This window comes from Centruroides vittatus, unplaced genomic scaffold, assembly GCF_030686945.1.
Source record: "Centruroides vittatus isolate TY-2023 unplaced genomic scaffold, ASM3068694v2 contig_941, whole genome shotgun sequence".
Taxonomy (NCBI): Eukaryota; Metazoa; Arthropoda; class Arachnida; order Scorpiones; family Buthidae; genus Centruroides; species Centruroides vittatus.
The window spans coordinates 20,363-143,038 of record NW_027122625.1 but is presented as its reverse complement, the minus strand read 5'-3'; the positions used below and the strand labels follow the sequence as shown (position 1 = coordinate 143,038).

Below are 122,676 nucleotides of genomic sequence, written 5' to 3'. Positions count from 1 at the left end.
TTTCAACCAATCAAATAATTGTTCCATGTTTTTAAAGTAACATTTGAATTTTCGTGTAAATGTTCAGTGGTCTCTAACCTGAAGATGACGATTTAAAACTCTGATGTTTTACTTTTTAATTTGTGCTAGATATTTCTGGTATAGTGACGTACTTTGAATTTAATTAACTATGCAACGTGAAAACTGGATTTATCTTTAACACAAAGTGTATTACAAGTTTAAAAATTAACTTAATAAAAATCTAAATTGATAATTTGTTGTTTATAGAATCCGAGAGATTTCAGTCTTCTGAACATTCTCTTATTGAATGAAGAAATAATGAGATTTTGGTAAAAATATGATAATGAATGTTGAAATTGTATATAGATGATGATAATTTTTGTTTTAACACAAAATCAGACTTAAAATATAATTTAGATGTGTTGAATTATTTAATATTTTGAATGTTGTTACAAAAAGTAATTTTTTAGCTTCCTGAAGAGTTGTACCAAAAGTAATGGCCAATGTTGTATTACAAATAAATCATTGACAACAAAAGAGTTCAAAACATATGTCTGGTAGTAACAATTGCTATCACCTTACATTGGCCATGTGTTGCCTGCTATTTTCTCATATAGTACAGTAATGTTTCAAGGATATGCAGAATCCTTTGTTAAAAAGGAAGTTTCTACAGTCAATACTCACCAAAAACTAAAAGGTGCATATAAAGAAACCTGTAGTGTCAGACTGAACACTGTTTAAACCATTGTCTTATTATCATAGTGTTCAACAAAGATAGTAATAAAGACAAGCTTGATGCCTTTACAAAAGAATAGACACGACAGAAATTGCAGCATACTTTGGAATTGGTGTGGAGTGCAATCGACTGAAAAGTTTGGGATATCAAAGTTTGTTCATGTGTTCCTCAATTACTGATGGATGGAAAGAAATTAAAAATGCATCCCCATACAGACTTATACCCATTATATAATCACTTGTTTGGTTACATTTATAGGCAGCTGCAAAGTTAACATGCAAATTATATGTCGTTCAAGCCATTCTTCATTCAATGCAAACAGTTGAAATGGATTTTCTAATGCAAGGGAATTTATCTTCCATAATTATGGAAAATATGCATTTATCAAAATTTTTTTAGAAAAGTAAATAAAGTTAAAAAAATATTACAGGTCATTACAATTTATATAAAAACATTAATTTTACTTCTAATAGTTACCAAAATTCAGTACAATCCTTGTATATAAAAAAAAATCTGTTTGAAATTGAATTTTTCAAGTATTATTATTGCACTGATTATTTCTTTCCCCCCCCTCAATTCAGTAACTAGGTGCAACAGGTGTACAGAGCCAAGGACAAAAGGGGGCCTGAAATGGGTATCAAAAAATTATATTTTGCCACTGGCATTGATTCTGTAACATAATTTTTAACTTTGACCATTTCTAATCAACTATTATATTTATTTTTTCCAAAAAGAGGACCAATACCTTGCATGGGGCATTGGAAAGCTAGTTACAGTACTGGAAATAATTCCAGCAGATTATGGTATTTTCAAGAATAAGATCCAGTACACTGGTTTCATTCTTAAATATTTATTATGCTATCTTTACTTAGCTACAGGAACAGAATAAAAACTGAAAATTTAAACATTGCACAACCTATTTCTTTTTTATAATTTTGGGTTTCATGCATAAATGTCTGAAATATCAAATTTAAGCATATAATTTTCTTATGAATACAAAACCATTTCCCTTTATGTACATAGACCAATGAATGTTGGCTCTATTCTTATTCCAGGAAAGACTGCAGTATTTTATTATTTTAAAAAAACAGAGGTGCCAAGATTTCTTTTAAAGTGCAACTTTTAGGTACGTAGAAACAGATAATGATCAGTTTAAAATAAAAACATTTTATTTTTGCAGTTCATTATGGTTATTTAATAGTAAATCACATTTAAACAAATGAACATTCCTTCAGATATATAAATCAATTAATATAATATGACCATCAAAATGATGTCACTGCTCTTTGAAACGCCTATTTTTCTGATTACTTAAATGTTAAATTCTAATATAATTCAAAAATTCATGGCATTTTCTAAAGATGTTATTCCAATTTTATCTTTCCCAACACTCTTGTAAAAACAGACAAGCAAAAGATGAGAGAGGGAAAGATGAAGGATAAGAATACTCCAGTATTGATACATGGTTAAACAGAAAAAATTAAAAACTCCATAACTATAAATTTTAGTTTTTGTTTCAAACACTTCAAATTTGAAGTTATAAGATATTCCCGAAGATGGTTCAGGAAACTTACAAACATTTAAATACTAGAAACAGAAATAGATATTTTTAAAATAGTTTAAATTTTATTTAAAATATCCAGAAAACAATCCTATAAAATAATTTAAAATTAATTTAGTATAAATTAATAATGTACATAATATAAAAAAATGCTTTTTTACTTTTCATCAAATGTTTAATTTTACATTCATCTATTGACAAGAATCTGAATAATTTGAAATAGTTATGCTATATCAAAACAAATACTTTATACAGTGAAAAATTGTAAGAATCTTTTATTTTAAAAAAATTGATCAAATTAAATGAAGAAAATATCACTTTTTTTAGCACAACTGTTCAATAAACTGAATATGAATTAATTTAGATCAGGCATGTCAAACACGCGGCCCACTTACACCTGGGTTGCGGCCCGCCGAGACTTTAAAAAAATTTTTAAATATCAAGCTTTGACGCTCGAAGTTGGAAAGTTTGAACTTTTTTGAACTGTACGATTCCCGCCCTTTTTGTGTTTGTCCGTTCCGTATTTCGTCCAACCAATTCAAATTGGTCGACGCTAGGAAAGACGGTTGGATAACGACCGCGGCTTTGAATCTACGAACGATGATTGGCTACGATCTTAATCGACTTAATCTTAAGCTTTGAGGCAAAAATCGTGTTGTGACAACGCTATTTGATAGTATTAACGCTTTCAAACAAAAATGATTACTTTGGCAAAAACAAATAGGAAAAGATAGGTGATATTGGCAGCTTTCAAAGCTAAATTAAAATTTACAGAATTCGATCGAAGATTTTCTAATTTTAAAAGCTGTGAATTACAATTTCGTCTTTTTACTTCACCCCTATCTATCGATATTGAAACCGTTGATAAAAACTTACAAATGGAATTAATTAAAATCCAATGTGCTAATTTGCTGAAGCAAAAATATATGCAAGTTGGAATTCCAGATTTTTATACATATTTATCTGTAGATCGGTTTCCTAAAATGTTATCGTTTGTTACCCGTATACCGGCTATGTTCGGAAGCACTTATTTATGCCAGCAACTATTTTCTTTAATAAAAAATAACAAAAATTCAGAAAGGTCGAGGTTAACCGATTGACATTTATCATCAATTTTAAAAATTGCATCAGCTCAATATATTCAACAAAATTTTGATGACTCGCTTTGTGAAAAACGTTGTCAAATATCTTTTAAAAAGTAATATTAAACTGATTCTGTTTATTTCTTATTTTTTTATAAAAAACAAAAGTTATATTTTTAAGTTTAAAAAATAATATTATAAAATATGAAATATAAAATGTATATTATACGTACTGTACATAGACAATATATTGAGTCTAATAAATATATAATATAATCATTCTAAAAATCGTATTTTATTAATTTTTTGAACAACGTGCGGCCCCCCGACTTATACAAAATAGATCATGTGGCCCGTAATATCGCATGAGTTTGACATGCCTGATTTAGATTGTAAACACATCTTATGATTGTTGAAAGAATTAAAAACAAGCCAAGAGTTTTTGCTTAAAAGTTACGAATTATGTAAAATCCAATGTTCCACTGTACCAGTTTAGAAATTAACTTTACAGTTAATTTCTAAACTGGTACATATGTATTTTGCTAAATATTATCATCAGTTACCATGTGGATTCAGTGGATAACATGAAAATCTAAATATTTGTAAAATTTCTATTGATTTACCTCAAAAAGCAGTTAAACTTGTTAGATTATTTACTTTATCTTTTGCATAAGATTTTTGATAAATTGTACTCAAGCTACATTTAGCTTCTCATTTACTCTAACATAAAGTATGCATCTATTAAAAAGGCAAAATTGAAAGGGGGACATCAATGTCATAAGGACTTGTCCTTATCATATTGCCAAACTTAAAGGACAGTATTATTACATTTACCCTATAGCAGACAATTTTAGAACTAAAATGTTTCTTCGCAAAATCATTTTCTGCATTCTTTGAATATCATGTACACAAATTTTGGTGTTAATTGGCTTGTTGGTTGAAGCTATTCTTCCAAATAAAAAACTGCTATGAAAAAACATTTGTTTCTTAAATTAAATTGATTGATTTTGTATAATATTTCAACTACTTAATGCTTCAATATGTTCACGTACGTCAATCAGGATTCGTTTTGGAAGACCCTGTATCATTTTAAATTACCGTAATTATGTTAATTATTATCTGAGAAGCGATAATTACCATATTGATTGGTTTAGGCCTTAATTTCATTTCCCATCTGCATTCAGATATCTTAAGTGTCTATTACCTCTAGGAAACACCATAAACAAAAATGACGACTTCACAAGTTGTGTGTTCTGCAGTTTGCAAAGTTGAAATCAAACTCATCATTGTGCAAAACGAGTAATCTGCAAGAGCTGTAAAATTGTGGCCACTGTGGGAGAGTGATAATATATGCATCGTAACAGCATAGGAAGAATCAAAGTATCTGTTGAAGTGTGCCACGTGACAAGGTGCATGTATCGAGAAACTAACGGCAAATGCAAAACTTGGATACTTTTCCATGTTTTAATGTGTATTATTATGTGAAAACATTGTAACTACAGTAAAATAGTAGCATTCATTTTGAAAGACCCTGTATTAAGGCTCAGTAAAATCTAAATGAGATTTTTAAAATACTAAGCTGTGTGAAACATGCTAATTATGCAACACATGATATTTTTATTATTTCTATAGTTTCATTTTTATACACATGTAATACAATATTTTTTCTGTATTATGTGACATAATACAATAGATTTATGAATTAAGCAAATGGTTTTATATGGGAATTAATTCCTATACTGAAAAAATATTATTATTTAACATTTAATTAAAATTAGTTGTAATCAAAAGATGTGTTTTCTTTTAATTATGAGAATCCACTTATACACACCGGGGTAAAACCACTGACTCCTCTTGAAACCTTTTAACCGGTGCGGTACGCTCAAATTTTGTAAGCGAACGTTTTCGGCTCCCTCACTGGGTCCTTTCTCAAGCTATGTTCTCTTTGTCGATCGTTATATTGAAAATTATCCACTTTCTGGATAAAAATTTAATTCAAATTTTTATCCAGAAAGTGGATAATTTTCAATATAACGATCGACAAAGAGAACATAGCTTGAGAAAGGACCCAGTGAGGGAGCCGAAAACGTTCGCTTACAAAATTTGAGCGTACCGCACCGGTTAAAAGGTTTCAAGAGGATTCAGTGGTTCTTTTAATTACCTTTCTTGATTCATTAAAATGTGTTTATACCTTCTGATATAAATTGATGACAATGAACACCTAGAGAATGTCATAAATTTGTTAAAACAAATATATTTTATTTATTTATAGACAATCTCAAACACATTATTTATATTACATAATATATGGTTCTGTTTTACAATTATTTTTCTAAATAATGATCTAAGCAGAAAAAAATATGATATATTTACAAAAACTGTTTTGTTTTTTATTCTCAGGTTCTATTTTTATGTCATCAGATCTGCCCAGTCATAATTAAAAAAAAACAAAAGAAGAATACAAAAAAAAACACTCAAAAATTAAATCAAACATTTTAAAAATTCCTAAAATAAACCTCCTTAAATTAATACAACAAACATTTCTTTTGGACATAAATAATCTTTTATGAGAATTTTTAAATTTATAGATTTAATTAAAATGGGGGAGTTATTTTATTGTTTTCAAATTAATCTATAAAAAAAAACTCACAATAATTCTTACACCAACATTACAAAAACATTATTTATATTGTGCTCAGCTTATAAACTTATGTATATATATAGAATTTTGCCCAGACTATTTGCACTTTTATTAAACAGTTAAGAAATCTTTTCACTAGGATCGCAACTTACGGTAACAATACCAGTAAGCTTCAGGAAGCAGAATATCTTTGTAACAATAACGTGTAACAATTGTCACAAACCCTGAGTGGTTTAGCAGATGATGGAAGAGGCATTGTATTGTCGGAGCAAGTGTTGCAGAAGATTTCTCCACAGTGGCGACAGTGATGCTGAAATCACATCAACGTTAATTTTCTGGTACAATGTTTTGTAAAACAATGAGAATTAATTGAGATTAATAATACCTTTCTTCTAGCAACTGAGAAAAGTTTATTACATTGCTTGCAGCTCGATGCTTCTTTGTCTCTGGTCCATACGGCTTCCTTCAGTGAAAGATGACTTTCTTTTAAGTCTTCGACTTCGAGCCTAGATCTAAGCATATACAAGTTATAAAATGTTATACTCAAATAATTAAAATTTGCCACACTAACTCTTTCAACTGCGTTCCTATTTCTTCCAATGTCATTTCGTGTTCCGCACACTTCTTCTCGAGTAGTTTATATTCATCTTTCAGTCTCTGATGTTCCTTTAAAAATTATCTTAAATAAATTTTATGGGAAGCTTAAGAAACTGACTTAAGAAGCATTACTTACTAAAGAAGCAGTTTGTAATTGCTCATTATAATGTTGAAGATCTGCTATTCTGTTTTTCTGATCTTCGTCGGCCGATTGGAGCGACATTCGCCATTCTCTCTCAATTTTCAAATCTGATTCTAAAATGGCCCTATCGAAATTCAACACGAATATTCAAAAAAAAAAATCATTTATATTATTTTTGATAATTTATTTATAAAATGAATGAATTACGAAATTAGGATCTGAATTATTGTTGGCGATACCTAGACTGATCTTTCTCAGCTAATTGCTGTCCTAATTTTCTGATGGTTTCGTCATTAATCTTTCTTTGTTTATTTACTTGATTTAGTCTGAAAATTGCATTTTTTTACTGTTATTTAAATATATTTATTTATTCAATAAATGAAATTAGTATCTTAAATTTATTGACGTTAAATTACTTAATGGTTTTTCATTATTAAAATATACTTTATTGTTAAGTATTAACTTAAAATCGGGAAAAAAGTACAAGATAAAATAAATGCTTATAAATAATTAATATTTATTATCAGGAATTACATGATTTATAATTATTTTACATTATTCAAAAACATTTTCTAAAAAAATTTTTTTTATTTTGTTCATAATAAATGATCATTTAAGATTTTTACATTTTGTTTTTAACAATAATATGATCTCTTTGCTAATTATATGTACATCAACAACTTGTGTTAACTGTCCAACAAATCAAATTTATAACTTTTGATTTTCATAGAATAATATATTTTTATATATTAAATAAAGTGTAAATTATAAAAATAAAATACAAAAATTGAAAACTTTATATATATATATAATCAATATAAATGAGTAAATATAAATCATGTGACAATATATCAATATATTTTATTTTTTTTTTTTCATTTTGTAATCTTGATTATGTAAGTAATCAATTTAAAACTCTTGTATATTCCAGAATTGTAAGGTTTACAAATTAAAACTCATTAACAAAATTTCCCTGCCCAATTAAGATTTCTGTTCCCAATCCAAATTTAATGGTCCGTACTTATTTTCCAGATCTTTCAGAACTTCTGTCATCTTGTTAGTATTTTTTTCCAAAAGCTCAATCTGCTCGTTTTTCTGTTTGACAGATACCTCACACTCCTAAGGAATAAATTAACAATATGAAAACAGAATATATTTTCTGTTAAATAAGTTCCAAAACTTTTCATCACCTGCAATTTATTATACATTTGTAAATTAATGGCTTTTATGTCTTCGAGCTGACGACGGAGAGAAACAATAGTGTCTTGTTTCTCGTGAATGTCTTTTTCTAGTAACTTCATGGCCATTTCTGCTTCTCTTCTTAAATTTCCTTGAAGTTCCAATTCTTGTTCCAAGTCCTTTATAATAATAAACAATTCATTTTTAGAAATCAAAAACAATAATTGTATTCATATAAAAATCTTTTTTTTCTACCTGTTTATTTTGTATTTCTTCTTGTAGCTGCTTTTTTATATCATTATATAAACTATCTAAACCTGCCTGATTTGTGTGGTAGGTTTCCCTTTCTGCAGACATATCTGCTCTTGCTTCCTACAAAATAAAACAATTAAATTTTAAACATTGTTTATATCACAACAAATATCAAATTACTAACATCCAATTTCCTGCGATGTTCCACTGTCAAATGTTCTTGAGCCCTTTGGAGAATACTGTTTTCATCTTGAAGAGACAAAATTTGATTTTTGGCAATAGCTAAGTCTTCTTTCATCAATGCATTTGTTGTCTGAAGATGCTCCACTTTCTGCTGAAGATTGGTCACAGTCGCACTAACAAAGTCAATATGTAATTATGAAATTTAAAATGTAAGAAAAATATCGTAATTTTTTTATGAAATAATAAACAATGATACTTTAAATGCCTGTTAAGTTCTTCAATATAATTTTTTTGATCTAAAACAGCTGTCATACTTGCTGATTCAACTCTGTAAATTAAATGTATTTAAAATATTAAAGATTTTATAATAAAATGTTTCATAAAATATTCATGTATTACCTACCCTTCAGGAGGTACTTCGTGATTGTTGTCCCTCAAATAGAGACTAAAATCAATTATTCCTTGCTAATAAATCAAAAGTTAATATTGTAATTGCAAAATTTTCAACAAATTTAATTTTAAGAAAGTAAATTTGTTGAAAATCCAACCTGAGAATCTAAATCTTCTTCTTTCACACACAAATTACAATCAATTACATTCAGTCCAACTAATAAACCACCAATAACAACAGCTTCTTCTGACATCATCAATGACTCGTCCTCATAAAATTCTCTATAAAATTATATAAAGTTAGTTACGACAGAACAAATATTTTTAATGTAAATTTGATATCTAACTTACGCAAGTATTTCGTCCTTTTTGTCAACAAGGAATCTAAAATAATCGGCCAGCCTCTTCTGCATTAAAGCTAATCTCAACCAAGCTCTTGTTCTGCCAAGCTGAGTTCTGAAAGATGCGAAAATTACGCACAAGCACGGCAATTATATACACGATAAATTTTATATTAAAAACAACAATATCATACTTTACTGTTGGCAAATCTCTAACACTCGCCGTAATGTCGGAGGCTTCGGGCATATAATTTTCGACCAGCTGCAGCATATTCCACAATTCCTTACGGGGACCGAGTAATCCCTTTTTAGCTAAAAGAGACAAAAAACATTTGTTTATTCAAAGTACACATAGTCTTTATCCAAAACTAACAAGAAAAAAGCAATTTCTAAGACTCACGCTTCAATCCATGACGTAATACATGTTCTAACAAAATGAAAAAATGCTGCAACGGGACGTGATCGGAGTCCAGCATGCGGCCATATTTTAGAGACGACTCGATCAGTTCTTTGACGACGAGCTTCGTAACATTTACCAGATTGGATCTCTCGATAGCCACGGGATCTCTTTCTAAAACCAAGAAGTCTCATGAAGTTTACACAAATTACATAAATAATATACACATAATACCGAGGCATCGAAGACAAAAGAAATACCAAAAAACACACACTCACCCTCCGGTTGCAGCGGTTGTGTCGGAACATCGAACTGAACGTCCGTCAATTCTTTCAGACACAACCACTCGCCATCTACAGAAACTCTGAAGTTACATAAGTAGATTGTATCTTTAGCCATTAATCTTTTTAGTTATCATTAAAGAAAATTATTAAAACAAATATTAGTTACAACTTGAATTAAAGTTTGAACTGAAACACAGTTAAAGAATATAAAAAGATATTTTAAAAAAAATTTATAAACAGATAATCAGTAGGAATAGAATCAGGATTTCGTAAAAAGATGCTAATTCAATTCTCACAAAAATCGCCATAAATGTATCTTCACTGCAAAGCATGACATGTTTGCAGGAAAAGATGCATTTGAGGGAAACCGCAAAAAATAAAGGGAAAATGGCTACTCCAATAATTAATACACACGTAAAGGATATAAATGAGAGAGATTAAAACGCTTTTTGTATTAGGAGATTTTTCTGTGAATCGAAATTATGTTAGAATCGAGTGTGATGAAAGACGTTCAACATGGATGTCATTCCATCGATCAAATCGATCGATCTCTTCTGGACCTCTAGCGGTAATTGTAGCAGTAACTACTACCCCATCAACAGTGTCTTTTTTTAAAAAAAAAAAAAAAAAAAAAAAGAGAGAGAAATATGAAAAAAATGCTAAATTGTATTCTCGAAAATTTGTTTTAATACAAATTGGTAGCATCTCGTTCATACAAATTGTTTTATAATTTGTGACGGGGTCGTTGCGAGATTGCCTCTTTCGCCTTTCCCCCGAAGAAATAAAATACGTGGAATGTTTCTTTTATGAATAAAGAGCAGTTTTAAAGATTTTATTTTATTTCCGTTAATAAAAACTAGCATTAATTGCGGCAATTAGCCTCTAAATTCTCTCAGACCTCGTGGGAAAAATTTCCCAATTCTTCCCCTCTACACGGACGCGTTTATGACGTATCCAATACAAGACGTTGTAATTAAAACAATGCATCCTTATAACTAGTAAAAGGTGATTTCATATACAAATACAATGTATACGAGTCTACAATTTGCTACATTTAAGTTGGATACTCGTCCGAGTTATACTATTGTTCAAAATTCATTTGGCAATATCGTGAAAATATATGAATAAAGATATAATTTTGTTTTTCTGGGATAACTCGAGTAAAATACAGCATAGCAATCAATTATAATAAAACTTAACGTCTATTATATAAATCTAGCTGGAATCACTTCTTAAATAAGTGTGAACAACACCAGTTTAACTAAATAACATCAGTTAAAATAATTTAAGTTATTTCCTAATGCGTCACGAACCAATACTATTCTTTCTTTCACACTGTATTTCGGTGTCAGGATGGCCCCCGTATCGATAACTTCGTATTTAGATATGTTATCTATACCGAAGCACTATGACATACTTATTAAATATTATGGTATGTCTTCCATTTATCCCTCCTTAGATCACTACCTGTATAGCACTGATCTAACGATCACTTAACAATAAACTGAATGATTTACGCTATGTATTGCATTTGTAATCAACGGTATTCGTGTTAATAACCATAGTACTGTGCTATCATTAAATTTTTGATCTAACAATTCAACTATGCAGGTTTTAGCCTGATCAATCAATCAATGATCAACTAACTTTTAGGTATCACAGTATTTAGTCACAAAAATGAGATTGTTTACATGCCATAAAAATATCCAGACTGCAGGATAAAAACCATTAAATCGTAATATAACCAGGTGGTTAACCACCAAAGTCCCTCATAATCCAGCTACCGTGCCGAATTTCGTGTCTTCATCTTTAACCCATCCTGAGATATTAAATGAAATAGAGGCCAACATTCTTGTGTCATGCTACATGCATCCACCGAATTTTTTCCCGTTAATAGCATTTTCAACTTTTTTTTCTTTTATAAAAGTCATCCCTACTCTCAAAATTAAAGTTCTTGCCATTACAGAAGTATAAAACAAATTTTAAAAAGCTAGGAACAAAGGATTACTGTATAGCAGTGTTTTCCAACCTGTTTGCTCATGTGACACTTATACGGAAGCATTCAAAACACTTTGCTGGAGAGATCAAAGGCTTACGCATATTACGAAATAATATACATTTGCAATAATACAATTTTAATGACTACATAAATGTTTATTTGAGAACAATATTCTATTTATACTTGTACAATACTTATGCTATTTATACAACACCTGTAGCATTACGATTTTAAAATTGCACGACGACATCCCTTTAAGCGATATTAGCGAGGTGAGGCCGAAGTTTTAAACGCGAAAACGTGTACGTCGGACGTTCAGCGCCGCTTTCCTGTAAGCCTAGAAGTTTGACAATAGTGTTTGGAAAGTCAGTGGAATCGTGCTCGACATTCCAAACGCCATTGTCAAACTTCTAGGCTTACAGGAAAGCGGCGCTGAACGTCCGACGTACACGTTTTCGCGTTTAAAACTTCGGCCTCAACCTCGCTATTGTGGTTGAAAAACATTGCTGTATACGTTAGTGGTTACAAAATTAAGAATTTATGTTTAAGATTTACAAGAAAATTCCAAAAAAAGAATTGTTTTTAGAATTTTATTGTTAAATTTCTATGTAATTATCGTTCTGGCTATTTACTGCTGGTTTTGTTAATGGTAACTAAATATTATACTTATACGTGTATGTACGATGGAAACACCGTGTATTGTATATATTCCATTTCAGATGTGTTTGAAAGGCTTTATTTTAAATTAAAGATTTTCCTTATTGTTGCTATTTTAATACTTTTGATGTCATTTACTGCCCGTTTCTTTTTTCATCGAAAAATAAACCAGCAAGGAGTTGCTCGATTTCTCGGCCACATTTAAAATTTTGGTGGCACTATCCGTTATTATATTTTATTAAAACAATTTTTATATTTTCAACTATTATAAAATGGCAATTTAGAATAGTACTCATCATAACTTGAAATTTTATGACATATTATAGACATTTGGATTACCAAGTAGTTAAGTTGGTAGATCCCAGAATTGAATGTGATGGGTTGAAAAAACTCTAGATTGGTTGGTTGATTTATTTGTATGTGGCAATGTGACAGACATGGGTGATCTGCCAAGGGGATTCCTTCCAGGAGATCTCTTATGGTAAACTGGCCCCTATTTAGGTGTTACTAACATGACGGAAACCCAGAAAACTCCATGTGGTCAGCCTGTTTATGAGGCACAACCCATGACCAACTAGTGAAAAAAAAACCAGGAATTTTTTGAGGCTGTCTGTCCAGATATGTTGGGCGACGTCCCTCACCACCAGGCCACCTATTGTGGTCCTGGCCGAACCCATAACGGTCTGCTTAGTTCTCACAGGGCCAAAATATTAAAAAAAAAACTTATATTACACATACTATACCAGACATGGGCAAATGCGGCTCTTTTTGAGTTACATGCGGCTCTTGCTGAAAGTGTTGACTTCTGCTTTTCATTATTATTTTTGCAATTTTATTTCCACAATTTTTCGAAAATATGTTTATTAAAAAAATTCAATATTTGTTTTATATTATATTTATATTATATAATAAAATCGTGGTACAGAACTGCAGTACAAAATAAAAAAAGTACAGAACTGTGGCTCCCATACATTTTGCAAAACCTACATTTCAGCTCCCACTGAACTCTTACTTGCCGATCCCTGTACTATACATTAAGGTACTGTACATCATGCATTCTTTGTTAATTATTTTTGGCATCTGTTCACTATAAAAGTTATTGATTGAAATATTTGTTACAAATATGTAAAGCAATCTAAGTTTTCAAAAGGTGCATGCATTATGAAAACTTAAGATGGACAAACATTAAAGCAAAGAAAATCTATTCAAAAGGATTTCCCTTGTATCTGTTAAAAAGTATTACACTCAGTAAAGAATCTATTGTTGCAATTAAGAGAGCTTCTGATGAAGACATCTGCCTCTGAAAAACAAACTTCATTTAGGGTAAGTTCATATAATAGCTAAGTTAAACAAATTACTTCTGGAGATGGTTATAAATTACTATGTAGTTCCAATCACTGCACATGTTCTATGTTAGTAACATGAAACTAATGAAATTTGCAATAGTTAAGGCTGGTTCACACTATATATTAGTTCAGCAAAGCCTTTGCCATTGCAACAAGTGTTGTCAGATAGCAAATTCAAATGCCTTGATAGTATGCCAGTCTATTTTTGCTGTGCTGGAAGAGTATTGCATCCAGCAGCAATTAGGATAACAATGTCTGGAGAACATCACTAATTCAACAACCAACAAGTCCTATGTGCTGGATATACACAATCAATCCAGTAACAAATCTACACTTCATTGTGAAGAAGAACTTTTGAAAACAAGTAAAGTAGTGAAGAATGTCAATAGCTTTTAAAGATACAGTAGAGTCCTGCTAGTCCAAACACCATTAATCCAAATGTCTGCCTAACCTGAACATGTTTTGGTCGGCAGAGAGAAAATTTTCTCTAACAAGCAGTCCACTTAGGGGTGTTCCCCTTTTTCTTGATCAAACCATGTGAATAAGGCTTCATCAAACTTATCAAACATTGAGGGCCTTGCTGTTTGTCGATTTTCAATTGATTTTTCTGAAGTAGAGGCACAAAACTGCTCTATCTTTGCATAGGTTTTTTCCAGTGGGTTATTGTGGCCTCGTACACTCCAAACTCTAATGCCAATTTCGTTGCACTTTCATCCTTGTCCAGTCTTTTCAAAATTTCATGGCCATTATAGTAGCAGACTAAACTGAACTAAAATAATGAAGAGCAAAGAGTACATTCAACATTCACAATTAGGCAAGCTAACTCACACAGTAGCATCAATCAACTGATTGGAATTCTGAACTGTGTATTAAAAACATTGTTTTTTTACAGTTAAAATAATTTTAAGGTAAGCAACGAAGGAATTTGCCATTTCAAAATTACAAAACTTGTTTTTGTTAACTGTTTGCACTATCTATTGAGTACAAGTCAGATGAAATAAAGGGTAGGGTGCTGACTTCATTGACGATGTTGGATAAATCAGACCTGTTTTACTGCTTGCTTCTGCATTATTTCAATTATTCAGCTAATCCGAACCGGGCTCAGTCCCAATTAGTTCGGACCAGCAGGACTCTACTGTAATTTTCTATTATAGAGGCATTCATTAAGAAAATATAAAATAAACAATGTTTTGAAAAACAAAGACAAAAGAAAACCAAATGGTAAATACTTTAAATTGAATTTTTCATTTTCTTCTGTGTTTCCTCATTGGTTATATTATTCACATTGCCAAAAAGCTTATAACTAATGTGTGCTGTAAATATTTCACTGTCCAGGAACATGTTGTGCTAGTTAAATAGCACAACATGTTCCTGGACAAAACCAGTCTTTATAATCCATCCATGAAAAGTTGAGCTTTGCAAGGCCATTTTTTGATGATTGGTTAATTACATTTGTAGACAAAGCCACAAAATGCAAAAATTTAAGCTTGCAGTAAAATCACAAACACATTTTTAGCTAATATTTTGAACAACAAACTCAATAAGATTGATTATTACATATGTGCATTACTCAGTCAAAACTATATATTACTAATCAGTGTAATCATTATTTTTATAAAACTTCATTGATTCGGCTACCCTTTATCAAAAATTTTAGTCCCAAGAAGGACTTAAAAATAGTCCACAAAAAAAACTTTAAAAGCATTGTCAAACTTAAGGCATTTCAAGAATATCCACAAATCCAAGTTTAACTTCACTATTGCTGTTTGTGTTTTCAGATACATTAACAACGAATGGCTCAACGCACTATATTAAATGATTGAACAGGTATTAAACATTAGATTCCAAAATATATATGTTCCACTGCATTTGTCAGATTCTAAGATGATGTTTCCTTCTGACATCAATGTAATGTTTCCATTTGACATTTTTCATGTCACCAGTGAGAGGTCCAGGCTGTGCATAATTGACCCCAGTGTGGCCTTCTTAGCCTTCTTATTGCCAAACATAAGTGATTATACTCAGAAATTTCTGACATCAACTAGGTTATGCCTACTACTAGAATTTTTGAGCATTTTTGTAGATGGCAATAATGTGGTCTCATATGTGAGACTAGGTGTAAGAGGAAGGATGGAGTAGGAAATGACAAGATTCAGTTGGAAAGGAGTCACTTAACACAATTAACTATACTTAAACATTTATTAGATGGCACAAAAGTTTGTACAATACGTTACACAGCTAAAGAAGACGCAGTATTTGCATTTGCGCACATTATCATTGCAGAGAGAAAGTTCATAAAATTCAATACCTTACAAGTCTGAACTAGAAATCCCACATTGAGGAAACAGGAAATAAGTTATTGACGTTGATTAATGGTTCTGGAAATAGCAACACACAAGCAGAAGGACGACAAGAAATCTGAAGGAGGCACACAAACAAACTACAGAAGATAATAGTACAAAGGCACAGATCTTAAAGGAATGAAGAATGGGCAACAACTGATTAAAATCGGCTGTTCTTTGCCAGCATATTCAAAGTTGCAAACTCCTTAGAGATGACAAAGTTGAATGAAAGGTATCAAAGTATCACTATCAACTCTGAGAAAGCATAAATTGACACTCAAGTCAGAAAGATGACATATACTAGCTTCTGATGAGGTTGTCATCAGGTCATTTTCCTTTAATTCATTTGATTCTCACACATTTCTCCAGTTACAAGTTTATCATTTTTGAATGTAGATAATACCAATTTCTCTACCATGAATCAAATTACCATCATTCTAATGTTTACTGTCTGCATATTCTTTTTTTTCCAGCAGTTGAAAGTTTCTTGGATAAATCTAATTTTTCAACATTGTCAGCCATAGCATCCTTATTTTCAGCAAATCTTTTTGACCATAGATGCAAATACACCGGTACATTTTTAGGTTTCTTTAATACCATCATTGCAGGTTATATTTTGATTAAAATAATTATGGACATTAAAACAATGCCCTAGCCTAACTTGATATTCAGCAACACACATTGTCAAAAAAATAAAGTGGAATTAAAAATGGTATGTGCTATATCCTCAGTAAAAGTTGGATTAAAAAAGACAAGAAATGCAGCAAATATGAGATTCCAGAAAAGTTTTTAGCAGCTATAAGTATAATTGTATCATATTTGACCAGAGATGAATCTTGTTCTACATCACCTCTGCTGAAGAAATTCAACTCTTAGATGATTAAATCAGATGAGTTTGAATAAAAAGTTTATCATTGATAATTTCTGTTTATGTGGCTTAAACAGACTAATTTTAAAAAAAAATTTTTTTTAGCCTTAATTTAGCTCAAGAACAAAAAATTTGTAATGGACATCTTATTTTTATGTCTAATATATCATACAGCTAACTGGATGGTCCAAGCAGTAAGAGTGTCAGCCTGCTATTCTAGGAGACACTCTCCCAAATTCGATTCCTATCTCAGAAATTTTCATTAGAGGTTCATCCTTCACCACTCAGTCACCCTACTGAGGACCTGGCTGCATACCCAAGATAGACTAGAGGAAAAAAAGGCCATCTTAGTGCCTATAGAGAAGAAAGAATAAAAAACGAAATCTCTCCTTGTGCTATTTATCTAGAGGTTGACCTCAAGTGTGGTAAAATGTAATAAAAAAATTTTTTTATAGAAAATAATTTAGAATATAAAAATAACTTTTGTTATAAGAAAACTAAATTGAAGACCTTCCTGAAATAAAGTGCTATGCCTAAATTTTTGTTCCAGATTGCAATGTTTTGAATTTCTCTCCATTTTGGGCTGAAACATATGATGTTCTTTTTACATTTGCCAAAGCTGTTGCAAAAATTTTCCCACAGGTAGTGCTAACCCTCAGCCAAGATGGCTGCCTCGAATAATGTGAGTTGACATAGTGGAACACAAATTCATCTTTTTCAAGACAAATCTAACAATGAGGAAGATAATATTAGTGTTTACAATAGCTTGGCTGATCCTGATTGGGCCAAAGACAAGTCTCTTCATCCTCTTCAGTGAAGAGATCAAAGCATTGTTACTTTGGTAAAATGCATATGATAGGTAACTTAAAATAAAAGGACTTATCACACCACTGGTATGGCAAGTCCTTATTATCTACCTCACATTAAAAATCTACTAATTAATTTAATTATACCAAGGGCTAAAAGCAATTTCTTTATGTTAATAGGTAACTTAGTTGTACAATGAAAGTGAGAATAAATAATTCCTTTCCTTGTTATAAGTGTTGTTTGAATGTGTTTATTATATTAATCCAGAATGGGATTTCACTGGCCGACCCTTTTACATATAAAGTTGGCATCTTCCATGCTGTTGTTGTTTATTAAGTTATGGCAATGCCTAGGGGAATGCCTTATGAGAGGTCTTTTAACGGAAACTGGCCCCTATTTAGGTGTTACAGATGTGGAGAAAATCCGGAAAACTCCACGTGGCCAGCCCGTCCGAGTGAGGCGCAAACCCATGACCAAACTCCCTGCGTTCAGGGTATAAAGACCATTTGGCCACTGGTGGGTCCATCATCCATGCACTTACTAGACTGGCCTTTACACACCATATAAACTGGGAGGACACTATGAAGGAGCCAAAACATCTGGGAGGTTATAGCTATAAAGCATGGGTATAGAAGAGACCTGATTCGTCATTTAGTTTGCACCTACTTCTACCAACACACTAATCAACAACTTCAACAACAAAGGAAATTCTAATAGTGGTCAAACATATAACTCTAATCCTAGATGCACAGCAATACAGTATGACCATAATTTACATACCTAATACAAAGAAATTGCTGACATTGCAGATATCAGGTTATCCTACAAGCAAGTCCCCATGGTTTATAAATTACTCACAATGGAAAGGATAAGGCTAACATACATAGGGCCACAGATACGTACAGTGAGGGGCAACAGGTTTGATAAAGATATGGTGTACATTGGGTCCACTAATCATTTGATACACAAAAGAATAAAACATCATTATGATATTTAAATAAAAAAACATATCACAGCTCCTCACTTATGCCACTGAGACCGGCATGCATGAAGACCTCCAAAATGCAACATCAAAAAAATCCTTTCAAACTGACCACATTAGAGCTCTAGAAGCCTTAGAAATATACAAGGCAGGCCTGTCTGGCAATTGTATTAACTTTAAAGATGGAAAAAGCATCTCGTACGTATGAATCCCTTTATGAAAAAACCAGGTAATACCAACATAAATTGATTAGTATTATTTTTTAATATTTTATTTGTTTTTATAATTCTTAAAAATACCACCAATCTATATATATATAAAATTACATGTCCTGACTGACTGACTGATTCATCATCATCCAGAGCAAACTGCTGAACCTAAAGTGGTGAAATTTGGTACACAGTTAGAGTCATGAAAATGCCCACTAAGAAGGGATTTTTCGAAATTCTCCCCCGTGGGGGGAGAGGAAGAGGATTAAGGATTAACCTGAAAAACAACTTCTACAGTACTATTTTAGATGCAATTTTTTGTTTTTGATAGTAATAACTTAATTTCCAAATGTACAATATTTACTAAATCAAATCATTTGCCCTAGCAACGTCGGACTCATTTGCTACTTGATATATATATTACATTTGATTTACACCATTATGTTTGTTCTATTTATTTAAAAATGTTTAAAAAATTCTGCACATTCCAATTTGGAATATCATTGTTGACCTGATGTTTTCAATCTTAAACAAGAGCTACATTTGTCAAAGTTTTTTACATTAAAGTTTTTGTTGCTGGATGTTAAAGGTTTTATTGAATGTGTTCATCAAAGAAAAACTAAGATTACAATAATAGTTTTAATTAGCTGCAGAAATTATCTTCTGAAATCTCTTTTGTATTTGAATCAAAGTCATTCCTTTCTTCCAAAAAACATTTTCAGTACCAGCAAAGACATTTCCACTCTTCTGAAATAACTTAAACTTAACCTAAAGTGACCAGATATGTTAGGTTGAAATGCAGGACGCTTCTGTGCTGTGGGAGCTAAAAATGGGGTGGACCTCAAACATACATATATATAATAATAAAAACTAATTCATTAATAAATAATTTAGTAGAAAAATATATAAATACATAAATGCATAAATAAACTTAAAAATAACTCTTTGTAGAAAAAAAAAAATTGTTTTTTTTTTTTTTTTTTTTTTTTACAACTTGATGGCGCTGTTTGTATATCTGCCATGGTATGCCTAGAATGGCCACTAAGGGCATCCCTAGATATTATTTAAATTAATAATAAATTCAGTATATTATTATTGCAATAGGAGTTTATTATTGAATTATTAATATGAATTTATTGTTTATACAACGGAATGACACCATTGCTGCTAGAACGCCCACTAGGGGACGTCCCGGGCTACTAATAGTAAAAGAAAACAACTACTTTGTGCTCTTGACAACTTGCGAACATGTCGAGTGTCCAGCATTTGGTCATGTTGTGTACATGACCAAATGCGAGACACTTTCCGGGACGGTGTTCAATGATCGACTAACAACCCAAATCTGGGACAGTCCCGCACAGTTCGGGACGTCTGGTCACCTTAACTTAACCAAATAAGCTTAAAAAAACAACCAAATAATAGTCTACAGTTTTATTGCATTCCATGGGTTTCAACTCATTCACACACTTCTGAAATTTCAACCGTTGAAATATAAGTGCACTCTGGTTTTATGACAAATTTTTAGGGTAAAAACAGCATCTTGTATGGAGACATATGGTATATTGCAGGCATGGGCAAATGCGGCTCTTTTTGAGTTACATGTGGCTCTTGCAGAAAGTGTTAATTTCTGTTTTTATTATTATTTTTACAATTTTATTAAAATATGTTTATTAAAAAAATTCAATATTTGTTTTATATTATATTTATATTATATAATAAAACCATACTATCTGCCACGACAGTACAGAACTGCGGCTCCCATGCATTTTGCAAAACCTACATTTCGGCTCACACTGAACTCTTGCTTGCCCACCCCTGGTATATTGCTTTCACTTCAAAAAACACAGTCGTGGGGGGTTTTAATATGATTACCTGCACCTTTATGTAAATTTCACACCTTTCCAAATTTTTTATATTTTAAGTAGATATTATACTTAAAACCATTGTTCAAACAATGCCAAAAGGAAGCTATTTAACAAATGTCACAAAATAACAAGTTTTGACCTTTAAAAATTAACCATTCCAAAACTGTAATTTCTTTCAAAATCCAGACAGCTATGAAATAAAGAAGCAAACTAGGAAACTAAAGTAATGCCTGGAAAAAATTATGTGCAGTTAATCTTGCAAAACATCAAAAAAGTAGTCATCAGCCATTCTAAACAAAATGCAATAAAACTGCACAAGCAGAATCATATGAAATGCTTTCGCTTTGAATTCAAACTTAATATCAGGAGGTGCTCATTTTGCATGAACAGTAGGTTTCTCTTTTAATCGTTGTGCACATGACGTCACCAATGAGAAATACACAAGCTTTTGACATACCGTGGTGATCTTTGTTCGTTTACATTCAAAATTAAGTTTTGATGGATGTTCTTTCGGAATACAAGTATAAGGTGGATTTTAATATTTTAGTGTGCTGATGTGTGAATTTTTTAGTTAGTGTTCACTGATAAAATTGAATAATGCCAAACTTACATGGCAGTGTGTGAAAATTACAATCAAAAGACTAAAGGAAGTAATGTAATTTATCATTCTTTCCCTAAGCATCCTACTCTTAGAAGTAAATGGATTCATGCCTGCAAACGAGAAGACAAAGTCTATGTTGAAAATGCAACAGTTTTCAGTGCACACTTCCTTAAAGACAACTATGAGAGAAATCTAAAGCAGAACTTTTAAATACACCTTCTAGGAGATACTTAAAGTTAGATGCTGTGCCATCTTTAAATCTAGCTCCTGTTAGATCTTTGGATGTCCAATGTACATCAGAGATAGTAGAGCAAATGTGAGGCTCTGGATAGGTCCGAACCTCACTGAAATTTGCGTTAAAATCATTTCTTTTTAGAAAAAGATTATTTTTTTAGAGGAAAAAAAAAATAGAAGTTAGAAATAGTTTTTCTTAAAGAAAACGACGCGAACTTTTAAACAATAGAACAATGGGGAAACGTAGATCGTCTATCTCCGAGTGGGAATCGAATTAAACTTCGATTTTGACCTCTCCCGCGCCCCCGAAAGGTTTCGAATTGTCACCAGGTGACGAGAAGAGACCAATCGGAAAGCGGAATCGGAGGAAAACAGATAAAACCCGAGAATTCAAGGACGCGAGGGCTTCTTCTCCCGAAAGTTCCAAGTGACGGATCTATTGTTGTGTGTGTGTCTGGTGCCCATCTTCGTCTCCGTCTCCCGACCTCGGATCGACATCTTTCCATCAACGGAAGTCGACCGCATCGTCCTGGAGTCGCGGAGTCGTCGAGGGAACTGGCCATTCGCGACCTAGGGACACTCCTTCAAAATGAGACTATATCCGAAAGGAGAGGAAGACCCAGAGGCTGCTGCCGACCTAGAACTTCCAAGATCGCGGAAATCTTGTAAGCTTCTTTCGTGTCAAATAAACGGTTTCTTGTAACCGTAGAGTCTGTCTCAGTGCCGATCGCCCACATACGACCCTTTGGGACCGCTCGACCCTCTTGACATAGTCGGCACCCAGTCGGCAACCTCACACTGGTGTCAGAAGTGGGATTTTAAATGCAGAATTTGCACAAATTCAGCGGGCCCACACTATAGTTGAGGATGCCGACATCAAAATTTCGCCCCGAAATTGAGTTAAAGGTGGGTCGGAACGATAGATGCTGAGACAGACACTTCGGCGCGAATTCGCGAGTTAGTTAGCAGTTCTCTTTTATTGGCATTGAGAGGAATGATACCTGCTTTCTTCGGTGAAAGTAAGCGTATTATGACTTCTTCAATCCCTTAAAAAAATATCGAGCTTAGCTGGATGATCCCGCAGAAATGCTTTAGTTAACCAAGCGCAAGCTCACAGGTGCGACAATGATAGAATAAATAGGCTTGACCGAGCATCAAAACGCCACTATAAAATAGTGCCAGCAGCGGAAGTAGCAAGATGTTCCGAGGTCAGTTTTTCAAAATATAAGTAAAAACATTAAACTGAGCGTCAAGATGCTTAGCACTGCTTCATTCACAAAAGCTCTAAAGGTAGCCATTAGGGAAGAAACGAGTGACTAGCAGAATGCACAGTTTTGTCAGGCGCGAAGCTGAAATGGCAGAGAATAACCTAATGGATTCGGGAAGAGTGAAACTCCATAAGAAATCTGCGTTCGGTGCAAAGATGGGTCAAAATTTTAAACAGTTTAAAACTTTAGGAAAAATTGTTAGATAATCGAACATTGTCAGTACCGATAACTGGTGCGCAAAGATAATATTCAGAATAAACAAACAGGACAACCCATGGAACGAGGAAATAGCGAAGTAGGAAACGCACACCCCTATCCGAATTCGCTGCAATGCTTTTCACAACTTCATAACATGCAACCACTGTCGCCCGATTGGTACGGAGAAAAGGACGTCCCTCTGCCATCTCTAGTTGAGTGGAGATCGAGGCCAATGCGTTGCAGGTTCCGATTATAAATCCATCGTATTCATTGCGATATAGGCTAATTATTTCAGTAGATACTCTTTCATCAATCGCAGAATAGGCAAATCGAATCCGAAGTCGATTGAAATTTTGAACAGGCACTTTATGTAGAGGATTTTCTGACAGTATTAGCCCGGAAACAGGCCAATGCGACCACAACTAGATGCTTAGCTTTTCTCAGTCCCAAGGTAGACGCAAAGCAAGCAGATTGTCAATTGCAAAAAAAAAATATAGCAACTTTAACCTAAGGTCAAGATTATAAGCGATTACGGTATCCTACTCTCTATTTTCTATCGGTCCGGTTTTGCGAACTGTGAATGATGAACTTTCATTCTGGAGAGGAGAGATCATCATAAAAACAAAAGCGAATGTTAATTTTAATTGAATTCACGTTTTCTGAAAATAAAAATTGTCGCTGAAAAAAAATGTATGCAAAAAACGTGCTTAAATGTTAAAATTGTCGCGCATCGGAATTCAAGTCAATGTGAGCTTGGTGCATTTCGAAAGGGAGCCATAGTATTGTTTTAGTTTCGTGTAAACCGTTCTGTCCATCCCTTACGAAGCGTTCACGATTGAGCTTGCACTGGTCAAGGGAAGAGAGTCATATCGGGAAAGCGACTTATCTCCTTGGTCAACGCCTTTCCAAAATTTTCTCATACTTAGGATAGATGACAGAAAATTGTCACTTTGTCCGTCCTAGAGAGAATGAGGATTTGATCACTCTCGAGAAAACTTAACGATGATCTTCTATTTGATTCGCGCTCATCGGAAAACAATTTTGTCATGATCAAAACATTGATGAAAACTTCTGTTATAGATTGAGTAATTTATATAGTCAAAATGTCAGAAAATTTTTTCCTTTTTTGCGTACATGATGATTGATCATACCTGTCACAGTCGAGACTGCGAATAGACTCTGACCAGATCAAACGGAAGTTACGGAACAACACTCTGAACTGCGTGACCTTGATTAGCGGTAATCTGCGTCGGAAAACCTGATGATAGAGAACTGTCACTGGTTCAAGAGACTGACATCCGGAAGTTATGGCCGTAAAGACATTGGCGAGATCACAACTGCACATCGTCAATGCAGAAGCTCCATGATCCTCTTTCGGTCCAGTACAAAAAAAGAAAAAAAAAATGGAAAAGATTCGACCCCCATGGTAAAGACGAAGTTTTTCAGAAAACTTGGAACAGAACTAGATGCATAGCTTCAAAAAGCACGTGTCTTCAACTTAGATCCAGAAAACTCCGCGCTACACGTGCACCGGAAATGGCTATGAAGTTCCCAAGTTCCAATTCTGGTTGAAACAGGCGAATCAAACTAAATGTTGAACCTGTTATCAGATTTCTGAATCAGATGTTCCGAAAAATTAGGAAGGGAACACGAATACATTCCATTCCTCCCCCCTCCGTTTCAGACCATTTTCTGAAAATTTTGAGATTATGTGAATTGCTCAGTCTGAAAACGAAAAAAAAAAACTCACATGTTTTAGAAAATAGTTTGTCGATCATTTATGTTGTTAAAATATTATTCGATGACCGTGATTGTTATTTGATTATTTGTAACCAATCTTATAAACAGACATGTGATGTTACACAAACATTTCGATGAATTGTAAACGATATTCTATACCATTCAATAATGTATCGAAAAAAAAAACTGTTGTAACGCGAAACCGAACGCGCGCCAGAGAAGGCTGGATTCTCAGACAAGTATCGCTGTTACGTCACTTGGCAAACAAAGGGAGAAAGGACTGTCAGCTTTCAGAGCTGCCAGCTAAAATGTCGTTATTTCGTTACGACATTTTAAATTGGCGGGAAGCTCTGTGAGGCTCTGGATAGGTCCGAACCTCACTGAAATTTGCGTTAAAATCATTTCTTTTTAGAAAAAGATTATTTTTTTAGAGGAAAAAAAAAATAGAAGTTAGAAATAGTTTTTCTTAAAGAAAACGACGCGAACTTTTAAACAATAGAACAATGGGGAAACGTAGATCGTCTATCTCCGAGTGGGAATTGAATTAAACTTCGATTTTGACCTCTCCCGCGCCCCCGAAAGGTTTCGAATTGTCACCAGGTGACGAGAAGAGACCAATCGGAAAGCGGAATCGGAGGAAAACAGATAAAACCCGAGAATTCAAGGACGCGAGGGCTTCTTCTCCCGAAAGTTCCAAGTGACGGATCTATTGTTGTGTGTGTGTCTGGTGCCCATCTTCGTCTCCGTCTCCCGACCTCGGATCGACATCTTTCCATCAACGGAAGTCGACCGCATCGTCCTGGAGTCGCGGAGTCGTCGAGGGAACTGGCCATTCGCGACCTAGGGACACTCCTTCAAAATGAGACTATATCCGAAAGGAGAGGAAGACCCAGAGGCTGCTGCCGACCTAGAACTTCCAAGATCGCGGAAATCTTGTAAGCTTCTTTCGTGTCAAATAAACGGTTTCTTGTAACCGTAGAGTCTGTCTCAGTGCCGATCGCCCACATACGACCCTTTGGGACCGCTCGACCCTCTTGACATAGTCGATACCCAGTCGGCAACCTCACACAAATGCATGACAGAACAATAAGATATACACAGTGAGAGAACTGGAAACATGCACTGAACAGACTGTCCCACCTTTCACCAAAAAAGAATAAAATTGAGAAAGGTACTGAAACTATAAATGAGCCATCTCTGAAAGTGAAATTTGCAAAAAAAAACTGGATTTACCAAATGCTAAAATTGATCACTTGAAAAGGGAAATATTGAATATTTATCCTGAAAAGAAAAAATAAATTATTACAGTTGGCTCTTACTGAGAAAAACCAAAAATTAAAGGTGAAGAAGTGAATGAGAAAATAAATATTATTTTGAAAAAAATATTTACCAAAACACAAATAAATAGATTGTCTTATAACACAAAAAAGGAAGCCACATTGGACAAAAGAAGATATAGCAAAAGCACCGACCCTGCGTTCTTTGTCTAGGAAGTGTTATGCGTATATGAGAAAAAGCCTTGGAATCTCTTTACCTGCACTTTCTACTTTAAGGAGATGGTTTCTTCATCTTTTCATTGCTATCCAAGAGAACTGCATGATGTTTCACAAATAATGAAGATGAAATCTGAAAGTCTCACGGTAATAGAATCTCTCTGCATTCTGAGCTTTGATGAAATGAATGTTGACTCCAGACTCTCATGACCATGAGACAGACAAAGTTTTTGGATCTCGCAGTGAGGTGCAGATAGTAATGGCTCGTGCTCTATGTGGGAATTGGAAACAGCCTGTATATTATCACTTTGATACCACTATGACAGCAGAATTATTGAAAGAAATAATAACAACTAAAGTTCAGAGTGCAGGTTTTATAGTGTTGGTGTTGTGCGTGATCGGGGAGAAAAAAATTTAAAGGTATGGAACTATCTCAAAGTTGACCATGAAAATACATGCATTGAAAATCCTACACATACTGGAGAGCACATATGGGTCTATTCAGATGTGCCACACTTAACTAAACTTTAGAGGAATCATGTATTAGATGACAGCATTATCTTACCAAGAGGAAAACATGGAAATAAAGATGTTTTTCTGAAAATATTATCCTTGGATAATGGAAAATGAAGCTATGTCCTAAACTGACAAGTTCGTGTGAATGTGCATGGAAGAGAACATCAAAAAGTTAATCTTGCTTGCCAGTTATTTTCTAATCATGTTGCTCAAGCAATATCTTTCCTTCTATCTGATGACCAGGAAATTTCTGATTTTGTAAAACTTGTAAATGATACTTTTCACATCAACTCAAGAATCCCTAAAATTGATCATCATCCAAGTGCTAGTGCCTTTGGAATGCATACAGAACAAGTATTTTGCAAATTTTATTCTATTTGTAAGAATACGAGGTTGGGAAAAAGAACACATTTATTACCATTTCAGAAAGGCTTCCTTATGTCCATTCGTTCACTCCTCTGCTACTACACAGACCTTGGTAAAAATTACATTATTAAGTACATTTTAACTGCAAGATTTAATCAAGACTGTTTAGAAAATTTTTTCTCTGATTCATGCATTAGGAAGAACATATGACCACCCCCTCCCTATTGAATTTAACAATCATTTGTGTCTTATGATCATGAGTAGAAATGTTACTGATATTACATTATAATGCTTATCATTGCAAGCAAATTGATATTTCTCTTGGTCATAATAGTGAAGAAATGAAACCCTCTTCACCTGAATTGAACAACGACTGGATAGAAAAGTTGTCTTGAGGTGGCTTGATAATGCTGACAGATAGCTGGCTGAACGCTGTAAAACAACTGGAAGTAACACTGTCGCTGTTTATTGGAAACAATATTTCCAAAGTAAGCAATGCCGTTAAAAGCCTCTGCGAAATTTTATCAAAGAAATTTCCACATTTGCATCCCCAAGTAATAAAACTGTATGTCAGAACAACACTTTTTATAAGGATACATTATATAAATGCAGAAAGCAAGATCCAAAAGGTCTGCCAAACACCACCAAAAAAAAAAAAGGCAAGAAAGTGGCAAGCTTCATGTGCTTGCACATCCAGACATTAAAAAATTTATAATTATATATGGCTCTCTTGATGCAATGTTTTGCTTAAACCAGTGTAAATATACACGTTAATTAACATCTAGCTCTACAGCTAGATCTATTGTAATACCTCCATTAATTTTGTTATGAATAAAAAAGCAAAAATGTATTTTGTTATTTGTGAAGCATTGGTAGTTTTTTAAAACTTTACTTTTGTAGAAGAAGCATATTTATAACAAAAAATTTTCTAACAATCTTCACAAAAAGTTCTGAATTTTCTTCTTTACTTGGAAAATATCATGGAAAAACATGTTTATTTGCCTGAGGAACAACCATAAGGTAAAGTAATGATTTAATTGCTTGTAGAATATTTTTTCTCTAATTAGTTTTGTCGTACGAGTGAATTCTGGCATGTTATGTAGAATAAGTTTACAGGTGTAATTAAATTAACTAATTTGATGTTTGTTAATTGTTGTTTGAGTTTTCCAATGCATTCATTTCTCTAAGATTGCATTTCTGACATAAACAGCACATGTTACAGAATGATAGTGAATCAAGTTTCTCAATGGTGACGTCATGCACAGTGGCGTTTTTCTCGCTTGAGCAAGTTGCACTACCTTATCTCTATATATGTTGCTTAATATTAAGTCCACTTGGAGTCCACTCCAAGCACTCGTCCAGGCACTTGTGCTTTGGATCAGAGGTAAATTTCTTAAATATTTTGCAATAGTTAAAACCCTCCTATTGCAGAATCTGGTAAATAGTAAACATGATACATTTACTTGTTAGATCTAAGGACTTTCAGGGGCAACTCATAAGCTGATTTTGTCTAATCATTGCTTTTGCTTTCTACAACGTCTAAATTTTTTGGACTAGTTACCATCCAAATTTTTTCTTCTACTGTTGTGATTATGGATGATATTAATGATATGCAATTCTACAAAGACTGTCATTTCCTCCACTTTTTCAGACTACTCTTATATAACGTTTCCACTTGTGAATGAACTACAGTAGAGAGTTGAAAATCAGCACCCTAGTAATCGGAATCACCCGATAATCGGCACGATTTTCAGTCGGACTGTGTCGTGCTGAATCAAACGTTTTTGATACTAAATTTACTTCTAAAGTATAATTTTCATGTTTTTATATTCTTCAATATATTTATTTTGTTTGTACAAAATAAAGAAATAATTTTTAACGATACGATAGCCTCGATTATTATTATAAAAATTTTCGTTAGGCTTAAAATCGACGAAAATTCAACGCAAAGCGACACGCAACAGAGAAAAATTTGAACATCGGACAGGTTAATATATTTTTTCGTACATAGACCATAATCGGAACAAATCCCTAATCTGAACAACCCCAGTCCCCAATTGATGCCGATTTTCGACTCTACTGTACCTCATAATACATTCTGTTGCACAGAATCGAAATCTCACTCCTACAAATATATTATAGGCAAAATGTGATAACTAGAGAATGAATTCTGTAGTCAGAAAAAACAAAAAAAATGTAGTAGTAAAAATTTCAAAAAGTAGAAAAATTAGCAAATTCAAAATAAACCTTAATATAATGCATATTATATTTCATAATATAATTTTTCATATTTGTGTGTGACAGTTTTCTATAAATTTATTACTTCATCCACATAACAATTTTGGAATTTTGGCACTCCATCTTGGTGCTCTGGGCACATACCTCCATGCCCACCTTTCACAACCCTGCTTGTACCTGCCAGTCACTGACCAGAAATGGAGAAACAATTCTTGCACTTGAAGTAATTGCTTTGTTCTTGTGTTTTGTTCATTTTTCACACGTATTTTCCATTAAGGGCACACAATGCTTTTTTATTTTTTTTCTCCTAAATTACATTAGGAAGAAAAAATAAACAGCAGGAGAACTCAATTGGGGTATACTATAGATTACTCCCTATGGAATTTCGTATGTTTGGGTATATATCTGAACTCAGGGGACCGAGACGAGTTCAACGATACTCTACTTTTGGACCGGAGACGAAAAATAAAAAAGTTATCATACTTTTTTCCGGCGATCGCGCGATGATAGGGAGTCGCGTCGCTCTCCGCTAAGTCGGCCTCGCTATCGCGATCGGGAGTCCCGTCACTTGCCGTTAAAATTGCCTTTAGTAGATGTTTCCCCCCTTTTTTTTACTTTGTTCAAGAACTACCGTGAATCGATCACTAGTTTAGCACATGGCGACGTGTGGTGGCGCCCATACGAGAGGTCAGTCAAGCCGCCATGTTCGCTGCCATAAGTAACATTAACCGAAATGGCGATCGCGCGATGATCGGAAGTAGCGTCGCTCTCTCCGCTCTCGTATCGTGTGTTTAACGATCCGGGAGATGACCGTAGTCAGACATCACGATTTGCAGACTTTACTGCAAGATGGCAATACTAGCAACTACGGTGCCGTCTGCATGAGAGCATTAAAAAAGTATGGTAACTTAAAAAGTATGATAACTTTTTTATTTTTCGTCTCCGGTCCAAAAATAGGGTACCGTTGAACTCGTCTCGGTCCCGAGTTCAAATATATAATCAAAGTTCTGAAATTCCATAGGGAGTAATCTATAGTACACCCCTCAATTGCATCAGGTAGCAGGGACATTGTTTTTGATAAACAGTAGAGTCAAAGTGACAGTCATGGACCCTTATTTTTTACATTTAAATGGACGCTCATTACATTTTTTGATTTCTCATCACAATTAATGGAAAAGGCAAAGTTTCATCAAAAATCAGCCCAACAAATTTTGAGAATTAACTCAATTCTATAAGCCCAAAGATGTGCTAGCAACCTTGGAACATTACCTGATAAAGTCACACAATTCATGTGATATCTTGTTACACATTCTTTGGTATGACCTTGTATCTCAACAAAGTCATGGACCTTATTTTAAAAAATGTTTTTTGGATTTCTCATCATAGTAAATGGAAAATGGCTAAGTTTTATCAAAATTTATCAATCAAATTTTGGGATCAAATGCAATATTGTAAGCCTCTTCTAGAAAAGACTTTCACTAACACTCTGCCTCAATAAAACAAAAAGTATTAGGTATTATTAATACTATATACATTTTTATTATAATTTATTTAATGTTGCTACTTTATGTTTAAGTTACTATTACATACATCTCTGCATTGTTTTACATTTTTCAGTTAATATTGCTATCTTGTAACTGAAAATAATTTAATTTCAATTTCAATTGTTGTCAGAGGTGTATATTTAAATGCAGGGATGATGTTTGAATCTATATCTAACCTTACATCTCCACACAGTACTATATTACACTGTTGTGCAGTTTCGTATCTATTAATATCAGCCCCTGAACTAATATTATAATAAAATATAAAAAAATTGTTAAATTTTAATGATATCAATAATTGAAGTTTAAACTATGATGTAAATATATAATTATTATAAATTTACAGCATAGTTTTCTTAAAGTCAGATCACTGTTACAAGCATTATGATGTAAGAGGTCTTGAACATTTTAATTAACAATATACCGTATATCTCGGCGGATAAGACGAGGTATAAATTTTTGTCAAAGTTTTATAGTTTTAGCATATATCTGTCCTATAAGACAACCTCCAAACTATCAATGGCCTATGAATTTAGTTTAGATCAGTGATCATCATCTGAATAATAATACTGTATAACATGTACGGAATTATAAACGGAATATGTAACTTTTCAAATGAACAAATTTATTTTATCTGGCAGCACTGCCTTGCAATTGTTGCAAGCATTCGCACTGATTCCGCATTTGGGTAATGACCTTGACTGTTCACAAAAACATCGTATGGGCTATTCTATTTTGTGCACATACCCTACTCTCTACTAGTAAATAATTACAGTTCGTCCATTTTTTTTATAATGGTTTTAATTTATTTAAATTTCAATCTAATATTTTGTATCTGTCCTATAAGACAACCCCAGATTTTCGGGACCTTTTTTTATGATTCAACTATCGTCTTATCCGCCAAGATATACAGTATATAAATAATGGTGATATTAATACGTTATTAATTTTGTAGTAAAATGCAATTATCTGTCAAAACAGAAAAGTATCCATTTATTTTAAAGTTTTTTCTAGTGTTTAAAATTGAAAGTCAGTCAATTGCAAGTAGAGGATTTGATCCCGGGATCCCGACCACCTTTTAGTTCCGAAATTTTCGGGATTAAGTTTTCCTGATCCCGAGATTTTCGGGATTGACATCATTTTAAAAAAGTTTCAAAACAGACTGCATGAAGCAAAACATTCAATGTGAGTGCTCTTAACAGAATTGCCTTGCCTATCATTTTAATATAAGATTTCTTGTATTTTGAACTAAAATGATAGGCAAGCAGTTCTCGCTGGGTTACCTGTTAGATGACCAGGGCCAGATTTAACAATCAGAGGCCCGTGGGCACAAATATGGTGGGGGCCCCTTTTAATGATTTAGAAAATCTACACAAAATACTATACTTTCAACTAGATTTCAACTAGGAAGTTGTAAATTTCATTTAAAAATAAGGTTATTGTAAACATACATATATTTTAATGCATAAAACTAATTATTTTAATTTAATTGAAAAATACCTATGTAAAATTTTTTTCCTGAAATTTTCCGATATGTTTCATAGGTTTTTCCCCCAGGTTTGGTTTTCTCTGCCTGTGGCCCTCATGATTAGGCCACACTAGGCTGTCGCGGTAATAGAAAAAAAAATTTATGTTTAAAAATAGTTTTGTGGTGGCCCTGGGCACCGGTCCCAAATGCCCTTATGTAAATTCAGCCCTGCATAAAGGTTTTTTCAATTTATGTATGTTTAAAGAGATCTCACTGATGCTTGAAAAAGAATAACTTTAACATGAAGACCGAGTGATTTTAAGTCTGGTTAGTCTGACTAAGTCTGATTAGTTCGGGTGATTCAATTAGCTAGATGTATACAGTAAAATATGTTGATTTTTGTCAAAATTTTGATTTGTTGATTAAAGAGCTGATTTCTGCAAGACTATTTTTTTATTAACCCTCAATACCGAAATAATCCCGGGATCAGAAATAAGGGCCAGGATTGAATTCCCTAACTGCAAGTAATTAAACTAAATTAACAGTAACTAACTATAAATACAATAAACTATTTCTATTATAATTTCAAAGATAAAATATAAAATTGTAGTTTTATGGTACTTTAAACAGTTTTAATGAAAATTTATGCAAGAAATAAAGAATAAAATATATAATCTTAAAACATCTACAGTAATAAAGATTTCTATATAAACTTCTAATAAAACATCAGAATTTTTTAAAAGATTTGGTTTATATAACAAAATTAGAAATGAATATCAGTATATTATGTTAATATTTATTTATTCATACAGCTTGTATACATGTTAATTTATCATCTGAACAATATAACTGTTAAATGGAGTTGTTTAATATAAACATATTAATATATTTGTGTAATAAATAATATGTATGTGTCATAAATCATTTAACAAAACTGTATATACAGTACATATGTTTTTGAAGCAATTTATTATAGAAAGGAATTGAGAATAATTATGAAATATATGAAAAGTATGTATGGATTTTGAGTTTTTGATTCAATAAGTATCAAACCAATTTTTCTTTTTGGAATGTGGCCAAATATTTTTGTTAGTTAAAACATATGAATGAATGTAATTGGTGATACAATCAGGGAGAAAAAAAGTGGAATATTTGTATAATTTTAGCTTTTACAGAGTACATATCACAGTAAGAAAAATAATCCTTATCACCAAGCATAAATCATTAGTACAGGAACACAAAGCTTCATAAATTTTACAACTTGATTTTATTAATTAATTTGTCAGAATACTGACTGACAATAATGTAACAAATATATGATAAAATATACTAGTTTTGATACAATTTCAGACACTAGATTATTATTATAAAATTTATTTGCAACAATTAACACATTGATTTGCATGATGTTCCTTGCAGTATATGTGGTTGCACTAGCTGCAATATGTAGTAAAATAGTTCATTTTTTTAATAGTGAATGTGACAAATTATTATTTTGTTTCAGGTGTTGTATTCTCTCTGGGAATGATAGGATTTTTCTGTAAAACATTTTATATGAAGAGGTGCAATTGTATCTGCAAGGTGTGTGATTCTAGTCTCTTCTTCATCCATTGTTTGGTTAGCTCTTCACTTAGACACAGGAAAGAAATTATTTCTTCTCCAACAGGCAACTGAATAAAATAATTATTATTTCTGCTTGGAATGTGACAAGATGATCAATTAGCTGGTTGTACAGAGAGCAATGATTATTTTTGAAGGAATAAGCATATATGGATTTTTTGAAACAGAATTTTCAGTTACCCATTTTCAATTTCTAGACTCTCTTCAGAACATTAGATCTCTAGTCTCCTGCACTTATGCTGTTGATATACTGTGCACCAACTATCATTAGCACTGTCAATATGTTAAGCAAATTCATCATATAAAGACAAAATTGACATACGTGAAATAGAAACATGACTTTCCTTACTCTACGCACTACACATTATCAATTTGATGAAGCATTGTGATTATGACAGTTTCAATTATTCTACAAACAAAAACAATTCCAGAAATAGGCACTTGTTATGAATTCTGGCAAGCATAGAAAAATAGTAAACAGCAAGATAGTGGAAAACAACAAGGAAACAATATCGTAAAAATGTCCAGAAACAAGGAACTCATGTCGTAAAAATGACAATGCTTTGTGATCCAGAGTTAAAGCTCCAAGTAAGAATCTCCTTCAAATAGTAGACAACTACTATTCAAGAATTTCTGAAAATTAGGAAACAACAAATACTATAAACTATGGTAGATAGATGCCATCTTTATTTAACAAACAAACTTTAAAAAGAAAATGAAATACGTAAAATGTGGAATGGTAATTGTAAGCCCGAAGATGGCCTATAATAAGTAGGGTGAAAACGTTTGAGAAATATAATAATTTATGTTTGGCAAAAAATTCAGGTGTGTTGATATAATTATGTAAAATGTATAATATACACTAGAACAGTAAACAATTATTTTCTTATTACTGGTATATAGAAAGTATCAGAACACTTGTTATAAAGAAAAATACCAGTTACCATTTAAAGTATAATTTGTTTTAAAAATCAAACTTTCATAAATAAATATTTAAATACTTTATTAATAATAGATATGAAATACGTACAAAGGAAATAACCATCTTCAGAATAGTAACTGCAGAGAAAATATGCAGTTTAGAATAGTATCATGGCTATTATTTGAATAAAACAAGTAATAACTGATTATGTTATTCTGAAATCATTTTTGGCACAAAATAACTTGAAACAACAATGATGAAAATGAACAAAAATTGAAAACACATTATATAATAATTTTTGTGGTATCATAACATCCTTTGCTTAGGGGTATACTTCACACCTGATTTTTCCATTACCATCCATCTATCCCTATCATTGGAAAAGTCTTTGTAGTGATGGAAATAGAAAAAAAGAGTAATTTTAGGAAATATTGTATTAATCCACCACTGCAGAGCAAGTTGTAAGAGACACTAAGTCAAGCTTAAACTATTTTTTGTTTTTAAAATTTTTACAGATATTTATCAAAACACAAACATTTTGCACTTTTTTCTTTTTTCCGGTTAAATCATTAAAAAGAAAAAATAACCATTTAAAAAAATATCAATTCAATTAAATGTCTAATTAACTTAAATCTGTAATTAGTCAATTAAATTATGCAGATTTAGTAATTATAATTGTATAAGAGAAAACAAAAGAATACATTTATCATCATCAATTTTTATTTTGTTCTTTGTATATTACCCTAGTTTTTAAATTATCAAAACACGAGACGCGGCAAGAACAATACTACTTTGTGACATAATTGATAATATCACCAATGATGCAACATGTAACAAAAAATAAAACCTTTTTAAAATTAAAGTTTATGCTAATTTGCATATTGACACAGCCAATTAAAATTAACATTTCAACTGTCATTTGTCATAGATATCGATGCTAATGAATTATTAATTTCTTATGTGATATTATTATTACGTTTTAATGCAACGAAGACAAAGTAGGAAATTTAAATGAACTTACTTTGTTTACTTTTTCTGATTTGCGAGAAAGTTGTTTTCGAGATGAACAACGTCGGCCATTTTTCTTCGTTCGACTTAAGACTTTTCTCTTTGACGCTGTCGTCGTTATCCAGATCCGAAAAGCTATTTTCCGTATGAAAAGAAGTCGTCGAGCTAATTCTACTTAAACCGTTTTCCTCTCTTTCGCTTAAGTTTTGTCCGTCGACCGTGCGCGTCGCCATATTGTTTATAAAACATGTCGGGATTGATATAAATATTAAAAATTTTATAAAGTTCGATTGTTATCATTTTTTTAAACGCCCGAGTCGACTCGAATATTAATTTATTTCGTTTCGCGCTTATACATTGGAATGAAATTATTAATTAAAAAAAAATTAATTAAACACGTGTTTCGATTTTAGTTTTAAAATCGTCTATTTCTAGTGACGTAAATAATAAATATCGCACGTAAAAATCTCGTACGTATCGGCTTTAAAAATTATAATTATTAAAACAGAATGATAATAATTTACGTATTTTATTTATTTATTAAAGAAAAATTAATATTTGGAATAAGTATTAATCGATGACACTTTTTTAAAACGATAAATATATTTAATTTTATTCGATGTGTAATTTTTTAACCGGTAGATGGAGCTGAAATATTTTGAAGAATTTTAAATAATTCAAGATGGCATCCGTAGCCGAGCCATTAACACTCCAAAAAGGTAGGATTTTTGTGGTATAATTAATTTATTTTAATGCCTAATTAGCTATTATTTGTCTTGGCGAGTATCTGAATTATATATTAAGCGTTATAATTAATGCATGTTGCTATAGTTCGCGAGTTAAATAACGTGTGAAATTTAAGGGTGGAGATGATCATTCGGGCCAATCAAAATAACTTTCACTGAATTTAATCCTGAAATTTTTAAGTCATAAAAAGTGATTTTTATACAATTTTATCTAACAAAATATGAATTTAGTAAGGTTTTTGGCTATTCAATTAAATGTATACATTATTTTTTATAATTAAAAAATAACTTTATTATATAAGTAAGATTTTAGATTTTATAATGTGATAAAGCCACTTAAACAATGTAATTGATGATAAAAAAACGTAATCACTTTGATACTCAATTAAAATATAAATGTACTTATATATACATATAATATTATGTAATAATCTCTTTTTTGGGCTAAAGAGGACCTTTATGACAGGTCCATCATGAGTTTGCCAGATGGAAAGAGGGACAAGATCCATTACATATGTCAGATTATCTTATTAAAATTTCTAGACTAGAACCTGGTCCTCTGCAAAAGGCAGGCCGATGACTTAATTTCCTTATCTATCCATTTGGCTGTGTATAATCCAAATAAAACCTTGGGAAATAATAATTTCAAAAGATCTGGAAGAATCGGAGATAAAGAAGAGATTAGTAGAATAGACTGAAATGAGAAAATCCAATCCACTTAGATAGGACATGCGTCATCCTCATCAAATATAATCATTATAGTTAAATTATATTGAATTTATATATTAAAAAAATACTGTTTGTTAGGGGCTGTAAATTACATCTGTATTTTTCTTGAATTTTCAGTTTCCCCTCTCCCTGGGTTTCCGTAACCCCTCCCCTCTTTGGACATCTGACAAAACTCAATCCTCTTAAAACTTTTATCGCTTTATGAATGATAGATACCATAAATATAAATTAAATATATACAAGAAATTTTGAAATAAATAAAATAAAATGCATAAACTATAAAATTTAACGAAATAAAACAGACATCCACTAAACTCAACTCCTCTTCCCCTACTCCAACTCGTCATAACAGCCTCCTTCCCTTCTGGTGTGAACATTTATGAACAGTTCCTTATTTTTAAAATGTTATTGGGCAGCAATTTTAAAATTGCCGATCTATAACATTTCCATTGTTGTCCATCCTTCTTCATTAATCTCGAGAATGGAATTAGATAGATGAAAACTTGAGACTAGATACGGAAAGCTTAGGTAGGGACTGGAGGGTCTGACTAACTATATATGAACTGTAGTCTGAATTGGAAGCAGCAGTGCTCGCAGACTGTAAAAAGGGCATCATGTGTATATATATATATATGCAGGTGACCTTTGATTAATGCAGTTAATTAATTTATCAATGCTACTGCATATATCAAAATTGTATTAATCAAATGTAATGGTACCTCAGTATTCAATCAAACAATCACAACCTCTAGATCAAATTTCCAGTTAATAAAAAATATTTTGATTTTAATTTTGTCATCAGTAAAAGGTTCCTATGATAAAAATGAGTAAAGATTTCATTGTGTAAATTAAATGAAACCTTAGAGCTCCCTTGGATATTAAGAAAAGGGCAACTTGACAACAAAGGGAGGTACGAACTCCAAGTGCCCCAATTTATGGGCACTCCTAACTGGAAGTCATATGATTTCAATTAGAAGTCAAGAACAGATAGATAGGGTTTATTTTTACATTCAAATATGATTTAAAATTGCAGCTTGGCATTGTGACAATGTCACAATAAATAATTGCTCATTTTTGTGTGATTTTTACCTGAATATATTTACTTTTCTTTACTAAATGTCTTTTTAAAAGAATTAGCATATTTCACTTACAATAGGCTTTAACATAAAATTTATCATCACACTCTTGCTATTTTTTTCTCTACATCTTTATGTTTTTAATCCATATTATTCTAAGAAATTATATGGATTATTAATTATTTTATTTTATCAAAAGTTATAAAAATATCATTGTTATGTTGTTTTGAAAATTCTGATATAAATAAGGTCTAACAAAGTGAAAATATCAGTTAAAATATATAGTATAAACTTTTAATAACATTATATGTGAAATATATATATATATATATATATATATATATATATATATGTATGTACACAATAGAAGAAAGATAAATATCAAATGCATCTGGTTTGTATTGTATATAAATTGGATAACCATCAGGTTTATAATTGTTTCTTTCATATAATGTCTACTTGTAATTGAGATTTATTGTTCAAATCTCAGTTTAAAAAAGAGTTATTATATTTTGTATATCAATAGTACATTTGAAATATTAAGTACAGAAATATAACAAATCCCAATAGGATAGAAGTAATCAAGAATTTATAACTATTGCATACAGGAACTTTATGAATATTAGTGTTGATCGTTAATAGTGTAAATTCAAAATACCTGATGCATGAAAATGTTATTTTATTCAAACTTTATTGTCATATGAATGTATTTTGAGCACTTGATTTTTAAGAGAGAATTTATAAAATGTAGTAGTAATTAACAGTTTGTCTTTTATAAAGTTTTATATAGTTGTATTAGTAACTAGGCTATAACTTCATCCATAGGAAGATTAAGTAAGAAAAAAGCTGATTATTATTAAGTATGTGTACACAGAGTGAAAGAGTATATAAAATGCAATTTCACCTGTGTTCATGAAGAATTAAAGAACTAAAATAAGTCTTGGTTGCTTGTTGTTCTCTATTATATGTATTTTCTTAGCACAATGTTGCCGTTGAGAACATATCACACAGGAAACACTTTCAGAGGAAAAAGGTTGGTTTATTGGTTGAATGGATATGCATTTCGGGCAGTAATAATAGTTCAATATGTAATAATAGGACTGAAGAGGGGTGTTAAGCCCGAAATGCATATCCATTCAACCAATAAACCAACCTTTTTCCTCTGAAAGTGTTTCCTGTGTGATATGTTCTCAATGGCAACATTGTGCTAAGAAAAAACAAAAATAAGATTTCCAATGAACCAGAACACATTGTTATTCCCAAATATTCATTGGTTTGTAGTATAATTGAATGGAAGGATGCAATCATAATTCAGTTCAAATTATGCTAATTTAAAAACATATACTGAACAACCATTTCATTTCTATAAATTATTATAGATTTTCACCAAAAAAACTAGAAGAAACAAATATTCTTCCCTGTGGTTAAAAGAATATAGCCAAAATATTGAGTGTATCAGTAAAATAATTTAATACATATGTATAACATAAATAAACTTACAATTTGAATTTTATATTTTATCTTATTATACTTATTCAGATTTTTTTTGTGAAGATCTGTATATATAATACAGATTAAATCTATGATCATATAGATCATAGATTTAATATCAGATGATCCAGAGAATAAAATTCAGAGTTCTTATTTATTTGCAAAGTTCTTTGTTAGATTTCATTGTTGTATAACTATGATAATAATTATATTAGAGAAGAACTATATAATCAAATATATGAATTTTAAGTCTTTGCTTCACTTGTATTAATATCAATACCTAAATGAAAATTCTTTGGAATAAGTTTTATTCTAGATAAAAAGAAAAATTCTGATATTTTATTTGCATACTCAAAACATTTAATATAATATAAAATACTTTTTTTTGTAAAAATTTTTTTACAAAAAAACACCATAAAGTATGTTCATAATTATTAAGAATAAGAAATTAATAAACTTATATTGATAACTAATTCTAATATTTTAAAGATTCTAAATATTTCTTCAGTTCAGACTATATAATGCTGCCACATTTTGAATGTTCTCAAGAGATTCATTGGTTTTATTTACCTGGAATAATGTCATATTCTATTAAAGATAACCATATTTTCTATTTTTTCAGTTTTACTTGGAAGTCTAAAGAAACAGAAGTAGTAATGCTTTTTCTTTATTCCTTAGAATTTTTAAGACCATTTATGGATGCATATTAATTTTCATATAACATAATTTTGAACATAAATTATTATACATAGATGCATTTATTCTTAGTTATATTTTGAAATAGCACTAAACATTATACAGTATTTGCATTCCAATTTAACAATGCAAGCCTTACATGTATCCTTAATATGAAACATTATTCAGTATGATATACATTTTTAATCTAATTATTTATAAGTGTGATTAATCATGGTTACTGTTTATTAAGATAATACCAAATAAAAATATATCATTGACTAATCATTTCTCTTCCTAAAATATCAATAGAAATCTATCATCAATCAGTTTAAACTTTTTGCTATATATTTATCATAATTTATAATGCGTTGTTCATAACTTTTTCTCATAAAACATTAATAAAATGAATTATTTGTAAGAATAATAATTTTATTTAATTATCCTGATAAAAAAGAATTAATAGGGAACATTATGAAAAATAAATCTTAGACAATTTTATTATTTTTTTGTATTATTCATATCATTGTCAGACTTAATTTAAACAGTTGAAGTTTCAGTTTATTAATATATACAAACACTTACAAACTATAGCTGTTAAAGTTACAATATATCACAATAAATGTTAATAATATCTTAGGAATTGTATTTTAATTATGATGTAAGAAATTTGTGTTTTTATGATCTTATTTGTAAGAAAATTGCAACTTCTGAGTTAATAAAAGCATGCACTTTGCCATTGACTTTATCAGAATTTTAAACTTATTTGAAATGCAATTTTTACATATTTTCATAACATTTGTTTAATGTTTAATGATAATACAGAATAAAGTGCTTATTACCGGTAATATGACATGGAAATATTTTCAAATTTATTCAAAGTATTTAAAATCATAAATTTAAAAAAGTAAAATTTGCTACTATTTGAAATTATTTATAAATTAATATAAGTGTTTTTATAATGTAATATAATTTTTTTCCAGATGTTAAACGTGCAATAGAATTATTAGAGAAACTCCAAAAGAGTGAGTACAGCTTCTGGCTTGGTATGATCTGTGCACTCAATTGCACATTTTTCTATCTTTCCTAAACTTTAAGCATAAATTTGCACTATAAAATTAATGCTTTGAGCACAGTTATGCATTTATTTAAACATACTATATACTTAATAGATACATATTTCAAATAATTTTAAGAATAAATTGTTTACATATCATACTTAAATAATAGAGAGAAACTGATCAAATATTCTATAGGCTACCATTGCATAGGCCTGACGATGAATGAACACAGTTTGTGAAGTAGCTCTGTCCCGAGTGAAATCTTTTAAAAACATTAGAATATTCACAGAAATAGATGGAAATAAGTTTTATATTAAGAATATTGTATTTAGTGAGATATTCAAAGTCATATGTAAAAACTATAAACTGATTTTAAGTAAATTTAATTCTCAAATTTTGAAAATAATCTCAAAAATTTTTAAGAAATTCACTTGAAGGAATAAAGTTAAGAAAGAAGAGATAAATAGCATTTATGAAAACATTTCAAGATTTTATTTAATATGGATACAATTCAAAATTCTAATGACCATAACCTTGAACTAATATTGGCAAGTCATATTCTGACGAAAACTAAATATTCAGCAGCTTCTTGCCAGTAAGAGTAATAAGAGAAATAAATCTGTATATGGATTTTTAAGTTAATAAACTAAAAAGTATGATATCTATTGAAATCGATATTGTTTCTTTTAGATGGAAAACTGATACAGATTACAAATGCAGGTAATTTAATATCTTGGAGTCTGTTTCATATCACAATGATGCACAGTCTAATATTACCTGTAATAATTTCTGCTTGCCAAATTAGTTTTTGTTAAAAATAATAAATTTAAAATTCTTGTGAACTGAAATATTGTTCAAGATGTAAAGTTAATAGTTAAAATTGACCATCAATGCTTAGAAAACTTACAAAATATTCTTTCTTAATAAAAATATTTTCTAGAATATGATATACTGCTTTGTAGTTAATATATACCTATATGGTTTAAATTACATATGTAAATAAGAGTTCAATGATATGAGTGAAGGGGGAAAAAAACTCATTTTTTCAATTTTACCTGAAAATAAATAGTTATTTACTTTATGAAATGTGAAGTTAAATAAATAATAAAATCTTCTAATAAATTATAATATTAAATGTATTTGCTAAAATAAGTGCATAACTGTACTAATTTTAAGATTGCTTTCTCTTTAATTTAATTTTAATAACCATTTGTATTAATATTTCTAAAAATTTTGCTTAATTTCATTTTTCATAAACTTTGTTTCGTTACTGGCAATCCCTTGATATTTAATTAACTAATTTTTAATAATACTAATTATTATTATTGTTACTTTTTCACATATGAAATATTTTACAAACTATACATATGACATGTTTTGTCAAATTAAAATATCTATAATTTATGCATTTTCATCTGTAGGTGGTGAAGTTCCAAGTCAAAAATTGGCAGCTCTACAAAAAGTACTTCAAAGTGATTTTTGTAATGCAGTAAGAGAAGTGTATGAACATGTTTATGAAACAGTTGATATTTCGGGCAGCCCTGATATTCGAGCTAGTGCTACAGCCAAAGTTAGTGTATTGAACTTTGTTTTCATAATAGCATATTTAGAATAATAATGTCCTTTTTTTTCTATTTTTACTGATCATTAAAGTTTCATCTTCTGTAGTTTGTACTTGGAAATAATGAAATCAAATATTCCATTACTTCCAACTTTAATATACATCACTTCTTCAATGGAGCACTTTCTTCATTTTATTTGTTAAAGTTAATTTAAACCTATGAAAATTAAACTAATTTTTAAAGTGTTAAATTTAAAATCATCTTACTGATTTCTCTCAAAAACTGTACTTTTAGGCAACTGTAGCTGCTTTTGCAGCTAGTGAAGGACATGCTCATCCTAGAGTTGTTGAATTACCAAAAACAGATGAAGGATTGGGTTTCAATGTAATGGGAGGAAGGGAACAGAATTCTCCCATTTATATATCTAGAATTATTCCAGGAGGAGTCGCCGACAGACACGGGGGATTAAAACGAGGCGATCAGTTGCTCTCGGTTAACGGAACAGTAAGTATGCTCGTAAATGCTTAAAAGTAAGAGTTAATATTAATAAAATTTTTCCATAGAGCGTGGAAGGAGAGAATCACGAGAAAGCTGTTGAACTACTTAAAGCAGCTCAGGGAACAGTCAAATTGGTGGTCAGATATACTCCAAAAGTACTAGAAGAGATGGAGATGAGATTTGACAAACAACGTGCAATTCGTCGAAAACAAAACATTCACTAACTTCATCTGCCAGATAAAAATATTTTATCATAGAGAAGACTATGTACATATATAAAAATATATATATAGTATTTGTATGGTTGTGGTTTATTAATCAGACATTCCCATTTATATTATATATTAACTTGTATTTTTTTTTTTTTTAATTATTTAAATATTTTAAAATTTTTGTTTACAAAAATAATACATACGAAATTATTTTGAAATATTTACATTAACTCTAACTCTACTTTATTTTGATTAGGAAATAGTTTCCAAGTATATTATGAAAACAATACTTTATTTGGTAGCTGTATATAAATGTTTTGATGTAATTTAAATTATTGCCAAAGTCGAACTTTAATAATTAAAAAATGCAATAATTTTAAATCTTGCATTAAAAATCTAACTATATTGTATTTTACATTTAAGTAAATGGTGAAATTGTTAGCTTATATAAAGATAAGCTGATGTAATTAATATAGAAAAGAATAAATTTGAATGTATTTATATTCAGATTCTAGTTTGTCTTATAAGTGCGGTAGCAAATTAATCTTTCAATTTTTTTTCCCAAATCCATTTCAACCATCTTTGAATTTCTCTTATCTGAAATGTACATTATGACGGATACTCCTAACTATACTGGTGACTCCTAAACAATATGAAAGCAAATTTCAACCAACAAGTGAGCATCTGTCATGCTTTCGCGCTCGGTTTCAGATGGATAACTGTCCGAGTCCAAAGATTACCCAGCCAATAGTTAATTCCAAAAATAAAGCATGAAGTCAGCCATCATAAACTACTATACACGGAATGATCTGTACTGTGCCATAAAAAGCACAGTACAGATCATTCCGTGTATAGTAGCTTATGATGGCTACAAAGTCTTACCACGTGGAATTGCTAAAGAACTGATTTTTTGTTTAAATTAATGCTTAGATTAATAAACAACTTACACGTTACTATTAATCCGAAGAGAGATAAATATATCCGGGGCAATCTTTATTTTACGATCGTTGCCGATAAGCATCTTTAACCGTGAGCGGGCGACCTGTGTTTAATTTGTGACCTCGATATAGCGTTACAGATGACTAACGTTCAGGTCGCATACGTGCAAATGAAAACAAATAGTGTACGCGTGTGGATCGAAGTGATTACTATCGTTATAATATTTAATATCTAACTTTAGACTTTTTTATATGATTTGTTCCTGTCTGTTGTAGATTCAGTTATGTATCTATATTTAAAGGTTTATTTTCATTTTAAATTAAGCAAAATTTCGCTTCAAAATATAATAAATATGAAGGAAAATCTTCGTTTTTGAAATATCTGGAACATTTTCATGTTTTATTCCTAAGGTTATTTTTGTTTTCGATTTTCTTATGTAATTATTTCTTAATTAAACAACGATTAGGAAAGAAGTAAATATAAGAATAAATTTCTGAAAGTTTTGTTTACGGAATTCTCTGAGGATTTTAGACATATTTAATGTATGATGATTTTGTATACGGTATATCGAAGTACTAACCAGAAAAAAATTTTACTTATAAATCCGAATTAATTTATTATTTAATGGTAATTTCTTAACTTAAAAATATATCTGGGTATTCTCGCGCTTTTGATCCGTTCTCTAACTTCAAAGATGTATGAGGGATACCTTGGTTAAGTGGGCGGAGGAAGTTTTCCCCGAAATTTTACACACACATTTTTAATTTGTTAACGTTTTTGGTCATTTTGTCTGATTTTTTTTTTGTTCTTGATTTGCCCAAATTTGGGAGGACAGTTACTAACCTGCACCCCGACTATTAAGCCAGGGACAAACACGACTACAAAGAAATGCGTATTTTGCATTTTCTGTATAAATATAATAATTAATGCAATGTTGCAATCACTTATTATAAATATGTGGATTTTAAATATTGTTGTAAAATCTTTCATATGTAAATATTATTTTGTTGTTTTCGTAAAAAAATAAAGTAATAACAGCAAAGTGTTTTTCTAGCAGCGCAGCGATTAGACAATAGGCAATACATACAAATTGTATTCAAAAATTATTATACTGTGTATATTTTTCTGGGTTTAATTAGGCCTGATTTGTGCTAAAGTATATAATTTTTCATAAAAATCCGTGGTACGTTCATTCTTTAAGCACAATTTAAACCTCGTGGTAAGTAAATTGATCGGCGCTACCGACGAATTTTACGTCTCTTAACAAAACCAGTATTAAACGCTGTGACGCATTGTGCATTTTTTCTGTATTACGTATTTTAGTACTTAATGACGTTATAAGTAGTTATCCTTGTTTCATGTCGACATTTGTAACTATTTCGCGACGCCAGATTGGTTTCTTTTCCGACTTCCTGTTTAGAATTCGATATCTTGGTCAATCGGTACGTTCTCATCACGTGACAGACATAACTGAAATATTTCAAAATATTTTTCGATTAAGATAGATATTTAAATATTTCTCTTCGTAAATCAAAAGCATTTAATTTTAAATGTAATAATACGCTACAGCAATGAACTTTATAGGCGATACATTTCTGTTATTAAACGGTTACGATCAATAATATCTCTATGGAAACTTGAACAGGTAAACGTTTTCAGCGCACCTAGCGTCGGTGCGCCATCTTTTTTTTTTATCCGTGTCATGCGAACGGTCGTCGCCTGAATCTGTCTATAATTGGACTGAATTTATCGAAGGGAAGCGGAGAAGATCGGAAAGATGAAGTAAGACGATCCGTTTAACGTTTATAATATAAGGTATCGATCTTGGTTAAGTGTTAAGTGTAGAAAGAAGCGATATGGCCGTGTCCAGGTTCGATGCCATCACCATGAGTGGGTGCGCACTCGTATTCTTGTCAGCAGTTGTTGTTATAATAGCATTTGCCACTCCTTACTGGTTAGTAAGTGACGGTCAGCTTCCAGTCGAGCATTTTGAAAAATTAGGGTTGTGGGAAGCATGCTTCAAGTCTTTCTCCGACCCTAATTTTCGATTCGATAAAGAATACAGAGGATGCATGTGGATACTGGATGAAGACTACACCGTCATTTACGACATACTCGAGAAACCCTTCTTTATAGCCGTGCAAGTACTCTACACCCTGGGATTTATAGCCGTTCTGGGGGAGTGCCTTGGCTTCCTGGGTTACATCTTCTGCGTACCTTCGAAAAAGGCGGTGACTGCCCTCGTTCTGCTGAGCGTGCTGGCATTTTCTGCCGGAATCCTCCACACGATAGCGGTCATCGTGTTTGGGGCCCTGGGCGACGGTAGAGATTGGATGCCCGATCCCGATAACAATTATCTGTCTTGGTCTTTCGGTCTGGCGGCAATAGGAGCCATCCTGCAGCTGATCGCCGGCGTGCTGTTTCTTTTGGAGAGCATCATCACTCGTCGGAGATTGGCCAAAGAACAGCAACAACTGTACGCCATGGGTCAAATGCCATCCAAAACCAACCATCAGTGAGCAGATTTGCTGTTTGTTTTGTTAGAAAGTTTTATCCGGAATTTTAAAGGATTTTAAAAAAAACATGTTATTTTTGTAAAATTTTATAAGATCTGAGAACTCTACTATCTCCAGAATTTGAAGAAAAATATTCAAATTGTACTTAAAATTTTTAGTTAAATTTTATAAGATAGTTTTACACACACCCACACATACATGCATAATATATTGTAATCATGTGTATTTATGCACAAGTTCATTTTTTTACATTTAGATTGAATATTTTGTTAGTGATATTTTTAAAAAATTTTACTTTTATTCTTTGTATTGTACATAACAAGAACTTTTTTACTTTTTATAAATATGGTAATGGGAAGAGTTGTTAGAATTGTATAAACTTAAATAAATGTCTAAAAACTATCAAGTAGAAATGGATTTTTTAATGCCGAATAATGTACACCTATTTAAAAATATTTTAAATACAAAAATATCATCATCCATTAACACATAATTATGACCCCACCTACAGAAGTTTTATTAGTGTAAAAGTATGACCTAAATAAAGATTTCTCTTTTATTGTCAATAATAGGATTCTTTTGTAATTTTTCAGTTTTATAAATGTAACTACTAAATCTTTGAAAATCAAAACATACTATGCAACAAAACACAACAAAAAAAATACAGGAATTCTGTAATCATAACACTTAATGTATGTTTCTCAGGGACAAGCTGTTGCTATTACTAATATTTGTTGCAACATTACATGAAAAGCAGAATAACTTTCAGTAAGAAATCTTTAATCATATGTTTTTTCAATGTAAAATGAGATAAAAATGCTTTTATTACTCATGTGCCATTATACATTGGATAGTTATTTAAATCAGTCTGTATAGTGGTATGTACAGGTACATACTTAAAGATTTTTTCATTTAAGTTTCAATTCTGGAATAAGTAAATAAAGTTTTTATTCAGAAATTATGAAGGTAAAATGTATTTATGTTGGAAGTTTATATAATTGTTTTATTTTAATGGTAATTTCATTTATTAAATTTATATAAAGTATTTTTTCTGATTTTTATTAATATATAAATGATTTAGACAAATGTTTTTATAAGTAATAAGCATTTGTTTTTAATCTTCAAAAAAACATGTAAAAATGCCAAAATACTAGCGAGGTTGAGGCCTAAGTTTTAAACGCGAAAACGTGTACGTCGGACGTTCGCCGCCACTTTGCCGTAAGCCTAGAAGTTTGACAATGGCGTTTGAAAAGTCAGCGGAATCATGTTTGACATTCCAAATGCCATTGTCAAACTTCTAGGCTTACAGGAAAGCGGCGCTGAACGTCCGACGTACACGTTTTCGTGTTTAAAACTTCGGCCTCAACCTCGCTAATATCAACAAATTACTATTATAATAATAAATAATTTTTAAAAAGATATTAAACACATTTAATTATTATTTACACAGTAGAAATTGAATTTGGTTTGAGGATTTGCATATATGACAGTGATTACAAACTTTATATATTCTAAATATATTTTTCATTAATAAATTTTGCATTATAAAATATGAATACATATTGAAATTATTAATTTATTTCAATCACAGTAGAATCTGCTCACAGCTTAATATACTATAATCACAATAAATTGCTATATTCATTGTCTAATGTTATCTGAATTAGCGTGTCTCAAAAGACATAAGTTAAAATATAAATTTTTATTGTAATCAGAGTTTCTTACTTATCATGATATTCAGGCAGACAGATATTTTTGTCTTTTTGTATTATCAGTTATTAGTGATTTAAGTGTTAAATGTTACTTGCTTGAAACACAGCAGTTTAAAATGCTGGCACTTATTTCAATTACATACCGAACAAATTACTGTTAAGTAATAATCTCCAGTTTATAAAATCTGTTGTTAAATAAATCGCAGCCTACTTTTTATTTAGCTTAGAAACAGTGTAGTAATAAAATCCGGAAACTTGTTGACTAGCAATTAATAGTTGTGAATTTGGATCAAACAAGTAATTGGAATCAAATGCAAAGTTAAAATATTTTTTGATGAAGGTAGGCTTAATATTGTTAATTTGTGCTATTAACTTCAAACATGTATTACCGTATTTTACGGACTATAAGACGCATTTTTTTCTTTGAAAAATTGCCTCCAAAATTCAGGTGCGTCTTATAGTCCGTAGCATCTTATAGGTATTTAAAAAAAAAAAAAAATGCTTAAAAATTAAAGTGCGTCTTATAGTCTGTAGCGTCTTATAGTCCGTAAAATACAGTAATCTTTTTCTATATTTATATAGCCAATTTAATTAATAAAAACATTAAAGCCAAACAATTGCCAGATTATATTGTTTGGCTTTAATATATAACTATTGGGTTTTAGATGTTTCATGTATTTTTAGTATACAATTATAAAAATTTAAACTCGAGTCAATATTTTTAATGTAATGTAATTATAACAAAAACTAAATTATGTAAAAAACAATAAGCAAATTATATTTATAACAGCAAATTTATAGCAATTGTTAATTAAACATGATTTAATATTACCAGTATTTTTAAAAATTTTGTTTAATTTTATTTTCTTTTTGTGTGTTGTAACTTCTCATCATTGTAAAGATAAACATAGACATTTAATTACATACAAATTAACGTATCCCCTTGTTAAAAATTCTGATAAAAATAAGAAACCATATAAATAAATGAAATTCTGAATTTCAGTGTTAATATATTTTTTAAAAATATATTAACTTAAGACTGTAAATTTAAATTGACTGCTGCAATAAGTTCTTGCATGTTGTTTGATTTTTGTAAGTAATGTATTTTTTAAAAAACAACAAAATCGACATAGAACCAATATCCAACAAGAAACTGCAAGGATTGATCAAAAAGTAAGATTACAAGGCCGATATTCCTGCAGTTTCATTTGCTATAGAGAAATGAGAAGTGTGCGGTAATTCCAATGCATGTGGTTGGCAACTGTGCAGAGTTTCAGCCACCTGCCATCTACAGCACTAGTAGGTAAACACAAATGGCGACTTGTTTGGAAAACTGGTCTCGCGAAGAAATCCGCTCAGTTATTTGATTTCTGCAGGCGAAACACGTAACTGTGGCCGAAATTCACTGGCGGTTGGTATAGGTTTACGGAGAGACTGTAATGTCTTGTCAGCATGTCACAGAATGGTGTTGGAAGTTTGCGGACGGTAGAGAAAACGTCACCGACGAGGATCGTCGACCCACCCTACGGCCCAGACCAAGCAACTACAGTACTTATAAAAGCACATACAGAAAAACTTATCTGTATGTATTGATTAATCATCATGCCACTAAATATATTAGTTATTCAGAAATTATACAACAGTAATAGCAAATTGTCTTTTTTTCCATATTAATTCCTATTTCTTATTTATTGCTTAAAAGCAAAGTAGAAGTTACAACAGATGCAAAACCATAACCATAACAAAGCTGTAATTATTATTGTCAAATTACATTGAATAATTTGAAGTGCAGGAAGATGCAGAGGACTAATGCTACTTTTGTTTAAAATTTGCAACATTGCTTTTATGGAGACTAAGAATGCACCGAAAAAAATGAATACATATTTTAACTTAAACTTAATTTTTGTATTTTATATTTGTTTTATTTAAGCTTACTGTAAGCATTTTCAATGTATCTTTAATGTTCAAGCCATTGCAGAAGATTTCTAAAAGAATGAGATTTAAAAAACAAAATCAATATTTTTTTTCATAAAGTAGCTTATTAAATTAATACAAAAAAATCTATACCTCTATATTGTTAAAATAAATTTTAAAACATTTAACTTTTTAAATCTCAAATGGAGGAGTTAAATCTCCCATATGCAAGGCTTTGTTGATGTCACAGAAAACTTTAATAATCCTTTTGTTTAAAATTATTTATCTGTTAAACTCCTTGTTCTGACATCACAATTGATTAATTATTCATAATCCACAAAATATATTTCATTGATCCGTGAATATCGAGTATTAGTGCATAAAAATTATAGCCAGCCACATAGCATTAATCATTAAAAATAAGTTTGATCTGCAATGGAATTGACTGCATATAACTTTTTGCTTACGAATGCTAATGTATTTGGTAAGAGCAAGATGTTATAAATCCTCAATTTATAATTAGAGTATATTAATTATAGCAATAAGTTGACACTTTACACATAATCGGATAGATGGTCAAGTAGTATGTTATATTTAATCAGATGTGAACAATAGCAAAGGTAACTAGTTGTTAGAGGTCTCCACCAATAATTTAATCAAAGCAAATTCCTCAATGACAAAAAGTGTCTTTGTAAAATAACTAAATAGTTATTCAGTTTGATACAGATAATTAATTAATTATTGTTATGGAAATAAAAGTCGTCATCTACGAAAAAAATATTTTTCATTCTACCATAATTGGGGTTGGCTACCAGATAAAGAATGCGAGGAGACATAGAAATGCATGCTGTTGCTGCTGCTAGCTGTGCCAGTGGAATTATCGAGTATCAAGCATAGGGGCCACCTTCCTATTGTATTTTTGCATAATTTATTATGTTAGTTAAATTCTGACCTGATCTGGACTGTGGCTTAAACTACGTACCCCATAAATTATAACATATAAACTGGTTTATATGTATTAAATTCTAGCAGTTTGTTTTTTAAATGTAAATTCAATATTTAATTTTTTTATCTTTCATTCAATATTTTAGTATTATTAATATCGAAAAATGGTTCAAATTATCCTGAAATGTCTTCCAAAGGAAAATTAATTTCTATTACCAATAAGTACAATATACATATTCAAAATTTAATAATTTTAACATTAACTATACATAGAACAAATATTAGAAATAACTATCTTTTAATAACTCTCTAATACAGTAATAATTTGACAATTATTGTTATAATCTAAATTAATTTTTTACAAATTAACAGATAACAAGAAAGTCTTTAAATCTATAAATAAATAAATTATATATCAATAGGAAATTTAACTAAACAAACATTGTCTAGTTATAGGAATGCAACACTTTGGAAATCTGCCTAGGGGGAATGCTTTCTGGGAGGTTTTTTAAGGGTAACCATCTCCTATTTGGGCATTAGATGTGGAGAAAACTCCACGTGGCCAGTCCGTCCCAAGGCGCAAACCCACAACTCCCAGTGTTCGGGGAACGGGAACCACTTGGCCACTGGGCTACAATTTACTAAATCATCAGATATAAGATTATTAATTACAAATATAATTTTAAATATTACTATATTTTGTGAAATATACAATATTTCATAGCTAAACAAAATATGCTATCATGAAGCATTTTGGTCAATGAATTTGAAATTATCAATATAGTAAACCCTGCTAACTTGGAGCCACCTTCATCTGATATTAGTATAAGTTTAGGAAAGTCAGAATTAGCAGTGTTTTCTCCAAAGTAAGAGAGATGAATATACAGTATGGTAAATTATTACAATCTGCTCTATGAAGTTTTACTTCTAAATTTATTCTTATGGGAAATCATTCAAGAAATTTCATTACGTTGCCATATAGTGTACTGTTGTCTTTACTAACTTACCGACTAGTGATGTAATGCATGGTATCAAACACTCATTAATTATAATTTTTGTCAAGAAATTTTAAATTACCATACAATTTTTTTGAAAAATTGTCTCGAGTCATGCAAACCCCAAGTTAGTGGAGTTTACTGTATTTTAAAGTGAAACTAAAGTTTTAATTGGGAGTGGATTAAAAAATACTCTCCGAAATGTTACTATTTTAATAAATTCCTACACTTTTATTCATTATAACTGAATTGTTTAAAAGATAAACTTGTGCTGAAATCATTAATCCAAAAATTTTACATTATAATCACACTTATATATAAGTCGTTTTGATATTACATAAAACCACCTTTAATTAAATTTCATCATTCATGCAGTTTTTTTAAATTTTAAAAACTTGTTGTTTTTTAATGATTGTCAAATCAAATCTCTGCTTTTTAATATATCTACTTTACATAATTTATCTATATATATATATATAATCAAGACGAGTTGTTGATAATAATAATAATCAGTGTAGAGTTGAAAGTTGAAATTTGGTTCACAGGGTACCAAAATTAAGTACCAAAGTGTTAAGTAACAATGGAGAACAAGAGAAAGTGACGTGCAAGATTTACGGGTGCTAATGGAAAAAAAAAAAAAAAGTAATATGTTAGAACATATTTTCAAATTTAAACAGATAAGAAAGGTCAAGAAAAACCAAACTACTTTATATCGTTCAATTTTCATCGAATGTTCTAATCAGAACACGTCGTGAAAATCGAACAATCTTAGAACATTCGATTTTTAAATTCGACCTTAATTTAGAAATATTTAGTTCGTTGATGAAATTATTACGTTTTAGTCAAAAAAGAAAAAAAGTAATCTTAATCTTCACTATCATTACTTTTGCCAGAGCAACGCCGGGCCTACCTGCTAGTATCCATATAACTTGTTTGAGGTGTTTTATCAGTTAAATGTTCATAAATTGAAATTCTCATCTTCCAACAGTGTAGTATTGTTACAGAAAGAATTAAGAAAGATCAGCGAGAGAGAGAATACATTTAAAAAATATCTAATAGAAAATTTGTAAAAAAATTAATACATTTTTATTGATTGGTTAGAAACTCCTTAACAAAAACCACTATATTCAGTTACTACACTACTACTAGATTTGTCAAAATTTGAAGTATACTGCCATAAAAACCTCTATGAAAATAATTGGCAATCCATATTTTGTTACTCTTTCGGGCAAAAATGTTCAGATTGGAATTAATGTCCAATAGGATGTTAGATCAATTTATTTTGCCTAAACATAAAGTAAAGGGATGATTTTCTTGTATAAAGGTTTGGAACTGTTACATATTGATAATATTGAAAATAGTGATTATTTAAAAATTTTGATGAATTGGCATTACAAAATCTATATTTTTTTTTTTTTTAGATTTACAGTGTCATACTATTTTGTTGTTTAGTAAGCCAAAAAAGCATTTCTAAGCTGTTTAAAACTACAGTAGAGTTATATTTAAGTGTTTTTCAACTTTTAGATAAGTTCTGTTACCCTAATGTGAGAGAATAAAGAATTGCATTTATATATTTGCATAACATTTTTATTGTGGAATTACTAAATCAGATTTAGAAAATCCACTTATTCTGCATTATTTCTGCAAATGTTTTATCAGAGTATATAATATTTAGTTAAAGCATTTCGACAAACTAAAAATATCACACCATATATTGGTTCCGAGTGTGTAATTTTTTAAGTTACTATGGTGTGGCGAGTGGTTATTTAAACTAAAAATAATTTTTTTAAATCAAAAGGCCGGACAAAAGCTTAAATTTTTGGTCACTTTCATTTTATAGTGATGCCACATAACTAGGAAAATTTCAGGGTATTTAGAATTCAATTTTATTTTATATATAATTATATGGTATAATGCAACTTTGTCCATATGATAATGTTTAACACATGAATATAAAATAAAAAAAACTATTGTTTGGCATTTTAATTCAATCTTTACAATATCGTTGACCCAAAAGAAAAATAATTTGGAAATTTATTTCCATTTTTTAGAATTGGTAATTTTTGTTGTCTATTGCAGTAAATTTGTGTGTGGGAAAATTTCAGAGGTAGGCTGTCTCCAAAGATTTTAAATATTCACAATCTAGTTAAATAAATGTTCATTGCTTATATTAAGACAATGTTTACTGTTAAGTCCAGTTCATATTTTGAGAGAGTGGAGAGAATTGTCCGGTGTATAAGATGACTTTTTAACCCAGGAAAATCTTCTCAAAAGTTGGGGTCGTCTTATAGGGTGAGTATATCCCAAACTCTATATTTTAACTGTAAAAGTCGGAGGTCGTCTTTTACGCCAGAAAATACGCTACTTCAAAAACAAATGTGCATGGTTTTCGGCACCTAAAGTTAATTTGGTACCTCAGCTATAATCATTAAAATTTTTTAATTCAAGAATAATAATTGCATATACTTTTTTAATGATTATAACCTTAAAAAAAATGAAAGATTATCCCAAAATGAACTCATTTTATATAACATCAATATTTACATATTTAACCTAATGTACCAATCTTAAGATAATTGTGACTTATTACAACTTAATCAAAGTTAATCTACTAATAAAAAATGAAAATCTCATTAGAATTAGTCCTGATAAAGGATGCAAATTGTAGGCTACTGAGAAAAAAGTACTACTACTGTTAACTTTTCTTGCTATCCAAAAGAAACACCACTGTTTAGTGGTGTTTCTTTTGGATAGCAAGAAAACAAGATAGCAAGAAGTACACTTTGCATATTACTACTCTTCTCACAAAGTATGAACTAGCCTTCTTTCTATACAAAAACATTGCTAGTCAAATAATGCTGCTGAATAATTAAAATGATTTCAAAGATTTCTAATATTTTTCTAATTTATTTTTCATATTTTGGGATTCTTACATAAGAACTTTATAATTTGGCTTTTGCAAGATTTCTGTGTGTGAGCATATTTTGATATGCAACTGGCATTATAAATTACTTTTACTGTAAAAACAAAAACACAACATCCATTTAGTTTTTACAATATTTTATTTTTAAGCAATGTGAATATCAATCCTTATGAATATAAATCCTTAAAACAAAGGTTCTCACTCAAATCAAACATACCCGAATATACGGTCACAAAAAATCTTTAAATGTGAATAAAATTGATGAAAACAGTCTAATAGAACTACTGAAATGTTCCTTCTCTTACCTTACAGATATTTGAAAAACAATTTCTATTATTATTGTTTATTATTATATAAAAAGTAGAATGCATGAAAGAGAAATTTTGAGTGAATTAATTGCAAAAAACTTTCTTCGTAAACGAAATGAATTATTAATCTAGTTCTGGAACAAAGCTGCTTTAAATATATATGTATATGTAATACATAAATGGCACCATTAAACAATAACAAGTAACAAAATAAATGTTCCATGTTAATGCTATCAGAAACCATTTGTATCATAATATTATATATTTCAATTCTTTTCACATTGACCAAATGGAAAAACACAAGGAATCACAATACAGCTGATCATATTGATACAGTTCATTTTTCTTCACACCATTCATTCTCTTTTCTGACCTGAAATTAAATTTAATTAATTAAAATTTTTTGCAAAAGTGATCTGTATATAAAAATAGATGCTACTTACTTGTTCTTCTTCACTGGGTGTGAAGTCATTCTTGATGTTGAATGTTTTCCTTATCTCTTCTGGAGTCTTCCCTTTGATCATGTTGGCGACTGTTTTGCACGTTACGTCGAGCAATCCTTTTATGTCTAAGTAATTAGCTGCCTGTAAGAGAATTTAATAGAAGTTTTACTAATGAATATGGTATAAAATTTTGTAAATAGGTTGCTTCATATTATAAAATGTTTTAAATTGCTAAAAATAGGGTATCTAGGTCATAAATCCATTAATTTATTAGAGTTAGTCAAACTGTCCTGTAGAACCTAAAGATTCCATTAGGGATGAAAGGAAGGGTTCCGATAAAAATTTATCTGAAGTCATATATATATATAACCTCATTACTGTCATTAATCATTCATCCACAGAGTGCATCACTGCTGTAGTCTGGAAGCTTTTTAAAAAGGCATAAATAATTTCTGCTATTTCATTCTACCTTTGATTTATTTTATCTACTGAAGAAATGTATTTTATAGGTTAAGGTACTGGAAATTTTAATTCAGCTTAGTTTGTTAAAAATGAAGAAACTAATTTAATTTATTGTATGCCAGATTGCATAAATAATTCTTACTAGAATTAACTCAAATAATGTGCCCTGATCCACTTTTAAAAAATCAGCATCCCAAGAGCTTATATCATCTGTCCTCTTCTCTTTATTTTCGTCATCTTCTGGAGGAAGAGGATCGTCTTTGTGATACGTAGCCCACTGGATCACCTTCTTTAAAATAACTGAATTCACGTTTGGAAGAGGTACAACCTCCTCTTCATCTTCATCCATGCCAAGATCTACATTGAAATGAAAAAAAAGGAAGTAAGCTAGTTCTTTTGATTTAAGTGTACTTTTAAATAATGTTATATAACTTATTAATTCTGAAAATATTTTCAAACAGCAATGGCAAAAGTTTATTAATGTATTAAATTGTAATGTATTCTGAAATATAATAATAATAATAATAATGAGTTTATTAGTCTGACAATAAATAAATGTTTAACTCAGTTAACTGGAATTCTGACTCAATGTACTGCAAATGAATATCCAACATAAGTAAATTAATTATAAAACACTCAATTTTCGGAATTTGTTTATGTCATTTAACATAAATCTGTTATAGGCAATTTGACTTAATAATACATGCTTTGGATTGCTATTGCATGATCAATATTAGATACTGAAACTCCAGTGCATAAAATAAGTATCTTGCATCAGTTTGTAAGTAAAAGCAAATCTATTAAAAACAGATACTTTGACAGTATTGCACTTTCTACAGTCAATCAATTTAATTACTGTTAACTTAATAATTATGAATTACTGTAAGACCAAATTCTAAAAAACAAATTCTTAAGCCAATTATGAAAAAGTTATAGAATGCCTAAGAATTTTTTTATATACACGAGTTGCCTAAAAAGAAACTGAACTTTTGCTCTAGAAATACAATTAATTGCCACAAGTACTAACAGTCAAAATTCAAAATTATGTTATCAATCATGTACAATAGCATTTGAATCAGTCCATAACAATCCTTCATTATGAACTGATTCAAATGTAAGAGTTATTTCATGATATTATATAGTCATTATTTCATAACCCTTGTCAGAAAATTGCATTGGAGCAATGTGTTAATGTTAAATTCTGCATGAAACTAAAGAAAACACTTAAGTTACTAAAACAAGTATATGGGAATGATTGCCTATCCAGAACACAAGTTTATGACTGGTTTAGTTGATTCAAAGATAGCCAGGAGTCAATTGAAAATGATCTGAAAAGTGGTTGCCTGAAGATGATGACCATGGACAACAACAGTGAGAGTTAAATATCAGGCAAGGATCTGAATGTGACCTGTAGAATGTAGGCAGAAGAATTAGGACTCCATCCATGTGTGTGATTATATGAGCAAATGTAATGTTGTTTCTGCTTTGTTCTGCACTCACACACACACAGGAATAAAAACAAGATCACATTCATCATGCTCAGGACATCATCAAAATGGCTCACTGCAACCCAAATTCTCTCAAAAACATTGTCATGGGTAATTAGACATGGTGCTACCAGTACAATCCATTGACAAAATGTCAAAGTACCATATGGAAATCGTCAGACTAGCCCATACATTAAAACTTTGCTTCCAAAAATTATGGGTTAAGACCATACTAGTCTCTTTTTATGACTTCAAGAGTATCCTAGTGATATTCTGGTCATTTGTCCCAAATAACCAGAATGTCACTAGGGATTATTATTTGTTTATTTTGGGATGTCTTTGAAATCAAATTTTACACATATGGCCAGAGTATTGTGCTCAAGGCTACACGGCTACACGAGAACACAAGGGAGCACAAGAGCACCGCCGTTCAATTTTTGACTCAAAAGGTATTGTAACCCTTGACCATCCATCCTATTCTGATCTGGCTCCCTCTGACTATTTTCTGTTCCCTGACACTTAAAATTCCAACAAAATGTACTAGTTACAAAGACATTCCTGAGATTGAGGCTGCTGTGACTGCAGTACTAAACCAGGTGCCAAAACAAGAGCCGAAAAGTAATTTGAAATGCTCATAATCATCATCATCAAATTATCCAAGAATACAATCTTTTTTCCACATGTTAAAATATTAAAAACTTTTAGGCTTAGTAAACACTAGTGTAGTGTTGTGTTACAAAGACACTAGTAACACAACAATACTGGTGTTTACTAAGCCTAAATTATAGAAAAAGACACGGTTTCATCAAACAAATCAACAAATATTAAAAACCTATCTGGTTCTCTTAATTGTGTAAGTATTTTATGAGTTATTTGTTTCTTCTATTTCTAATTTCAAAAGGTATATTTAGGTTATTATTATTATACATTTGTTGACTAGTTATTCTATTACCATCATAAATTAGCAAAATGTTGAAATCTATACCTGGTATATTGACAATACCTATAATACTCTTTCTTCATTGATATTATTCATTATCATCTCTATACAGAACTACTTGAAATTTGAATTTATGGCATCTGCAATTCTAAATGCAGCATACACTAAAATTTAGAAACTTACCAACTATAGAATAACCTTTGAAGCTATTAATAAGTACTTATCTCAGTGACCAAGCACAATAACCACACCTGTCATATCAAAGGCAATAAAACAACAGAACAAGACTTAGTGGTGTTCACTATATTAGAGACAACTATCAAAAATATAAGTAAAGAACAAATACCAAACCCTAAAATATTTAAACACTTTCCAACCTATGAACAAGTCTCATTAATTCATTCTTATTCCACGAAGCATGCCACTTAGCAGTGGAATTGATAGGAAGTACATTTATCAAAAAACTGATGACTACACAAATGTCCAAGCCTAAACAGCTTAGACATACCTGTAGTCAACACAAGAAATACATTTATTAGGAAAAAAACCTTCAATTTCCACTGCTAACTAGCTTGCTCCATAGAATAGTTTGATGTTTTGTAAAATGGCTGCAAGCAGAAAGTTATCAGATATTAAAGCTTTAGGTTTTATAAAGGCTAATCCTAGGTCAAAAGTATATGGATATACCAAAGTACATGCCAAATAAAATGTTTAATCATTAAAAAGAAAAAGCTTTAATTAATTTTTTTTTAATGTTAACAAAAAGAACACAGCAAATCCCAAAGTTTTATGACAAATAGTTTTTAATGATATTTTGGAAATAACCAAAATCCCTAGTCCCAATGACAGTCTGCCAACCACCAGTCTGCAAAGTTGTCAAGTGCTAAGGAATAGAAATGTTTGACAGAATTTCAAATAATATGGGTTCAAAATATCCAGTTATGTATAAAAGTAAAACACAATTTATTTAGGTCATTTAAAATGAAAAATGTTTAACATATATAATTTATATTGAACATTATGAGCAAGGAATTCATGAAAGGAAATTAAAATATTTTTCATCTTTTTTGTATTAAAAATTAGTGATGATAAAAAGAAATTTTAAAATATTTCATAACTGCACTTACCTTCCAACATTGTTTTTATGGTTACAGAAGCTTTGGCAATTTCAACATCCACTTCAAAAATTTCGCCATCTGAACTCTGAAGCTTGATATTAGGCATCTGAAAGATTTTTATTATTAAATTTTAAATTAGTATTAGAAACAAATCGAAAAAATTTGTCAGTTTTCTATAAATTTTAAAAACAATATATATATATATATATATATATCATCCATCTATATTTTTCATTTATTTCAGGAAGGACTGATATTACTTTGTCAAGCCATAAAAGTTGATTTGCATTAATATTATAATTTTTATCTGTATAAACAGAATTAATTCACAGGAATGAAAAATTTTTGCATAGAAATATACAACGCTACATTAGATAATAGAGATTTAACTGAGAATTATATTTTAATGTCACACTACTTGTTATAATTTTTCCAGATTATAACAACTATTACAGACTCCTGACAAAATCTCTTCAAAATATTAAATTAAATGATATAATGATATATTACACAAAACTATAATCGCCAACAGATTTAACAAATTCAGTCACTTCCATTATCAATATATACTTTTACATTTAATAATAATTATTATTATTCTATTTATTTTTCAATATCTTAATAATTGAAACAGGTGAAGAATTGCTTACAATCTCAATATATCAAGTTACACAACACTGTTTAGAAATTTCACATTTTGTTGTAACTTTGTTATGCAAAAATCCTAATATTGCATTTAGAACCATTACATAAAAGTAATCTTTATTAAAAAAAATCCAAATTATAACAAGAATTACACACTTTAATTATTAAAATCGTATGAAAGTCAGAAAAACAAATGCCAAGGACTTACATAATACAGTAGGATTGTTTTTTGTTGGAATTGTTATATGCAAATAGGGACTGGTTAAGTTAATCCATTCCTAATGCCCCTAATCTCAATTCAGCAAACCATGGTTCTTCAGTTTGACATTCCAAATGTGGAAAGCTAAGTATGACACTCATCACAACAAATATCCTGGTTTGCATGTATTTTTCTCAAAATAGTATACTATATATGATAATAAAGTTTTGCTCTATATATTCAGAAAAATATTGGATTAAAGTGTTATTTGTTATAGTAAAAATGTCCACATTTTTATATTTTAAATGGTTATGTAAGCATCTGGGGCATCACTCAGCAGCATTTAAGGTAGAGCACAAATAACACGATCATCAATGCTACCATTTTTAAATATAAATAGCAGCATGTTATATATCTAATCATGTTTCTGTATCATAGGAAAATCATTTACTGTAAATCACTGAATATAAAAATAAAATTTGCATAATTATATTCTTATATATACAGTACAGAATAATTAAGATTGCACACACTACACACTTCTAAATAACAGTTCACAACCCATACAAACTGTGAATACAAAAATTAGTTGTGATAATTTTAAATGAGCAGCTCATTTTACATTAGACCTGATTACCAGGTCCAACCTGATACTTTAATGGAGATTATTCCCTTTTGTTGTGGAGAGTTGATTAACTGGTTTTGAAATAAAATTCCATGTAAAAAAATAGAAAATCTGCACTCAAGTTCATTTTTTAGAACATCTTATATGTAGTACTTTTATCATGTTTATTCTTTTATTGTCACGAATGAAATTCACATTTATACTCATTAAATTTTTTAAATAAAATTTTGTAGTAGTTTTAAAAAGATACTTGGAATTGTTATATTAAAATAGTCAACATTTATGCATTTTTTAATAATGTAAAATTTACTTTGAAATTTATTTACATTCAATACAAGAGATAATTTCAGCTGTTTCAATATTGTTAGCTTGTTATTGCTTTTATAAACATCCAGCTAAGATTCATTATCTTAAACAGCTTTTAGAAAAATTTTTCTTTTACTACAAAAAAAAAACTCATACTGACAAAAGAATCAGCAAGATATCTTATCAGCTGCATCTAACTTTTTGAGATGCACTGATGCATAAAAGCTGTGAAGAGACAACACAAATGAATTAGTACAAGCATTTTAAAATTTAAAGAATTTGAATAATTAAGTAAAAATTTATAGAAAATTTTTAAATGTGAAATGCAAACTGTACAGTACATGTGATAACAAGAATATTCTTAATGATGCAAATGTTTTCCACTTAATAGATAATTTGGCACAGCAAATCTGTCAGATTGTTTTAACATTTCAAATTATTTTTCCTAAAATGAAATTAAAATTCCAAAGCATGGAGATATTTCCTTTCTTCTGTTCAAAATAATAGGTGGGAGGCCAACAGTAACTTTTATATGTTAGTGATTTACAAAACAAATCAGTTGTTAGACTTGCAATGTTACATGGAGTCAAAACATGGGCAATAACAAGAGCCCAAGAAAGAAAGATGGAGGTGGCGGAGATGAGAATGTTGAGATGGATGTGTGGAGTGTCAAGGAAGGACAGAATAAGGAATGATTTTATTAGAGGTTCTGTTAAGGTGGGCCCCTTGAGCAAAAAGATGCAAGAATGTAGGTTGAGGTGGTTTGGCCACATAGAGCGAAGAACTGACAATTATGTTGGAAAGAAGATCGGAAAACTGGTAGTAAAAGGAAAGAGGAAAAGAGGAAAACCAAAAATGTGTTGAAAAGATAAGGTGGAAGAGGGGACTTAAGAGAGAAGAAGCCCTTGATAGGGAGAAATGGAAAAAACTTATTGGAGAAGGAAATGTCAACCCCATATAAACAGGGAAAAAGGTGAAGATGAAGTGATTTACAAAACAAGTACTTATTTCAAATGGATTGAGTTCTAGTCATGTTCAGAACCAATGCAAGTTCTAAGGGAATAAATCTGATCAGAAAAATCTCTTCAAGAGAAGATAAAGTATCAAATTAACTAATGGGTAACAAAATAAAACGTGTAGATATAGCAATGGTTGAAGATAGGGACTACAAGTCATTGTATAATAAAAAACACTAATTATAGATTATCTTTTGTAGTTCAGAACAAACTGAAGTCAAGATGAGTCAGTATCAATTGAAACATAAGACAAAATATCTAGTGTAGCATGTTTTTAAAATGATGAAAAATGGTAAATATACTGAGTTACATTTATTGTAACAATGATTAATCATCCAATTGGTAATGGAATTGAAAGTTTAAAACATTAATTCTGTGTCAATCAAACAATACAAAATTCCTTCAATGTCAACATAAGATAACTTCATTTATTGGCTATAATACCAAAAAATGCAAAAAAAAATGGCAATGTCTCATTTCTATATTTATAAAAAAACAAGGCATTACAAGAGATCCAACCTTTCAGATTCAGAAGAAACAAAGATTAAAGGATTCACTTCAATGAATCATCTTGTTTATAAGCAAAATTGGATATCAGTGATATTGTCCACAGTAGCTAATTTCAAGTAATCTGAAAATTTTAAATGAAACTCATCTCGTGAGATTAAAGAACTTAAACCAGCTTGTGGGGTTCGGGTCCGTTCAGATTTATATTACTCATGTTTTGGATAGGGTCTTGCCACCAGGTGTGTTTTACCGGACACACTGCCGATTGAGACGAAATAAATGATTAAGGCGCGAGGGTAAGAGTCACTCAGAAGTCCAGGAATGAACCTCTCAAGAGAAAGAATGCAGAGTCAGATATAATCAATTAAAGGGAATTTATTAGCAAAAAAAAAAAAATGAAAGTTCAGAACAAAGTTATCAAATCCGCTTTTTGGAAATTTGCCTATCTTTATCTATACAACGATGGGGGTACCTAACTGTGGGGTTTTCGAACTACGCAACTCACAACATACCATGTAAACTAGAAGTCTTCTCTTGTCTGTTTAGATAGTTGGTCGGTCTCTTGATCCTGTTTCACTCTCTCTCTTTTTCTGTCTTTCTCTTTCTGTCTCTCTGGTTCTCCTGTCCTGGTTCTATCTGACTGCCTCTGGTCTACTCTCTTGTCTGTGTCTTGATCGGGCTGGAGTGCTTTTTAAACACTTCCAGCATGAGAAAGTTCATCATCCAGCAATGATTTATTGGTAGTGTCATCATTGGGTGATGATTTATTGGCGGTGTTGTCATTATAGCTGAGATGATTGTTTTATTTTGTTATTTGGTAATGACAGTGAACTTTTGTAGAGTCATCAAGTTGATGTGACTCATCTTTGTTTTGTGGCAGTTCCCATCATTATTCTCATTGATTGCTTTGACTAAGTTCTTCATTTAATGTGTAAACATCGTAGAAGTCCGAGCCTCGTCGCGACACTCAGTGCCATGAAAAAAGGGGGAGTGCGATGTTTCCCTTTTTTATATTTTTAATCCTTTACAAATTAATTCAATTACTTAATTGCTTCTTCCTCTTTTCCTTGGCATGTTGTGAGATTTCTGATAGTTGGATGATAAACCATTTTATTCAAATTTGTTTATTTAAATCATTCTAACACATTCATGGCATTATGAGGCACATGTGACTCGTACGGACATGTCTAGTTAGGGCGACAGACATAATTGCTTGTTTTTCCATGGGGCAGTGCATATGTTTTGATAACATTATTCTACAAATATCATACTTGACATATCAATATTATTTTATTATGTGCAATACAATATATTAATTTAATAGTACGAAGCACGGGTGACTCATGCCACCCTGTATTAAAATAGACTACAAGTAACCCATGACTCGTAATGCCCAGCAGCTGCCTAAATGTTTATCTACTGACTCCGTGAATGTGTTAAATCAATATTAAAATTTGGAAAAGGGGGTCCCTAGATCGGTAAAATAGGCGAATTTCCTCTTACAACTTCAGTTGTTGTTTAAGATACAGTTAAAGTTCTAACAAAGTTCAAGCGAATACATAATTAACAAAAAAATTAAAATAAAGTGATTAAGCAAAAATTATTACAAATGTTGTAAATAACAGTTCACAAATGCTTACATCGAGGTATTTTTGGAGGGGGGAAGCTGTTGGTTTAAAAAGCAATCACTGGTCTCACAAATACACTGGTGTATTATATTCAGTTACAGTGCATTACATTAAAAATGATGAGCTAGATTCAAGAGTATCTGCATCAAAACTAACTAGAACCAAGAATGATAAACTGATATACAGGTATCCCTTGTACAACATAGTTTTGCTCTAATACAGAAGTGCATCGATTATCCAAACACCGATAAACCGAAAGCATTCAAGTCAGACTGTGTTAGGACATGCGTAACGATGAATTGAACATTTTTGATACTAGATTAACTTCTAAAGTATAATTTCTTTTTGCTTTTATATTTTTCAATATATTTATTTTGTTTGTACAAAATAAATAAATAATGATTTTTAATGATACAATAGCCACGATTATTATTATAAAACTTTTCATTAGGCTTAACATCCACGAAAATTCAATGCAAAGCGACACGCAACAGAGAAAAATTTCAACACGGGATATATTAATAATGTATTTTTTCATACTTATCTGTTATCTGAAAAATAAGTTATCTGAACAACACCAGTCCCCAATTGATTCAGATAATCGATGCTCTATTGTAGTTTGTAAATTGGGGATATCCTATTGTATATACTCTTCAAAGACTGCGTAGATTTGCACTATAGACTCTAGTATACCTTTTAAACACAGCCGTTTATTGCTAATATTCTAACGTTTTCGGTTATTTTTAATAACCTTTCTCAAGAACAGTTACATTCGAATGCGGTCGTAAAAATTTGAACACGTCGCCAATCGAAAACGAGCTTTTGAAATGGTTCTATTCTCGATCTCCTAACGGGAGGTTTACAAACCAAAAAAATTATAAAAATATATCCTTAACTGATTCCTCAGCTTGTCCGTTGTTATACGTATTATATTAGTATAACACCCATAAGCAATTTCCTTGCCTGTTATAATGAATATCGCGCATTCGTATATAAAGCGCGATATTCATTATAACAGGCAAGGAAATTGCTTATGGGTGTTATACTAATATAATACGTATAACAACGGACAAGCTGAGGAATCAGTTAAGGATATATTTTTATAATTTTTTTGGTTTGTAAACCTCCCGTTAGGAGATCGAGAATAGAACCATTTCAAAAGCTCGTTTTCGATTGGCGACGTGTTCAAATTTTTACGACCGCATTCGAATGTAACTGTTCTTGAGAAAGGTTATTAAAAATAACCGAAAACGTTCGAGAATATTAGCAATAAACGGCTGTGTTTAAAAGGTATACTAGAGTCTATAATCCTATTGTATTTCTGGTTTCACTCTAACAGTTTTGGAAATCCTTTGTACAGAATTTCACAAATTTTTAAGTGTAAATGTTGTTATTCAATATATATTTTTTAAAAATTCAAGTAAGCAAGCATGTTGTTTCAAATTTGCCCACAAATTTTAGAATATTGAAATTTTCAAATTATTTTGTGCTTTTTGTCAGGTTTAATGAAAACTGATCGTACAATTTTTTTTCTTTCTTGTCCTGGCTTTCATATCAACCAGATGTCTTTCTTGTTGCTTTCAGGTTTTAGCCTTTAAGACTGTCACTGTTTTCTTTTTAAAGACTAATCTTTGTATTTAAAAAAGTTTATTAATTTAAATATTTTTAGGTAAGTGTTAGTAAACTTTTTAAGTGATTGCTTCATTCATAAAAATTACGAATGAACTACAGCGGTATCTTAATACTTAAACACAAATTCTGGAAAAAGGTTGCCTGGTACTTGACTGAACAAATACGACCCACTAGAACAAATTTTCGATTAACAACACATTTTTATTTTGCCATCGATAAAAAATTTTTTATTGATAAAAATAAAAAATATGAAAATGTTGCAGATACTTCTAATCAAGGTCAACAAAAAAGCTGAGATGACAACAATACTTTGCAAAAAAGAAAATGCCCTGCCCTTGTTTAACTAAGATTAATATTAATGCATACTATGCATACTTTGTGCTTGTTAGTTAATTATTGATTGCTTTAACTAAAATATTTCTCTTAGCAAAAGTATACTATTCTTTTTCGTTACTAATTTCTGGAATGCAAACTATGTTTGGCATTAGTCCTTTGTTTCATATAGCACAGATTTCAACAGCACTTTTTTGGAATTTAACTACTATATTATATGAGGGATACCTGTGTTTTTGAAATACAAAATACAGCCAAATAGAATGATAATTTATACTTGTACATTTTACTGTTAGGTATTATGCCTATCAATATTTTCTCAATTTAAAAAAAAAAAAAAATTAAATACTAGAATTATCATGGTCATTGGTAGAGAGAGATCCAAGTAATCTTTGTCCTAAAAATTGTTTGTTATACACTTTCCTAAAAACAAATTCTTAATTGACAACTTATGAAATGTATTTGCTACATCATTCATCTTCGTGATTCAACTGAATCATTTGAGCTATCTTTAAGTTTAGAATTCACATTGAAGGAATTATATAACTGGTTTAATAATCCAATACAAAACAATATAAAGCTGTGTTTGATCATAATACTGCTCATAATTATACTAGGTCATGAAAAGACCTATCAGGAACAAGATGGCTTAGTTATTATAATACAGTGGTGCCTCATATAACATACTTATTAATCCGTTTCAGGTGCATGTCTGTTAAGTGAAAAGTCCATTATACGAAACACATTTTCCCATAGAAATACATGTTAAAACATCTAATTTGTTCCGCAGCATAAAATAACCGTACTGTATCATTAAAAAAAAAAAAAGGAATGAAAATGGAGCAGTCACCAATTATGCCAAGTAGTCAGATGTTGTGAGGAAGTGGAGAAACACTTTCTTCACATATTCGTACAGACATACACTTTTTACACATTGCAGCAGGTCTCTTTTTATTGTTTTTTAATCAGAGTCAGATTCAGGAGAGGCTACTGGGACTTGCAGGGTCAACTCCTCTTGTTCCATCCTTTGTTTTTTGGCGGCTGGCTTCTTGAAAACATGTCCAAGGTGGTCTATTTCTCTCTTTTTTTCAACACCTGTCGGAAATGACGGGCAAGAATGTCATTGTAGAGGTCATTGATCCTGTTGGCCTCAGTTGTGTTTGGATAGTGAGTGTTGGTAAACTCCTGAATCTCTCCCCATTTGACAAGGAAGTCCTTGATGGCAGCAGTTGAAATTGGTTGATTGGATTGCTTCCTTCTCCTTGTCAGATGAAGCTTCCCTTTGAGCTTCATCATGTTCCTGGGCCAGAAGTGCTTGGAGCTATTTAGTTGTCAGCTCTTCTGTTCTTCAGTGAGCTCCTCCATATCCTCCACCTCCACCTCCAATTCCAACTCTTGGGCCGTCGAGATGATCTGCACCACTTCTGTATCTTCAGCTGGTTCTTCCTGGGTCCATTCAGGAGCAAGCCTCTTCCGAGCTGAATTGAGGCTCTTCTGTGTGACTTCAGACTCATCCAGAAGGTCTGGATGAGTCTGATTGCCACAAGAACATCAAACTTCTCTTTCCGGAACTTTTGGACAGTCATGTCTTCATAAACCTGACATTCTTCAAACACCTTTATGAAAGAGAGCTCTGGTGTACAGTTTTTTGAAGTTGGTAATGGCTTGCTGATCCATTGGCTGAAGGATGGCAGTGGTGTTTGCTGGCAGATACTGCACCTTGATAAAAGGACATCTTTCTTCCAGGATTTCCTCCAGGTCTTTTGGGTGACCAGGGACATTGTCCAGTATCAGCAGGGCTTTGAGCAGTAGCTCTTTGTCCAGCAGGTATTTCTTTACAGCAGGAGCAAAGGTTTCCAGGATCCATTCCTTGAAGACAACCTGGGTCACCCAGGCTTTTTGGTTAGACTTCCAATAGACAGGCAGGTTGGACTTGACAATGCAGTTCTTCTTGAAAACCCTGGAATTTTCAGAATGGTAAACCAGCAGGGATTTGATCTTCAGGTCTCTGCTGGCATTGGCTGCAAACAGGAGTGTCAGCTTGTTTTTCATGGACTTGTGTCCAGGCAGTCTTTTCCTCCTTGGTCATGAAGGTACTGTTGGGCATCATCTTCCAGAAAAGACCAGTTTCGTCAGCATTAAAAACTTGTTGTGGGCAGTAGCCTTCATTCTTGAGAAATTGTTGAAAATCAACAGATAACTCCTCTGCTTCTTTCTTGTCATTGCTGCCAGCCTCACCATGCATGGTGATGTTATGGATTCCACACCTTTTCTTGAACCTAAAAAACCACCCCTTGCTGGCTTTAAACTCCTCCTTCGTTGCTACTGCTTCTGCTTGTTCCAGGAGTGTTTTTCTTCAACTCATCATAGATGAGTTTGGCTTTTTGACAGATAACTTCTTGGGTAGAGATATCACTTCTCACCTGCCTGTCATTGATCCAAACCATCAACAGCCTTTCCATTTTGTCATGAAATGAAGACCTACGCTTCACATGGAAGATCTTGGAGACTCCCTTGGCAACCCTGGCTGACTTGATGGCATCTTTCTTGCTTAAAATGGTGTTGATGGTGGTCTTACTGAGACCAAACTCTTTGTCAAGGTCACACTGTTTTACCCCACTTTCACTCCTGATGATTTCTTGCTTTGTTTCAATTGAAATCACCTTTCTGTTTTGTTTTTAGAAGCCATGATTTGCACAACATTTGAATAAATGTAAATCACTGAGATGATGTACATAATAAAAAAGGAAGTAAGCCCAATGGGAGCTCTGTACTTCAGGCAGTGAAAGAAATCGATCATCGGGGCTTTTTGCGAAGAAGAAAAAACAGCTTACTCTTCTGCAGCCAAAGAGCAACTGTTTTCTTGGCTTTCCAAAATACCTACATCAAGAAACTATTCTGGGAAGCCAAGAAGGGGAAAACATCTAAAAATAGCAGATTGTCATTGGCAATGGCAAAAGAGTGGAAAGATCATTTGCACTTGTTCGCAGAAAGTCTGTTGTTCGCCTCACGTAACTGCCGAACGGAAAGTCCATTGTTTGCAGCGTCCGTTATTCGAGGCACCACTGTATATTAGTTACTTTAGAAGAGAAAAATTAACAAATCATTTTAAATGTAGTACCACAAAAACAAAAACAATTATATGACTAGAAAAATTGCAGTGATGTTTAACAATAGTAACTACTTTTTTTTTTTTTTATTTGTAGAATTAATTTTGAAGGAATTCAATTCAAACTTATTTCAACACATAAATCAAATTTTTATAAAATGCATGAAGATTTATCCTCACTCATGGTAGGACTAGATCAGAAGATATTAAAACCTGAAACCACATTTAATGATCAATTTAGTAGCAGTATAAGTTATGAAAACAAAAGCAACAGAAAATGATCTTTCATTTATGTGATTAAGAAAGGTTTTGTCATTTTGCTCTGAACTGAAAAAATATCCAAAGTTAGTGTCACAGAACAAATGATGTTAAACAAATATTATCAATTTTTTAACAATTATTTAATATGAGAATCAGAAAATTTATGTATTTTATCTCTGATATTTGCTTAAGTCAGACAAGAATTAAGTAAATAGCTTACTGTTGCACTTAAGATCAAAGAAAGTGCTAGAAAATTTAGATAAATTAGTTGCAAAATTTACTAAATTAGAAAAACTTTTAAAACACAATGCCAACAAATCCAATTGCATTTTGGAGTAAAGTTTGTCAATACATGAATGCAGATGGTCACTCATGTCAAGATATGCAATTATTGAGAGAGAATATTACTATTCAGTAGAATATCTTCAGCAATGATTTTTGATAAAAAACAAGATAAAGAAAGCACTTGACACTAGAAATGAAGTAATATTCCACACACAAATCCATTATAAAAACCAATGTTATATGCTGCAAAAATTTCCAACTAAGTCAACGTTTCACCTGTTTAACTATATTTCCAAGGTAAAAAAAACAATGATGGCCTAGAAGTATAAAGCAATATATTACAGCTTATTGTAAGAAATCATCAATGTTATTCTCACTCAGTTTTATTAAAATAATAACTAATGCTGTTGTAGCAGCTTTATTAGTGGTAATAGCTATAAAATTCTGATTTAGGTGATTCTGGGCTACTTATTCTGTTTTGATTACTTTCTACCATAAAATACAATAAACATGAATCATATTAACTAGTCAGCATGGGGCAAAGGCAGGAGAAAGACAATGAAACATTCATTACTACTACAACTCCATTTCTACTTATAAAAAAAGTTTTACAATTATCACCACATTTGTATATCAAACACTGAAAACATATTTTAGATGGATTATATCAACTCAAAGCACAAAAGTATGGATTAGTTGTCTTTAAAATTGCATACAAATCAAAGTATAAAAACTGTTTGGAAGATGACTAATACCTAAAGGGACATTCCAATTTTCAATGCTGATCTCAACATTCATTAAAATTCGTTCCTTTTTTCAACATTGAGGTAGTGCTGTTGTCAGCACTGACTCAACACACAGCACTCAACAGATATGTTGACTGCTACTTTCTAATGAATTATGGGTAATTGGAGTGACATTTGAATAAAAAATTGCAACAATGCAGGAGATGCACATTGCTGTCGATAACAAAACATCACTTTGTGGTTGGTGAAAAACAGCAAAAATGATGACGGAAGGTAAGATTTAAAAAAATTGAATATCATTTAAGCAAGCAATAAATTTATTTTTCATTGTTTTTGTCAGATCACAATTATTTACTCACATATATAAATAAACTTCAATCTGAGAATCAGTGTTTAGCATCTACAGGTACTGTACATATTTTATATTAATAACAAATTGAATGTTGTATTTAACCAAATAGATAATTATTGTTTTTATAAATTTTAATGAAATTCCTCTATTTAATTTTTTACATATATATTCAATGATAGAACAATCAACATCTGAAAGATCAGAAACAAATGTACAGTCTTTACAACTTTCTGAAACAAAAAAAATTGGTAAGTATTAGTTACAATTTTTCGTGAATACTCTGGATATATTTTCTTCATAATTGAAGTTTAGACTATTTAGAAAAAATATATAATATTTTTGAGTCTATCTTTTAATCCTTTTACATCACCACAGAAGTAACAGTTAACATGGCTTTTTTTGAAGACAATACTTCTTAAAAACAAAGATAAAAGAAAAAAAATTTGGTATTAATACCAAAAGCTTTTAATACTTAAAAATGGAACTATGAATTAGATTAATGTGTACCTAGGTAGTCCAAGATGGTGGTTCGTCTCCAATTCCAGCAATCAGAAGACAGGGAACAGTGGGACGCACGTTCTAACATAACCTAACCTATTCTAATAAATTTCCATAATTATTAGCAACCAAATTATTAGAATAGGTTAGGTTAGAACGTGCGTCCCCACTGTTCCCTGTCTTCTGATTGCTGGAATCGGAGATGAGCCGCCATCTTGGACTACCTAGGTACACATTAACCATGAATTACAGTGTGCACTATCACACTTCAATGCCATGTTTGAGAAAGGAAGTGTGACTGCTTACAAAGACCACAAGTACAGTACATCTAAGCATGTATGATCATGCAAACTAATTTTTCATTATCATCCATAACATTATAGAGCTAGTGGAAGGAATGGCGAAACTAGATTGAGGCACCTCTAGCGGCAATGCCGGGTAACAGAATCGGGGCTACAAAGCCGGCACCAGTGTTGTTCCATCTAGTACTTTTGTACTAATCTTGTACCTTTTTACTTGTTCCAGTACCAAGATACCCAACACCATTTTCCTAGTACCTTTCATGAAATCCTAATACCTTTCCTTTCAAAACATTCATTTTTATTCTATATTTTTATATTTTTTTTACTTTGGCAGTAAATAGATATTTTTATTGCTTCCTCATTCGAGTGCAGGAGTTGAACGTATTTTTTTGCAATTGAATTTAATAAAAACTAAACTACAAAATCGAGTTCTCACTGATTCTTGTGAAGCACTGTTATTAGCAAAGGAGCTACTTAAAAGCAACAACGATAAATGTTATACTTGAAAGCCATCATCTGCTTCAACCATACAAAAACATTCTAGTGAGGAAGATTCCGATGATGATGATCTTATTAGTGATTGTTCAATGTGATAATTTTAAAGTACTTCATGTTCATTACTTTTGTTTCGACATTTTGTTCATTTGATTGTCGTTGAAAAATAATAGCATTCTTGCAATATATGAATTTTATCCTGTATGAATTTTCTGTGTTACGTGTAACACTATATATATTTTAATAAATAGAAATTTGAATAAATTATAAATTTATATATTATTTATAAGTATATTATATATTTAAATAATATATAATATATACATACATTCAGCAGTTTATGGTCAAAGTAATGCCTGCTTAGTCAATACAATCACTTCTCGACTTACGACAGGGTTCGGTTGGTTCACAACTTCAGATGTAAGTCGAAATGGTCGTAACTCAAGAAGTGACAATGTATTGATTCTGCACGTATGTATGTCGTATTATCGATATTAATATAAATTTTTTAAAAAAACTATCGCACATTACTGGTTAACTTTGTACCCTGGCAGTGCAGTAATATAGGTAACACTACAACCAACCACACAACAGTTATTTTTTAAAGTTTTGTGTGGAAAAAAGCTGTGGTTCATTATCACAGGAAGAAAACAAGCACCGCGTTTCAGTGCATATCCAACCCAAAAACGCGCATGTTTTCCCAAAGCAGTTATCTTTGCCTGCGTACAGATGGCACTCAACTCAGTTCCACTAGCTCTATACACACTTTTTTTCCTAACACAGAAAGCTCAAATATTGAATGTAGCATACATTGTACGCCATGGCATTTCCCCTTTCAAAGATGGCAATGAGATGACGTGCTTAAACATCCATTTTCAATTATTAAAAAAAAAAAAAAAAAATGATTGATTTTGACTGCTATTATTTACCTACCTGCACGCCATAAGCACACATGATTATTATATAAAATACAGTGTATATATATGTAAAGTTTGATAAATTAGTCGTCCTACTTTCAAAAACGCTCCAAATTTTAAAATTTAACATTTAAATATCAAAAATGATCCAGTAATATTAAAAATTTGGTTAATGTTACCTATGGTTCCAAAATGGCGACTCATCTCGTTTATTAAGCCTATGATGCTAAAATCCATCACAGGCCATCTCAGGAATACCTTTGGCCTCAATCCAAAGGATTACCTAGACTTGGACATCCACCTTCACAGCCTTTCTCTAAGGAGCCCTATAGTCCTGCACATTCTGAACGAGTTCTGTAGCCTATATACAAAAGCCCAAGAGTCCATCTGTGCCTCGATGAAGATGGACAGGAAAGAGATACTGGCCCTCATTGCATCTTTAAACACGTGATGGTATTCTCCATTAAATTCCACCTTCTAACAACATAGCCTTAAAGCTCTTATGTTATCCAGATGGAGACCAGCAGGCATAGTCCTATGCTGACACCATGATGCTAAAATTTTGCAGCCCAAGGAGATCCCTTCAATAGATGAAGATCAAGACCGAGTCCAATGTGTTTTTCATCAGCAACATATCGGCAGAAGAAGAGTACAAGATAATTAATAGACATGTGGCAAAGAGACGGAGGGAGCCTGTGGGAAAGCTTACGGGGGATAGGCTCTTGCTAACCAGATCAATGATTCCAGCAAATAGAAGAAAGGAAACAGTGGGGATGCACATTCTAACCTAACCTATTCTAATAATTTTGTTGGTAATAATTATGGTAATCTATTAGAATAGGTTAGGTTAGAACATGCGTCCCCACTGTTTCATTTCTTCTATTTGCTGGAATCAGTGACGAGCCACCATTTTGGAACCATAGGTAACATTAACCGAAAATTCGATCACAGTTAACTACCAACAAATACTTTTCATTCAATAAAATCACATCACAACAAAAAATAAAGTTAATTAGAAACAAACACCTTTTTTTGTTGCCGAGATATATTTAATTCACAAACGAATGTTTTCGGCTTCATCTATAGGCCATCATCAGGTCAAAAGACAAATTGGAACGCTTACATTTCATACATGGAATACAAAATTCAAACTAAACATTTTTAAAAAAATGGAACTAAGCCTACCATCGGCGTGGAGGTTCATGGTTAAGAAGTTTACAGGAAACTTGAATTAATGAACTTGTCATTTTATTTATATTTACTATGATATTATGTTCGTTTGTTATTGTTATTTTTGTTTTTCTAGTTTCTCACTATATGTTTGTTTATTTTTTCCATTATTTAGTTCCATTTTTTAAAAAACGTTTAGTTTGAATTTTGTATTCCATGTATGGAACATAAGCGTTCCAATTTTTGTCTTTCGACCTGATGATGGCCTATAGATGAGGCCGAAAACGTTCGTTTGTGAATTAAATATATCTCGGCAACGAAAAAAGTGTTTGTTTCTAATTAATTATTTGCTGGGCACTTTATGTTATTGTTAAATAAAGTTATACATCAAACACGAGAAATGTCTAATATGTCACACTTGATTGGTGTACAGTACGTCATAGATGACTTTTATCATAAATCAGTTTCATCGACGAACAATAAATGTGATTTCAATGAAGTGAACAATATCATATCTTTTCTTACAATGGTGCAATTCGAGTGAATTCCATCAGTTACCTTGCACCAATATTTTATATTCTGCACGTAATTTACGCATTTAGACCTAAAATTCGAATTTTCGAACGTAGAACGTGACAAAATATGCATCAAAATAGATTGTTTTCAATGTTCTCGACCCTACTTAGGCTTAATAAATTACCGTACAAATTCGACCAATTGCTTATTTTAAGAAGAGAATACCGTTTAATTCGCTTCGTATTCAATCGCATATTAAAAAATAAGAAAGAAAATAATTGTTTTAAGTCCTTACTTTGCACCCTTCCTTAGTCTAAAAACAGAATAACTAATACTAGATTGGATTGCTACAAATATGACGATTGAAGTAAACGATGCCAACCTGAAATTTTATACACAATGCGGACAAATTAGATTTGCCAATTTATAGACGGAATTATATTAATAATAATATATTATTTTGTTTGTACTTAAATGAATTTGGATAAAATTATCTTCGCATATTAAAACCGTATGTAAAAAAATAAAGTTTTAATTCTTAAAATTATGTAACGTCATTAAAAGAAAATTTTATTTTTATACGGTGTCGCTGTTTCGGGGATGTCAAAATTAAATATAAGCGTTTGAAAAATTTAATTTTTATAATCTCCATATCAAACAAGCGAAAGGAAAGGAAGGAAAAAAAGAATTTTTATGATTGAGAAGGGGTTTCGGTTTCAATCGGATCGGACGCCTTTCTTTTGTCTCCGCTTTGTTTATGGTTTCTTGCGCTTCCAGCCCGCTGACCTAGCACGTTTTCGACGGCCAGTAGAGTTAGTTTTCCTCGTTTCCGTCCTCGACCCCGCGTCAGTCAGCGCAGGTAGGAGTTTTCTTTTCTTTTTCGGCTTTCGCTCAGCGTGGAGGTCTTGCAGGCCTCGGGTGAGGAGCCGACACCGCCGGCCGCGGTGCCGAGCCCCGTCCACGCTGATTTTCGGTTCTTTTCTCCGCTCTCAGAGCTGGACAAACTCAGATCCATTCGTCCAGATTTTCCCCCGGACCACCTCTACACCGTCTTTTTGGAGGGACACGATCCCCTCCATCGCTTACGTCCGGCGGACTTGCACGCGGCGCTCCAACCGCACTTCCCCCACCCAGACCTACTCACAGACGTCAGATACTCCCGAGGGGGATTTCTCATCCTGAAGACACGGGACTCCCACACCGCTGAGGCGGCTCTCCAAATCGACACCCTAGCCGGATTCCCTGTCCGCAGTCGTCTGGCCCCGGACTCAGCCCTCACGGCATACCTCCTCCGGGGGGTCGACCCCACAATTACAGTACAGGAAATATACGAGGCCCTCACAGCGGCCAATCACCCGGTCATCGAAATTCGCCGTTTCACGCGAACTGAGGACACCACTACCCTCCCAAGTCCCACCGTCTACGTATCGGTGGCCAGAGCTGCCCCGATCGACTACATGACAATATATTATCAGCGCTACCCATGTACGCGCTACATCCCCCGGCCGCGCATGTGTGGACGTTGTCTATCCTTTGGCCACTCCGCCCGTACTTGCCGGGGACGTCGCCGCTGTCCCAACTGCGGGGCTGACCACGACCCAACCAACTGCTCCACTACAGACAGTGGGTGCATGCGCTGTGGGGGGAAACACAGCGTCGATTCCCCAAACTGCCCGATCTATCGCCATGAAGCACGACTTCTAAAATTCAGTGCCCTCCAGCGCGTATCATACGCCGAGGCTAAGCGAACCCAACGCGGCCCCCCCGCACCTTCGCCCAGGCGGCTTCAGCCGCCACCAAAAATGCGCGAGAGATTGGTGGCCAGCCTCCTCGCCAGGATCGCGATTCAACCGGTTCCACCAATGGCTTGCAGGGGGACCTAACGACCCTTCTACATCGAGTTAGCCAACTCGAGTCTACCGTGGAAGCTCTCCGAGCGGAGATTCGGAACCTCTGTCAAATCGCCTACCCACGATCACAAACGCCCACCTCGACATCGTCCCCACCTGAACGACCTCTAGGTCCGGAACAGGCAACGGCCACACCAATACCAAACAAACGCCCTTCTCTCACGGCGGAAACAACAGCTGACACACAGCGAAGCAAAAAGAAGAAAGGGACCAAACACAACCCACCAACCACAACAACGACGCCCGACACGGATGACCCATGGTCGGACATGGAATCCCAATCGACTCCAGGTCCATCCCATGCCCCTTCCCACGAGAACCTCAATGCGCCCACACCAGCTGAGTCTGCTAAACTCCGTCGTCGCCAACAAAAGACACAACACTCAAATGGCTAATTCTCCGAACTATCAACACACTCTCCGTATCGTACAATGGAACGCGCGGGGGGTTCGCTCAAAACGCGACCTCCTCCTAACCGCAGAGTGGTACCGCGATGCGGATATCATCATTATCCAGGAAACCTTCCTGACGCCAGATATCCCCTTTTCACTCCCGGGGTTCACTCTGTTTCGGGCAGACCGCACCTCGGCCCAGGGAGGCGGTCTACTTACAGCTATAGCCCACCGTTGGCCAGTCCGGTACCGCTCGCAAAACCCCACCATCCAGGGCCTCGAATACCAAGAAGCACTGATCTACGTAACAGGGACGCCCCTCTCCGTCATCAACGTTTATGCCCCTCACGGGGACCTTACCGAGGATATGCTAGATGCTCTCACACACAACCATCATCGGCCGCGCATCATCGGCGGAGACTGGAACGCACATCATCCCCTATGGGATGAAGAGTGCGGGCGCCCCGACGGGGCGGGCCGAGCCTTATCCAACTGGCTTATGACAGCCGATTTCAGTTGCCTTAATACGGGGGAACCCACCCATTTTCGCCAAGGTGGCGCCTCAGCCATTGACATAACCCTATGCTCACCAGATCTTATGGGGACGATTGCCTGGAGCACCAGCGCCGATACACTCACCAGCGACCACGCTCCGGTGCTGCTTAATATGTCTATACCAGGCACCATCGGCACCCCGGCCGTTTCTCGGATACGCTGGCACACGAATTGGGACAAGTATGCTACCAAAATCAGCCAAAGCTGGACGGAGGGGGAGCCTCACCCCAATGACTACCGTAGACATGTTAAGAAAGAGAGTAGAGAGCTGTCCGTCTAGATAGCGACGGACTTAGCCCTATGGAAATAGGAAAGAAGGGAAAGCATGAGATTTGAAGTGTGAAAGAAAGTGAAATAGGAAAGTGTGAAGGAAGGCATGGGACCCAGAGAGCGCCTGCGCCGGCATTTATTAAACAAAAACATATGTACAAAGATAACAAATATTTACAAAATTCAATTGACAGTAAGTCCCGACAATGGTTACTCAATTACAACATTTTTCCTATTTACAAAGAAGACAAGTTACAATTTGGTAACACTTGTGGTTTTCCGTCTTGGGGAAACTACTACCGATGGAAGGTGAAACAAGCAATGGCTACTTGCCCATTGCTGCCCTCTCTAGGAGAGGGGGGAACCACGGTAGCTTGCTCATGGCCCCCTTACAAAGAAAAGTATCAACAGTGTAATTTTGATGACCAATTGTCCTATTGTCACAGTGAGCACAAAAGCACCAACTTAAGAGTCCGTGGTGTCTTCGTCTTCTTCGTCTTCACTGCTGTCTTCGTCTTCACTTCTGTCTTCGTCTTCACTTCTGTCTTCATCTTCACTTCTGGCTTCATCTTTTTTGGCGTCTTCATCTTCGTTTTCCTCTTTCTCTGAATCTACATTGATGACCGCTTCTCTTTGGCCGTTTTTGTAGTTCGTTTGTGTGAGGATTTTTGTATCTTCTATGTATTTTTCAAATGCCTTAAAAACAGTTTTGTTTTCCACTATGTTGGTTTCTTTCGGGGGCCAGTTATGACCTGACCTAAGACATGCGTCTATGACAGTGGTCCCCAACCCTATGCCCGCGGGCACCATAGCGCCCGCCGCTGTGCGACCACGATAAAAATAAAAATATTTCGGTTTTCAATAAAATGCTATGTAAAAGTTTTTTCGTTTTTAATGATTAACCACTCAAAAGTAGAAATGGCGTCCAACACAGATAAAAGCACAAAGCGAAATGCGACCGATCTCTTTTTCCCCTCCGCCAAATCTTCACCAACCAAATTTCCCATACCTGAAATGAAATAAACCGGTCCGTTCTGAATATCATAAAATCAAAGTACAGATCACGACTTACAGATGAACACCTTGACGATTGCTTACGAGCAGGAATATCATCATACTCTCCTAATTACGAAGCAATGGCCAATGAAATGCAATGCCAAAAATCACATTTACTTTCAGATTTATATTTTTTATAAAGAATTTTTATACTCTGTAGATTTTGTATGCATTGTTTAGTAATTACTTGTTTTGTAAAAATTATTGTTAATAGTCTTGTGTATGTTTTAGCACATTTTTGGAATTAAATGTTTTCTGTACATTATGTGTATGTATTATTAACTATGTCCAAGTATAAATTCACCTTGAAAAAATAAATGGTGCCCGCCATCCGGCCGGTATTCTAGAATGTGCTCTTAGGTACAAAAAGGTTGGGGACCCCTGCCTTACTTGTTTTGTTGAGGATGGTCCAAAACACTACTTTTATGATTGTATAATTTTCGAACAAGAAAGACTAGAAATAAAACTATTACTAGAAGAGTCTGGACTCAACTGGCCATGTCGGCTCTCTGACATCTGGACCAATAAGGTGATATATGACGCATTTCAGAAATTAGCCAAACGTATCAATCACATTATGCAAAGAACAATGTTTAACTAGTTCTCTTTTCTTTATTGTTTTATTCTTCTTTATTCGAGCAGGTTCTATACACATAATCTGTACTCTACTACCCAGTGAGGTATTTCAATGACTGACATTAATCACCATTCTTCTTATTTTAATATCAGGAAACAAATTACTATTACAATGTCTCTTCAACTTTTGTAGCTACTTATCTACCTTTAAAACTTATTAGTAAAACTTATTTGTATTCGCCTTGAACAGGCTTGCTATGATCCCACTGTACTGGTATATACAATAGCGTCTATAAAATATCTTTGCAAGACTACCTAATTTTGTATGACACTTAATTTTGTAGTTTAACACTACTTAATTTGGCAGTCAACCCAATGACAAAGAAATACTAATACTAATGTATAAGCATCTTTGTTTAATGGACCTTCTTACTGAATAGTATAAACATGTTTAACCAAAATAATCTACAAGACTGCTCACATTAACGTAATTTATGACTCGTCCAATTACGTTCTACCGCGTCCACCAAAACATTTCTAACAAGACTACTTAAAATGGTAGTCAACCTCAAGGCAATGAACTTTTCACATTGCAAACCTGTTTGAACTTCACGTTGGCCTCGTGAGCTGCCTTACAGCACCACATTGTTTCACTGGGCCTGTACTCTTAATTGCATGCTCGCATATGATTTCCAGTGATCTAATATACTAGTGAACACTGGTCTACATCTGTTCTATACCGTGCTACCCAGAGACTCTTATAAGTGGAAGTGATACCTTGCGATACGTCTCGTTAGAGTGTCGGGCATAAATTTGTATCAATGTGCTATGCATCAATGTGTATCTCTGTGTTGTGCATCAATGTCCTAATGGGTATCATCCAGTGCTGCGTCTTGTGCCTCATCCTGCTCTACAGTGTCTAGTTCGTGCATCATCCAGCTCTTCTGTATCATCTGTGTTTTACCGTGCATTGCTCTGTGCTGCATTTTTATAGTGTGTGTGCATCAATGTATGTGTCTTCAAAGTGTTTTGTGCATCACTGCGCTTCAACGTGCTGTGCATTGGTGTGCATCAGTGTGCTTTAGCGCGCATCAGTGTGTCTCATTGTGCTGCTCACCAATATGCATTAATGTGCTTCAGTGTGTCTTATCAGTTGTGCCATCCATCAATTTGCATTATTGTGCATCAGTGCGTGTCAAAATGTCTCACTGTGCATTCATATCCCAACGTGCAGGCCCCGTGCTGTATTTCTATAGTGTCCATCAGTGTGCATCAATGTTCTCCATCTGTGCATTTATATCCTAACGTGCATCACCCTGTGCTGTGTTTCTTTAGTGATCATCAGTGTGCATCAGTGTTTCTTCAGTTGTGCTGTTTTTCTCTAGTGATCATCAGTGTGCTTCAGTGCTGTGTTTCTCTAGTGATCATCAGTGTGCATCAGTGTTTCTTCAGTGGTGCTATTCACCAATGTGCATTGATATGCCTTTGTGCATCAATGCCTCAACGTGCATCGTCTAATGTAGTGTTTCCTCAATGTGCATCAGTATGCATCGGTGCCCCAATGTGCATCGTCGTCATCGGTGAGCATCAGTGTTCATCAACGTTCTGATGTGATCTCTTAGGCTAATATATGTCGTTCAAGACACATAGTACAATGGGTTCTGACCAGTGCATATGGTCCACTGCGTATTGCCTAACGAGTCTTAACGTGCAACGATTAACTTTGCAGTTTACACATCTCAACGTACACTCTAACTTTATCACCACTCAAGAGCACCATGACTGATATGTGGAGCACTTCTATATTATGGATGTAGTGCATGCAATTTATTCTACTTTTAATTTCTTTTGTTTTCACTTATATTATAATCCCCCTTATTTGCTTAATTTAATAATGTTATTATTGTTATTTATTGTTTTTTGTTCAATTTATTTCTTACTTACATATATACCTCTTTAAATATTTTTATTGTAATATATTATTTCGGCAGTAATATCGTAATTATACCATTAATTTGTTACTCTCCGGTAATGCGCCAAGCGGGGCCGGACATGTACTACGTATGTTAATAAAAATGAATGAATGAATGAACTCTTACGCAGGGCGTCCCGCAGGGCAGCGTCCTCGCGCCTTTCCTGTTCACCTGCTACATGGCTGACCTTTGGGAGGACCTCCCTCCGGGCGTCAGGGCAGTCCTATACGCGGATGACCTCTTTCTTATCGTAACGAGTACCAACCCCACTCAGGCCACCATCCGCGCGCAAAACGCGCTTGACCATTTGACCCATTGGGCGGCCAGATGGAGCCTCTCCTTCTCTGCAACAAAAAGCGCTGTCATGGACCTGTCACCCAAACATAACCGTCCGCCAGTGGCGCTGACCCTGCCTTCGGGGATAATTCCGCAACGCACCACCATACGCGTCCTGGGCATGCACTTCTCTCATACGTTCACGTGGACGGCCCACGAGACCTTCACACGCACAAAACTGACCAGAGCGGGATTTTTCCTGAAATTCTTCGCATCCCGCCGTAACGGCGCTCGTACAGCGGAGCTCCTCAGGCTTCTCTTTACGGTTCTCAGTCCTATGGCAGGAGTTCGGGGCGCCGCTTCTGGATGGCGCCCCGCCCACTGCCATAAATCGCATTGAGAGACCGCTCCACGCTGCATTACGAACGGCGCTGGGCGTGCCCAAGACGACCCCTCTCTTATCCCTTTACATAGAGACTGGTTATGTGCCGTTACGCACGAGGCTACGCCTCAGAACACTCTCCCATGCGGCGGCTCAAATTTCGAGGGGCAGTTTCAGCCCACTACATGACCTCTACCAAAACGCCTCAAGTTTGGACTTTTATCGTTGGCGCCGTCACCAAGAACCATACGTGCACCGGGTCATAACCCGCTACCGTCGGGAAGGCCAAATGACGTCACTCATTTATCGCCAGCGCTGCGTGCCACCAAGCACTGCCAGCGTCCATCCACACATCAGTCTAGACGACGACCCCACTTCATCCACCGACCCACCAGTCGTCACGAGCGTCCGTTTCCGGGAGACAGTCGCTGCAAAATGGCCGGGCTGGCTATGTCTAGGCGCGGACGCATCCAAAACCAGTACGCGGACCGCCATTGGCGTTGTCTTTTCTAACACCAACAAAACAGAGGCCTGGTCCCTGCACAACTACTGTAGCGTCTTTGGGGCAGAAGCCCAGGGCATCCTGCGCGCAATCCACATCAGCGCCCCGCTTGCCAAACCCACCGTTATCTTTTCTGACAGCCGCTCGATCATCCAAGCTATGGCCAACGTCTCATTCTCTTCACCACCCATCATCATCGATCTAGCGGCTATCGTCTGCGCCCACACGGCGCCCATCATCATCGCTTGGACACCGGGCCATGCCAACATTCCATCAACGAGGCGGCCGACAAAGCGGCCCGCCGCGACCCGTTCAGTGGATCCATCTGGAAACCCCTCACGCCACGCGACCTCACCGGGCCATACGGGACACCACCATCGCCACCCTGACGGATGCCTGGTCAGCGGCGCTCCGCAACAAAGGCCGGGACCACCTTCGCCCGTTCGCCCCCTGGAGTTACAGTTGCGCGTCGTCTCGCCACGCGGAGACGCTCTTGGCCCGGCTCCAGACCGAGACGGCCGCGCTAAATGCCTTCCTCCACTCACGACACCTTCACGACTCTCCGGGGTGCCCCCATTGTGGCGCAGCGGAAACTACTCTTCATTACTGGCTACACTGCCCCAAATATGCCTTAGCCCGCAAGGACCTAGGCAACACGATGACCCTAAACATGTCTCTGGTGCGCACGCTGACGCCTATCTACTGGCCGCCGGCCTCCATCACTCCTAGTCACCACGTGGCGGCGCTGGAGCGCTACATTACCCTCACTGGTCGTTTCGCTTAGCAACTGGCAACGTCGGTCGGAGAAAAAGCTGCAAAGGCTATAATCTCCATATCAAACAAGCGAAAGGAAAGGAAAGGAATTTTTATGATTGGTTTAAAATTTAAAAAAAATTAAGTTATGAAATGGATATAATTATTAAATCCAACGTATCGAGGCCAATGTATTAAATAAGTTTACTCCAACTGATAACGGCCGTAGGGAAAAGCGAATGAGGCAGCGGCCTACCGCTCTGGGAAATCTGGGATCGAATCCGGATGAGTTGAAAAATCCGGAGAATTTTTCGGAGATGGTCGATTCTGAATTGTCGGTCTCCTCCCCCACCACTCGGTCGTCCCATTCTGGGCCTGATCGAACGTAAAGAATCTGTAATTGGCTTGCTAAAAAGGCGCTCGTAGTGCACGTAAGATTGAGTTAAAGATGGTAAAAATATACAATACACAAAACAGAATGAGTTCTTGAAAGAATCAATATTATAGCGCCGTAGCCACACAACCGTTTTAACCAGTATGCATCGGTCGTACACGAGGTGTTTAGCCGGCGGAAAAAGAGGGTAAGGGAAAGGAGAGGAGAAGAAGGAGAGAGCATCAGCGTACGTATGGCTACTGTACTCCTTATGTTTAATGTTGGGGTGCAGTTTTTAGGCTGCAAGGCGGTGGTCCTCCAAAGGGTCTAAAAGAAAACCTGAGTGTAGCGAACACCAATAGTGAGTGCCACCACGAATAGCTAAGTGTAGAAGTATGTTGTTAGTAGGAAGACTTACATCTACTTAATAGAGAGGTTGAGGCCGACGTTTGCAACGCGAAAACGTGTACGTCGGACGTTCAGCGCCGCCTTCCTGTAAGCCTAGAAGTTTGACAATGGCGTTCGGAACTTCGAGCATGATTTAATTGACTTTCCAAACGCCATTGTCAAACTTCTAGGCTTACAGGAAGGCGGCGCTGAACGTCCGACGTACACGTTTTCGCGTTGCAAACGTCGGCCGCAACCTCTCTAATGCTAATAAAACTGAACGCGAGAGCGAATCTTAATACTACTTTACTTAACAGCTAGAAAGCAGTGTGAAAACAAACGAACACAACGACAAACTAGACGAGACGAACGACCGACAAAAGACAAACGAGCAAGAACCACCCCCTTTTTAGTTATTTTTAACATTAACTTACTCACTAACTAAACTAACCTACCATAACCTAAAACGAACCTAACCAGACGACTAAAGCTAACAAACTCTAAACTAATTTAACCTAACCGGAAACCAAGCTAAGAGTCCCTAATCAAACTTACAACTAGAACTAACTTAAACTAACCGAATTTAGACCGAAAAAGAAGACGGAAAATAAGAATTAAAATATATAGTTGAAAGGCAGCATACCGACAATTGAAACAAAGCAAGGGAAAGCTAATTGTCATCCATGCCCTCCCGGAGTGAGTGCTCTCAAGAGCTCCACTAAGGAAAATTAATGCAAATAGATGATGGAATATTGTACGCATGTGAATGAGTTGGTGCGGGTTGCAAGGCTGGTTGTACCCTTCAAGAATAGCAGCTCTCAGAAGTGTTGAACACAAAATCGTGTTAATAACAATCACATGGCTTTTTCCACCGTTATTTAGTTGATACGGTACACGTTTCGGGTCTTGTGCCCCTTATCAGTCAACAGTCTTCCCCCAGTATGGCACTTGCACACGGTAAGTTTGCACATTACAAACCTGAGAATTAAAAGGTTATAAAATTCTTGTACATCGTTCATTCTTGTGATGTGTTCTGTGCCCATGAGACTGGCTGAGGTACGCAAATTTTCTTTTCTTTCCGGTGGTATTCGCCGTTTCTATAACAATGGTTATTGTTGATTTGTTTGTTGATTGTTATTAACACGATTTTGTGTTCAACACTTCTAAGAACAATACAACACGGTTTCACAACAAATCAATAGCAGCTCTCATTAAAATATCCTTAATGTGATTGTACCTATTGAAGCGAAAAACTAAGTGAAATGGTGTTTGGTCCTTTTGAATACCACAATCGTATTGTGGATTGTCCCCAAGGAAAATCTATGCAAGTATTGCTTAAAGTTGCAGTGTCCTGTAAGTAGCTGAGTGAGGGTGTAACTAGTGTAAAAGTGGCGAAGAATCGCAGTAGTGTCAATCTTTGGGATGAAAGTGTAGGTGAGCCTACCATTATGCACACTAGGTATTGTACATGCCTAGGACCCCGTTTCCTAATCGGAGCACGAGAAAACGGGGCCTACGAACACAGGAAAACGTAAAAAATCTAATACAGTGGAACTTCGCCTAACGAGCATAATTCGTTCCAGAATCTTACTCGTAATGCGAAACACTCGTTAAGCAATAATTTTTCTACTACTACTACTACTTCGCTGCCTTTGTCCCTTTGCAGGGGTAGGCCTCCTGGATCTTGCGTTGCCACTTTCCTCTATCTAAAGCGTCCCCTTTCTCCAGTCCTACTATTTTCATATCCTCCTCCACCACATCAACCCATCGCTTTCGCTGTCTTCCTCTACTTCTCTTCCCCTCTACTCTCAGGTCAAAAGCCCTCCTTGCCATATCATCCTCTCCTCTTCTCAGCATATGTCCGACCCACCTCAATCGAGATTTAGTTATCCTGTCCAAAATACATTCAACCCCAAGTTCTCTCCTGATCTCTTCACTTCTCCTTCTCTCCCTGAGCGAAATACCGGACAACCATCTCAGCATTCGCATCTCGGTCCTCGCCAACATCAACTCCTCTGTCTTTCGGAGGGTCCACGTTTCCGATCCATACAAAAGGACCGGTCTTATTATTGCCTCATAAATTTTGATTTTCAATTTCCTCGGCATCTTGGCATCACAAAGTACCCCTGTCAGTTCTCGCCATTTTAACCACCCCTTACTGATTCTACTTTTCACCTCCACGGTGCATCCTCCATTTTCATCTATCATCACTCCCAGGTACTTAACCTTAGCCTTTTGCGTGATGTCAAGTCCGTTTCTATCCGTTAACTTCAGATTTATCTTCTGATTTTTAACACTGGCCAAAACCTCTGTTTTGTTAATGTTTAATTTCATTCCTCCATTCTCCAGACATTTCTGCCAATCCCCCAACCTTTGTTGCAACTCTTCTTCACTGTTCGCTATCAGCATTATGTCGTCAGCATAAAGTAACTCCCACAGCCCCTGTCCGCCAATGGTTTTGCTCAACTCATCCATTACCGTTATAAACAGCAGAGGACTCAAAGCTGATCCTTGGTGTAACCCCACTCCAACTTCAAATTCTTCTGATCTACCATTAGGTGTTCTGATAGCAGTCCGTGCCCCTTTATACATTTCCTCTACCAGCCGAACTAGTTTTTCAGGCACTCCTTTCCTTCTTAAGCACCAGAACACCACCTCTCTAGGTACTCTATCATAGGCCTTTTCTAGATCCAAACAAGCATAGAACACTCCCTGGTTTCCCTCTAGCCTCTTCTCTTGTATCTGCCTTGCTATAAATATTGCATCGATGGCACTCCTTCCCTTCATGAATCCAAACTGTCTTTCATCTATCTCCACCTTTCCTCTCAGTCTGCTCTCCACCACCTTCTCCAATACTTTAAAGGCGTGTTCTAACAGCTTAATCCCTCTGTAGTTGTTGCACTGTAGTGGATCTCCCCGTTGCTTATAGATCGGCACCATATCACTTCTCTTCCACCCCTCCGGTATCTTCTCAGACATCCATACTCTTTTCATTATGTTAAATAACCATTCTTTCCCTTCCGGCGCCAGAGCCTTAAGCATTTCCACTACCACTCCAGATGGTCCAGCCGCTTTACCGTTTTTCATAGATTCCACCGCCCGATTAACTTCTGCCCGTGTAATATCCTCCACCGGACTAAGGTTTTCTTCTACGTTTATCAGGACACCTCTCTCATTTTCCTCATTTAACAGGTTTTGGAAGTATTCTTTCCATCTGTGGAGTATCCTTTCCGCCTGTATTAACAGCTCTCCGTTCTCACCCTTTAGCGCATTTATTTCTAATATATCCCTTCTAGCACTCGCTCTGTTTCTTGCTATTTTATATATAGTCTTCTCTCCTTCCTTGGTCTCAAGCTTTTCATACCACTTTTTCCACTCTCTTTCTTTAGCAATTCTCACTGCTCTTTTGACTGTTCTGTTACACTCCTTATATCTTTCTCTATCTTCTTGATTGTCTCCTTTCTGCCATACCCTAAATGCTTCCTTTTTCTTTCTTACTGCTTCTTTGACCTCCTCATTCCACCACCATGTCTCTCGCCAGAGCCGTTTCCCTTCTCTTGTTTTTCCACAAATCTGCTCCGCGGCTCCCTTCACAATATTCACGAAATCTTCCCATTCCTCATTCACTCCTGCCTCCCCATTCAGCTTCCTATCTTTCATCCTTTCCAGTACTTCTCGTTGGAACTTATTAACATTCTCCCCTTTCATTTCCCATATCTTCAATCGAGCCCGGCACTTTTTGTTTTCTCTTGGAGGTCTATCTTGTACCATTATGTCCATTACCAAGAGCCTATGCTGTCTCACAGCCGCCTCTCCTACTATGACCTTACAGTCCTGTACTAGCCTGCTATCCTTTTTTGACATTAAGAAGTAATCAATTTGGCTACAATTTCCTCCACTCTTGAAAGTAATCAGGTGTTCTACTTTCTTTAGGAACCAAGTGTTCATAATTTTAAGATCAAACGCTGTTGCTATTTCAATGATCTTTTCCCCTGCTTCATTTCTCTCTCCAAACCCTTTACCACCATGAACCTCTTCTGACCCCTCAGCGGTCTTTCCCACGTGGCCATTTAAGTCTCCTCCCAAAATCAGCATATCCTCACTTCTTACATTTCGCAGAACCTCTTCGAGACTTTCTTCAAAATCCCTCTTTTCCTCCTCAGAGCATCCCACCTGTGGTGTATATCCCGACACCACATTCACTATCATCTTTCCTATCACCATTTTAATTCTCATTAATCTTTCACTCTTCCTGTCTACCTCTATCACTTTCTTTTTATACTCCTCATCCAATATTATTCCCACACCATTCCTTCCACTCTCTCCAGTGAAGAACAACTTAAATCCTTCTCCCATCTCTCTTGTACCACTGCCCTTCCATCTAGTCTCCTGAACACATAGAACCTTCACCCTTCTCCTCATCATTACATCAATCAATTCTCTTCCTTTCCCTGTCAAACTCCCTACGTTCCATGTTCCCACTCTCAATTGAGTCCTTCTCTCTTGACCTTCCCTTCTCTTTCTTTTAGTTTTCCGTTGCCGCTGCATATCCTCCGGTCTTTGACCATCATTTATTGGGATAACCCCAAATGCAGAGGAAGCGGGATCTCCATCTTTCTTTTTGTCGTAGGCTGATGGATTCGCCCACGGGATACTTTGGGCTGTATCCTGCCTCATCGCAAGATCCTTATTCATTATTTCTTGAAGCCGAAAAATTTTCCAGCCGGATGCCCTTCCTGACGCCAACCTCTTTTAATCGCCTTTTACGATACGCAGAGGATACGGTTGCTGTATTCTAATCCCCGAGCAACAGGGGCTAGCAAGGTCCTTAATGTATACTAATAAAACTTTCACTCAAAAGCTATGGGCATGAGTGAAATACGATAATGCGTTTCCTGCTGAAAAAATACTCAAATATTTTATGTATATGTATATGTAGAATCAAATAAAATTATACAATATACATTGTTAAAGAGCGTGAACCATCTTTATCTTTCTAGCGCGAAATAAACCAACCTGAAATGAGAATTTGATTTGCAAAATACAAAAAAAAAAAAAAAAAAAAATCGAAATATAGTAATTTCTGATATTTAATTATAGCCTTTACATAGCCCAAAAATTGGCATATCGTTTGGCATGTTTATTATGTAACGGGCTATGGTTGTTCATGTAAAATATCTGAACACAACTTTGGAAAGTGTGTGATCACAAGCGACATCACAAACGAGTGCTAATCAGACTGATGTAGCATGCGCACAACTGAAACTTCCGCTTTCCTAGTCACTCGTTATGCGAAACGCCGCTCGTTAAGTGAGTCATTTTACAATTTGTTTTTGCTCGTTATGCAAATTATTCGTTATAAGAGGTTCTCGTTAAGCGAGGTTTCACTGTACTGTTTTACAAAAATAGGATTCGGTACTCTGGAAGAACGAAATTTAATCCGAGTAGGTCAAAAAACCTTAAGAATTTTTTTAGATTTGGTGTATTCCGAATATGTCGGATCCTATCCCTCATTACCCAGTTACTTCATTGTAAGCCTAACCAAATCCAGAAAAGGCTTCATTTTAACTCTTTCCGCCCTAAGGGCACTAAGAGAGCCTGTTTTAGCAAGCCCATTACTTGTTAGGCTATGCTCACAATAGAGCGGCCGAGTGATGAGAGACGCCCGACATACCTGGACCACCACTTGAAAAATTCTTGGGGATTTTCTGACTCCGGGTCTCTCAGAGCGGTAGGCTGCTAGGTTGACCTCTCGGCCATCCGATCATATCCACCAAGGGCTTGAAAAAGTTCTCTTAGTGTCCACGGGACAAAGGAAGAAAATTGACGTGGAAAAAAAGGGAATTCTGACTGGTGCTAGGTTAATATAAACTAAGACTTCACTCTTATAAATCCTAAACACGCCGTAAACAGTGCACGTTAAGGACAGTGCACATACACAAAAATTATCGCCTGTAGTAACCGCTACAAATATGTTGAGGAAACTGTTTGAATAGTGTTTTAGTGTAGGTCTACGTTCACCACAGGCGTATTCAGTTTACGTAAAGACCACCTTCATAGGAATAATTGTCGGGTCAATACTTTTGTATGTAATCATTTATATTACTAAAATTGTATTGTATATAATGTATATAATAATGCATGTAACAATAAATATTTTACTTAATTAAAAAAAAGATGCATCGGGTTCAGATAATAAAGTTGAGAACAGCGAATGCTATTACTATATGTATTTTGCTGCGTTTTCTGTAGGATTTGATAGATTCGAATATTCATAATATCTACTTTATTTACCTTTTTAAACGGCATATACCAGGGGTGGGCAAGCAAGAGTTCAGTGGGAGCCGCAATGTAGGTTTTGCAAAATGCACAGGAGCCGCAGTTCTGTACTGTCGTGGCGGATAGTATCGTAAGGCGCGCGATTTTATTATATAATATAAATATAATATAAAACAAATATTGAATTTTTTTAATAAACATATTTTCACAAGATTATAAAAATAAAATTGTAAAAATATTAATAAAAAAACAGAAATTAACACTTTTAGCAAGAGCCGCACTTAAGAATTCAACATTGGCTCTATAATGAATGAATTGGCAATTAGTTGTGTTTGATTAAATTTAATTACTAAAATATCCCGAAATTAATAAAATCTTTATTTTTAATTTTTATTTCAATGTTTTGATTTTTTAAAGTATTTTGATGTTGCGTCAATTGATTTTCGTATTTTCATTCGTTTTTCCTTGTTAAATGAGATAAGGCAATGCGACATGAGAGCGGTTTGGAAATGGGATGTCTCCTGAGATGACTTTTTATTTAGGCCTCTATTTAGGTGTTAGACACGCTAAGAAAACCCGGAAAACTCTGTGGTCGGTCCATTAGTCGAGCTCAAACCAAGATCCAACTGCCAGCGATTAGTGGTTTTAATGCCAGAAAAAGCGTGCCGTTCTCTTATTTTCTCCTTCGTACTCGTGACCAGCGACGATTAATTTTAACGAACTTTAGACGAGACTCAACAAATTTTCTAATTTGTTTTACGTCACCGATAGGAACTTTCTTAAGCAGGAATACGTACAGTACATTTTTATATATCAAATGATTCGGTTTGCGAAAGGACTATTATAAAATATTTGCCGGTTTCATTCCAATTACTAGGCAGAGAGTAATTGCCTGGCTTCCGAACATCAGAAGGAAAGTGCGCGCAAACATCGGCAGAGTCGTATCTTTACCAGAGAATAGTAAGAAGTAAGAACGTACGATTGTTCTCGAACGACTCGTTCTGAATTTTAGCCATTTATACAACTAAATAAAATATGCGACGATATTTAAGATAATGCACAAAGTAAATGAAAAAATAAAAAGTTAATAAGTAACCGAGCCAGCCAGGATTCTAACCTGGAATCTTCTGATCCCTAGTCAGACGCGTTATCCGTTGCGCCACTGGCCCGCTTATAGCTTTCATTGTTTCACTCTCAAGTTTACGGTACGAGTGGACACGTCTTTACTTTTTCGGCATTAGCCTTGCGAAATTATCATAGGTGCGATATCGACTCATACATTTTGAGAACACGTTTGGCACACGTGTTTATTTCCACATATTTGAAATCAAAAAGTTCGAAATTTTCTTCTTGTTATATTTATTTCCACTTATATTTTGGCAAGGGTGGATCCAGGTGGTGTAGATTTACAAATATGTTACGTGATCATGCGAATACCCGTTTCAATCCCATAGTGCATTGCAAACTGGCTTATAATTTCTCAAAACTTACAAATCCCCTACTGGAATAATTGTTTACTTTTTTTAGCGCCTAAAGGTGCGCGAATACTGGCCGACTCATCACTAATGACGTAGATTGTTAATCAATCATTGGCTCCACAGACGTACAAATTATAGATACAAATTACAAATTGTAGAATATAACTGCTAGGATTTAATATTAACTCTACTGTATATTTATTAAAAGCAGAAGTCAAGAAAACACAAACTGAAAGATGAAAAAGAGGTAGAACACAATCATTATCTAGTTAAACTGAAATCTGTGGTCGTTAAAATAATTTAACTTTATTTTGTCGGTATTAGCAAATGAATTTATGCAACCGGCTTGTACACATTTTATGATACGCGTGAAAAAGTTTATCTAATTATTTATTGATAACTAGTAATCAAATGTTATTGCTTACCCGAAATGAAATGTATCTGACAAACTCTTGTATTGATATTCACTTTATCCGTATCGAAATTTTTCTGGTTAATTCTCGAGAGCTCCTCAGTTTGGGGTCTTTGATGACAAATAATGCCGGAAATTTTTTTTAAAAAATGAGGTTCCTTTGTTCTTGAGTGAACTAGTTACACCTAATTACACAACAGTTTACCATAGTGATATTCGCGACGAATATAAACAACACAACAACTCCAGTTAAAGTGCACGTAAGCATAAATAAAACTTAAACCACAAAGATGGCGCCGGACAACTGCGCATGACAAACGCTCGTGACGTCATTTGTGTTGTCGACTTGAAACCTCTATTTTCTAAGACCCCAAGAAAAATATAGAAGTCTATTAAATTAAAAAATTGCCAAAACGAATTTACATTAAGAAAAAATATATATTTCTTTCTGGACTATACATACAAATGAGTCCGACTCCTGTCCTTTCACACGCTTTGTAGAGGCAATAACAAATCCACGGCGAAACAGACCTTTTATTTGAGGCTACAAAGAGTGTGAAAGGACAGAAGGAGTCGGACTCATTTGTATGTATAGTCCAGAAAAAAATATATATTTTTTCTTAACATAGAAGTCTATATTTCCCCCCGATTCGATCTTCTCGACATTTTGTGACAGACATAACAATGGTAATCTAAAATAACATATGGTTATAATATGGTCGGAATTATTCCTAGTAGTTCCGAGTTTGAAACGGTTCCTACCCGGAAGTATCCATCTCTACCTTGTTCGCAAACATGTTCAATTATTTTATCAGAAAAATCGTGTAACAGAAAAGTAAAATGTTTTTCTCAATTACATATAAAGCAGTAACTTCTTTTTGCATTTTGTTGATGCTTTTATTCAGAAACCACAGCAATAACTTGTCGCAGTTTGAAATCGGTCGGGATCTGGTTAAGAAAATTCAAAGAACGATTTCTATATTCGGTACCGAATCGATCAATTTGTATCGATGAATAAAATTCACAAGCTCCATTGGTCCATCTTGACAAAACAGGTTAAGTTCCGAAGATACAGCAACGAAGTCTTGAAACCGTTTTCGTTCAAAAGCAAATTTTTTTTTGTCGATTTCTTCCGGAGCGTTTTCAAGGTCCACTTCCGAAACAGGATCCAGCAAAATTGCGGGCGTTAACAAGGCGTATTTCTTTCGTTTGATGAATGATGTGTATTATAAACGACTCAACTGACCAGATAATATAATACGAATAACTCTTTATTAACACAACTAAAATACTTCTACATCCGGCTGGTTCTCTCGAGCGACTGTCGCTCCGTTTGTTTTTTTCTCACCTCCTTTTCGTTCCGCCACCTCGGCACCTACACGATTACATTTCGTTTATTTGGACCATCAACAATATATTACATTACATTTAATGTTTATTCAAATCATCAACATATATTACATGATGCGTTAGGTATTTTTCGTTTCGTTTACGTAAACGGACTAAAATATTTTTGTGTAGTGGTTTATATAGTGTATAACTAGATTAGAGTTGAGTTGCTGGTTTTCCTGTGTAATAGGGGCCCAGCAGCTCGAGCAGCCAAATGCCAAATTTTGCTTTGCTCTGATTGCCGTGAAAAATTTTTCGGGTCTTTTCTTCCTGTGATTTTGGGGCTTCCATGGGCCTATCGCTTTCCAGGGGCCCGGTGCGGGACGCACCTACCGCACCCCGTAGCTACGCCACTGGCCTGAGGATGGCCTATGCATTAGTTGTGATATTTGCTATAAAAACGTTAGTGAATAGCAAATAAATGTGTCTCAACAGCCAAGTGTTTGATGGTGATTTCAGTAATAATTCTGCTGAGTGTGGGTTTGGTTGAGTTGCTTAACTTTCCCTGCAACATTTAAAACCTCGTGTGGCGTCATCTGTTAAAATATTTTATCTAAAAACTTTTTATGTAATTAATTATTATAAAATGGCAAAAAGCTTAATTTTGAAGGTAGGAATGGGTTTTATAAAAAATGTTAAATGTTAATAACGTATAAAAACTTCATTAAGTTCGACCCTACTCGAGATACGACACACGACTCCCATTATCCCTGGACTTTTAACTACCAAAATTCAATAGCATCAATCCCGCTAATACACAATCCCTGCTAAATTTCAGAAATTTTAAAGAGAAAGTAAAAAGCAGACAGCGACTGTTCATTAGAATAAATACCTAGGTTTGAGAGGGTCTTAGTAAACTCAGCAATCCTGCTGAGTTTTGTAAGGCCCTCCCCAACCCGTCCGGATTCGTTCCCGGATTCCCCAGAGCTGTAGGCTGACACTAACTTTATTTAAGTTATCTTCTCCGTTACCAAAAACATTTTTTTAGGCGTTAGACACGTTTCTGGCTTATAGTAAAACATAACAGAAAATCGCCCCGTTTCTTTTTTTTTCGTATAGGCAGGTTTCCGTTTTAAACAGGTTTTACCATTTTAGGACAGTGTACAGTACATGAAGGGATATCGTCTTTAAACTAATACAAAATTCTTGTATTAATTTTTAAAATGAACCCATCCTGAAAACTCCTGCTATAAATCGAATAATTAATTTCTATACGCGCGCAAAAACAGTTAAATTGTCTTGTACGTGTATGTAAAACACAAAATTCCCATTAAATTGTCGGTTAGTTTAGTGGTACTCTTTTATGTAGCTCTAATGTATTTCTATACAATTTTACTAACGGAAGAAACGAAAGTAACAAAGAAAAAAACCTCGCAGACACTAGCGCCAGTGTATATATATGTATGTATATATAACTAGTTACTGTTTCCCTTTGCTTGAGTTAGCCTGTGAGAAGTGGTTTGATTAACAACTGGATGTCCTTGAGTTCTCATGTGTGGAGTGTCAAGGACTATGCTCTCGTTGGTTTCGTAGTGTTGGAAACAGCAAACCCATCGGAAAAGGAATATGTGCTGAAGGTGTAGTTTGCTTCGTAGGAAAATATGTGAGTTTACTTTAAATCATCAACATGTTACCATATTAGGATGACCGTTCAGGTAAAACCGCGTGGCTTAAAAAAAAAACGAAGGAATGTAAAGAATGCGGATAATACTCCGATTTACGTAACGCGATCGCAAAATATACGTTTGCGTTTTAAACATATGTTTTAAAATAATAAAAATAGAGAGGAAAAGGCGGATAAAGTATAAAGAGAAACGGGTCGGAAACGTGATAAGAGATCAATCTATCTGATCACTGACCCCATCTGTTTGTCTCCGATTGTCTGGGATACACCCGACACAACCAACTGTTCGATTTTTTCTACTTAAACCAATTGCCGCCATCCAGATGTAGTTGTAAATTCTCATATTACATAGTTTTTCGCGTTATTTAAACGTCCTTAACTATAATAACCTCAATTATACGCATTTTAAAATTTTAATCGCCGTTTTAATATGGCAATTAAATCGAACAAGTTTAATAACTTCCGTTAATACTACGTAAGGAAAAACACGTGTTAATTGATGCGTAGATGTATTTTGATCTAACTTTAACGATTTCAAGGTGAAATGTTTGAGTAAATAACCATGTAAACATAAGCGGAGAGTTAAAATTAGTAATGGATATGTTTTGCTTTCATTTTTTTTTGTGTATGACAGGAATAGAAGGAAATAAAAATAAATAATAATGGCAACATACCGAAAAAGAGATGAAGGTTGCTGCAGTGTACAGTTTTTAAAATATGCTTTGCATATTTTCAATTTTATTTTTCTGGTAAGTAAAAAAAAAAAATTAAGTTTTAAGAACTTTTATAAAAATTAATACAGGAAAACCATATTTTGTCTGTGAAATATGCTAATTTATTATGTATACTTTGACATGTTTTAAAACAGGAAGGGTGTCTATTGCCTTTAACAAAACTTTAAAAATAACAGTTAACAGCATTTGCTATTCTGTCATCGTATAAATATACAGTTAGTTATCCAGCAGAACTATTTCCAGCCAGGATGTCAGAGTGTTAGCATTAAAACTCGCCCTAAAACCAGTCTTAATATGTCAAGAAACACCCACTTTGGTGTGAAAGTAGGTGCAGTATCCTGCTACAGGAACAATAGTATCTATTACTAAAACATACAGTAATTATAGTATTACAGATAATAAATAAATACTTATACAACTGTTCTTTATTTTGAAAAATCAGTTTGTGGAAAGGAAATAAAAGAAATAAAATTAATAAAGATGTAAAACTTCAATCTTTTTTAATTCCTGTTTTTAAATAAATGCTAAGAATTACAACAAATGAAAAAAATGACCTATAAATAAGATAGATATGGAATGATAGGTTCTTGATTTTTTTTGTTGTAAGCACTTTAGTAATAGTCACCCAATTAAATTTAATTTATGAAGTTATTTCTATTAATTATTTCAAAAGTTTTGAAGTCAAAAATAGAAAAAAATACTGTAATAAATTATACAAGAAAAAAAAACAGGTTATAGAAAATGTTTGTGTTGGACAAGATACTGTTTGGAAAATGGCCAAGATTGAGAGTGGGCTATTATGTAATCTACACAATTGGAAAACTCGCTTCTTTAAAAGCTGTTTTCAACATTTTAATATAAATCAATGAATGTGCTAAGGTTATAAATCAATACTAATCTCTCGATTATCTAATGTATATTTTTGTACTGTATTGTTTTTAAGTAAAATTTAAAAAGTAATTAATTTTAAACAATTTAGATAAATTAATAAATACTATGATAATAAATCCTTTCGAAACTAAATTTCTAGTTGACTGGTTGTGCCGTGTTTAGTGTCGGACTATGGACTGTGATTGCAAAGCAGCATTATTTTAGTATTCTGAATACTAGTACTTACGCAGCCACAGCATACATTTTGATAACGGCCGGAATTATCGTGTTTTTGGTATCGATCTTGGGATGCGTTGGACTCTGTAAAGAAGACCGTTGTTGTATTCTTGCTGTGAGTATTTTTCTTGACTGCTTATATTTTATCTTATCATTTAGATTTCTTTTTAATGACATTTTAATTTTTTGTTTAGTATACATTTCTTCTTCTTTTAATATTCCTTCTTGAAGCTGTTGCCGGCGTTATTGCTTATATCTACGAAGAACAAGTAAGTCTATAGTTTTAAAATTTAGAAATTATAATTTTATTATATTTTTTTAAACAAAATATTATTATTTATCTTGTCAGTTGATATTATATATTAATACATCATTTATCGGCAAAAACAAACAAAATAAGATAAACTGTGTAAATAAATACATATACATTGATAATTTTATCTAGAATAAATTTAATAATGAAACAAATATTTAATATTTTAAGATAAATTGTTTGAAAGTTTTTTGTTATAAAAAAATTAGTTAAATAAAAATTTTTATGTATCAATAAAATTTCTGTATTTTTCAGGTTTGGTCAGAACTACAAAATACATTAAATTCGACTTTTATATCTGATTATAAATATGATCAAGCAAAAACTGATGCAATAGATGACTTGCAAAGAAAAGTATGTCAAACTTGAAAATAGAATATAATAAATATATTTGGTAAAAAAATGATTTTATTAATTAAATATATATTTTTAACTTTTTGTTATAACCTAACCAGTGACTTAAATTTTAGGATTTGCCACACCAGTGAATATGATATTGAAAAAAATTTCTTTAGTTTATTTTATATCTAAGTTTACAAAAGAATAAAGAAATTTTACAATGATTGAGTCTAAAATGTATACAATACAGTATACACCACCCAAAATGCATTTCAGACTCTTTCAGAGTCCCTCTTCAGTTGGTGTTTTTATAAAGATAACAAAGTAAAATATATGTTTAATGGTTAAAGCAACCATGAAGACATCACAATTAAACAAACAATAAATTCCAACTTTTTTCTATTTTTTCTATAATCAAATCTAGCCATATACACATGGAGGTATACACAGTTATTTACACATGGAGGCCTCTGAAGGATTGATGTAAACATTACACCAAAAAAACAATTACTATGGTATACATCTTTACAATCAGTTACTAGAGAAATAATTAGGAGATATATATTTTTATAAATTTTATAATCATTAAATAAATTTTAAAGTAATGCTTATTAAGCAAAATATTTGAATTAGCCAACCTTTTTATAAATATGAACTTGACATGTTCATTATTTACTATAATTATTAAAAGTCATGATATTGAGAAGATCATTAAAATTGAATTATTAGGCACAATACATTAATGTAATAAGTTTAGCTCCTTACACAAAATAAATTTTTTAAATATTTAATATTTAATACTGTTATAATATTTTTAAGCTTCAGTTGTTTTCTTCTATAATTAACAATAATGATAAATCATTTTTCAGTATAATTGTTGTGGAGCAGAAAGCTATAAAGATTGGAAGTATAGTCTGTGGTTAGCAGAGAATGACGACGGTCATAAAGTGCCTGATAGCTGTTGTATAACAGAGACCCTTAATTGTGGAGTCAGAACTCATCCATCAAATGCATATCATCGTGTTAGTATTTGACTGATCATAAAATCAATCTACTATATTAATATATGAGGTGCTTCAAAAAAATGTTAACAAGTCACTTCCGTACTAGTGTTATGTTTGATTTTTAGTGGCAGTTGTCTTCTGTATAGTTTCACATCATATACAAGAAGTCACCTAGTTGTGAAGTTCCAAAAAGTGCAACCCTACTACCCCTGTTATATGGAGGTGTGAACATCTTTTTGAAGAACCCCATATAATAGTCTTTTAAATTTATATATATCACAAGTTATAGGTTGTTGAATTTTTATTAACTGATAATACTTCTTGATTGTATTTTTTATTATGCTGGTAATACTCATTAAAATTAGATATTAAAAAAGTATAATTCATATTCATGAATTTATTTTTATATAATAAATGATAAAAAACTTCAGAGAAATTTTTATCAAATGGAAAATTTAGTTCATTACAGAATATGTTTTATATACTTGTATATTAATCCACAAATTACAATTTAGAAATTTGGATGCTACTATATTAACAAATCAGTCAATAGTATCCACAAACCAATCTTTACAATTAACCCTTGATTTACCAGCACAATGGATTGATCTGGAAAATTTGTACGTAAATTGAAATTGGGTAAACAGATTTGCACTTATATTGGAAATATGGGCACTTGGAACCTATTTTCTATATAAATGTTAAGTACAGTTTACATAACTTTTGCAGAACTAATCTACCATGTAAATTGAAGGTTAGGTTAATTCAAATGTATATTTCTTTAAAAAAAAAAGCTTTCCATTGTTACTTAAGAACTGAATTCATGAATATAAATTCTGTTTAATATCTTTTTTAATGTTATAAAAAAAAAAATAAAAGAGAATAATTGTGAAACATATTTTTTGTTTGTTTGAGAAAATAAAGCAGTTCTGTATTTCTGTTATCAGGAGAAGCACAAACACTACAAATTTTAAGAGTCAGAGCTTTATTGTATAAAGTGTTTTATCCAATAAAGCTTTGACTCCTAAAATTAAAATTATATGGAGTCTTTATTCTTCTGCTTTATATTATCTAAGAATTATTATTTTAAATATCTTAATTTTAGTACTGTGTGAATAAAATTATATTTAAATACAAAAAAAATAAAACTTCAACTTTTTTCATATTAATATTACATGAAAATAGAAAATTGTAATGTTGAATAAAGTACAAGTTAATACAAGTAAAATATATTTTGCAATTGTTTAATTTTAGGGTTGTGCTACAGCTTTAGCAGCTCAGATCAAAGACAATTTAATTGTTCTTGGCGCAGTTGGATTAGGAATTTGCTTAGTTCAGGTAAGTTTGCTGATTAAACAAATATTTAAAAAAAATAATAACAGGATCATTAAGTTTATTGTCTTAATATTTTTTAGATGAAAAATATATTTTTAGATGAAAAATATAATTTATAATTTATATAATATAAAAATATAATATAAAATATCACAAAGATTGAAGAACCATTAAGTTCTTCACACTGTTCCAGCAGTGTTTAATAATGACAAAGTATGAAAATATTTAGTGTTTCTTCAATTTTTGTTAAATTTTTAAAAATTCCACCATCTTGGTCATGTTATTAATCATTAGTATAAATTTATTATAAAATTATTTTCAAATACTTCATTCTTAGATACTTTGGTTAATGTTACCTTAGGTGCCAAGATGGTGGCTCATCTCTGATTCCAGCAAGGAAACAGTGGGACGCACGTTCTAACCTAACCTAACCTATTCTAATGAATTACCATAATTATTAGAAACCAAATTATTAGAATAGGTTAGGTTAGGTTAGAACGTGCGTCCCACTGTTTCCTTGCTGGAATCAGAGACGAACCTCCATCTTGGCACCCAGGGTAACATTAACTGATACTTTTATCAGATGAAGGGCATGAGGAAATCACACTTTAATGAAATTAAATATAAACAAATTATAAAAAATAATTGATGGTTGTTATAATTAATTGCAAATTAGCATAAAAATAATATTCGAATTATTAAAATTCTAATTCTAGAATAATTAATAATTTTCTTTTAACTATTTTAATTGGTGCTAGTGTGTAGTCAGTTTCTGATTTTAACAAAATTTAAATTAGTGCAATATAAAAAATATTTAACTTAAATGTAATAATAAAATACAAAATGTTTTACTAATATTTGTACAGGATTCTGAAGCATTGTTTATACATAAATGTTTTGAGTTTCTTCAGATAGCTACTTAAAATTATGATAAATTTATCATATTCTCTGTATCTTTTGATAAGTCAATAAATCTATCCTTGATTAGTTACTTAAAAATATTTCTATATAATTAAGAAAAACTTAAAGTATAAGCGATATTCTTTGTTGTTAGCAGTGATATCTTATGATATAAAATGGCATCAGTAATCAAAGTTCAGAGTCAATTTATTTGATGAAACTTTTTAAAGATGATTCCCATTGTCAGATCAGACCTTAAGAACAACACTGATCAATCAAAAGTGTATTTCAAAACTATAAGATTAAGATTCTTATTATTGGTATAGAACAAAAATAATTCAAACAAAAGTTTTTTACACTAATTTTTTAATAAGAATTAATCAATAAGATTTTTTCAAAATTGAATCTTTCTGGTTCTGGCATTCTAGATTGGAATGTGTAGAAGACACTCCAACAAGTTCAAAGAGAAAATTTAAAAGAAGGAAAAAAAATTATAATTCAAACACATCAGAGGGTCTTCTATGCATTCCAATCAAAATGCCAGTATCAGAAAGATTTGATTTTGAAAAAAATGTATTTGAAGGTCTTATATGTAAACTGAAAACATTAGTAATGGTTTTCTCACTTACATGCCAGGTCTACACAAAGCTGGTGAAGTTAAAATACTATTTTATTATGTAATGGTTAGATATGCAATTTAGCAGTGAATTAACAAATAGATGCAAACAAATTAAACTTATATTTGTTTACAGTATATTTAAAACTTATTTATGCTTACGTCTGTATTAACACTTTTCATTTTGTACATTTAAACTTGTAATCGATCAATTGCAGTTTTAAATTATGTTTTAAAATATTTAGAAGTTATATTAAATTAATTTTTTGTGTGAATGGTGGTAGTTTTTATATTTGAATGATCAGTGTCATGCTGAAGGTCTGACCTTTGAGATGATTTCTTTTGTCATAACAGTTTATAAATAAAATTCAGATTCTAAACTATATTATAAATAAGTATAATCATAATAATAAACTTTATAAATAATAATATACATTCAAAGAAAAAAATAACTGGCTCTATTTTGATACAACCAATACAGGACAGCCAAGTGCCCTCTCCTTCTATTCTCATGTCTGGGCCCATTTTTCTTATTGACCATTTACATATGTTGTAGATAAAACTAGGAAAAACAAATTTAATAGTAAATGACATATTTCAAAGATCATTATATAAGTAATTTTATATTTATTAACTTATACGTATGCTGATAGGACTCTTAATAGTCCATACTGTGTACTTTTTAGAGGAATGTATCTTTCACAGTGGTGGGTTTGTTTTCCCACAAAAATTCATAAAACTTCTTGAAGCTGTATTGCAGGTATATTCTGTGATATTTACACACTGTACTGGCATACTGTTTTCTGCTTTTGTTTGCTGATAATTGCCTGTCTCATAAGGTGGGATGTCCAATAGCAACTATAGCAAAGTACACACCACCAATTGGAAGGATCGGGATGCCAAACATTTTATATATGGTCTCACCTCTATAACAAATAACAACTGATGGCAATTGTTTACTTAGATAGGAAGACTTTTTTTCAAATCGACCATTTCTTCAAAATGTAGGACATATTTCTGGAAATCCTGAAACAAGGGCCATTTTGATATCTTGACAAAAATTATTAAGACAATGAAAAAGGAGGTTAAAATACAATTTCCTTACAATATAGGATGTCTGATCACTTTATATTATATTATTCATTTATATTATCATTCATTCATGTTATATGTATTCATCAATTTTACTCTCTGTTGCATTTAAATTATAAATTTGATTCAAATCAAAATACGATATTTTCTAAAATGTGTTACTAAGTTAAAAACTCATCGTTGAGATAAATATTTTGTAGCATTAAATTAATTTTGTTTTTCGGTTTTATACAAAATATATAAGAAAAAGACTTATTTTTGCTAGGACCAATAAATTTTCTGAAATAGACAAGTTTTTGTTTTATTCACATTCCAAACTGAACAAGTTGTATTGTTTTAATAAGAAGTAAAAATACATTACAGATGGATACTAGTCTTATCTTCACTGCTTGCCATGTCCAATCACTAAGAACAACTATTTCCATTGCAGAGACAACCTTTCTTTAGAGGCTATGCCTCTGCACAAATATGTAAAACAGTTTAACAAAGAAATATTATATTTTTAATTGTGTTGGGACTGTCACCTGCGGACATTTTAAACTGTTTTACATATTTTTGTGCAGAGGAATAACCTCTAAAGAAAAGTTGTCTCTGCAATGGAAATACAGTAGTTGTTCCTGGTGATTGGACATGGCAAGCAATGAAGATAGGACTAGTATCCATCTGTAATGTATTTTTACTTGTTATTAAATTGTAATTCTGCCAGACCTTTTTACAAAGTTGTATTGTGTTTCAAATACAGAAAAATCATAAATAATAGTTTTGTTTTAATGATTAATGAGTGCCGATTAATGAATATAATAAATTCATTAATCAGCACTCATTGATCATTCATCTGTTTATATTTTTATCTTACTTACATGTAATATTGAATAATAAATTTTATTCAACAATAAATTAGTTGTTTTGTGTACCTTTTTAAAGAATTTTAGTAGGGCTGTGCTAAACCAAAATTTTGATGTCAACATTGGCTTTATACCAGAGCCATACTGAACAATTTTGGCATCCCCAATTCAATATTATCTACAAAAAAAATTTTATGGGTTCATTTTTGTACCTTCGAGGTTGGTACCCGGTGCACGTGCACCTTTGCTCCCCTTATTTAGGCCACTGTTTGATATAAAGAGTTATTTGGTAAGTTATATTAATAATCAATAAATTTCAATAAATACAGAAAAATATTGATAAAATACTGTATACCGGTAATTTGGCATTTGTTAATTATAATAATCAACTCTACTTTCAATATAGTAAATATAATAATTGCACTAATATTAAAAATTCTGGAGGGGGTTGTTGCCAGGGGGGTCGAACCAATACTAATAAACGTGTGCTATTGATATTATAAACATCTATTGATTATGATTTGATATATCTGTTATTGGCTTAACACTAAATTTTAACATGTGATCCCTAATGTGATTTCTATTACTGTAATCAATTACAATTTTAAAATAAAATAAAATAAAATAATCAACCATTCCAACTTCAGCAAAAATTCTTTAATCCTAAGAACGTTTTCAAATGCATTAAGCGTCCATGAAGTTGAAATGGTTGATTATTTTATTTTATTTTATATTGTCTCTTCAGTAAGGAAATATAGTTTTATTTATTTAATTACAATTTTATTTTTAATCACAAATTCTTTTTTATTTGAGTTTTTAAATGCAATTTTACTTCACTAAAAATTTTTTTTGACAAATTTTGAACACACCCAATAAGAATTTATAGGCCTACTCAAATGCTAAGTTGACACCTACTGTAAACAAACACCTTGTAGGTTGCCTGATTTTCTTTATTATTTGTGTAGACCTAATAAATGGCTGTATAGTGTGCAAAGAATAAAAAGCTTTATTATACATTAGTGGTTTATAAAAAAAAATTGAGCCCTGCAGTTTGCACAACATGTTTTGTTACAGAACAACCAGAAGTCTAGAGCTGGTTGCCTGCTGGACAACTAGCAGATATTCTTAATTTCTAACCCTGATGCTATAACCTTATTTGCAATTAGTCTTTGCTTTACAATTCATTCAATGAATGGCAGCTGTTATGAAACAGTCCAAAAGTGGGACATTTTCTGAAGCAGTTTAAAAATTGGGATAACATATTAAAGTAGGTCTGTCATGCTTAATTCGGGACATTTAGTCACTTTAAGTGGTTAAATATGACTGAGGCATTCTTTAAATGGATGAATTTCATATTTACATATTTTAGTTGGTAAAAATGTGAATTTCATCCTGTAGCACATTCTTTAACATTAAAATATAAATAAAATTAAATTTATTTCTAACATTCTCATGAGTGTAAAACATGTTTTTAAAAATACTGATTGTTTAATTTGCATAGCATGTTATATTATTGGGTTGTTCAGAAAGTAATTTTGTTTTTTCCATAGGAAAATAAATGCAATATTCTTATAATAAATAAATATTTTATTGAATTATATATTAACCATTTTGGTCAAATACCTGTTGTCATTGTTTCTGGTAGTAGCATGATTTCACGTTCATAAAAATTTTGATCGTTGTTTACAAAAAACTAATCCAAGTGATTTTTGACATTGTCATTTCAAGTAAATGTCTTACAGTTAAAAAAAAATTTGTATAGACCAGAACAAGTAATAATCTGAGTGTGCCCGATCTGGCGAATATGGTTGGTGTGATAACATATCCCATCTAAGCTATAACAGTTTCTGACAAGTTACCAAACTTATGTGAAATTTGGCATTATCATGGTAAAACACTACAGTTTGTTTGTTGATCAATTCTGGCCTTTTCTGTTTGATGATATTACTCAATTTGTTTACTCGATGGCAGTACACTTTCAAATCAATTGTTAAATTGTCTGGTCAAAACTCAAAAACAAATTTCTTTAAAATCCCACCATAGAGAGAGCATCTTTCTTTAATAACATGTGGAACCCATATATCGAGCTTTGAAACGAAACCAATTCGTTTTAAGTAATAATAAATGGTTCACTTTAACAGATTTAATCTCTTAGTGATTTCACGTGTTGTTATACGGCAGATTGCTTCAATCAGTACGTTTATTTTGTTTTCATTGGCTTCAAATGGCCATCCAGAATGTGGTGTATCTTTGATATGAAAATTGCCAGAACGCAATTTTGTAAACCAGTTTTGGCACTGTCTTTCTCTCAACACATCTTCTCCAAACATGTATTACAATTTTTTTCTTGTTTGAACAGCATTTTGGTTTTTTAGTTATAAAAAAGCAAAATATGCCGAAAATGATGCTTTCGATTTTCCATATTTGATGGGTCACCGAAAAAAAAAACAATTGTACAGAATCAAACAAAATTTTTTACAAATAAGCCTTAAAATGTCAGCTGTCAAAGTATATAATGAAAATGTGAGTTTAAAATAAAATTGGCTGGTAAAAATACATCTAATTCCTCTAGTAATAAAAAAACGAAATTACTTTCCAAACAACCCAATATTAGTTTAAATATGTACAGTACATGCTTTTTTTCCTTGGTATGAAAGATATTTTTATTCAAAAAAATTTTTTTCTAAATGGAACATAGTTATTAAATTTTTAAAGATTTTAGTAAAATACAGTATTTCAGCATTAACAACTAATGACATTTTTTCCTCATAAACTGAAGAATAAATTAAATGGAAAGTATAATGTTGAATGCATTCAGAATCTAAATACTTCTGCTAAAATCAATTTTTTTAGAGACACACACAAGAAAATGGAATATATGCATTGAAGAACAGAAGTATATGAAAAGATTAGTTTTTCAGTATATTTTTGGCCATTTCTAGAACTTTTCAAACAGCCTCGCATACGACAGAGCTGGGAATCAATGAAAATAAACTACACTATACTCTCGATGTTCGTGGACATTAGTGTTTGGGAATTTGATCATTTGTGATTGGAAATTTATGCAGCAAAATTTCAACTTTGACCTTTTGGGAAATGGGAGATTATGAACTGTACTACCATAAACAGGATGTTCAAACAGGCATAATGCTAAAAAATTACTGCATTCACTCATTCATACAATACAAATTTGTCTTGGAACAAATTACAAATTTAACATTGAAAATAGAACTCAATGTTCGAGAAGGATTACGAGGTCCCAATTATTCACAAACATGGGGATCAGTGTACCAACAAATTAAACTTAAGAAATTACGAAGAGGCATTATAGTGCCATTTAGGACTCTTCATAATTCCTAGAATTAAAATTTCAGATTAATTAATTTTAATATTTCAAATTTTGTTTGATTTACAAATTAACTTTTGTTTTTTTCCTAGATTATAGGTATGATCTTCTCCTGTTGTCTATACGTTCAACTGAGAGATTATGACAATACTTATTACTAATGCAAATACAAGCTATGTTAAATTTTGAAATTAAAGACCACACAAATTATGTTTATATATATATACACACATGCATTAAGTATAATTATAAAAATATGTTATTTATTAAGCATTTATATATACCAATAAAATTTTAATACTTAAAAGAAATTTTGAAGCTTTATCATGTTAATTATAATTAATTTTCAACATATCACAAATTTAAAAGTATTAAATTCTATATTTTGTGACAAGTTTTATAATTAGTTTATGAAACTTTGTTTTCATTTGTTTATTAACATTTTTTGGTATAAAGTACAACTATCTGTAGTCTCATTTTATTTAAAAAGAAATATTTTGTAAATGTTACCCAAATTTTATATATTTTAACAGTTTGTTTTATTTATTTGCCAAATTTTGTAATTTAGTGCTAATAAATATAGTGTTGTATTTTCTTTTTGTACTGTTTTCTTTATATACAAATTATTGTTTTTATTAGTTTATGGTAAGATTTTTACTTTTCCAGCTGCTATATAACAGAAGAAAAGTGTGGTGCTTGGTCAAAAAAATTATTCCCTCTCAGATCTTTATATTTTTGGACTCAGGACCTTGAAACGTTGAAATGCAAAAATATTTGGGTGTAATTTCTGTATGTATGGATGTTTGTGTGTGTGTGTGTGTTACATGATTTTGTTCACCCTCTTTAAAGCTTAACTACTGGGCTTTCAAAAATTTCCAAAGTTTTTGCAGGGAGGTTTGTGTATTAGGGGGATTGATGCTATGAAATTTTGGTGATTGAAGATCGAGGAGATGGGTGATAAAGGGGGTCATATGTATTTCCAGCAGGGTAGGACTTAATGAAGATTTTGCTTGTTATTAGCATTTAAAACATTTTCTAAACCCATTCTTACTGTCAAAATTAAGCTTTTATATATTTTTAACTATTATAAAATGGCAAAAAGTTTTTAATAATAAAATACCATAACAGATGGTGCCACCAAATGCTGGAAAGTTAAGCAACTCATTATTGGATTTTTTTTGGACATGTGAAAATATAAATAAAACAACAACCAGACCTCTGGTCAGATCACATCTATGTGTAGGCAGAAGATTCTGGGAAGTCTTGTTTGGAGTCAGTCAACTGAGCAGGATGTGACTGGGGTTTAGTCTGGACCATTGTAACTGCTAAACTTTCATTTCATTGTAATTGGTTAGAATAAATTGAGTAGAGATCTTAAATATAAAGTGTTAGGATTTTACTGTTAAGAATTTTATAATCATAATAATTACTGTGTGTATCAATATATTATTAAATACATGAATATACAGGATACTTTAAGTACTTTATAATAAATCATATTATAAAGTGATTATCTCAATTATTTAGTACGAAATTACATATATATTGGGTGATTAAGGTATTAAATAGGGTAACTAAATATTTAGCAATTCAAAGGCAACCAAATTTTATATAGTGACATTTTAGGACATGCAGAAGATAGTTCTGTAAAAAAAATTAATGCCAAAACTCACCATTATGTCACTTTCAGCACTACATATATATTTTTGTACAAGACACATGTTTTAGAGATCTTCGTAATGCAGGAAATACTGCTCAATGTGGTCCCCCACTCTGAAGATGGTTGGTGTTCAACAGCCAACTGTAATTGATCCTCTGGTGCTTCTCATTCTGATACTAGTTTTTAAGACTACCAAATTTGCAGAGTCGTTGATAGTGCACATTTTTAAGTGTCTCCACAAATGAAAATCACACAGCTTGCAATGCCAAAACTGCCATAGTGATGAGTTTTAGTACTAATTTTTTATGGAAATGTCTACTGCATATCCTGAACTGATAGTGTGTCAAATTTGGCTGCAATTAGCCTATTAAATATCTCTAAAGTGTTGACTAGTGTTACTTTAATTACAATTACCCACTATTATATCATCTTCAGATTATACAAACACTTCTTAAAAAATGTGTTATTTAAAATATGATGCTTAAAAAGTTTAAATTTTGTTGTACAGAATGAGACAATAGATTTAACGGATGGATAATATAGTTTTCTAGTTATAATAAAACAAATTTTATATTTAATCCTTAGGAGTTTGTTAAGATTGGTATTTGGAACTTACCTACCACTGCAGTTAAACAGATAATGTGCGGATTAAATGGCTGCTTAGGGTTCCTCAGTCAACCCTTCAAGCTGTTCTATAAATTTATATATTTAAAAGCTTGTAATTAGATTAACAATTTACAAATTATTCAGTTTTCATGATTGTAAAGATCATTTTTAACTAATTTACAAACAACAATGTTCTAATTGTTATTGGAACAATAACAATTAGAACATTGTCTCAGTACTCCTGAACTTTTAAATCTGCATCCACTTAACCAAATAGTTCATATTCAAGTTCAGGAAAAGTTGAAATTGAACAAGGATCCTTTGAAGGTATGCTGCATCAGGCCTAATTACACAGTATTTTTACCCAATTATATCCAATTACACATGGTTTGTATATATTATACAAACTATCTAAATAGAAATCTTGCTGTAATTCTTTTTTCAGATTTGAATTACTGTATTTATAATAATAATAATAATAATTACTTTAGTTATGGAAATGCATCTCTCTCCAATAGGAATTAATTTGTTGTCATTAGGTTAATTTTCTGTAAATCAATCATCATCCGAATGATTTAGGAACCGAATATTACATTTATTTAAATTATAAATTTTCAATGTTCAATTGACTATTAACCAAAATTACAATTACCATAGTTATTTCTAATAAAATAGTTTTGTGCAGGTGACCTGCAAGTTGTCTGTGTTTAAAAGTCAATTTGAAAGCTGATGCAGGTTATCTGTTGGTCTACAATTTAAAAATCATCAAACAGATTTTCCTTTGTTTAATTAATTGAGGTCTACTGGAGGTTTTTACAAAAACACTTACACCATTTTACAAGATTGACAATCCAAAAATGAGGGAATTTCTTAAGAAATGGGCAAAGTATAATTCTTCAAATTCAAGAACACTGTAAAAAAATTAATTTGACAATATGTATGAATAAATAGAATCTCACACCACTAATATATTGAAAATTAAACTTATTTGGTTGATGGTATATGAGACACTTGATCACCAAAATAAATAATAATGTTTTAGCTAGAAATTTGAATTCTGACTACAAAAATAAAGTATTTTTTAATATAAAGTATATCTCTTGCTAATTTGAATAGCATACTGTTTTAGAAGCAATTATGATAAAACTATTACATTTAGAAATATTATATTGTTTGTTAGTGATGCAGCTGCAAATACGGAAGCTATCAGCAAGACATTTAAAGGTTTAAATCTGCTTATTCATATAACTTGCTTGGTCCATGGTCTTAATATCATCACTGAAAATATCCAGTTGCAATTTTCTAATGCTGATATGTTCATCATTAACAAAGTGTTATGTTGTTTAAAGAATTAAACTCAAATTTAGCTTTACTTTCTGCATAAAGGTGTAGCTTATTGTTCAGATAGTTATGAAACATCATCTCATATTTAGATGTGTAAAAAGTGACAGTTGTATCGCTATTGAATTTTACAAGAACTTCAAAACCTCAAGTACAGAACGAAATATTTATTTCAACTCATTTGCATTTCTTATTAATGCAATGACTAAATTTGAAAGTGAAAAGCTATCACTATTGGAAGCAATAAGAATAATTATAAACAATTGACCAAAAGCTCTCAGCTGTTCTTCAATGAGGTAAGGAAGTTTATTTAAAATTTAAGTGTTATAGGAAGCAATTCTGGTTTAAAAGAGCATGAACTTGATGCTATTTTAAGTGGAAACAATTGGACACATTCAATTCTGTCAAGTAAAGAACTGCAAGCCATTACTTCACCTGTTTGCATTGAGTGATCATTTAGTCAAGTTAAAACTATCTATCACAACAACAAGGAAAGGTATTAAAAAACAAAAACCGTAATGTTTCCAGCAATAAAAACTATTTAATAATAACGTTTTCGACTGTTTTAAACAGCCATCATCAGTTACAACGAACTTAAACAAAAAAGAATGCAGAAGACGGGGGTATATTCTATACCTTTAAAAGATCGCCGATTTAACACAGATCTGGTATACGTTGGTGCAACTATGAGACATTTAAAGCAGAGGCTTAAGGACGGGGGTATATTCTATACCTTTAAAAGATCGCCGATTTAACACAGATCTGGTATACGTTGGTGCAACTATGAGACATTTAAAGCAGAGGCTTAAGGAGCATAGATACTCCATCAATAAGAGCTTAGATTCTACTGTGCTAGCAGCTTTCGCTAAGCATCAAGATGTCGACGTTCATTGGGACAAAGCATCTATTATTAGGGCCACGACCAACAAACAAATGCTGAAACATCTAGAAAAGTTGGAAATATACAAAGCCCACGTTAACACGGGTTGCATTAACCATAGGGATGCAGATGCTTTATCCACGGCATGGAAGTCGTTTTACCGAAATGCATAACGTTTCTTTTCTTGTAATAGAAATATTTTTGCGGAAGTATTTTTGTTATTTGTTTTTATTTTTATTCTTACTACGATATTTAGCGCATGCGCAGTTTTGTTAGTTTCTAATATACGACGGCATTTTTTACTTTGGAATTATTTTTGAATTTTAAATATTTGTATTGCTTGTGTTCTATTTTTTCTGCATTCTTTTTTGTTTAAGTTCGTTGTAACTGATGATGGCTGTTTAAAACAGTCGAAAACGTTATTATTAAATAGTTTTTATTGCTGGAAACATTACGGTTTTTGTTTTTTAATAGTTTATCTTTCCAGTACTAGTTTAATTATTGCACTTCATGGCTACGCCGGCCAAGATATATAGAAGAATTGTTATCAAGCTATACAAAGCAAAGGGAAAGTTTGAATTCCTTTCGCAATGCCGCTTAAATAATGTTTTCCCGAATTCCATTTATCGGATACGTCTCCCTGTAGGGTGTGAGTCTTTATTACCAAAACTGAAACATCTTTGCCTTAACAAAGCCATCAGGTCTTCTAGAAGGCGTTATTATGCCTTATTACATGAGCTTATTCGCTTGGAAGATCACCTTTACGAGCAAGACCCGTTGCTTCTGAAGGATGTCAACAGCAGAATGATCAGCTTAACGTACTCCTTCGAAAGAAACTTAAAACGTAACTATGTCAAAAAACTTAAATGGTTACTACGTGGGCAGAACGTCAAACCTCGTTTGATAAATAATACATTTGTAACAGCTTGGGATAACATCACTCCTCCAAAGTGTCTTTTTGAAGCTCTAAAATATGGCCCTCTCTATGCTCCTACTACTGTACCAAGGCCTGAGGATATTGTTCCAAATATTGAATTAATTATCAAGGATATGAATACTACTGGGCAAGATTACATCAGATGGAAAGCAAGGTTTAGCTCCGCAAATGAAAGAAAGTCTAACTTAGAAGCAAGACGTTTCCACAGCTGCATTGAAATGTCAAGACAATGGCTACAAATGAATGATATAGTACTTATTAAAGCAGATAAATCTAAAGGTGTTGTCCTTACAAAACGTGACTCGTATAACCATAAATTACATGAATACATCAGAACCACCGAATGTCAACATGCTCCCAACAAATATATGGAATCGCTGCAGCAAAGAGTCAAGAAATTCTCTTTAACCCCGTTGGCTCGTATTTTACGTATGCATAATTCAGTTTTACAGGCTCCAAAAACGCCTAGAATTTTCGCTTTTGGTAAAACGCACAAGCCTGGTTACCAAATACGCCCTGTAATAGAGAAGTGCGGATCCCCTACATTTGCCATTGAGAAGCAGCTTGTCAAGTTTATCCGGCCAAAGATTCAAGAATACCCCTATGCTATACAAAACGCAGTGCAACTGGTGGAAAAACTCAACAACATTACACTCAAGGATAAGGAATATATGACAGTGATGGATTTTAAGTCCTTGTTTCCGTCTATAAGACTGCCGCCGTGTTTTTGTGAACTGAGAGACTTTCTTTTTGCTAATATAGATAATGCAACGAAATACCATTCCAGCATTTTGGAGCTTGCAAATTTAATATGTTACACATCGTTTTTCGAATTTGAAGATGAAACATATTTGCAAGAAAGAGGGGTACCTATGGGGAGCCCTATGTCCTCTATTTTATGTGAGCTTGTTTTACGTCGCTTGGAAAACAAAGTCATACCCTTCTTTCAACACCAAATCATTTTATATGCAAGATATGTTGATGATGTTTTCATCCTTTGGAAAAATAATAGTAGCGCTCTGCAGTTCCTTCAAGAAATCAACAAAAACCCGTATGGTTTGACTTTAGCGCTGGACCAAGAAAGTGCTTCTAATGTAAATTTCCTTGATCTTTCAATCACATGCAAGGAGGGTCAAATATGGACGGACGTTTATAGAAAACCCAGCTATCAGCCCATTATTATACCAAAAAATTCTTTCGATCCTATGAATTTTAAGTATGCAGCTTTTCACGCCTGGATCAAACGTGCTCACACACATTGCACCAGTGTTATTGACACCTACAAGGAGTTAGATTACATCCGCACTACAGCATTACAACACGGATATCGGAGTAAGGAGATTGATGGGCTTATCGACAAATTTCGGAAGGCAAAAAATCGGCAGCTTCCTCCTATGAATCAAGGAAGAAAAGTGATTCTCAATTATTTTCCATTCTTGCACACGATGATTAAGAAAGTAGCCAGAAATAACAACATGAAGGTGTTGTATCGGCGTAATCCTACAGTATATCGATTATTAAGAAACGACAAGAAGAAAGAAAACCAGAGTTTTAAGACGGGGGTATATTCTATACCTTTAAAAGATCGCCGATTTAACACAGATCTGGTATACGTTGGTGCAACTATGAGACATTTAAAGCAGAGGCTTAAGGAGCATAGATACTCCATCAATAAGAGCTTAGATTCTACTGTGCTAGCAGCTTTCGCTAAGCATCAAGATGTCGACGTTCATTGGGACAAAGCATCTATTATCAGGGCCACGACCAACAAACAAATGCTGAAACATCTAGAAAAGCTGGAAATATACAAAGCCCACGTTAACACGGGTTGCATTAACCATAGGGATGCAGATGCTTTATCCACGGCATGGAAGTCGTTTTACCGAAATGCATAACGTTTCTTTTCTTGTAATAGAAATATTTTTGCGGAAGTATTTTTGTTATTTGTTTTTATTTTTATTCTTACTACGATATTTAGCGCATGCGCAGTTTTGTTAGTTTCTAATATACGACGGCATTTTTTACTTTGGAATTATTTTTGAATTTTAAATATTTGTATTGCTTGTGTTCTATTTTTTCTGCATTCTTTTTTGTTTAAGTTCGTTGTAACTGATGATGGCTGTTTAAAACAGTCGAAAACGTTATTATTAAATAGTTTTTATTGCTGGAAACATTACGGTTTTTGTTTTTTAATAGTTTATCTTTCCAGTACTGGTTTAATTATTGAACAAGGAAAGGTTTTCAACCGAAAACTTGTTATGTAATTTATTCAATTACAAAGAAAGCTATGACAAAACTATCATTTGGTTTTAAAAATATTGTTTATTACAATAAGAAACTACATGATCAAGAATTATTCTATCAAACAAATTAGAAACCCAAAAAATACCTTCACATTATTGATTAAAATAATTTTCAAACACAGGAATGAAGTAGAACATCATTTTGAATTTTTCTTTGAATTTTTGTGCTTTTATGGGAGAGATAAGATTACATAAGCTGCTAAATTCTCTCCATAGTACTTTAGCCATTCTCAATTCCGGATGTTCACGAAACTTCATACTTATACCTTCCTTTACAACTGGAATTAAGTGTAAATTTATGGAACCGCTGTTCAAATAATTTGTTTGTAAAAGATTATATACATATTTTACATTGAAACTATTCACATTTGATATTCATCTCTATTTTCAATATCCTGTAGAAGTTCATTTGTGATCAATGGGATAATGATGTTGGCCTGTAAAAATGTAAATAAAAGATAATGAAATAAATTTCTTAAAAATTTATATTATGCATATTAACAACATTATTTTATATGAAATGCAAATTAAATTGTAATAATAATAAAATGATTTGAATCTAATGATTAAAAACAATTTAACTACATGTACTTTTGAAATATTCTGAAATAAAATAATTTCCTCTTTAAATAATATATAGGACCAAATTCCAGATTTTTCTACAAAGAAAAACAATATCCTTTTCATTAACACGAGAATAAATTCTAAAGCAAAGTTGAACTGTTAGATGGTCATCTCTACACTTATGGAGGAATCTCGTGCGGAGAAAAATGCATATTTTGACCAGATAATGCATCAAACTATGTTAAATGATGGTTTGTGCACCAAAATATTAATGTAATTTCTTGACCATCTCATCCACCTGACTTAAACCCCATGGAATAACCTGGGTTCCTCTCCCAAGCCATATATCAACATGGGTAAGAATTTTCAAATCTTGTAAAGCTCAAGAAAGCTACAATAACAGCTTTGGAAGATATAGTTTGTGAAACCTTGATACACTTGGTCACATTTTTTTCTGATTACATCTTCAAAATAATAACAAATCAAGGTTGTTCTACAACATGCATATTGTGAAATTTACTTAATGTCTTATAATTTTGTGCCTATCACTTTTTTCCAAGAAGTTACATTGTTTAAATGAAAATTTTTGTACGTCATACAATTTTGTCTCACACAGTAGTAAATCAAGGTACGTAAAATGTTTGTAATTAAATGGTCAATTTTGTGTATTCGGATGAATTAATGATTTCGTGTATCTACGAAAATTATTAATATATAAATAAAAATTAAAGCATCTTTCATAACATATCCAGTCAACTACATTTTGGATAAAACGACAAAAATTCATTAGCCATACAGTAGGAAGTTGTTCCATTGCAAATGCCTAAAAATTACATTCATTTAAATTTTAACTTAGTCCAAAAGCAACATTATTTTTATCTGAATGAAAATAAAAACTTTTGTTTGTCTGTAATTAACAGATGTAGAGAAAAAACTTGGTTTATAATTGATGAGAATAATTTTTCATTTGATATTTCAATACTTTGTGCAAGATTTAAATTTCGATTTTCAAATTCGTGAAGTGATCTTATAGCTGTCTTTTTCTTCAATTTTTTCATTAAGTTTATTCTGACTGCTAAATGTTGTTTCAAGACTTCTACCTTGACTAAAAGATTGGTCTATTATGTGTAATGTCTGCAATCCTTTACCAGTGTTTATAATGTTAATTTGCAGATTATCCTTTTCAACTACACATTCAGGATGCATTGATGAATGATCAACAGAATCAACGGGGATACTATAAATTATTATCTATGGAATTTCGGGACTTTGAGTATATATCTGAACTGAGGAAACCGAGACAAGTTCAACGATACCCTACTTTTGGACCGGAGACGAAAAATAAAAAAATTATCATACTTTTTTCAACGATCGCGCGATGATAGGGAGTCGCGTCGCTCCCGCTAAGTCGGCCTCGCTATCGCCATCTGGAATCGCGTAGCTTGCCGGTAAAGTTGCATTTAGTATAAGTTTCCCACATTTTTTACTTTGTGCTAAAGAAACTACCGTGGGAATCGGAAATACTAGATTTAGTCACATCTGGCAGGCGGTGTGGTGGCACGCCAATGAACGAGAAAATCCAGATCCGAACCGCCGATGTTCATCTATGGCCAATAAGTAACATTAAACTCGAAATGGCGATCGGCAAATAATCGGAAATCGCGTCTCAGCCTCTCCGCTCTCGTATTGCGTGTTTAATTTTCCAAGACCGTCACCTCGTGCTGACCCGGCCAAAACTAGACATTCAAAAAGCCGCGGTCGGCCCTCCAAAAGAATTTCTGGTCCACTGTCTAAAATGTTATTCCTGGTGAAAGATGACCACGTCGCATGTAAAATTTGCGTAAAAACTGTCCGCGTCCGTGGCAATCCCACCTCTGGCCCGCCGACCGTGCATCAAAGCCGCGTCGGCCCACTACCAAAGAGATTTCTGTCACTGTCCTAAGATGTTATAGTTTTGGCGAAAATGACAACGGTCCGCATGTGAAATTTGGTAAAGACTGATCGCGTCCGTGGGAACCCACGCTCTGAGACCCGCCGACGGGCATTACAAAAGCCGCGTCCGGCCCTCCAAAAAGATTTCTGTTCTACTGTCTAAATACATAGATGATTTAATTTGAAAAAATGACAACGTCCCGCAATGATGAAATTTGGTTAAACTGTCGCGTCCGTGGAACCAGCAACCTCTGACCCCGTCCGACGGGCATCAAAAGCCGCGGTCGGCCCTCCAAAAAAAATTTCTGTCACTGTCTAAGATGTTATTTGGGAAAATGACACGTCGCATATGTGAAATTTGGGGTAAACTGCTCGCGTCCGTGCGAGGAACACCACCTGCTGAGATCATCACGCCGACGGGCATCACAAGCAGCGTCGGAGGCCCTGCCAAAAGTAGATTTCTGTCAACTGTCTAAGATGTTATTTGGAGAAAATGCCACGGCGCATGTGAATTTGGTAAAGCTGTCGCGTCCGTTGGAAGCCACCTCTGACCCGCCGACGGGCATCAAAGCCGCGTCGGCCCTCCAAAAGAGATTTCTGTCACTGTCTGAGATGTTATTTGGGAAAATGACACGTCGCATGTGAATTTGGTAAACTGTCGCGTCCGTGGAACCCACCTCTGACCCGCCGACGGGCATCAAAGCCGCGTCGGCCCTCCAAAAAGATTTCTGTCACTGTCTAAGATGTTATTTGGAGAAAATGACACGTCGCATGTGAATTTGGTAAACTGTCGCGTCCGTGGAACCCACCTCTTGACCCGCCGACAGGCATCAAAGCCGCGTCGGCCCTCCAAAAAGATTTCTGTCACTGTCTAAGATGTTATTTGGGAAAATGACACGTCGCATGTGAATTTGGTAAACTGTCGCGTCCGTGGAACCCACCTCTGACCCGCCGACGGGCATCAAAGCCGCGTCGGCCCTCCAAAAAGATTTCTGTCACTGTCTAAGATGTTATTTGGGAAAATGACACGTCGCATGTGAATTTGGTAAACTGTCGCGTCCGTGGAACCCACCTCTGACCCGCCGACGGGCATCAAAGCCGCGTCGGCCCTCCAAAAAGATTTCTGTCACTGTCTAAGATGTTATTTGGGAAAATGACACGTCGCATGTGAATTTGGTAAACTGTCGCGTCCGTGGAACCCACCTCTGACCCGCCGACGGGCATCAAAGCCGCGTCGGCCCTCCAAAAAGATTTCTGTCACTGTCTAAGATGTTATTTGGGAAAATGACACGTCGCATGTGAATTTGGTAAACTGTCGCGTCCGTGGAACCCACCTCTGACCCGCCGACGGGCATCAAAGCCGCGTCGGCCCTCCAAAAAGATTTCTGTCACTGTCTAAGATGTTATTTGGGAAAATGACACGTCGCATGTGAATTTGGTAAACTGTCGCGTCCGTGGAACCCACCTCTGACCCGCCGACGGGCATCAAAGCCGCGTCGGCCCTCCAAAAAGATTTCTGTCACTGTCTAAGATGTTATTTGGGAAAATGACACGTCGCATGTGAATTTGGTAAACTGTCGCGTCCGTGGAACCCACCTCTGACCCGCCGACAAGCATCAAAGCCGCGTCGGCCCTCCAAAAAGATTTCTGTCACTGTCTAAGATGTTATTTGGGAAAATGACACGTCGCATGTGAATTTGGTAAACTGTCGCGTCCGTGGAACCCACCTCTGACCCGCCGACGGGCATCAAAGCCGCGTCGGCCCTCCAAAAAGATTTCTGTCACTGTCTAAGATGTTATTTGGGAAAATGACACGTCGCATGTGAATTTGGTAAACTGTCGCGTCCGTGGAACCCACCTCTGACCCGCCGACGGGCATCAAAGCCGCGTCGGCCCTCCAAAAAGATTTCTGTCACTGTCTAAGATGTTATTTGGGAAAATGACACGTCGCATGTGAATTTGGTAAACTGTCGCGTCCGTGGAACCCACCTCTGACCCGCCGACGGGCATCAAAGCCGCGTCGGCCCTCCAAAAAGATTTCTGTCACTGTCTAAGATGTTATTTGGGAAAATGACACGTCGCATGTGAATTTGGTAAACTGTCGCGTCCGTGGAACCCACCTCTGACCCGCCGACGGGCATCAAAGCCGCGTCGGCCCTCCAAAAAGATTTCTGTCACTGTCTAAGATGTTATTTGGGAAAATGACACGTCGCATGTGAATTTGGTAAACTGTCGCGTCCGTGGAACCCACCTCTGACCCGCCGACGGGCATCAAAGCCGCGTCGGCCCTCCAAAAAGATTTCTGTCACTGTCTAAGATGTTATTTGGGAAAATGACACGTCGCATGTGAATTTGGTAAACTGTCGCGTCCGTGGAACCCACCTCTGACCCGCCGACGGGCATCAAAGCCGCGTCGGCCCTCCAAAAAGATTTCTGTCACTGTCTAAGATGTTATTTGGGAAAATGACACGTCGCATGTGAATTTGGTAAACTGTCGCGTCCGTGGAACCCACCTCTGACCCGCCGACGGGCATCAAAGCCGCGTCGGCCCTCCAAAAAGATTTCTGTCACTGTCTAAGATGTTATTTGGGAAAATGACACGTCGCATGTGAATTTGGTAAACTGTCGCGTCCGTGGAACCCACCTCTGACCCGCCGACGGGCATCAAAGCCGCGTCGGCCCTCCAAAAAGATTTCTGTCACTGTCTAAGATGTTATTTGGGAAAATGACACGTCGCATGTGAATTTGGTAAACTGTCGCGTCCGTGGAACCCACCTCTGACCCGCCGACGGGCATCAAAGCCGCGTCGGCCCTCCAAAAAGATTTCTGTCACTGTCTAAGATGTTATTTGGGAAAATGACACGTCGCATGTGAATTTGGTAAACTGTCGCGTCCGTGGAACCCACCTCTGACCCGCCGACGGGCATCAAAGCCGCGTCGGCCCTCCAAAAAGATTTCTGTCACTGTCTAAGATGTTATTTGGGAAAATGACACGTCGCATGTGAATTTGGTAAACTGTCGCGTCCGTGGAACCCACCTCTGACCCGCCGACGGGCATCAAAGCCGCGTCGGCCCTCCAAAAAGATTTCTGTCACTGTCTAAGATGTTATTTGGGAAAATGACACGTCGCATGTGAATTTGGTAAACTGTCGCGTCCGTGGAACCCACCTCTGACCCGCCGACGGGCATCAAAGCCGCGTCGGCCCTCCAAAAAGATTTCTGTCACTGTCTAAGATGTTATTTGGGAAAATGACACGTCGCATGTGAATTTGGTAAACTGTCGCGTCCGTGGAACCCACCTCTGACCCGCCGACGGGCATCAAAGCCGCGTCGGCCCTCCAAAAAGATTTCTGTCACTGTCTAAGATGTTATTTGGGAAAATGACACGTCGCATGTGAATTTGGTAAACTGTCGCGTCCGTGGAACCCACCTCTGACCCGCCGACGGGCATCAAAGCCGCGTCGGCCCTCCAAAAAGATTTCTGTCACTGTCTAAGATGTTATTTGGGAAAATGACACGTCGCATGTGAATTTGGTAAACTGTCGCGTCCGTGGAACCCACCTCTGACCCGCCGACGGGCATCAAAGCCGCGTCGGCCCTCCAAAAAGATTTCTGTCACTGTCTAAGATGTTATTTGGGAAAATGACACGTCGCATGTGAATTTGGTAAACTGTCGCGTCCGTGGAACCCACCTCTGACCCGCCGACGGGCATCAAAGCCGCGTCGGCCCTCCAAAAAGATTTCTGTCACTGTCTAAGATGTTATTTGGGAAAATGACACGTCGCATGTGAATTTGGTAAACTGTCGCGTCCGTGGAACCCACCTCTGACCCGCCGACGGGCATCAAAGCCGCGTCGGCCCTCCA

At 33.4% G+C, this 122,676-nt stretch overlaps 6 protein-coding genes and 1 non-coding gene across 10 annotated transcripts; 3 read left to right on the top strand and 4 right to left on the bottom strand.

Annotated features, from left to right (window-relative positions):
* Nucleotides 1-5,617: 5,617 nt before the first annotated feature.
* Nucleotides 5,618-36,439, bottom strand: LOC136984972 (RUN and FYVE domain-containing protein 2-like). Of its 3 annotated transcripts, none has more exons than XM_067282122.1 (16): nt 36,090-36,438; nt 9,505-9,675; nt 9,299-9,416; nt 9,115-9,219; nt 8,922-9,045; nt 8,777-8,838; nt 8,630-8,701; nt 8,375-8,546; nt 8,194-8,310; nt 7,950-8,117; nt 7,781-7,878; nt 6,999-7,085; nt 6,754-6,883; nt 6,592-6,686; nt 6,406-6,532; nt 5,618-6,330 (listed from the first exon to the last, which is right to left on the bottom strand). In XM_067282122.1, exons 1-16 carry the CDS (start codon nt 36,307-36,309, stop codon nt 6,193-6,195), a joined length of 2,004 nt encoding a protein of 667 aa, XP_067138223.1. In that variant the 5' UTR covers nt 36,310-36,438; the 3' UTR covers nt 5,618-6,192. The 3 variants fall into 3 exon arrangements, with proteins under 3 accessions (XP_067138223.1, XP_067138224.1, XP_067138225.1); XM_067282123.1 differs by lacking the exon at nt 36,090-36,438 and adding an exon at nt 9,780-9,945; XM_067282124.1 differs by lacking the exon at nt 5,618-6,330 and having other exon boundaries at nt 6,480-6,686; nt 36,090-36,439.
* A 273-nt stretch (nt 36,440-36,712) lies between these two features.
* veli (L27 and PDZ_signaling domain-containing protein veli) lies at nt 36,713-44,633 on the top strand. 2 transcript variants are annotated; one of them, XM_067282127.1, is made up of 5 exons: nt 36,713-36,795; nt 41,777-41,818; nt 43,276-43,424; nt 43,711-43,920; nt 43,980-44,633. In XM_067282127.1, the coding sequence occupies exons 1-5, from the start codon at nt 36,759-36,761 to the stop codon at nt 44,136-44,138; spliced, it is 597 nt and encodes a 198-aa protein (XP_067138228.1). In that variant the 5' UTR covers nt 36,713-36,758; the 3' UTR covers nt 44,139-44,633. The 2 variants fall into 2 exon arrangements, with proteins under 2 accessions (XP_067138228.1, XP_067138226.1); XM_067282125.1 differs by having other exon boundaries at nt 36,714-36,795; nt 41,777-41,839.
* A 1,807-nt stretch (nt 44,634-46,440) lies between these two features.
* On the top strand, nt 46,441-47,983 carry LOC136984918 (uncharacterized). The gene has a single exon (XM_067282058.1). It carries the CDS (start codon nt 46,922-46,924, stop codon nt 47,582-47,584), a length of 663 nt encoding a protein of 220 aa, XP_067138159.1. The 5' UTR covers nt 46,441-46,921; the 3' UTR covers nt 47,585-47,983.
* Nucleotides 47,984-56,190: 8,207 nt separating this feature from the next.
* On the bottom strand, nt 56,191-76,791 carry LOC136984916 (S-phase kinase-associated protein 1). Its single transcript, XM_067282057.1, has 5 exons — nt 76,666-76,791; nt 60,838-60,934; nt 57,426-57,640; nt 56,822-56,962; nt 56,191-56,751 (listed from the first exon to the last, which is right to left on the bottom strand). The coding sequence occupies exons 2-5, from the start codon at nt 60,932-60,934 to the stop codon at nt 56,716-56,718; spliced, it is 489 nt and encodes a 162-aa protein (XP_067138158.1). The 5' UTR covers nt 76,666-76,791; the 3' UTR covers nt 56,191-56,715.
* On the bottom strand, nt 69,052-69,771 carry LOC136984936 (tigger transposable element-derived protein 1-like). Its single transcript, XM_067282081.1, has 2 exons — nt 69,334-69,771; nt 69,052-69,252 (listed from the first exon to the last, which is right to left on the bottom strand). The coding sequence occupies exons 1-2, from the start codon at nt 69,769-69,771 to the stop codon at nt 69,052-69,054; spliced, it is 639 nt and encodes a 212-aa protein (XP_067138182.1).
* Nucleotides 76,792-93,150: 16,359 nt separating the features above from the next.
* Nucleotides 93,151-93,223, bottom strand: TRNAP-AGG (transfer RNA proline (anticodon AGG)). Its single transcript has one exon. It is a non-coding gene; the product is annotated as a tRNA-Pro (tRNA).
* Nucleotides 93,224-96,748: 3,525 nt separating this feature from the next.
* On the top strand, nt 96,749-109,181 carry LOC136985008 (CD151 antigen-like). The gene is made up of 8 exons (XM_067282175.1): nt 96,749-96,936; nt 97,592-97,706; nt 98,722-98,913; nt 98,993-99,067; nt 99,367-99,465; nt 100,320-100,472; nt 101,709-101,792; nt 108,681-109,181. Exons 2-8 carry the CDS (start codon nt 97,620-97,622, stop codon nt 108,747-108,749), a joined length of 759 nt encoding a protein of 252 aa, XP_067138276.1. The 5' UTR covers nt 96,749-96,936; nt 97,592-97,619; the 3' UTR covers nt 108,750-109,181.
* Nucleotides 109,182-122,676: the final 13,495 nt, after the last annotated feature.

Coding starts and splice junctions, on each gene's coding strand:
- LOC136984918 (XM_067282058.1), top strand. CDS start 46,922: ATGGCCGTGTCCAGGTTCGATGCCATCACCATGAGTGGGTGCGCACTC.
- LOC136984972 (XM_067282122.1), bottom strand. CDS start 36,309: ATGGCGACGCGCACGGTCGACGGACAAAACTTAAGCGAAAGAGAGGAA. Junction 7,879..7,949: donor AAATGTATAATAAATTGCAG/GTGATGAAAAGT, acceptor TTTATTCCTTAG/GAGTGTGAGGTATCTGTCAA. Junction 6,884..6,998: donor GCTGAGAAAGATCAGTCTAG/GTATCGCCAACA, acceptor GAATTTCGATAG/GGCCATTTTAGAATCAGATT.
- veli (XM_067282125.1), top strand. CDS start 36,759: ATGGCATCCGTAGCCGAGCCATTAACACTCCAAAAAG. Junction 41,840..43,275: donor TGAGTACAGCTTCTGGCTTG/GTATGATCTGTG, acceptor TTTCATCTGTAG/GTGGTGAAGTTCCAAGTCAA. Junction 43,921..43,979: donor TGCTCTCGGTTAACGGAACA/GTAAGTATGCTC, acceptor ATTTTTCCATAG/AGCGTGGAAGGAGAGAATCA.
- LOC136984916 (XM_067282057.1), bottom strand. CDS start 60,934: ATGCCTAATATCAAGCTTCAGAGTTCAGATGGCGAAATTTTTGAAGTG. Junction 57,641..60,837: donor CATAAAAACAATGTTGGAAG/GTAAGTGCAGTT, acceptor ATTTCAATGTAG/ATCTTGGCATGGATGAAGAT. Junction 56,963..57,425: donor CATTATTTGAGTTAATTCTA/GTAAGAATTATT, acceptor ATTCTCTTACAG/GCAGCTAATTACTTAGACAT.
- LOC136984936 (XM_067282081.1), bottom strand. CDS start 69,771: ATGAAAAACAAGCTGACACTCCTGTTTGCAGCCAATGCCAGCAGAGAC. Junction 69,253..69,333: donor GAGCTCTCTTTCATAAAGGT/GTTTGAAGAATG, acceptor TGTGGCAATCAG/ACTCATCCAGACCTTCTGGA.
- LOC136985008 (XM_067282175.1), top strand. CDS start 97,620: ATGGCAACATACCGAAAAAGAGATGAAGGTTGCTGCAGTGTACAGTTT. Junction 99,068..99,366: donor CTTATATCTACGAAGAACAA/GTAAGTCTATAG, acceptor TGTATTTTTCAG/GTTTGGTCAGAACTACAAAA. Junction 99,466..100,319: donor TAGATGACTTGCAAAGAAAA/GTATGTCAAACT, acceptor ATCATTTTTCAG/TATAATTGTTGTGGAGCAGA.